Source organism: Ammodytes marinus, assembly GCF_949987685.1.
Source record: "Ammodytes marinus genome assembly, chromosome: 11".
Taxonomy (NCBI): Eukaryota; Metazoa; Chordata; class Actinopteri; order Uranoscopiformes; family Ammodytidae; genus Ammodytes; species Ammodytes marinus.
Window position 1 is genome coordinate 5,771,339 of NC_137215.1, and position 132,482 is coordinate 5,903,820.

General features: G+C 40.2%; 6 protein-coding genes across 9 annotated transcripts in view; 5 read left to right on the forward strand and 1 right to left on the reverse strand.

Moving 5' to 3' along the window:
- LOC307257649 (metal transporter CNNM1-like) overlaps positions 1 to 2,058 on the reverse strand; it is a gene marked incomplete at both ends in the record, with an annotated part of 15,084 nt that extends 13,026 nt beyond the window's left edge. The window contains one exon of the mRNA XM_080036910.1: positions 555 to 2,058. Within this exon, the coding sequence (XP_079893036.1) occupies positions 555 to 2,058 (1,504 nt within the window). The remainder of the gene's footprint in view (positions 1 to 554) is intronic.
- Positions 2,059 to 6,595: 4,537 nt separating this feature from the next.
- Positions 6,596 to 66,157, forward strand: hpse2 (heparanase 2). 2 transcript variants are annotated; one of them, XM_080036436.1, is made up of 12 exons: positions 6,596 to 6,998; positions 9,218 to 9,372; positions 10,545 to 10,706; positions 40,949 to 41,122; positions 42,410 to 42,581; positions 46,581 to 46,628; positions 51,009 to 51,102; positions 51,667 to 51,773; positions 52,047 to 52,161; positions 56,690 to 56,835; positions 60,946 to 61,096; positions 65,251 to 66,157. In XM_080036436.1, the coding sequence occupies exons 1-12, from the start codon at positions 6,733 to 6,735 to the stop codon at positions 65,401 to 65,403; spliced, it is 1,743 nt and encodes a 580-aa protein (XP_079892562.1). In that variant the 5' UTR covers positions 6,596 to 6,732; the 3' UTR covers positions 65,404 to 66,157. The 2 variants fall into 2 exon arrangements, with proteins under 2 accessions (XP_079892562.1, XP_079892561.1); XM_080036435.1 differs by having other exon boundaries at positions 60,946 to 61,092; positions 65,241 to 66,157.
- Positions 66,158 to 82,027: 15,870 nt separating this feature from the next.
- LOC307257986 (phosphoglycerate mutase 1-like) lies at positions 82,028 to 86,995 on the forward strand. The gene is made up of 4 exons (XM_080037362.1): positions 82,028 to 82,274; positions 83,264 to 83,538; positions 85,061 to 85,241; positions 85,718 to 86,995. Exons 1-4 carry the CDS (start codon positions 82,136 to 82,138, stop codon positions 85,885 to 85,887), a joined length of 765 nt encoding a protein of 254 aa, XP_079893488.1. The 5' UTR covers positions 82,028 to 82,135; the 3' UTR covers positions 85,888 to 86,995.
- Positions 86,996 to 87,475: 480 nt separating this feature from the next.
- On the forward strand, positions 87,476 to 101,355 carry slf2 (SMC5-SMC6 complex localization factor 2). 3 transcript variants are annotated; one of them, XM_080036981.1, is made up of 20 exons: positions 87,476 to 87,605; positions 89,043 to 89,542; positions 89,978 to 90,223; positions 91,133 to 91,178; positions 91,721 to 93,105; positions 94,034 to 94,116; positions 94,208 to 94,321; positions 94,525 to 94,692; positions 95,258 to 95,363; positions 95,512 to 95,599; positions 95,858 to 95,999; positions 96,378 to 96,468; positions 96,864 to 97,040; positions 97,925 to 98,019; positions 98,137 to 98,224; positions 98,365 to 98,481; positions 98,676 to 98,753; positions 98,893 to 98,979; positions 99,230 to 99,298; positions 99,530 to 101,355. In XM_080036981.1, exons 2-20 carry the CDS (start codon positions 89,111 to 89,113, stop codon positions 100,202 to 100,204), a joined length of 4,287 nt encoding a protein of 1,428 aa, XP_079893107.1. In that variant the 5' UTR covers positions 87,476 to 87,605; positions 89,043 to 89,110; the 3' UTR covers positions 100,205 to 101,355. The 3 variants fall into 3 exon arrangements, with proteins under 3 accessions (XP_079893107.1, XP_079893109.1, XP_079893108.1); XM_080036983.1 differs by having other exon boundaries at positions 94,037 to 94,116; XM_080036982.1 differs by having other exon boundaries at positions 91,724 to 93,105.
- A 1,050-nt stretch (positions 101,356 to 102,405) lies between these two features.
- On the forward strand, positions 102,406 to 118,203 carry washc2c (WASH complex subunit 2C). The gene is made up of 31 exons (XM_080037075.1): positions 102,406 to 102,541; positions 103,988 to 104,125; positions 104,615 to 104,779; positions 104,956 to 105,024; positions 105,435 to 105,608; positions 106,116 to 106,209; positions 106,305 to 106,366; positions 106,471 to 106,530; positions 106,769 to 106,870; positions 107,300 to 107,384; positions 107,581 to 107,640; positions 107,772 to 107,905; positions 108,165 to 108,255; positions 108,379 to 108,432; positions 108,840 to 109,025; positions 109,806 to 109,960; positions 110,391 to 110,501; positions 111,028 to 111,120; positions 111,207 to 111,308; positions 111,490 to 111,597; positions 111,945 to 112,090; positions 112,497 to 112,620; positions 112,859 to 113,290; positions 113,549 to 113,680; positions 113,838 to 113,942; positions 114,087 to 114,161; positions 114,374 to 114,436; positions 115,186 to 115,398; positions 115,908 to 116,612; positions 117,020 to 117,191; positions 117,563 to 118,203. The coding sequence occupies exons 2-31, from the start codon at positions 103,988 to 103,990 to the stop codon at positions 117,709 to 117,711; spliced, it is 4,359 nt and encodes a 1,452-aa protein (XP_079893201.1). The 5' UTR covers positions 102,406 to 102,541; the 3' UTR covers positions 117,712 to 118,203.
- A 743-nt stretch (positions 118,204 to 118,946) lies between these two features.
- zfand4 (zinc finger, AN1-type domain 4) overlaps positions 118,947 to 132,482 on the forward strand; it is a gene marked incomplete at its 3' end in the record, with an annotated part of 14,253 nt that continues 717 nt past the window's right edge. Inside the window, exons 1-9 of the mRNA XM_080036841.1 lie at positions 118,947 to 119,218; positions 120,909 to 121,221; positions 125,091 to 125,166; positions 126,699 to 126,766; positions 127,241 to 127,427; positions 127,922 to 128,075; positions 128,600 to 129,790; positions 130,036 to 130,090; positions 131,962 to 132,028. Of these exons, the coding sequence (XP_079892967.1) occupies positions 121,038 to 121,221; positions 125,091 to 125,166; positions 126,699 to 126,766; positions 127,241 to 127,427; positions 127,922 to 128,075; positions 128,600 to 129,790; positions 130,036 to 130,090; positions 131,962 to 132,028 (1,982 nt within the window). The 5' untranslated portion in view covers positions 118,947 to 119,218; positions 120,909 to 121,037. The remainder of the gene's footprint in view (positions 119,219 to 120,908; positions 121,222 to 125,090; positions 125,167 to 126,698; positions 126,767 to 127,240; positions 127,428 to 127,921; positions 128,076 to 128,599; positions 129,791 to 130,035; positions 130,091 to 131,961; positions 132,029 to 132,482) is intronic.

Consider the following 132,482-nt stretch of genomic DNA (forward strand, 5'->3'; position numbering starts at 1 on the left):
GACACTGCATCAGATTTCACATGTGGCTCTCAGTGCCATGGTGATCAAAGGGCTTTGCTGCTGGCAGGCCCCACTGTGAGCAAATGCACTGGTGTGTACATTGAGTTCTGCACTGAAAACTCATAGTTTTAAAGTGCAGGGTTACTTCAAAAGACATGTAGATTTAGCTCCTATGAGACAGTTCCCAAACATACCTGGCGCCTCACACAACCAACATCTTTAGACATGTTTTTTTAAAACAAAGGATGGGGTATTCTGGTATGATTTAAAGTGTGTATGTACGTCCAGGTTTTTTATTGGCAGTGGAATCAACAACTGAAACATTTCGTTGTTGCTTCTTGAGCTCCTGCATGCATCAGTGTGTGTGTGTGGGGGGGGGGGGGGGGGAGGGGGTGCGGGGGGACTGCCATACTGAAAAATACAGAGAGTTTTGAGGAGCTGATGGGCTTAATCAACTTTGTGTCAACTCAGTTTGCGATTGCTGCTTGAATGTAACCGACATTCATTCATGTGGGAAAAGTTACGCACTATAGCTTTAAAGTGGCTTTAATTACCTCTCTTAAATTCCTCCAGCATCACGTCCAGCTTGGTGTCACTGAACACGTGGTGCATGGGGTGCTTGTAGAACTGCGTGATTGTTTTCAGCGGAGTGCAGTCGTCCGGGTCCACGAAGGCCAAGTCTTTGACGAACAGGATGTCCACGATGTTGGACCTGTCGTTCTCGTAGACCGGGATGCGCGTGAAGCCGCTCTGCATGACGTCAGACATGGTGCAGAAGTCCAGCGTGACGTCAGAGGAGATCATGTAGCAATCGGACAGCGGCGTCAGGACGTCCTCCACCGTCTTGGTCCTCAGCTCCAGCGCGCCCTGGATGATGTTGAGTTCCTCCTTCACCAGGTCGTGGTACGGGTCCGTTACGCGCAGCATGGCAACCAACTTCTCCCTGGTGTAAAAGCTGCTGATCTCTTGGCGCAGCATTATGTCTAAGATCTTGGAGACTGGGTAGGCGATGGGGAAAAACACCAGCATTAACAAACGGGTCGCGCAGAGAGTTTTGGAAGCGATGGCGAGACTGTGCCGGGACGCCACCGAGTGCGGTAAAATCTCTCCAATAAAGAATATCCCTAAAGTGCACATGGCAGTGGAGAGAACAGTCATTCCCAAAATCTGGCACATCCACACCACGAAGCAAGTGTTTGTAAGCACGTTGCCCAGCACCACAGTGCATAGGATGTAGTTGCCATGTTTACGCACCGACTCTATCTTCCGTGCGAATTTCTGCTCCCTGTCTGTGCCACTGTTTTGAAGCACGCGCAGCTCCACGGGGTCCAGCGCGAGCATGCTGATGTTCAAGCCGCTGCACAGAGCTGACATCCCCAATAGGAGAACCGAGACGCCCGCCTGCAGCCAAACATCTGCCTGCGGAGGTCTCTCCACCACCGCCAACCAGAAGTCCTTGGTGCTGAAATGCTCCCACTTCACTCCATCGAAGGCGCACATTGAGTAGTATTTGATAGTGTCACCTCTGCGTAGGTCCTTAGCGAGAAGCTCCACCAAAACTGAGTTCTGACTTGAAGTGGATTTGAAAGAACCCAGTAGTTCGATATCAGAGGTCCGGGCACTCTCCTCTTTGCATGGATTCCCTTTTAAACGGACCCGTGTTTCTGTATCTGACTCGCCGTCTGGTTCTTCTATGAAGGCGATCCATGGAGCAGAAGTCATGGGAGCGACGTCAGGTCTACCACCGCCACCGCTCACGTTCATGTTATCTGGACGCTGCTCCATAGCGGGAGATGCGGTGTAGTAAACCCTCAGCATGAAGCGGGTGCCCTCGGTCGCCCGCAGTATCCCATCCTGCACGGACAGCTCTCCAGTCTGGGTGTCTTCCGGACGGACCCCGAGCAGCGCTGATGTTTTGCCCGGGAAAGAAGCGAGGCAGGCGGCGAAAAAGAGGAGAGAGAGCCGGTAAGGATGCTGGATGATGCCGCGGAGGAGAGCTGCATCATCCGCAGCATCCACCGCAGCAGCCATCATGCTGAATGAACTAGTGAAGGGCATATCAGGAGAAGTGGGTCACGTGCTCTGCTGTGGACAGCGATGGATGGAGCAGCTGGGTGGCCATATCTATGAAGAGGAGGATGGGTATGTTACAGTGTGAGAGAGAGAGAGAATAAGAGAGAGGGGGGGAGAGCGAGAGAGAGAGATGACAAATGATGACGTATGGCTACCTTATTTGCTTGCTGCCATTTTCTAAAAATAGAAAAGCAGGAAATGGGAAATGCCCAATCAGGAAAGACAAGTGTGACACACACCACACCACACGCGAGTAGAATATGCAATAAGAAAAACTGCTATATAGGCTAAAAATTTGACGGATATTCCACATAGAATATATATTACAATTAAAGGAAGATATAGATACATTATTCAGTGGCTCACAACATAATTTAATTCATTTATTACGAAGTCTCAAAACCTAATGAAACATATTCATTGGGGAGGCGGAATAAATAGAAGCCTACAAAGCTGAGGTGTATCGATGTCTCCAGTAGATGGCAGCATTATCACCTGTATCAGTGCAGCCTATTCTGGAGAGTAGCTTCCCCAGTGTATAGCCTACTGTACATGGAGCTTATCAGAACTGAAATATGCACGAAATTGTATTTATTTTTTTCAAATTAAATGTAATCGGTTTTGTTTTTTATGATTGGCAGCTCCGTTGGATATCTGTAACTTCTCAACATATGTAAGAAGAATACATTTGCGATCTTGCAGCTCTAAAAAAATGTCTGCACAAGCCTGTAGATCAAGTTTCTTAATTTCGAACGATTAAAGAAATTAATAATAATAAATAAAAATTAAAGTTCTATATCTCATTGACTATATTATACAGGACATGATGAAGACCAAGATATTATGGGACAACTGTAGCAGATGGATGTTGATGATTTTTTTAGTATCAGGCCTATTCTCACTCAGGCTTTTACAAACACAGTGAAGTCCCAGCAGAATTATTATAATTAGGCTACTATTGTTGTTGTTTTGTAGTTGTTGTTGTTGTGCTTATTAATATTGTTTTGTTGCAAATACAGTGTAGCCCTCATACTGACGTCACAGTCTGTCGGAGTATCTGGCGAACTGAGAGAACAGTTCACAAACAGACACACAAACAACAAAATAATTTGGATTCCGAGTAGCACCAGTAAAATAAGGATTAGCTTTCATCTCGTCTTTCATTCGGATAAACCTGTTCTGTTGAATTTGTGCCATTAAAAAAATATTATATATATATTTTTTTTAAACTATATTATCCTACTGTAAATAAATCAGCACTCTCCCTCATATTTAACATTATTCTATGAATGTATGGCAGATGTTACAGTATATGTCGACGGTAATAACAATGCCTGAAACACAAAAGGGGACCGTGGCCAAATCAAAAAATAGTTAGTTCCCTAACGAAACCCTCTCCTGATTGGCTAAACGTGCGTCCCTATTTAGTTTAAGTAAAACAAATAAAGAAAGAACACATGGTGGATGGCCCCATACGTAATCCGACGATAATGTTAACATTAAGATTAAAGTGTCCAAAATATCTGTGGTATCCCTAATGTATGTAAGCAAATATGTTCATATTGATAATAAAAACTTTTGAAATCACATACAACAGAAGTAGCTTATTTATCTGTTGTATTGATTCAGAAAAAAAACTTTATTACCTGTTCCCCCACCGAACATGTTGAATAGGACGATTTTTGTTTTATGAAATGATTTAATTAAAAACAAAGTGAAATTCTGGCCTGCACTTTAAGTGAAGAGAATGGTATTGAATATTCCTCTTTTTTAATGTAACCCATTAAAATTCAAGTGTGTAGAGAGTCACGGTGCACAATAACGTGATGTCTTCAATTCCACGTTCTTTAATCACTTTTTCTGGTACAACAATTGCAGAGAAGAGAAATTCCATTGTCAACGACTGCTTCTTTGAACGAGTTGGGCACATGATAATAAAAAACTTGAACTTGCTGTTTTGATTAAGATGTAACCTGAGCTTCAGATCTGTCCAAAAACAATTCAAAACTTTCATTCCAGCTCCTCTGCATCAACTGCCGATCACTAAAAGAGGTCACGCGCATAAATCTGGTGCAACATCAAAGCAAAAAGAATCTCCATAGAATTCAGAATTCTGTACAGAACAGTTGATTATCTAAAAACACATACACAGCCTTTTGTTATATACTATCATGTTAATGTTTCCCAATGTTTTTTTCCCTCTTCTATAAGAAAAACGTTCCCATAACTATACAGTGACGTGCCAGATGTGTCATAGCACAGTTTAATATTGTAGCGTTAATTCAGGAACTCTAAGCCTATGTACATATATAAAAGTTAAATACCTTTCTATTGAAAACAAAAACGTGAGTTTCTATTGTAACCACCACATGTTAACTGTGATGTTTAACAGAGCTACAATGACAACATGAACCAGCACACGCTGCTGATCTGCTGTATGGATATAGGGCAGAATAGGACGAAGGGATACTGCTACTGCTGTGTGTGTGTGTGTGTGTGTGTGTGTGTGTGTGTGTGTGTGTGTGTGTGTGTGTGTGTGTGTGTGTGTGTGTGTGTGTGTGTGTGTGTGTGTGTGTGTGTGTGTGTGTGTGTGTGCGCGCGCGCCTGTCCATGCACCTCTATATAAATCCTTTTGCCGAATAATGCATTCACACTGTAACGGTATTTCTGGATATTTATGAATTATATTGTTTTTCCAGCACATACTTAGGGCGATTTTGGCTCCCTAATGTGAATTTCATACATATAATAATGTATTTTTTTATCAGCAAATACTTAGCTTCTTTACTACGTTGACATTGTGAATTTGACACCCTAACATTAAGTTTTCCACATTTGAAAACAAACACAATAAAAACCGATTAACAACCAACATAGTTTTTTTGCAACAACAGAATGTTGCCTTGATAATCACTACAATGCTAGATTCCCCTATACAGCTACATGGTGCACACATGCAATATTGGGAAGACATGCGGAAATCGGGGTCTCTGGAGTGTATCTGGCTTGTCAGACCCCAGAAAACTGCCCTTTCACATTTAGTTGAAATGTTTACCGTATCATTTTTTACAGACGCCTCATCACAAAATGCAGCCTGTTGGATTCTTGTAAAGCGTTTAATGGGAAATCTTCGTGCGTAAAACCACCTTGGATAATTTGCGGTTCCATGAACTCGTGACTATGAGTTGTAGATTGTAGGCCCTGGACTAAGATATTTAAAATGTGCTTTATGTTTCTAGCTTTATGTTTCTAGCTTTATGTCTGTGAGACAGCAGTGACCTTAAACGACCACGTCTCGCTACACAAAGACCTCCTGATGAGAGCTTGGCGCGCGAGAATCACAACAGAATGCACTTGGGTTTCTCGCTCAGCAGGGCTCCAAAAACATCTGGAGAGTGAAATCATATAAAGAGTGTATAGGTGAGCGACCATGTGTACAACCTTAATTTCCAAATTGCTTTTAGATGTTTTTGAAAATGGGCCAAAGTGTTTATTTTCAACATGCAATCAAAAACTAATTGCAACCTCCACAGCACGTATAGCCTACTATCCTGTACACAAGAGGGCATCTTTTATTTTGAGGCAGGCCTTCCACTCTTGGGTTCTGGAACGTTGTAGCCTGAACATTCCTGTAGGGCCAGGCCTTACAAAATCAATTTTCTGTTGGAACATTAACTTTTCATCGTGCAGAAAGACAACAATGTGGTTTGGAATTTGGACAACTGTGACCATCAGCGATGTGCGTCTGACCTTATGCTAATACAAAAAGAACGTACGGTGCTCGTGGTGGATCAATCTGAGTTTTGGCGAATTTAACACAAAGCATAACCCGGGATAGAGGCCTTTACGCAGCCTCTTGTTGAACTACAAACGTGACCCAGTGTCTATTTTTTATATATATATATAAAAGTGCTACACATTTCCGTCTCAATCAATAACTCAGACCGGATAATAATCTTTCGATGAATCAAAGACGATCTTTACAAAGGGAATAGTCCGCGCGCCAGGGAACATGGTTTACCAATTTTGTCGAGACAGTTTTTAGACAAAATAACATGTAATAATTGATACTTAGTGATACTGAGCACTCTGGATAAAACATTTTTTTCCTAAAAAAAAACTTATTGATTTCTGTACTTTTTTCAACACATAATGCAAGACAAAAATAATGTTATGATGTTCATTTCATTAGAAAACACAAGTAGCCATATCTGAATCGTTTAGAAGACAACACGTCCTCATCTCTTAATAATTAACTGTTGCTAGACATACAGTATGAACTACAGAAAACATGATTTTGAGCAGTATAAGAACTTAGCCCTAATATACCTCAGAGAACCTTGGAGGGGCGGTGCTGCCTCCTCTCCTCCTCCCCAGCTTGTGGCTCTCTCAGCCGGGCAGGGCGAAGGGCTGTCTCGGGGCGTGCGCTCCCAAAGAACTCCTCTGGAGGGGGCGGGGGGCACGAGGGGGTGAGACAGCTAGACAGGAAGACAGCTGCAGATCGATGTGACCGAGGTAAAGGACCACCATCGAACCTCTTCTTCGGCGGTAGCAAAGTTTGTTTAGTAGATTTATTTTCCATTCCCACCTTTTTGAACCCCATTACGCGTAAGACTAAACCCTAAACACCAAACCTCCTGCTCCTATCAAGACAAGAAGATGCCCAAGTCTTCACCTTGCGTATTTCCATGGTCCTCACTGTGGCTGACATCTTTGGCGTCCTTGGTTGTACAGTCGGTGCTCTCTTCTTCTTCTACGTACCACCAGAGACCGATACACGGTGGGAAGCGCCCCGGCTTTATGGAGAGGACGCTGATTCTACTGGATGTCAACACGCGCAGTCCGATCAAGGTTCTCAACGACAACTTCCTTTCGTTGCAGCTGGACCCTTCGATCATCAAGGACGGATGGCTGGACTTTCTGAGGTAAACTGTAAATATCGAAATGCTTTAGGCTACAGACTGTACAATACCTTGGCACTACCACGAACAATTGCATCATAGGATAAGATAATGTATAAAGTGGAAAAAGAAGTCATGATTCCTTATTGGGTAGGACTTTATGAAGTACTTTTCCTTTTTTACAACAACTTTGATACGTAAGCTATCAGTGTTCACCTCCGAAATGTTTGTTGGTGGCATTTTTAATACTTTACGCACGCAGCAAGCCAGCCACGTTGTCTGAATTTCCATGCACTGAGCCCACCACGTTTCTTCCCCACTCAGTGCACTGCTTGGTACAATGTCTGGGTGCTTTCTAAAGTTTACACCTATCAGATAAGGTGGCTTTGACAGTGAACTGTTGGAGAAAGGGCTATTTATTTCTGCACCATTGCCCTTAGCCTGGACAGTATATGCCCTGTTGTATGAAACTCTTAACCCGTCTTATATGACACAAAATACAGATTTCACAAGTTGATATTTTTTTCTCCAAATATAAACAAATACGTAGCCAAGGATTTTTCTATATCTAAAAAAAGCATGGTAAATTAAATTTGACTGAGGTTCATATTTTGTCTTTTTGACATTTGACCTCAGTGCATTTCTCCTGAACAGTCAGATATTCAGACTCACAATAAGGACTTGCGTCACTGGCACATCATGGATGAGGAAATATGGCATTTCAGAATTCAAAACTTGGCAAAATTAATGTTTAAACACTCAAATTGTTCACAGGTTGAATTGTTAGCTTCACGGACAGGACTGATGTCTGAACGTGCGCTGGATTGGACTTGATAGCGTCAGAAAAGTATTGATTTCAGCTTCTTAATCACATTGTATCATGGTTAGGGATTTGTAAATATCTTTTACAAAATATGATCGATGAGTGACACATTACATCATTCTGTAGTCCAACTGTACATTCCCTAAACCATTTACTGACAAGAAATGAGTAGAGCATGTCTCAATAATAATGATACAAATAAAAAGGTGAATGCAAATTAGTTTTATTATTTTAGCATAAATGCATGAGAAAGTCACTTCAACCACATGCACTCATTCTCACCATTCCCTTTCACGTGCATGCCTTTCAAACTTCTGGCAATACTTGTTATTGTTTATAGCTAAATGTTTTCATAATTAATATATTGTAAATAACTGCAATAAAATAGAATTCCGAACAATACTTGGAGAGGCTGAAACAAGTTTTAACATTAAGTGGACCGTGCTGCAGTCTGTCGGCCGTTTACGAAAGTCTCGTCGTTTTATTGTGTGGAGTTTAGGACGGAAAAAGTAGGTAAATTAATCTGTGTTTTACAACAAAATAAAAGTAATTTATGTTATTTTTTCATTTTTCAAAAACATTCAAGTTCCATATACAGGCTACTCACATTTTATTATTTTCATTTGAAAATTTCATACAATTCCATTTCCCATGCTGCTCATCATTATACATGTGTATTTGTTATAACATTATATTTATTGTCAATTATAAATAGTAATATGTTTTCATTCGCAGAAAGCATCATAACAAGGAAGCAAGGGAAACTGTGTTTTAGTAGTGTGGAGTGACAGCTGAAAATAAAAGCAGCAGCTAAATATAAGTAAAAACCCTGAATTACATAGGCCTATCTGTAGATGTTTACACATAGTCAAATTCCTCCCATTTTAAAATAACGTGAATATCAACCTCTTAAATAGGCTTATTAGAGATATAGGCTACGCTGTTTGAAAGTCTCGTTCCCCCAGTTGTGCTGCTTTTCCCACCGGCTGACAGAAGGGCTTGAGGTCGCCGCCTGGATCTTGGGCCCGCACTGTCTGATGTCACAGAGACAGACACGACACAAGTTTTGATAAAAGTACAATAACTCCTTTTGTATGTCCCTATTGAATAAAAGGTTAACTTGTTCACATTTCGACTAGGCATAGGCATATAATATGTCTGAAATAATAAAGTAAACTGAACAGAATACAGATTGGAGCAGCTGAGAAAGAAAGGGAGATTCGCTTTTTTCGCTTCTTCAAAAGGTTCCTGTGACCATGACAATAAATTAAAGCTACAATAGTTATCTGAAGCCCAGCTGTGACGTTGTACGCAATATTTCATTGTGTCCTCCTGTGTGTGTGTGTGTGTGTGTGTGTGTGTGTGTGTGTGTGTGTGTGTGTGTGTGTGTGTGTGTGTGTGTGTGTGTGTGTGTCCGCAGCTCCAAGCGGCTAGTGACCCTGGCGCGCGGCCTGTCGCCTGCCTTTCTGCGTTTTGGCGGAAAGCGGACCGACTTCCTGCAGTTCAACAACCAGAAGAACCTCGCCAAATTCCGAGGTCCAGGCCCAGACTACTATCTCAAGAACTACGAAGACGGTGAATAGACATAACAACACTTTATCCTCTTTTTCGCCGTGTCGAAATGTGAATTTTTGAAGGAGTTTCTTCTGTGTTTTTCCTCTCTGAGTGAACAGACAGACAAGTAAACTAAGCTTTTGTACAGAATTCTTATTTTTTGAAATGTTACGTGGTGTATCAATTTTACGAAGCGGCCATTTCCTAAAGCGAGTTTCCACTTATTTTAGGGGCAGTTAGCTAAAAGTCACAACGGCCTCAAGACAAATTCTACCTTCATGAAGCTTAAAATGGTTAGATTTTGATACTTTTTATTTATTTATTTTAATTAAGGTTGGTTATAGGCCTATTTTAGCGTCAATAAAGGGAGTGGAGGAAATCTTAGAACTAGCCTACTTCTCCGTTTTAACCTCAATGTAACTTCACCTTCGTTTAGCCTACAACATGACCATGGTATCGAATTAACACAAATACAAGAAAAGAAACGCATAACCAATATTGTTTATGGGCCCGTGTATTCGACGGCAATTAGTTTTAGCTAGTCTATTCTAGAAGTGGTCCTACCTTATAAAATGAAGTGATTGTAGGCCTAGGCTTTATAGGAAAATAAAGACTTAGGTAGTGTAAGGCAAAGTGTAATGGTCTACACGTACACATTAGGTGTTAACAATTGTACTTTTAAGGTGTGTGTGTCAATCTTAAATAAATTGAATAGCAACAGAAGTTTGATATTGTTCATATCTGAATACAATAAAAGAATAATTAACTTCATCCATCTATTCCGGCTATGCACCTTGTTTCTTCTTAAAGGTGCTCTGAGGAACTTTCAGTTTGTGTTAATTGTTGCACCCCTTTGGACAAAAGTGGTAGTGTTTTTACTACGCCAGCTGTAATTCCTGGGTGAGCATATCCATGACAAAGGATTCAAGAAAAACTATAAAGAAAAAGCATTCTTTGCACTGATTGTCTCGTTTGGAGTTACATGTAATTCATGATCATCAGAGGAAAAATTTGACTGTTTCAGAAATATTAAAAAGTTCCTCGTAGCACCTTTTTTAATTAATATATTTTTATTATACTATATTTCTGTACTCTGTAGGCCTATGATAGTGTTTATTGGAGAGCAGACAAAGTAATAATTAATTCTACCTTGCACACATGACAATACATATCTTGAATGTTGACTCTTCCAGATATCGTGCGCAGTGACATTGCGTTGGACAAGCAGAAGGGCTGTAAACTGGCCAGCCATCCGGACATAATGCTGGAGCTACAGAGGGAGAAGGCAGCCGGCACACAGCTCGTCCTGCTCAAAGAACAGCTGTCCAACATTTACAGTAACATCACAATAACAGGTAGGAGATCACACACACACACACACACACACACACACACACACACACACACACAGAGAGAGCGATTTAGGTCAGGTAGACAAAGAGACATACATAAAGACACAAAGAAACACGCACGCACACACACACACACACACACACACACACACACAGTTTTTTTTTGCCCTTGTTCACATAGCATAGTCTGATATTTGCATACATACTTTACACACACACACACACGCACACACACACACACACATCCGTGCACATGATGTGTATGTACGCGCACACACTTGCGTGCACACACACACAAGTTCAAAGCATGCCATTGGAAACCATCAGCTTTCAGAATGACACATGTAATTTGTATGGAGGAATGTGAGAATGGATGGCAGCAGCAGTGACTAGTAAACACAGCACTGACATGTTCCCTGGTTACAGACTACAGTTAACCCGGCTTGACCGCAGAAGGAACTCTGCAGTGGTGATTTTGGGTGGGCCCCATTTCTTATCTGTTACTGCCTCTGGGATTGACTGACAGGGAAATTAGGAACTACAGGAGAGGAGAGTAAATGAGGGGGTTTGTCTGTTGAAATTACTGCAGTTTTTGGACTTGTCTGTAAACGCCGCATTTGGCAGCGATTTGCCTAAAAGGAAGAATCAGTGTCAGAAATGATCAGTTCTTGTGTGGTGATAAAAGTCTATAGGTCCAGTTGTTGGTTAGAGAAAATTACTACGCTTAAGAGGAAGCTTTAAGACGAAGAAGAGTAAGAGTATGTCATAGAAAATTACAACAAAGTTTAACTTTAAGGCTATAGTGTGTAACTTCTGTCACTCCCCCATGAGTAATTCTATGAAATTACAATAACACTGTCGGTGCATCTAAATGAGATAAGCCTTCGGTGATCCAGCATGTATTTTATAACTTCTGCTGCTAGTCCAGGTTTTTTTTCTTAGCAGTGGGATCAACAACTGAAACATTTCTTGGGCGCTTCTTGGGGATTTTTCTTGAGCTCCTGAGCCAGTGTCAGGGGGTGATACCAGTTTTTAAATGCTGCCACACTGAGAAATACAAAGAACGTTTGTGGAGCTGATAAGCTAAATCGACTTTGTGTCAACTCATTTGGCGATAGCTTGAATGTAACCGACATTCATTTACATATACAAATTACACAGTATAGCTTTAACCACTTAGCAAAACCAAAAAGAACAACACCAATAGATCAATATACTTACTGCTATTCAAAGATGTTACTGATCAACGTGTAAGAATGGAATAGACTATAATTGTATTCTCTTACAGAAGTGCACATACTTCCTATCCTCTTCAGCATCTATAAAAGACAGTGGGTGGGCAGGATTTTATATTCTGAAACAGAGAACCACCCAGAAAGGCTGTTGTGAAAGCCAAGGAGCTCCAGGGAAAATATAAGTGGATTTGAAAGTTGACCAGCAATCCTAATCGAAAGAGAATCCATACTTCAGGTGCTAGATTTAGATACCGTAATATACACAATCCCATGTTCACTGTAGATCCAGAGAAATATGAAATATTTGGCCATGAATTTTGAAAATAATTTGATTCACTATGTAAAAGAAGAAGTCTAAATCGTCCTCAGTTGAACCCATTCACTGTATACTGAACCAGTAGCTTTGCATGAGTTGCTTTCTTGGAACAGAGTGTGTTGCTATGTGAATGATAGTGGCAGATATGGACAACACGTATCATCAGCTGCGTATTTTCAAATAGTCTCAAGTGCAACAGTCAAAACATTTTTTTGTTGCATTTATCAAAGTAGGTAAATACATAGAAGTAGAATTTGGATGCAGCCTGTGTGAAAGATCAGTTCGTAAGTTCCCATAGTATTACACCCTGTCATTAATTCTGTAGTGTTGCAACTGTGCTGAAAGGCACCTCTGCCCATGGGGTCTTTAGGTCTGTTGCCCAAAGAAGAAATTTTCAAATGTCGACATTAGAGTTTAAACATTCACAGTTTTCACAGTGGTATAATGGCCTAGAGGAAGACCAGCTGACCAGTAACCATGACGTCGCTGGTTCGATCCCCGGCACCGGACAGGAAAGTGTTATTTGTAAAACTAGAGGTGGCTGTTATTACATATACGGTGCCCAACATCTCTACCATTGTGTCCTTGAGCAAGGCACTTAACCCCAAACTGCTCCAGGGGCGCTGTATTATGGCTGACCTTGCGCTCTGTTCCCCTCTGAAGTGTGGTAACTTGAGAAGGGGATATGGAAAAAGCTGAATTTCAATGTGCCTTGTGTAAATTGACTAATAGATAAAGATAAATTAACTTACCAAATATTTTTTTGATCAAACAGCTTGATAGAGACTATGGTATTCTTTCCAGGTGATGATTAACTTATTAAATTGAATTGAGATATGGTGAAAGGTGGAGTCAGCGATTCTGTAGCACGGTTGTTATCAAAATCACTTTTTGTCCAAATCAGTGAATATCTTCTTCTTGCGATCTGCTAGAGGCCGTACTGTGTTCACGCTGAAAGAATAACTGCTGTTTATACACAGTCTAGGCTCTGTAAACGGGCATGTTGCTAGCTATGATGGCCCCCCTTTGTTTACATACCCTTTTGTTTGCATACCAGTTCACAGAGCCCAGGCTGTGTATTGATGTATTTGCCAGCTGCTCTACATTATTCAATAATTATCTGAATTGATTAATCTTGGTTTAAACTAATAAAACCTTGGTTCCAGACTAGTCTCACACATGTGGTTGTTAAAGTGTGAGTGTTTCTCAAAATTCGTACCACATTTCCCATAAACCCTGCCGCCTCTAAACGGATGTTACCAGTCCACTACCAATAGATAATTTTGCTTAGCTGCAGTGTGACGTTCTAGATAGGACTCTCTGTGATAGTCCAGTGAAAATAAATATAGTCAGAACATTTACGGATGATAAAACAATGCATAGCTCCTTTTACCTAATTCTACTGTTGTGCAAGCTGTTGTTAATTTAAGAGATTGACTAGATTTCACAGTTGGCCGTACGGAAATCTAAGTTTGAAATATGAATGCAATGAGACGTATGGTGGTAATAAATCGCCTCTGAGTGTTATTTTTTCCTCATAATAATTCCATTTGTCTAACTGTGCTGATTGTTTGGGCCCTGTGGACGATTTTGTCTTTATACACGTGAACTCTTGCTGTGACGGTTAGAAGTGGAGTTGGAAGACTAGCGACAGCGTGCTGTTTTTGAGCAGGTGCCATAGTTGTTGGCACACACACTGGTTGGTGTGTGTGTGTGTGTGGTGGGGTAGTACGTCTTTATTTACCCAAAGCCGATTTACTGTGACGTGTTCTCACAGAAACTCTTAATTCTTCCGAGCACAGACGCAAGCTGCGGGTCTGACTCTTGGAAAATATTGTTCTGGTCTGAAGGACATTTTTCACATATTGTTTATGGAGATAAAAACTGCTGTTTTCTTTTTACCGTTCAAAAAGCTTTGTCTAGTGGAATCACAGCTGGAGTCAGCGATTCTGGAGAAAGCTTGTTGTCAAAATCCCTTTTTGTCAAGATCATTGAATATCTCTTCACGACCAGCTACCTGTCTGTACTGTGTCTGCAGCGCTGGGGAAAAAATAAATCTAGTGTTGTTACAGTGATACACAGCCTAGGCTCTGTAAACTGCCATGTTGCTAGCTATGGCGGGCCCCCTTTTTTTCATACCCTTTGTTTGAATACCAGTTTACAGAGCCTAGGCTGTATATAAACAAGTTTTTTATTTTTAGTGCACACACAATACAGACAGGATGGTGGCGGATGGTGAGGAGAAGATATTCACTGATTTTGACAACACAGATTCTCTCGAATCGCTGACTCCACCTAAACATATACTGTATGTAAGAATGAAACGAGACCTCTTCTCACAACAGACAAAGGTGCATGAATTGTTTTTAAATTAATATGCCGGTCCTTGGAACAAAAAAAGGTCGGGAGCCCTGCTATAATGCTTCATGTATTTCACTATAAATAGGCTACATTAAATGTTAACGGTTAACCGGTTAATAACCGTTAATTCTGGTGGATAACCGGTGAAAGAAAAAATTCTAAATGGCCATCCCTAGTCTCATTATTACACTCAGCTGAGGTATAGGCATGTTGTGTAAAGTAGAATCCCATCTCTGGTGGAGAGTAACAGGCCTACAGAGGCACCGGGGATGTGTTTAAATATGGTCTGGCAACAATCAGCCAAAATTCACTGTGTGTGTGTGTGTGTGTGTGTGTGTGTGTGTGTGTGTGTGTGTGTGTAAGTGTGTGCGTGTTGGTTAGGCAGGTGGTGTTTAAAGGACCTTTAACAGTCTCGCTCCATCCTTTTCCACTCACCACTGTCTGACCTTTGACCTAGGCATGTTAGAGCTATGAATTAAGGGGGGGCCACTCCACTGCTAACTCTCGCTCTCTCTCACACACACACACACACACACACACACACACACACACACACACACAGAGCAGGGGCATTAAGTTGAATAAATAACCCAAGCTCAGACAAGGTCACACACACACAGTCATCTCATGTCTCTCTCTGTAGGATTATCGCCCTCCTCCATCAGGGATCACGTCTTCAATCCACCAGTTGCGTCTTATCAAAACCTTAACATCTTAACTAACACCTCTCCCTCATTTTGGTTCCCATGTTTACTGTTAGTCTAGCTGTGTATATTGTGACTCCGTGTGAAAGTCCTGTGTTTATTTGACACCTCCGCGAATGAGGCAAGTCAATCCGTTCAACTTCTGACCTCTTGTCTGAGGCTCAAATGGACAAACACAACTCAATATAGGAATTCCTATACTGGTGTTATTCTAGTCATCTAAAGGGCGCCCGGTCAATATTTACGAACACGGACGCAGAGAAAATCTTCCCAAAACAGAGGAACCGGAGAAGCCAGAGTTTAAACATACTGTAGGATGTTTTCAGTTATACGGTCTGCAGCTGCTCAGAGTGAGACAGTCAATTATAAACGTTTTTTTTTTGTTGCCATTTCTGCCAAAAGAATATCAAATATTACGATTTTATTGTGTTCTTTGAATTTCTGAGATAGGAAATTGTATTGAATGCAAACAGAAAAAAAATCATCTGGCCTATATAATGTTTTATGCTCGATAGAAGACAAAATTGTCTACATGCGTACATCACATCAAACACTTGGACTTGCTATGCATAAGCTCACTAAGGCAAACATTTTTATTTTAAACTTACGGTATGTATCGATATAAGCATCTTCACAAATAAGGGAAAAAAGTAATTATTTTTAGATTTTTAATGCAATTATTAAGAAAATGAAATGAGAAATGCATATAAATTGACTTCAGGACCACCGTCTATTAGGGCTGGGTATCGTCAAGGACTTCGCGATACGATACGTATCACAATACACTGGTCACGGTACGATATATCACGATATATTGCGTATCTTGATATATCACGATATATTGCGATATTCCATAAACAAGTTGCCTTGTCAAACATAACAGCACAATATATTGATAATTGCACAGACAAAATAAGTCTGAACTATTTCATTCACAATTTCCTTTACTGTTTTTCTTCCTTTTTTTTGGTTTTGGCAAATTATCAAACACTGTTGCTGCTGCCATAACATCAAAATAACAAATCCAATTAACTCTTGTACTAGCTGTACAGGACACACTGAAAATGAAAACACATCAGTGTGCTTTTCTGACACAGTGAATCTTCTTTAAAGTATTCTTCTTTAAAGTATTCTTATAAACAAAATTGATCTAACTTCAATAGTCGGTATCCTAGAGGCTCAGGCCTGACAGCAGACATGGGTTTGAATCTGACCCGTGGTTGTTCTCTGCATTTCCTTCCCTCTCTGCCCCATTTCATATCTGTATCTCTGCACTGTCAATAAAGCCTTGAAAAGCAAAAAAAAATAATTATGAAAAAATCAATAATAAAAAAAACGATTTTTAGTTAAAAAAATCGATACTGATATTGCGAAACTAAGTATCGCGATATATCGATTTTTTGACACAGCCCTACCACCTATACTGATGCTTGTTCATGATCTTCCAACCGGGCCATGGTCAAAGAAGTGTACTGCGCTTGAGCACAGGTGGAGAATTCACAATTGCCAAACGAACTAGACTTTAGGCGTCAAACGTGCTTAGGCACGGTACTGTTGCCTCGTGTGAGTGCGCCTGTAGTATGCAGCAGCCACTGGACATAAGTAGGAGGGGGAGTTTGGGAAGAGGAGCTTAGTGGGACATCTACTAGAAAGTAGCCGCAGTGGGGTGCTCCAGTGGCTTTGTGGGTAGGGCGCGTACAAGCTCATAAGCTCAGTCCTTGTTGCAGTGGTCGCGGGTTTTGAATCTGACCCGTGGACCTTTACTGCTGCATGTCATCCCCCCCTCTTTCCCCATTTCCACTCTGTCACTATCTACATCAAATGGTTAAAACACAGAAGAAATATCTTAAAAAAAAGAAAGCAGCTATACAGTAACATAGATGGGAGATAAATAGGATTTTAAGATGGAATAGAACAATATGTATGGAGAGAAAAACTCACATTTTGTTAAACGGAAAGGTAATTTTTAATCAGCTGTATGAAGAAGCTTTGTGATCAGTCCGATGGCTGTTTTTATGCCAGCATGACATCATGATTTGGTCCACTTTCTCTTTCTCTTTTCCATAGTCTGATCTCACGTGTGGAGGATCAAGTGACACAAATGTTTACAATTCTAATCAGCGGTTAGGTTTAAATAAACATTACTGAGAGTTCTTCAGACACACATACCTGAGCCAGTCTCTTTGAACTGACACAGAAGTGCAGCAGCAGCCACACTCTCATTGATACAAGGCTACATGGCTCCATCAAATGTAAACATGAAGAGGGGGGTTTATGGAATAAGTGTGAAGCATTTCTAATTTAATCCCTGCCTTCGCAACTAACATTCAAGTGCATCAGAGCAAGGCTATGATTTTAATTGAGGTAGTGTAATGTCTAGGGCTGAATGATTTGGGTAACATATGTACATTTTCATTTGATATGCGCTATCATTTGAGAGAGAGAAAGAGAGATAGTTGGGGCTATAAATGTGTAGGAAATGTGTTCACGCGCCGACTCTTCAGCTGAAAGTCCTCATTTATGAAGTGTGCAGTTGATACTTAGCGGTTATCCCAAGCCCCAACCTCAGTGATTTTTACCAGCATCCAATAAGGAGGTGACCACAACTGTAGTAACCCGGAAGTGCCACTGGGGGTGGTACCAAGACTGAGCAATTTTTCTTTGAATCACTTGTTAGATAAGCCGTTTTCAAAGTCTTATTAAACCTATTTACAGCCTGGTCCACAAAACCACTTTAGTCTGTATGTTTAGGCCATATCTCCATGACAACACTGAGTGGCGTTACTTTTTTTGGACCACGCTAGTTTTTATTCTTTTGGAGGTTAAAATGTATTGGCGGGATCTCTTGAGTGACAGCTCTCCGCCCGTTGTCCCTTACTTTGCCTCGGAGGTATACGTCAGCTATCTCCCTCCCCCCGACGTGAGGCGAAGTAAAAATCTCACAAAATGGCGACGCGCACAAACCAGGATTATTGGATGCCGTGAGAATAACTGAGGTCAGCCCGGATGCTACATCCATATTATTTACTATCTATGGGTTATCCTACTTGAACACAAATCAGATGTTGTGACTTAAACAGCCATTTTCGGAGCCTAGGTTGTACATAAACTCGTGCCCTTTTAACTTGACAATACTACTGTTATTCAATAGTATAATACTGGTAGCATCATATTTAGTTACTTTTTGGGCTCCACTACAGTATGTTAGCGTACACATTTGATAGTAAAGTGGTGTCACTAAATAGCAAACATTTCAATATTTTACAATAGCTTTGGCTTTGGTTTCAAATCAGAATTTGAATGTGCAAACCTCTCGCTGTAACACGCTATTGGAAAAAGATTGACATTATATGCATTTGACAGTAAATAGATAAAGACATAAGGTTAAAAATCTGGAGAGTCAAACATTAGGAGCCATGCACAGAGAGAGAGAGAGAGAGAGAGAGAGGGGAATTTACTGAACATCTGTGAGTGGCTTGAAAATGTTCTCTTTAAAACAAACTGGCACAGCTGTCTATAGTCAGGGGGCCTCTACTTATAACTTTCTGTTTTTACTCATTTGAAAATCAAAACATATTTTCTTGCAACAGTTGGAAACATGCTCCATCCTTCCTATTAGTTCTGCTATAAGACTCCGCCCAGGCTTTTAACCACTCTTTCCCTCATCTTGTGTTAAAACCCTTTTTTCTAAGAAAAAAAAGACCCAAACCCTAACCCTTATCAATCTACCACTGCCTTATCTCTTTGTTTTAAAATTTGCGCACACCCACTCGCACACACTCGCAAACCCTCGTGCATGAGTGCACACACACTCACTCACTCACACACTCACTCACTCACTCACTCACTCACTCACTCACTCACTCACTCACTCACTCACTCACTCACTCACTCACTCACTCACTCACACACACACACACACACACACACACACACACACACACACACACACACACACACACACACACACACACACACACACACACACACATTCAAAGGTGTAAATTGTAATAGATTCAGTTTCTAGCGTTGGAACTGCCTCAGTACCTGGAACATCTCCGAATCATTGCTGAAAAACAGATTTATGAGAGTTTGTCTTGCCCAGTTTCACACCGTCACATAGCAACTAAACCCAGTTGAAGTGATGGTAGGAGCCAAAATATAGTCTGTTGATATCCCGACTGTTGACTGTCCAACTGTTTGCTTTGTTGGACTATTAAATAAAAGGACCTGGACCCTGCTTTGCTAAACTAACAACAACTGTGGGGAGTTGAAAATAAGCATAAAATACACACAATTTTTATACAAATACATTTAAGCTTTTGGAATATCTTGAAATATACACAGCGATTTTGAACGGTGGTTTCAAACTATGAACTGCTAAAGATTGTTTTATTCTTCTCTGCCCAATCTATTTTAATTTAGCAGATTATGACTTTGTTTAATTTTAAAATATGTTCGGTAAAGAAAGCTACTGCTTAATTGCTTTGTGGATTTAAGATGCGAAAAGTCCTGTATATTAATGACAGTTTTTAAAATCACATTTTCATCCCTTTGGAACTTTTTGGTTTTGCGATATCCAATTTGTGATTCCTTTTTAAACCATCCCAAAATCCTAGTAGCCTTTATTTGACAAATTAGACCTCCATCATTTACTGTACAGGAGCTCAGTCATCACTTTTATGACTTCTTCAAACACGGGCATTGGAGCTGCTGCTGGACACGGACACAAACTCTTAAGGCATTTATTACAAACACACGCATGTTACACACACAGCAGATGTTTACAATGAAAGGAATACAGTTGCTATTTCTGCTCAGTTTTAGGGATTTGTATCAAATTGTGTGTGGTATTACATTAAATGATGCCAGCAAATGACAAACTTTATGTTTTTAAAGCTAGCAGACCAAGGATAGCTGTGAAAACCGCCAACAATGCTGCTGGCATGGAACAGGCATAAAGTATTGAAATCTTGGCCTGTGTGCTGGTTGTGTGAAATAGCAAAGACAACGCCTGTCTGAGTTGGTCAATTACAGCCAAAGCCGCCTGCCAGTTACTGAGAAAAGACCTTAAAGGTGGAGTCAGTCAGTGCGTAGTAAACACCTTTATCCGATCTACTTCGCACACAAATCGGCACATTACCGGACAAGCGAAGTCGGATAAGAACACCTAGATAACTCGTTCATAGTCGGCATTCTCTCTGCATGTATACAGGGATCGGATATTGCATATCGGAGTTCTCGTTCTGCGCTTGCTCGAGAATCCCTGCGGAGGATTTCACAAGGAAGTGGAAGGAGACGACGTAAAAAATAGTAGGGTTATTGCCGGAAAGGAACCGGACGTGGCTCTATAATCACTTGTTGAAAGGGCTACAGCGCCACCTAGCATAGTGGAGACAGCCATGCATCGGACACTTATCGAATATTTGAAAGGCCATGTATACTCAGACAAGTGACGCGGTCCGTTCGAGTGGCAAATTCGGTATATGTGATAATCCAATCCAGTTGACTGATTCTGGAGAATGCTTGTTGTCAAAATCACTTTTTGTCAATCAGTGAATACCTCCTCATGATCGGCCACCTGTTAGTACTGTGTGTGCGCTGAAAAATAATCTGGTGTTAATTAATACTCAGCCTAGGCTCTGTAAACGGGTATGTAATTAAAGGGGGCCCGCCGTAGCTAGCAACATACCCATTTACAGATCCTAGGCTGTGTATTAACACTGGCGTACAGACAGGAGGTGGGTCGTTGGGAGATATTCACTGATTTTGACACAAAGTGATTGTGACAACATAATACATAAAACCATAATAATGAATGATTCTTTAAACAGTTGATGAGATTTATATACATAGTGAAAAGGTTTTGACCCAGAATTAAGCCATTTGGCACGCCATGGTAACCACAACATCTGGAGTCTTTTTAAAATGTAACAAAAAGTTGCATTTTCAGACACAGGCTCTACAGCACGCTTACACGACCTTATATTCTATGTGTCTGGCTAAATTTACGACATGCTCATTGTACAGTCAAACCTGTCAGTTTACAATCATCAGCAGTGATGTAAGTTCAGCGTGACAAACTCTTGATTGCCATATTGGCAGATTTTTTTTCTCTACTCTTTCCACATGGCCAGCACAGATCCAGAAGTGTCTGCGTTTCCTTGATCTACCTAGAGTGTTTAAATCACGGATGGACATTTAATTCCATGTGTTTGCAATATGCCGCGACTCAATTGCCAACAACCTGCAAACGAATGTCATTTTAATAGCCTGATTCATGGGAAATGTTTGAAAGCAGTCCTTCCTCTCCTATGATTGTTTGGCATGACGTCCAACCTCCACATTTTTTCCTCCAAAACTCGAGAAAACATACGTTTTGTGTCAAATTTCAGATCATGGCACCGTGCGTTCTTGACTGCTCTCAGTTTGTACCAATGGGTTGGATATATAGCAGGAATGCTGGTACCTCTTGATTTTGTGAGTGTGTGTATACGTACCGCGTGTATGTGTGTGTGTGTATGTACACCATGTGTGTTTGTGTGTGTAAGTGTGTGTCTGTGTGTATTAGCTCTGTATGGGTCCAGACCGTCCAGATGAAGTTGTTATCCTGAGGGGAAACATGCCTCCTTCATTACCAGCGAGACACATTTTATTTCCTTAATTTGACTCTCAGGCTGTCATCCGTTATATATGAGATTGCCGTGTGTGTGTGTGTCTACCCATACATATTTATTTATGTGTAAAGTTTGTACTGGAAGTACAGGCTAGGCGAGTCTCCTTTTCTTTTGGTGGGAGAATGAAATGTAGATGAGAGAGGATCGGTCATTACCAGTATGGATTAGTTAAAGGTGCTCAGAGGAACTTTCAGTTTGTGTTCATTCTTGCACCCCCTTTGTCATGGGTGAGCGTACCCATGATAAAGGCATCAAGTTAAAAATAAGATTCTTTGCACTGATGGTCTCGTTTGCTGTTACATGTAAATATATAATTTATGATCATCAGAGGAAAAATGAGACTGTTTCAGAAACATTTCAAATATTTCGTAGCACCTTTCAACTGTAGAGTCAATTTTGAGCATGAATAGGTTAACAAAATTATTTGATATTACACATATCTTCTTATCTAACTTAATATATATATATATATATATATATATATATATATTTATATATATATATATATATATATATATATATAGTCAACTCTTTCTCAGACTAAATACACTCAGCATTGTTTAATCAAAAGTGTATTTTTAGTTCATTCCATGTATCTGCAAAGTCCCAACATGTATCAAATCTAACCAAGATTCTGGGCTTCAAATTGTCGAGATGTATCCAAAATGTGTTCCTCATCTAGTGTGTATGCATAGAAAGACAGACAGACAGACAGACAGACAGACAGATGCACTTTGTATCATAGTTTTAGTTATTTGTTTGGATAAAATACATTGTTTCTTCTTTTATGAATTCTCCTGAAAGTGTGAGTTTGCCTGCTACTTAATTTAGTAACTTCCAGCCATTGTTCAAACACAGCTTTGAAAACATTATCCTCATTGTGTCAAAACTTGCACAAGAGTCTAGCACATTTCCCTTCTTGCCACTTCTTCTGAATCCTTTTTAATTCTTTTTTCACTCTGCACATATGGCTGGTTCTTGGATTGTGTGTTGGACCTTGTCAGAGGCCATCTATCACTCGGCGGAGTCCTGCTGAGTTGGAGCTTCACAGCGCAGCTCTCAGCCCTCAAAATGAGAAAACAAGAGCAAGAGGGAACACAGTTAGAATAATGGAGAGGGACAGGAAAGGGGGGAAGGAAAGAGTGAGAAATTAAAGGTGTAGTCAGCGATTCTCGAGAACGCTTGTTGTCCAAAATCTCTTTATGTCAAAATCAGTGAATATCTTCTCACGATCCACTACCTGCGTGCTTAAATTAAGCTTAAATTACTGCACTACGGATGGTGAGGAGATGTTGAGGAGATATTCACTGATTTTGACAAAACAATATCTTGACAACAAGCGTTCTCCAGAATCACTGACTCCACCTTTAAGTAACAGCAACAGACAGATGAGGTACAAAGAGCAAAGAAAGAACAAAATTTAAAAAGATGAATAAAACATTTCTACTTTTACCTTCCAAGCAAACTCTGGCAGTTCAGACCCGCTGCGCCGGCCAATACCGCTGGTTTAAAACAAGGCCTTTATGGTTGAGTACAATCTGTCAGTGCTCAGGGATCCGGAGTTTCGCACTTGTAAGGCTCACAGCAAAAAATAACATGTTCAAGCAAAACTAAGAAATCATCTTTAACACAAAAGGGTGTTTCCAAATAATTTTCACAAGCTATTAACTTTAAAATCAATTTGTGCTAACAACTGACATCTGGGAAACAGAACAGTGCATGATTTATTTGTATAAATATGGCATCAAAGTGCTTATTTTCTGACTACACTTTTATTGGTTCTGGTGAATTAGTATTTGAATTCATAAAAAATCATTCTTGCTTGCATTTATATAAAATCTATAATCTTATTTTGTCTAAACTGCAGCATTCAACTATCACATTGTTCTCAATGTAAAATCAACAAGGAAAAAAATACAATAATTGATAATCCTTGTTAAAGGGTTGAGAGAAACTACCAAAAGTGCCTATTTGTTAACGTAACTGACTATACTTTTATATTTCAATACATAAAAAAAAGAGTTCTTAGATATCAAATTTACAAAATGATTTCGCCTATAAAACTATCATAGAACTTTTAGATTGTTCTCCATGTAAAAAAGAAAAAAAAAATACAATAATTGAGAAAACGTGTCCTTCCTTGTTGGATAGCTGAGGAAAGCCTAAATCTTGAGCTGCTCCCGAGGCGTCTCTGCGGGCTGTGAATGACCTTTGACCCAAACATGAAACAGGAACATGGATGTGCCTCAGAGGGATTTGTGAAGGCGCTTCTTCCAAATTATTCTCTTTGTAGGACAGTGTGTGAAGCCACTGCAAACATCTGTTTGTTACTAGTTAAAAACAAACAAAAGTAAAAGATGGTAAAATGTTACTTATAAGCAATTCAAGACATTTTCATCTGCTTATATCTGCTGTGTTGCTCTAGTCTTGAAGTATCCCCATTAAGAGGTGGAGTCAGTGATTCACGAGAATGCTTTTTCTCAGAATATCTTTTTGTCAACAGTGAGGAGATATTCACTGCGTTTGACAACAAGTCAAAAAAACTCATTTCAATGTAACCAACCATTGACTATTAAAGTAACTTAACTTCAGTGATTTTGACAACAAACGTTGACTCCACCTTTTAATAACTAATATTATTCTAAATAATTTTTCTTCCTTCCATCTCCTGACGCACTTGCACAGATTCTACGTCCAAACGAAATGCATTATTCAGTCTGACAAAATTACGTTTTGGCTGCTTGTAAATTGTACAAATACAAAATGTTATTATTTTCTTAAACCCTCCGCCATGCAGCATCAATATGCAGCATCATGCACAGCTGTAGAGTTAGCGCGCCGCTAACCGGTGAGAAAGCATACGGATACGTGTCAAATTGCCTCTAAACTTTTATCAGCAGGTTTTCTACTTATGAATTGTGTTTTTTCGTATTGCTCAGCCCCACACTTGTACAATCCAGACTAGGGCCTGCTATCCTGTTTACTTTCAGAAACTACAGGTTCCCAGATACCTTCCAAAACAGTGATTAATTGCAGACATTGTCAAAAAGAAAAAAGAAAAAAATCCAAATAACAAACAATCCCAGTATGCGCATAACATAATCCAGAGTTCCAGGAAACATCTGAAATGTGAAACCGACCTTGTTGCCAAATTGTCACCCTCAAAATGTTGTAGTGAAGAGTTCTTATTACTGGACATCTTTATGAATTACAATGTGGCATCTTATTTACAAAAATTGTTGCAAGCTAAATGGGATTTAAGCTTGATAGGCCTTGTGGTTTTTGATCAGTGCAAGCTTTTTCTCTCAATCAGAGCTTGGATATTTGTTTATTTGTAAATAAAAGGAAAATGCTATAAACTTGGACACATATGGAAGCCAGTTAAGACATTTTAGGATCGTAACTTACTTTTACTGAAACCACTAACCGATAGCAGTTTGGCTACGTCTTTAGATGAAGCATCTGAGAAGTTTATTGTCTCATTAGGATGGTTGTAATAGCCTGATGTTAAATGTGTGACCAAATTGTTTTCTTTCACATTTTCCCAAATTCTCTTTGTTTTCTGTTTTTGTTAATTAGCTGATGTTTCCAGTAATTGGTGCCTTGCGTTTCTATTTGGAGATTTTTACGAGACGCTGGCTGCGTGTTTACAAAAATATCTAAAGTATTTTAGAAGGTTTCATCACTTAATCTGTGCTACAGATTTGAAACATGAGTTATTTGTGTCTTAAAGGTGGAGTCAGCCATTCTGGAGAAAGCTTGTAATCAAAATCAATAAATATCTCCTCATCCGCTACCTGTACGTTACTGTGTGTGTGTGTGTCCGCTAAAAAAATAATCGGTTGTTAATTCACAGCCTAGGCTCTGTAAACTGGTATGTAAACAAAGGGTATGGGAACAAAGGGGGCCCCAACATAGCTAGCAACATGCCCGTTTACAGAGCCTATAGGCTGCGTATTAACACTGAATTTCGTCAGCTTAGAAGGAAATTGCCTTGGGTTTTTATTTGGAGATCTTATTAGATGCGTGGTTAGAAAAATATCGAAACTATTTTATGAGCTTTTCATCACTTATAACATTTGAAACATGTAATTTCTGTTGTAATTTATACAGCTGTTTGTGTGTCGTAAAGTTCTAAAGAACGATGGGAAAAAACAATGAAAGAAAGATAGACGCTAAATGAAATAGACACTACTTTTTAATGCAGCTTTACTTAACACACACAGGCTTTTACTGTGTGTGTGTGTGTGTGTGTCTTGTTTGTGTGATTGTATGCAAGTCTTATGCTGTTTGAGCAACGAACTGAATGCACTAATCTGTTACTATATGATATACAATAAAGTCTTTTGATATTGAATGCACAAAGGAAAGAAGTGGACTACAGACTCATGACCGGGTCCTGTGGGTTTGGGCTCTTCACCTCTTAGTGTTGGTCGCCCTCCAAGCTTGTTTCACTCTGAGTTGTGGTCTGGGAGACACTGCGCTATGTTATTGAAGATTCTGTCCGAGTTCCTAAGTGCATAATGAAATTTGCCTCGGTCAGAAGAGTGAAGCACAGAAAAGGGACGAGTAGAATTGAATTGAATTTTTTGTGGTATGTTCTTCAAAACCTCCATTCCCTCAGGGAGTGTACGGGACGGCTTTCAGTGGCCCAGGCAAAGAGGGGCCAAGTGAAAACCTTTTTTTTTTTTTTTTGATGTCTCGAACCTCTTGCTGTGAATGGCAGGAGCCTGACACCTCTAACCAGCAGCAGATGTTTGGCTGGCTTGTCTTAGCCTTGGCCTGGTCCGTTCCCCTGGCCCAGTAGGAAGGAAACCCCAGGGCCTGATGTAGATGTAGCCAGAATGCCCAACTCGCTATGCTAAATAGCCTAGCGCCAACTCACTGGCTCTCTCCTTGTTGTACTACACTGGCTTCAAAAATCCTTCACTGTAGGTCTAGAAATGAAATGGGAAAACAACCAAGCCAAATGCAGGGCTACTGCACGCCCCTCATTAACATAACGTCTAGACGATTAAAACAAAGACTTCAAAACATTTTTCAAAGGGATGCAAATGTATTCATAACAGTTAGATATTGCCAAATTTCCATATGTATTCAAACATTTCTGGAAAAAAAATGAATACATGTTTTAATGTACTGTAATTAATCAACTGGGAATGTTTCATGATGATATCCATCAGTTAAAAATGTTGACCCGGTTCACCTGCAGTGTCTGGCCTTAAATGGATGCTGCCGGGGACTCTGTAGTATTTGTGGACCACTGATATCTCCTGATTTGTTGTTTGCAGATGTACAGAGTCTATTGCGATCTACTGTCAAGTTTCAGCCACAATTTTCAACATAATATTGATGTTGTGCATCAGGCATATGGACACACAATAGCAAAAGTTGTAAACTGCCATTTGTCATTCTTTTTCTATACATGTATTACATTTTACAAGTTACACAGAAATAGGAGTGGGAAAGAGTGAATCAAAATGCAATCAAGTAAAAAGTAAATTTACACTTGACAAGGCGGGTGAACTTAGTAGCAAGTTAGTGCTGTCGAAACCCAAGGTCTACATACACATTTATTTAAAAAATGGTAGAACTCACAAATACAATCCAGCAATACAGATGTCTCCCGGGTTAAACTGTGATTGAGAGTAGAGACATTGAAGAGATTCTTTTCATATTAAAATCTCTTGAGAGGTTCTTATCCGTCCAACTTGAAACATTTTTGAAATCCTCCAGATGTAGCTAAACATCTTACTCTCGCCAGATGTGAACCAGGTTGTCTGCACTGATCCTTATACTTTTAAAATGCAACTTTCCTGTATCAACTCACTGGTTTCGTACATGTGAGTACATGTGGGTTTTTAAATTTAAAACATTAAAGTTTAAAGCAAGTTTCTTTGTAAATGTCCTATCACATCCTTTTCCTCGCAGCTCAAAATTGTACATTCAATGGCGTTGGTCATTTTCAGAGTAGCAATGTTTACAAAATATATGCTGGAGACTTGAGAAAAGTGGTGCAACCTAGCGCACTTAGGGTTATTAGGGTATATGGGCAAGAACAAAATAAGAGGATTTTTTTTTATGCACTTAAAGAATAAAGGCGAAATTCAATGTTGAGGGAAAAAAAGATGCAGTTCCATCAAATGCAGTAATGGGAGCGACTGACAGCTAAGCGAACCTCAGCCTAGACTTGGCTACTACATCTTTGGATTGTAGTTTCACCATCAACACAAGGCGTTTTGTTAAGTTTGTCACATGAGCTGTGTGATGTAGTCTTAAAAGGTAGATTTTCTTTTCCTCAATATTGAATTTTGACTTCATTCTCGAAGTGCATAATAATAAAAAAAATCTTCCTCCTTTTTTCTTTTCTTCCCTGTGGCCTTTATACTCTTCCGTACGCACTATTGCTTTTATTGTTTAGAAATAGTTTTCGCTTTTGCTTGAATTGGCCTTACTTTAATTTATGTTGTGGATGCAATATGTTCTAAATTGTGTAAATAAAATCAATTTAAGAAATAAACATTAAAAGTTTATACTCGGATCTGTGAGCATGCTGTGACATTCTGACAGATCGGTGTATTGTTTGAGGTTTCCCAAAAGTGGGTGTGAATCAAATACATATTAATTTGTAACATAAATAAATCTGTGTTTGGTGGATTTTTCAAAATCTTTAGCGTTTTTTAAATTGATTTAATATGGTTGAAATAACCACCGCAAGTGTTAACAGACTCAAGCAGAATGTCGTTTTTCCAACCCTCTGACATTTAAACTAAACAGAATAAATAAAAAACTCACATGTCAGCAAACTTCTGCCAACATCTATGTATCTATCTATCTATCTATCTATCTATCTATCTATCTATCTATCTATCTATCTATCTATCTATCTATCTATCTATCTATCTATCTATCTGTCTGTCTGTCTGTCTGTCTGTCTGTCTGTCTGTCTGTCTGTCTGTCTGTCTGTCTGTCTGTCTGTCTGTCTGTCTGTCTGTCTGTCTGTCTGTCTGTCTGTCTGTCTGTCTCAGATCTATAAAAATGCATCTTTAAATGCTCTGCAGTCAGGATTGGAAAAACTCAGGAGAATTACACGATCGGTGAGAAAACTTAGTGAGATATTTGTTAAGGTGACGAGTTCCATAAAGATCTGGCAGGAATATCCATCACGGTGTTGGTTAATTCCCAGCGTTGTCATAATGGGTTCGTTGCAGGAACTCAAATGGGATTTAAAAGTTAAGAGTTATGGGATGAGTGACTGTGGGACTGGCCGAGGCAGGTGCCCCCTGTAGTGTCTGTCCTACACTGGCCAACATTTGGGAGGAGAACTGCATAGCTTTAAGATCACATCATTGTTTTACCACGGTCATGATAAAGTACGAGCATTGCTTAAAGGTGGAGTCACTGATTCTGGAGAATGCTTGTTGTCAAAAGTACTTTTTGTCAAAATCAGTGAATATCTCCTCATGATGCGTTACCTGTCCATACTGTGTGTGTTCTGTGGCTAAGCTCATTGCCAAGTATTTGTTCACATTTGTACAGATATTATCGGAAAATAATCATGAAATCATAAAATAAATTGTAAAATTATATTCCATCATTCATTCAATTATATTTAATTTGGTGAATTATCTGTCATTATATTCAAATGATAAAATAACCAACGGGTTACGTTATCAGCCGAGTCAATACACTACATAGAAGCATTCTTTAAAAGGGTTGCAAACCTTTTTTCTAGCATTTGATGTTATAAATGTATACGAATTACCTATAAAAGTGTTCTAATGCAAGCTGGTGATGCTATAACTGTTTAAAATTGCCATGCGTTAATTCGACTAAAGACAGAACCTCCAGTTTAACTGAAGCATAAGTAATGTGTGTGGATATAGTTTGAGAGTGGAAGATGATTGCTGTGATTATGGTAATTATTCTTGCAGTCTGGGACACTGTGTGTTTGCTTTGGGATCTGGTCTTCATAACCCTCATCCATCACTCGGCCCGGGATCAAAGATACAGATGTCCTAAGTACCCCTAAACTAATGTTTTCTTTGCCCTTTGCTTGGTTTGCCAGTCTTCCGATCTCTTTAACATGATGCATATGAAGGTGTTAAAGCTATAGTGCGTAACTTTTTTCATATACAAGAATGTCGGTTACATTAAAGCCAAATTTTTTTTTAAAACCTGGGCGTATACAGCAGAAGGTTTAAAATACATGCCTGACTACTGAAGGCTTACTCTCAGATGCGCCTACAGTGTTTTTGTAATTACTCAGAATTCCTCATTGGGGGCATAAGAAGTTACACACTATAGCTTTAAAAAGGCATTTGCTAAGAACCTAAGAAAAAGTTCCATAAGTAATCAGTGAGTTGTTGTCAACAGGTGTTTCTTGGGAAGGGCTGCAGGCATTGTTTTAAGTCCAAACTCTTTGATGGTCCATGGCCCATAAAGCCCCGGGCTACTCTCCCTCCCTCTTGCTTCACTCTATCTGCCCGGAGGGGTCTAGTGTTTCTATGCAATTACAGAGCAATCTCAGCTCAATTAAAGCATCAGCAGAGGTGTGTGAGGAGATGGCTAACCGGATAAGACTTTTCAACCGCCCTCCTTTTTAAAGGTGACAGTGTTACTAATCTCTGGTAGTATAACTGTCAGGTGTGGCCTGTCTCAAACCCCTATCTTTAGTAGTTTTATCTTGAAAATAGCAGCGTTAATGTACAGCACACTAATCACATTTTTACAACACAGAACTGATAAAGGTTCACTGTTCAAAACCTCATCTGCTGGACTGTAGGTGATTGTTTTATATGGACTACGAAATATTTCCTTCAAAGATCTTGAGAGGAGATATAAGAGAAGTTTTACATCAAATGAATATGCAAGTGTGTTTATTCTACAGAATCCTTGTCTGCTTTATGAATACACCCTATGCGCGTTTTATATAAATAAGATAAGTTATCTTTATTAGTCAATTTATATGAGGCACATTGAAATTCCTCTTTTTGCATATCCCCTCTCAAATGACCACACTTCGGAAGGGGTCAGAGCGTAGGGTCAGCCATAGTACAGCGCCCCTGGAGCAGTTTTGGGGTGAAGTGCCTTGCTGAATGACACAATGGAAGAGATGGTGGGCACCGTAGATGTAATACCAGCCACCACTAGTTACTAACACCCAAAATGCAGTATCAGACAAGCAGAATTTCTTCTCATTGTAAGAATGTCATTAGTTTGTGTGTAGTTAGAGTAGTGCCTTGCTTATAGGCTTACAGCAGAGCTCAAATAAGTTCTAGAGTTGGCAATAGTTTTCTGTGGCGTCTTCCTTAAGAGCGATCCCTTTCACATTACACATACGACGTAGTCACTTGATCCACTTTTATTTTAAATAGTAGGAATTAATTGTGGCGGCTGTGGCGAAGTGGGAAGTGCTATCGTCCACTGGGTTGCAGGGTCAGTGGTTCGATCCCCCGTCTCCCCGCCACATGTCCAAGTGTCCCTGGGCAAAGAGACACTCAACCCTGCGTGGTATCTGCTGCTATCGATGTATGAATGTTTTATGTGAATGTGTTACAAAACAATGTAAAGCTTTGGGTCTGTGAAGAAACAGGGAAAGGCGCTATATAAGTGGAGTCCATTTCACATTGAATGCAGGTCTAACCTTGTTCGCTGTGGTCCTTTTTCTTCCATATCACTCCTGACAGAACACTCCCTGTCCTTGGCTTGTGAGCTGAAATTACCCAAATTTGTTTACATTGTTATCTCTGCGCCTCTTCCAGTCAGCTCAACGGCTCACTCGCCCACACAGAGGAATGAATACCGAAGGAGCATTTTTTAATGTGTGGTGTCCTCTACTACGAATTGACATATTCAAATCTGATTGGTCAAGTCTATAGTCGATTCACCGTCAAATCCTATTCTGTTTTTTACTTCTGCTCATTGATCCATATCTCTTAAGTGTCAGTAAAAGTTTTTGTTGAAAAAACAACAATTGTGGGGCGCTCCGTGGCATAGGTAGATAGGCGTAGATCACACCATATAGGCTCAGTCCTTGTTGCAGTGGTCGCGGGTTCGAATCTGACCCGTGGACCTTGACTGCATGTCATCCCCCTCTCTCTCCCCATTTCCACGCTGTACTATCCCCTCTCAACTATCAATAAAAGGTTAAATTACCTTTTTTTTTTTTTAAGTCTTCAAAAAAAATTGAGGACTAAATAATTGAGGAGAATAAAATTCTGATTCACCTTGTAAGTGAGGATCGTGCAGCCCTAGTTTGTAGCTCCACACAGGCATACAACACCAACATGGCTAGGTTTGTTCTCCTGGGAAAGGAATACTTCCACACACCTTGTTTCTTTACAAGCGCAGTGAGGTCATTAGTATCTAAAAAGCGTACTTTTCCCATTAGGGAGTGATAGACAGCGGCTATTGCCAAACAGATGTGAAAACCACTCACACCCCATACGCATTTCCCTCACACCGTGTTCCCCTAACAAGTGGTTTGAGTTACATGGCCCACAGCCGAAACCCAATGAACGGCAGTTGATGTTACTTTGTCCACTTCTCTCTCTGTCTTTGATTTTTTGTCTCCTGAAGCCTGTTGGAGAACACACACACACACACACACACACACACACACACACACACACACACACACACACACACACACACGCACACACACAGGCACACACACAGGCACAGAGCAGCAGAGAGAGTGGATGAGTGGTTGTACTTTACATGGAGAACAGTGTATGTTAACATACCACTCATCTTACTCACCCGCTCTGTCGACTTGCTCTGCATCTCTTTACACTGGGCACACACACACAGGGGAGGCCACACGCAAGTCTAGTCACAGCAAATTCACAGATTGAGGTAATCTCTTTCTCACACTCTGGTTTCCACACACACATGCACACACACACACACGCACACACACACACACACACACACACACACACACACACACACACACACACACACACACACACACACACACACACACGCACACACACACACGTGCACCCTCTCATTGGTCCCCCTCTTCTAACAGAATTGAAAACAGGTGCCCACCACATATCTTGCATTCTTCCAAAATACAAAAGTGGTTTGACCTGAATGGTTTTGCTGGAGTATATGAAAGGAGAATCCATGTGTAGATGTGTGTGTGTAAACATGGAGGCGTTTGGTTCTATTCAACATGTTGGCGGAGCAGCACACACACACACACACACACACATACACACACTCGCTATATTGGAACCACATTCCTCCCTCCGCGCAACCCTAACATGCAGTGTCAAGTTAACGTCAGGAGAAGTCACAGAATCACCATTGCGGACATAGCTATCCACCGCATTTAATAGCTTTTGATACAGCCATTGTAACAGTATACTGGTCTGTCTTTTGACCGATAAGGTTGAGTGATCAAACTGTATCGGTAGCTGTTCTTAAACTTTTGACTATCCGTTGAAAAAAAGTGCGAATTCGTAACGCCAGTCTTTAGATGTCCTTGTTTCAATGTCAAAGTGACTTTTTATGCAACCACAAAGGATCTGGTTAGTAAAGGAACTGTTACAATGAGAAACAGAAGGCAGAGCGTGGAAGTGTTGCTAGACGAATCAATAGAGTTTGTGGAGAAAAAGATATTGAAGCCATTACAGAGAGCTGATGATAAATGTCCCACACTTTTTTCTTAATTTTTTCTTCATATTTTTAGCAGTTTACTTTCAAATCTTTCATGACTGGTCATGCTCTGTGTCTGTGGCTGCGTGACCACACGTGGTGTGTGTTAAGTAGAAATTGTTAAATTACTTTTCACGCATGTGGTTAAACCTTAAATACTGTCATCAACATCTGTCTCAAGCAAGAACAATATGATGGATGCAGAGTCTGAGAGTAGCCCTTTCCACCATGCTTTCAATGCTGAGTTTACAACGTGTGTAAGTGTGTGTGTATGTGTGTGGGTTTTTCACTAGTTTATGGTGGGCCACTTCTATTTACATACCCTTTGTTTTCATACCCGTTTGCAGCCTAGGCTGTGTATTACTGTAACACTGGATTTTTTTCAGCACACGCCGCGCACACAGATAGCCATTTGTGAGAAAATAATCACTGATTTTCACAAAAAGTGATTTTGACAAGAAGTTCTCCAGAATCGCTGACTCCACCTCTAAGGAACATGTAATTTCATACCCATATCTGTTTGCCTCAGGATCAGTCTTTTTTAATACACAAACACAATGAAAAAATTATCAGAAAGTCAACATCCGTATTTTGAGTTATGTTATTAGAACATATTCATGAGCAGTGGGGACACTAACGATGCATTTTGGAAGTTTGAGTGAAACGTGCATCTTTAGGTATGGAAAAAAAACTTTGTATTCATAAACAGGAAAAAGGGCTCGGAATTGATCCTTCTAAACAGCCTTCTCCCTTGTCTGCACATGTCTCATGAGGATTCGGTTTTGATTTGGCTTTTAAACCAAGCCAGAACTCTGCTCTTGTCTTTGTGTGTGTGTGTGTGTGTGTGTGTGTGTGTGTGTGTGTGTGTGTGTGTGTGTGTGTGTGTGTGTGTGTGTGTGTGTGTGTGTGTGTGTGTGTGTGTGTGTGTGTGTGTGTGTATTTGTATGTTCCACACTGATTTTGAAAGGACTAAACATCCAAATTGACATTTGCTCTGGCATGTAGCTGCGTCTGGCAGTAAGTCATTACATTCATGTACTGAATGAAACCAGACACAGAAAACTATTTTTTTTTTGCTCTGCTCCCTTTTTCTTGGTCATTGCCAACGTGAAAATTATGTGAAATGTAGCACGATATCAGCATTTCATCTAAATTTGAATTTTAGGGAAAAAGTTGCAGTTCGTTAAATTGTGCAGCTGTAGGCTGTGTTCACTTACCTCTCAGTACACACAGGAATATTTCACCATGCAAGCTTGAATGAATGCCATTATACTGTATTATAATGTTAATAAAGTAACTTTGGCTTCCATCTTAACCTGGTCAAGACTCAAGAGCAGTTTTCGGATGACTTAAGTTGGACATATTCCCTCTCATTAATAAAGAACTGTACGCATTTTTTCTATTAATTTTAAGAAAATTACAAATTGACATACTTAAAAGTAGATTTTCCCTAGTAGGGCAATTACCTGATTGTGCATTAAGGTTAATAATAATCCCTTTACCAAGTTACATCAACTTTGTTTATCAAACTATGTTCCTTTGGATTGCTGATTAAAGGTGCAGTCAGTGATTCTGTGGAACGCTTGTAAATATATCCTCAAAATCTGCTACCTGTCTGTTCTGCGTGTCCTGTGAATTTTTTTTGGGCCCCTTTGTTTACAAAACCTTTATTTACATGCCAATTTACAGAGCGTAGGCTGTGAATTAACAAAATCTAAAAATAAAAAATAAAAAAAGTACAGGTAGCGAATCGTGAGGAGATATTCACCGATTTTCACAAGAAGTTATTTTGAGTGAGCAGCTCAGCAAGGTTTTAAGAGACATGCTTACGTCCTACACATTCCTCTTCTAGTGAAAGTGGTTATGATGCAGGAATATTCTGAACATTAATATGTGTTCTAGTACCTTACGACAACGTATGCCTGTGATAATGGCTTAATTGAAACCTTGAATTTTTCAAACTGCAGTATACTTTAAAACTGGTTATCGTCCTAGAAGTAAAAGAAAAGACAATTGATAGAATGTCATGTTTAAAAAAAATACACCTGTCTTTATCAGCCGACAGTAACTTGCTAAATGTGCAGCCAGCAACAGCAGAAAGTGTTATTTCAATGGAAACTTCAGATGGGTGTCTGGTTCATGTGGGTGGTACTCTGTTTGTGTGAGTGTGTACAGGCCCAGCGTACACAGACCGATGTCTAAACTCAGTGTGTGAGTCGAATACGCAGAGCTGCAGAAATGAGGCATAGCACTGACTGATGCTGCCGCCCTCTCTCTGCTTCACAGAACTGGCTTTTCTATCAGATAGACAGCTTGACAATATCCAGACCCCGCTCTTTCCGTTACACACACACACACACACACACACACAATGGCACACACACACACACACACACACACACACACACACACACACACACACACACACAATGGCACACACACACACACACAATGGCACACACACATACACCCAAACCCACCCACACACACACAAACACACAATGGCACACCAACACACAATGGCACACCAAAACACACACACACACACACACACACACGCACGCAGGTTTGTACTGCTATACTTGTGAGGACATTCATTGACATAATGCATTCCCTAGCCCCAGCCCTTACCCTAATCTTCAAAACTAAATGCCTAACCCCAACCCTTACACTAACACTAATATAAACCTATTTCTAACCTGAACCTTAAAACCAAGTCTTAACCCTCAAACAGCCCTTTGAAGAAGTGAGGACCAGGCAAAATGTCCTCACTTTCCAAAAATTGTCCTCACTCCGATGGTTAAAAGCTAAAAATGTACCTCAAAACGCATGCCTGTACAAACACGCACACAAGCGCACACAGCTTTCTGTGGTGGTTCTGCTTGTTTCTGGCATGACTGTTTGTCAGATAAAAGAGAAGTTTGTAGCCAAGTGAGTACAGTAAAAATCTGACCTCGTAGACGGGCCTTCATTCTGTTATGTGCAATCGAGAAGTCTTCTGTCCCATTTTGAACCATATTACAACAAAACTGTCATTCTTTAAAAAAATACAGCAAAATGAGTAATGATGTTGACTTACAGAAATTATTCACTGTCACTGGGACGAGCACCATTTGTTACTGTCTTGATACTTTCAACAGAAGTTAAGGCAATCGCATGTTGACTTGATTGATTGTCTATGTCTGTATTTGTGAGACAGTAGATCATTTGTAATGTTCTCTTTTGGGAGAGTTAGTGTCCAATAACAATACATACTGCTATTTCACCTTCAATTCACCATGTATCTCCCAAACACACACACACACACACACACACACACACACACACACACACACACACACACACACACACACGGAAAACACACAAACACACACACGCACACAGACACACACACACACACACACACGGAAAACACACACATGCACTCTGAATGCATGACCACACACACACACACACACACATATATTCATAGTGCCGTGGTAATGTCATTACTTTCGTCTGACTGAGATCACAGATACAGTATGTAGCTTCAGGCCTTTCTAGTGTCAGTAAAGGATCTCTTTTATGTTTGGCCTTAGTGATCTGGTGGATCTACCCACAATCCCTTTCTCTTTCTTAGGCGATAAACGAGAGCTTGGCTACGCAGGCGAGTAATGCTATACGTCCTCCTCGGGCCAGAAGCTGTTGTTAATGTTTACAACAGAAACAGAAACTGTGGTAACTGCTCACCAACAGCCTAACTGAGGGATTAACCACCATTCAGAGTATAGACTATTCCCAGGGAGTAAGACAAAATGCATGGCTAACTGTAGCTTAGCTAAAGTATGTACCAGCTCGTCTTAATAATAGGTAAATAAAACAATTGTAATGGTGTATGTTTAAGGCTGCGACTTGTGATTTATTTGACTATATTAACTTATTAATCATTTGAGTCAGTATATGGCGAATCTTTGTGGGTATTCTTCGATTCCTCCCAAGTAAATAAAAAATAACAACATGTGGATCCGTTAATGCATTGTTTTTGGTAATGCTATTTATGAACAAGGTTGAAAAGTATCCTACAGTATGGCTCAAATTGTATAGTGAGTAGTCGGAGACAGTCTTTACTTCACTTAAAAAAATAAAATAAAAAACAAGGTTGATGAGTGCAAAGTTTTAAAACTCTTCCTTTGACTTCACAGTTCAACATACGTTTAAATCACAAATAAATGAAAACGCCAGCTGTCAGTTTCTCTGCTGCTATCAATAGTAAAATTCCCATAGAAACCAACCTCACACATTAACGTAACCACATATACAGTATATATATATATATATATATATAAACATATATATATATATATATGATGAGTGATTCCAGGCTTTTCCTCACCTGAGATCAGAGCAGCGGGCGACCGGCCTTGCTCCAGGACACGGCTAGTCTAGTAGCCCGGGACACACATCACAAAGGCTTCATAACATGCACCACGCTGCAGTAAATATATAGTTTGTCTGCCGGCAGGGACAAGAGAAATATGTATATATATATGTATATATATATATATGTGTGTATATATATATATATATACGTATATATATATATATATATATGTATATATATATATATGTGTGTATATATATATATATATACGTATATATATATATATATGTATATATATATATATATATACACACATATATATATATATACATATATATATATATATATGTATATATATATATATGTGTGTATATATATATATATATACGTATATATATATATATATGTATATATATATATATATGTATATATATATATATATATATATACATATTTCTCTTGTCCCTGCCGGCAGACAAATTATATATTTCCTGCAGCGTGGTGCATGTTATGAAGCCTTTGTGATGTGTGTCCCGGGCTACTAGACTAGCCGTGTCCTGGAGCAAGGCCGGTCGCCCGCTGCTCTGATCTCAGGTGAGGAAAAGCCTGGAATCACTCATCATGACGGCCACATCTGGCGCTACTTTCTCCGTCCCGTTTGCCCTTAACTCCTGAAAACAGACACCACTATATACAGTATATATATATATGTAACCACACAGGGAAGAACTTATGATAATAGCAGTTATGGTAAAAACGTTATTGGTGGTTATTAATACGATGGAGAACAGACAGTTTACTCAGGGGAAATGCACTGTGTGTATTACAACCATTCTGCAAGGATTTTTGGAAGGAATGCCAGGTGCAACAAGCGATCCCTCTCTTTTTTTGCTCTCAGGTTTATACATACTGTACTTACTGCTTCATTGAAAATAAATTCAGTAATGTAAGTTTACTTATGAAGAAAATAACGCAATTAAGCTTTTACCTAATCAGAATCTGTAATCACATGTATTATGACTCTGACATTCGGACAGACTTTTTTGTCTCTCACGTCTATATATAAAAGACACTGCAGGTGAATAGGGTAAAGACACTTCATTTTAATGTATATATATCATCATGAAAGTTAACCAGTTGATCACATACATTAAAACAATTATTTTTAGATTTTTTTCAGAATTTTTTTATTATTATTTAAATTTGGCATTATCTAACTAAATATGCGTACATTTACATCTCTTCAAAAACCAAAAATGTAGATGTTGAATGAAGTTTTTACAGAACACATTTTGGATACAGCCTTTTTTCTTTTTATGAATAAAAAAATTACATGTACAGGTCTTAAAAATGCATTTACTGCAAGTTTGTGAGGACACAATGTATCATAAATCAGACAATTAACAACATATAAATAAATCCTTTTAAGCGATAGCTCACGACAGGCGGTGATATGTGCTGTACATCTCAGTTAAGGGGCGTTGTTCTGCCCGACGCAAAGCGAAGGGACGGCCAACCCCTTTCAAATGACAGTAAAGCTTGACAGGTATCCAGAAAAATAACCTCATATGCACCTTGGACTTATTTTGTTTTCATTCCACATTCAGTTGGCAAGCTCAGCTGGTGCCAAACCCAGAGTTGAGGGCAAATTGTAGCCAGAATGCGACCGACTGACACGCCCACACACACACACACACACACACACACACACACACACACACACACACACACACACACACACACACACACACACACACACACACAGAGTCCTCATCTGTTTCCTGTTTAACCTAGGAAGTATGGGTCGGAGTTCAGGGTAATATTTACGCTAATGGAACGTCTCTAAACAGATTACATTTCAAAACAAGAACCTAAAGGTATCCAGGAGCGGCCTGCACTCACACGTTCAAAAATACACAAACTCTTTTGGCATTTTTTCTCACCATATGCAAACATCTGTTGTGTAATAATAGGTTTTGATGGAGGCAGCAGACATAAACCTTAGAGAGGTGTGTGTGTGTGTGTGTGTGTGTGTGTGTGTGTGTGTGTGTGTGTGTGTGTGTGTGTGTGTGTGTGTGTGTGTGTGTGTGTGTGTGTGTGTGTGTGTGTGTGTGTGTGTGTGTGTGTGTGTGTGTGTGTGTGTGTGTGTGTGTGTGTGTGTGTGTGTGTGTGTGCTTCAGAAGAATGGTTTGTGATCGCTGCTTTGAGGAACACTTCGCCACAGGAGTCCATGATGGGAAAATCAGTCCGTCTGGATTCTCACTGAATGTTATTGGAGAGGAGAATCCGCTGTCAAATGGACACACACGCACGGACACACAGTTCTCTGGCAAACAATGACAGTTTGCATAATAAATCCCAGCAGTGGGTAATTCAGAATAGAGATTCAGAACATGCAAACAATCTGTTCACAGTTCTGCACAGAAATGTAATCTGCAGATATCGAACAACTGACACCATAGATCCAAAATGACAGTCAGTCAGACAGACAGTTTTTCAAATTCAATTGTTTTTTTTATTGTAATCATTTCAACAAATAAGGTTGATTTCACGCTGTTGTTAATCACTAAGTGGTCAATGCAGCATCACCCTAACTAACACACACACACACACACACACACACACACACACACACACACACACACACACACACACACACACACACACACACACACACACACACACACACACACACACACAGACATCCATATCCATATATCCAAAAACCCAGATATCCGAATCCACAAACCTTGAAAATAGTGTTCTCTCTCTCTCTCTCTCTCTCTCTCTCTCTCTCTCTCTCTCTCTCTCTCTCTCTCTCTCTCTCTCTCTCTCTCTCTCTCTCTCTCTCTGTGTGCATCTCTTATTCCAGTTATGTGAAAAAAGAATCAAAGTTACAACTGCTTTGTGGGTTTCTCCCAGCCAGGTCTTTAGACAAACTGTACAACTTTGCCGACTGTGCCGGTCTGCACCTGATCCTGGGGCTCAACGCACTGCACCGCAACCATGACAACTCCTGGAACACCTCCTCCACTCTCAGCCTCCTCAAGTACGGAGCCGGCAAGAAGTACAACATCTCCTGGGAACTGGGCAACGGTTAGTATAAAAGATACACAGTACACCACTTACTACGCGACCACATAACATTATAGGCTAAATTATGTACTAAGTAAGTTGATGTGTTTGCTTTTAATTATACAGTACTTAAAGTTGGAGTCAGCGATTCTGCTGGATACACTTGCTGTCAAAATCTGTGATTAACTCCTCACGAACCGCGACTTCTCTGTACTGTGTGTGAACAAAACTTATTTTTGAACGGTGGATTTCCTTGTATTTAGATATAGCACAACTGTCAAATAAAAACAATACATTGCTAAAAGGCTTGACCTGACTTAATAACATTGTCTTGTAAAAGTTCACTATCTTATATTCATAATTTTTGGAAGTCACAATTGTAATTGCGATTAAAATTCAATAATTGGAAAGCCTTACTTAATTTTTTTAAATGTATTTATTATTTTTTTAAGATATCTTTTTGGCATTGTTATGCTTTATTGATAGTGAAGAGACACAGTTGAAATGGGGCAGAGAGGGATTTTTTTTATTTAATAATAAACTTCCTAATACAACCTCTATTTTAGCATAGCCATACACACACACAAAACAGACATAATAGCAAGTTTTAGTTTACAGCAAAAAAAAAGTTGTACTGATTCTGGTAGGCCACCATGTGCTTGCATCATTCCCCTGACACTCAGTCCATCTGTCTGTATTACAGCAAATTGCTCAATTATCTGTCTTTCTACTGGCTGTTGGATTCTCTGTAGGAGAGCAAACTCAGTCTGCAACAACAACAATGTCTTCTGCCTCCTCCCCACTGCTGCTTGTAAAAACTCTATAGCTGCATCTCAGTCAACTGGAGATCTCCTCTTTCCCGTATGTACTGTATCTGTCCCCTCTGTGTGTAGCGTTTCAAAACAGAAATATCTCAGTCCAAACCTCGAAACATGGGTGGTATGATGGCCTTGAGGAAGAGGGGCCGACAAGTAACAATGAGGTCTCTGGTTCGATCCCCGGCACCGGACAGGAGGGTGTTAGTAGTAAATCTAGTGGTGTATGGTATTACATCTACGGTGCCCACCATCTCTACCATTGTGTCCTTGAGCAACGCACTTAACCCCAAAACTGCTCCAGGGGCGCTGTACTATGGCTGACCCTGCGCTCTGACCCCCTCCGAAGTGTGGTAACTTGAGAGGGGATATGCGAAAAGACAAATTTCAATGTGCCTTGTGTAAATTGACTAATAAAGATGAACTGGAATGGAAATGGAAAAATCTGGAAGTTTAAGTGGATTCTCATTCCACTGTTTCTCCTCTTCCACAGAGCCCAATGCGTACCGCAGCCTGGTGGGCCGCTCGGTGAACGGCAGCCAGTTAGCTCAGGACTACACCAAGCTGCGCACCATGCTGCAGTCTGTGCGCTACTACCACCGCGCTCACCTCTACGGCCCCAACGCGGGACGGCCCAGGAAGAACGCCATCCTGCTGCTAGATGGGTGAGTTTGTTAATGACATTTTTGATAGATTGAAGATTCATTTTAGGGGATTTTTATGCTGTTTGGAGAGACAGAGATGAAATGGGGCAGAGAGGGAAATGACATGCAGAGAACAACCACGGGCTGGATTCAAACCCGTGGTCTGCTGCTTTTGAGGACTGAGCCTCTATTTGGGGGGCGTTCTAACCACTACACCACGAGCGCCACCCGTACTTCAACCTTTTTCATTTTTGGCTTTTTGTTTCACTCTGCGGCTCAAGAAAAGACGAAGGAAACCGTTCCTGTAACTGTGCGTGCATCTTTGCTGAAGAAATGGGCAAAGGTCTCTCATCCAGGTTAGCTTATAGCTCAAACACTGGTAGTAAAGGGGAGCAGTGTGGTAGTCAAGGGGAGCAGTGTGTCAAAATATAAACTTCACAACATCGCTAGACGCTCCTGTGCGGTTTCTGTCGCCTTTTCTTGAGCCGGAGATTGAGGCAAAAAGCTAAACATTCTAAATTGTTGAACTATTTCTTTAAATGGCTTTTTTCTATTCTATTGTTCTACGGGTATACTAGTTACTGTAGGAGACATTAAAGCTTCTACCACCCAAGAATATAAGTCAAATAACTGGTGTGTGTGACTCATTTCAGGAGGGTTTGCTCCATAAAGTTATATTAAAAAAACAAAAAAACATTAGATGTGCAGGATTCATGTCCTTGTTGGACTACTAGCCTGCTGAGAAAAAAGGGGGAATGTAGTGGAAAGTATGCTGCATTAGTTTGGGACTTTTACTGGCCTTTTAACACACACACACACACACACACACACACACACACACACACACACACACACAGATTGTAGTAGTGTTCATTGTTTATGGATATCCACTCTTCGGGGTCTCAGCCCTAGTTATACCATGTCAGCCTAAATAAAGTGTCGCTGATTGATAACGTGACGGCACAACGTCCCATCTGCTGGTTCCGCCCAGAAGCTCTCCTCTGATTGGTTTATCCTACAGCCCACTGCAGCCTGTCCCCTCCTCAGATTCTAATGGCACACTTTGTAGTCAGAACTTTACAGCAAAAAAGACAATATTATAGGCACTTTTGTATTCTACCTACAAGTCGGTTACCATTGTCAGAAGACATACATTTTTATACAATTTAGATCAACATGAAAAAAAAGTTTAATATTTTAAATTCAAACAACTTGTTAAAATAGGGAACCTGAAAACCTAAACGAAGCAATCTGCAAACGTCTTTTGATGAAGGTTGCAGCAACAGGAGAAGAGCTTCTAATTTACACACACACACACACACACACACACACACACACACACACACACACACACACACGCACACACACACACACAAGATTTTTGAGAAGACAGGTTAGAGTTGGGGCAATGCAAGGCAACTTTATTTGTGTAGCACATTACATACACAAGGGCGACTCAAAGTGCTTAATGTCCCAGGCAGTATCCATCAACATTTAACTGCCGCTCTCTGTTGTGGGTGGCAGAAAGGAAGTTGTAATCAATGCTCTACTAGTCTGTCACCACAGATTTAGGATATTTGTTTTATCCAAGACCATAACAAGTGACTAAGGTGGAATATATAGCTCTGGCACTGTTACAGTAAACAAACCGGGAACCGCTTTCAATTGAAGGCAAGGCAAGGCAAGTTTATTGATATAGCACAATTCAGACACAAGGCCATTCAAAGGGCTTTACAGGGGCACTAAATACATCAAGATCAGACATTTGAAATTGCATTTAGGAGATAGTAAAAACAAAGAAAACACACCAAGATTCAAGATTAGACATTAAACATTTAGACAGCGATGTAGAATGGCTGCAATGAAAATTACTTGACTGACAATATATTTATTTTCTATATAGCCTATTAAACTTAATAAGTCTTACATAGTTTCAAAGTCCATAAAGTCCAAGTAATGCAAGCCTAAATTGTGGGATGCATGTGCAGACAAATGCCGAGGAACAGTTTAATATGTCAATGTCCCACACACATTTGACAGGTAGTTGGAAGGACACGGGAGAAAGTAATTTGATATGGGCCTCCCCCCCACACACAAACTTTGTACTTCTTGAGCTACTTACATCACTGTAACCATTAGAAACTGCTGTTAATATAACTGAGCACTGACAGTTAACAGTTTTATTCAGGGTACCGGCGGGGTCTTAAAAACATTACAAAAGCATAGAATTTAATATACTTAAAATAATACCGAAAATGTATTGAATTCTGCTGCAAAGTATTGCAAACGCCATTACATTTGAATACCCTTTTAAATACCTGGAGAGGGGTTGTAAAATGACAAATAAAAACTTTTTGATTTGTTATTAGGAGTATACACATACTTCACAAAGCAATTGTTACACTATATTAATGTGATTTTATTAATGTCAGTTTATTATAAATGTTCTTTAGTAAAAGTACCTTTTTAAAATGCGTCGGAATTTCCATCATATCCTTTCTACTTTTACCAGCATTGCCACCTGGCTGACGTTAGCATTACATTTCATTTTAAGTGGTATTAGAAAGCTATTAAAAAGTCTTTAATTTAACTCGGAGATCCCTGGGGGTTCGCTGTTATAGATAAAAGGTGTGTGTTTGTGTGCACTAGTGTGTGTATATGTACGGTACAGCTCAGACTGATAAATGAGCGGCCCACTCAAGAGGAAAGGGAGGATGTCTAAGATTTGTGAGAAAAAGGGGAGGGGAAGGAGTGAGAGGATTTTGAGGAGATTGCCGGAGTATTGGTGGGTCACGGATGACACGTTTAACGACAGAGTGATTCCTGCGTGTTTGACACTGTTACGAGGGGGTTAGCTCTCGTGTTTGACAGGCCGACTACTCCGCCGCTTTCAGGAAATAGGATGAATTAGATAGCGAGCCACTCAACCAGTCCAAATATCAGAGTGGGACAGACTAAACAAGCCCCACAGCGGTGAAAGTTTAGAGACACACGCACACACACAGTCTGACAAGCTGTGTGTGTTACCCCCAAATATGGAGCGATTTGGGTCAGGTAGACAAGGAGATACATAGAAATGAAGACACACACACACCCACACACAGAAAAGGAAACACACACACACACACACACACACACACACACAAAGACAAGGAAACACACACACACACACACACACACAAACTTGCTTTCTTTGCTCGTTGCTGGTTGTCTATTGATTTCAATGATGACGTCAACTTTTAACCTTTTCGTAGAATTTAAGACAAACAAAAACATGCACAAACACACACCCACACATAAAATGCAAAAGCTCAGAAGGAGGAAGGAACTTTGTATTTTGCGTGTGTTTGTGTACAGGATAAGTAGTCAGCCCAGTAGACTGGGTTTATAACATTGTGTTTCCTAGGGATGTTAGGAGTCGGTATTTATCTAACTGAAAACAAACTCCACAGCTTCAGAAAACACTCCAGGTGCTGTTTACTGAGCACAAGAAAATAGGATGTTCCCCTTCAGCTTACACAGTTTATTTTCCAACTGAATATTTTTGAATCTGCCGACCCCAGTAGCCAGGGGGAGATTATACCTGATCTCAACTGTGCAACCGTAGTACTTTCGGTTTCTCAAAAAGCAAAGCTTTACACATAATGAACAGCCAAACCTTTGTTTAATATGTGGATACTTCATGTTAGCTTGCCCATCTTCTTGCGCTTATCTGGGACCAGCAGCTCCTAAAGGAGACCCATGAACTTCCCCTTTCCCTGGCCCCATTAACCAGCTCTGACTGGGGGCTCCCGAGATGTTCCCAGGCCTATTTAGAGATATAATCTCTCCACCTAGTCCTGGGTCTTCCCCTGATAACAGCCTGATCTCGCAAGCTTCACGTTCGTTTCTCTCTCACAGATCAGTGGGGAGTGGCCCGGTCAAAAACCAGTTGTATACAATAATGTTACTGATACTTTGTCTTTCTGTTTAACTAAAAGCTGCCAATCAAATAAAGATGACTGTTTTTCTGCCTTTCAGATTCATGAAGAACGCTGGCTCTGTTGTAGATGCAGTAACGTGGCAACAGTAGGTATTTTACCCTTTTTTTCTATTTCACTATTTTGTTCGTTGGAAACTTCAGAATATATCTGCCCTCCTCTGCACCTCATTCACCTTACCAATACACCTTCCTATCTCGGTTTATAAATATCATCGCATTATGTTCATGCATATTAGATATCTAAAAATGTTAACACTGTCAATGAGAGAGACTGATGCACAATGTAGGGAACTTTGTTTATCCTGTATAGGGAACAACAGGGAAAGGTGTGTGTGTGTGTGTGTGTGTGTGTGTGTGTGTGTGTGTGTGTGTGTGTGTGTGTGTGTGTGTGTGTGTGTGTGTGTGTGTGTGTGTGTGTGTGTGTGTGTGTGTGTGTGTGTGTGTGTGTGTGTGTTTTCTAAATTAGTAACACCTGCCATTTGTCTATTGCACATCCTGTAGGAATGCATACAGATGTCTCAAGTGGTGTGATTTTTTGTCCACATTTGATCTGTATCCCTTTACACACACATGTTTCCAAAAGACACAGACACACACACACACACACACACACACACGTATCCAAAAGAGGCACACACACTATCTGTGATCTCATAGCGAGTGGTCATTAAGGTGAAGTTCATGTCTTATTAGGAGGATTTAGATGAAACAGAAGGAGGCAAGGCTGTCAGTAAGGTTTTTAGAGAAACACCACCCACACTGTTAAAATCAAACCATATGCGCTGGCTCGTTCCCTCTGTCAATTAGGCCGTTTTACACTAGACGTCCAGATTCCAGTCTAACCAGGGGCTGCGTGACAGAAACTTTGACCTCTACAAAAGAAGCCAAATCTATAAAATGGAGGCCACTCATTAACACGTCTACAATACAGGTTTTTACTCCGCTGCAGCAGCCGTCTCCAGTTGTTTTTAATTAAACATAGTAGGTCGGAAATGCAGCTTTCATTATACACTCGCTGGTAGAGGCTTTTATGGATTTTTTGGGGAATAATGTCTGTCTGTGGTTTGTGGTTAAGAGGTGTTGACGTTTTTTTTTTTTTTTTGCATTTTCAATGCTTTATTCATAGTGCAAACAGACAGAGATGAAATGGTACCTAGGGGGCAAAACCCCCTTTTTTTGAAAAACAGACATGGAGCGTTGTAAAAGGTTGTTCACCAGAAATGATATCCAGGACCTTCCAGGATCCCAACCTGGGTGGACAACCTGGTCAACTAGCTGCTGGAAAGCTATAGGGGGCCGACATAGAGCAAATCAGAACCATTGTTTAAGCGAATAGGGAATAGGGAATTTTTTAAACTTATAGATATCATTATGAAACTTTGCAAGTTGATTACTGACATTAAAACAACAACTTTTTGTATTACAGTATTTTCCAAAATGTTTGAATAAATATGAAAAATCATCAATATCTTACTAATGATGCGTACATTTGCATATCTGCAAAGCCCCAAAATCTAGATGTTGGACAAAAGCAGAGTCAATTTGTTTTTAAATTTTGAAAACAAAACAAGTGTCCAACTGCCTGAAGCTTTTCCTAATCACAGTTCAAATTTGATCAATAACCCATAGAAAATGAATTTTTTACACTGTTTTTTCCAAGGGAATGTCTAGCCGTTTCCTAAAATACCAGCTGGAGACTCCAAAAGGACACTTTTGGTCCATGGCACATGAAATGTAACTGTGTAAATTTTTTATTTTCTATGGGTTATTGATCAAATTTGAACTGTGATTAGGAAAGGCTTCAGGCAGTTGGACACTTGTTTTGTTTTCAAAATTTAAAAACAAATTGACTTCTTGTTTTCTTCCAACATCTAGATTTTGGGGCTTTGCAGATATGCAAATGTAGGCATCATTAGTAAGATAATGATGATTTTTCATATTTATTTAAACATTTTGGAAAATACTGTAATACAAAAAGTTGTTGTTTTAATGTCAGTAATCAACTTGCAAAGTTTCATAATGATATCTATAAGTTCAAAAAATTCCCCATTAGCCCATCCCCATTCACCCCCATTCACTTAAACAGTGGTTCTGATTTGCTATGTCGGCCCGCTGTAGCTTTCCAGCAGCTTGTTGACAAGGTTGTCCACCCAGGTTGTGATCGTGGAAGGTCCTAGATGTCATTTTTGGTGAACAACCTTTTACAACGCTCCATGTCCATAAGATCACTTTGCCCCCTAGGTATGGGGCAGAGTGGAATGACCACAGGTCGGATTTGAACCGTGTCTGCTTTTGAGGACTGAGCCTCTATTGGGGGGCGCTCTCACCACTACACCATGAGCGCCCCCAGGTTAAGAGGTGTTAAGATTGATCTTGCAGTGATGAAACTAGATGCAGTGAGTGAGGTTTTTTTTTTGTAGGTTCAAGTCATAAAGCTACTTAGGTTATGACACATGCAATATTAGGATTTCATTCATCAAGTTTTGTTTCCTATAGTATTCTTTTCATATTTAAACTACCCAAGATATTTTTTTGATGAGATAAAGTTAAAGGGTCAGTTATCCCAAACAATAAGAATTTAACAAAACATATGTTCAATTGAAAATTCCTCCAGTGCACAGTGTCCATAGTACGGACTTGATTGTGTCCATATATCAGAGTAGATTTACGTCTGGATGACGGTGGTACTGCTTCATGTGCTGGTTATTTATGGCTGTCAAAAAAAGAGATACTTTAAAGATTTACTTCTCCTCTCATCTGAAAATCATGGAGAGACTGTAAATTTACCGATGGCTGAATATCCATAAACCGACCGTTACATAATGATTGATTTGATCGTAACCTGCTGGCCCACATCACGGAACAGGTCCTCTTCTTACGTTGCTATGGCTCTGCTCACCCAAAGTCTACCGCTACACCAGATGGCATTTCCCTGCTTACACACATGTTTATTTTATTTGCCTGGACCCGTTTTTATTTTGTAAAGCACTTTTGCAACATTGTTTAAACATTGTTTTGTACACCATTATCCTGCTTTACCTGAATATGTCCATGTTACTCCTCTACAGCTTAACTGTAGGCTATTAGTTTAAGTTACGTTATCTTTATTAGTCAATTTTTTACACGAGGCACATTGAAATTTGTCTTTTCGAATATTCCCTCTCAAGTTACCACACTTTGGAGGGGGTCAGAGCGCAGGTACATAGTACAGCGCCGCTGGAGGAGTTCAGGGTTAAGTGTCTTGCTCAAAGACACAATGGGAGAGATGGTGGGCACCGTATATGTAATACCAGCCACCACTAGTTGTACTACTAGCACCCTCCTGTCCGATGCCGGGGATCGAACCAGAGACGGCCCCTCTTCCTCTCTAGGACATCCTTTCCTAAATAAATCTAATCTTGCCTTGTTTACTGAAGCTTGTGTAGACTGTAGCCAACTAGTGCTGATTTGTAGTGCACAATATAGCTACAAAAACTTGTAATGTTATAATCTGTTTCCATATATGAACTGGAATTTCTCTCCCTGTGATCTGGACTGAAGACTCTCTGGAAAGATGACAGGATAACCAAATAATTTGTGTAACGCTATGACATAATCCATGCGTTGTTTACAGTGTGAGGCCGGGAGTTTGGGACTTTTCCAACACTGTGACGAACATTATAATGAGGTTAAGCTCAGATTGCAACACTGTCTGATTCAACAACAACAATTCTGCCAAGTTTTCGGCAGTTCTGTTGACACTTCTGTTATTTTCACAATTTCTTTTTAGTAAAAATTAAAAGGTCAGTATGCAGTTTTAGATGAGGGGGGTTTGTTTACATTCACAGAGCCTGCAGTAAGTTTACAAAACATATTTTCTCTACATGTAATACTTAGTATTGAATAATTCTATCATCATAAATCAAAACTAAAATATTTTGAGGAACCTGGAACCTAACGTAAGACTAGAATATGTTTGTTAACAACAACAGTGAAACGGTAACTTTTTCAGGAAGCTTTCTAACTTCAAACAGTGTTCCAGGGATCATATTTTCCTGTTTGTTTTTTCAGTTATGAGAAAATATCTTAGAAAAAGTTCACTTCTCGAACACACCCAAAGTTACATAGTGCATAATGCTGTATTTTTATATGACCTTTTTGTCTTCTGGCCTTATTTTTCACAAAACTTTCTAAGAAATTCTTACTTTGCATTGTTCCCCAGGTGTTGAACTTTTAATTGATCATCCTTTTGTAACTTGATCGCCTCAACACTATATTGCTTACACTAGTTTTATTGATTTTGGTGATATTATCTTGATTTTGAAAAAAAAAAGCAAAAGTAAATTGGCACAAATCATTTGCAGTTCTAAGTAGGACTGAACTGAGCTGATCTGCTATTTAATCGATAACATTTATTTGTTGCATTTTTAATCTCTTCTTAACAGGTGTTGCATATATTTCTGTTACTTTGTTTTATTATGTTACAGTTACTACATGGATGGCCGAGTGAACAAAGTAGAGGACTTCCTAAAAACTCGTCTCTTGGACACACTGACGGAGCAGATCACTAAAGTCACCAAGGTATTTTAGCTCCACTCAAGTCTAGAAACAATAGCACTACCATAGGGCCTCAGGGAATTATTCTGGTAAAATTATGCCTCTTTTTCTTGTACTTTAATGTTTTTTTTTTTGTAAAATGGCAACTTAATTACAACTTCTGTTCTCATTAGTATTATTATATTTTTTTCCTCATGTGGCCCTCACACTCTGTCACACAATTTCCATAACGTCGCTGTCTTGCTGAAACCTTGTAACTTAAATTGAAAGAGCTTTTTAATTGATGACACGGAGTTAATTTATTTTAAAAATAAAAAAATTACAGTTTTTGTTTATGGACATTCAAGGTTTGTCATCGGACAGCCACGTTATTCAGAAGATTTTAGTTTTAGATTCATAATCAGAAATATATTAGATCAAATAATTCCTTAGCAATGTGACAATTAACCTAGTATGATCCTATTGTAATAGCCCCTCCTTATTGTAGTACTGGCTAATAATAATAATACATTTAATATGTAAAGCATTTTTCATTGTTAAAAACAATCCCAGAGTGCATTGTAAAGTTGTTTCCATGTCTCTTTGCAGGTTGTAAACACACACACTCCCGGTAAGAAGGTTTGGCTGGGCGGACTGGGGCCGGCCTGGGCAGGAGGCATCAGTAACCTCTCCAACACATATGCTGCTGGTTTCCTGTAAGTATTGTTCTAATAAAGCAGCTGCTTAAAGTAGCCACAAGGAACTTTTAAATATTCATGAAACAGTCTAATTTTTCCTCTGATGATCATAAATGACATGCAACACTAAACAAGACAATCTGTTTTACAATTTTATATATTTTTTTCTTTGTCATGAGTACGCTCACCCAGGAACAACAGCTGGCGTAGTAAAAACACTAACGCTTTTGTCCAAAGGGGGTGCAAGAATGAACAAAAACTTTGTGTGTGTATGCTTCATATGTATTGCAGGTGGATCAACACGTTGGGTATGGCGGCGCTGCAGGGGATCGATGTCGTCTTGCGCCACTCGTTCTTCGACTACGGATACACACACCTGGTCGACCAGAACTTTAACCCTTTACCTGTAAGTCTCTCAATGTCAGTTCAACAGGTGCATCTCAATGAATAGAATATCGATGAAAAGTTAGTTTTTTTCTGTAATTTAATTAAAAAAGTAAAAATGTCATATATTCTAGATACATTACATAACGTGAAATTAATCTAGAAAAACACACTTTTTAAAAGGTGGACATTTCTGTATTACTAAACCCTTTTTTTTGGATTGTTTTTTTGTAAAGTATTCTAATACTGTGAGATACTGGATTTTTTTTAGCTGTAGCCTAAGCCGTAATCATCAAGATTAAAACAAAATAAATGCCTGAAATATTTCACTTTGTGTGATGAATCTAGAATATATGAATATATATTTACTTTTTGAATGGACTTTTCCAGGATATTCAAAAAAAAAATGAGATGCACCTGTATATTGGCTTATGGTCTTAAGGCTTATCACAATGTCAGTGTCTCCATTCACCGTTCTAAAAACAAGTATCCGTCCTGTTTCTCTCGGGACCTTTTTTCTGTAGCAGCCCCGGTGCTTGACGGCACCTCTGGCTCTTTCCCGTGGGAGCTATTAGGAGAGATGAAAGGCGTTTAGTGGTGTTGAGTGGTTGGACGCGGGGGCGAAATGCCATGTAACCGAAGCCTTTTGTCAGGAGCTCAGGACAGTGTCACTGCTCCGCTCGACCCCCATCCCAAACTGTGTGCTCCTCTGTGCGGGACAGTTGGCCAGTGAAAGATATGCAACATGAGACGCTGATACACAGACAGGCATGTTAGTAAGATAGCCGGCAAACACTGTGTGAAATGGAACGGCCCAATCCCAAAATGATCTTCAGTGGATGGGTCTGAATCATGCAGGGACAGAAATACAAATAACTTAGTCCTCCAAACTGTGTCAGTCATCTAGGAAATCTATACTGTTATTTTATCAAGTTTTACATGATAGTACTATGATGGGGAAATAATTCTAACAACAAATTGTAAAATGAATACATTTGAGGGAACGCTTGTTGTAAAAATCACTTGTAGTCTAAATCAGTGAATATCGCCTCACGATCCACAACCTGTCCGTACTGTGTGTGCGCTAAAAAGGGGGAAAAAGGTGTTAATACACAGCCTAGGATCTGTTAACTGGTATGTTGCTGTCCAGATAATGATAATTTCTCTGATTTTGAAGATTGATGGAAACATTTGTGATGCGTTAAGTACGCAACTCAACTTTGGTCATGTCATTTTGAGAAGTTTTAATGTAAAATCAATAGCTACATATTTCATCTTAAAGTGTTGGGTTAATCTGATCTCATTTTTGAGGGGGAAAAAAATAAAAGTGTGAAGGAGCGATAAAATACTACCAGCAGCCGAGTTCTTAAAGATTTATTAACTTCATAAAAAAGTGTTTTGTGTTAACTTGACAAAGAGCAGACGTTACATTTATGACATGCACTAAAAATCGTCTCTGCCACAAATGTTACAGATAAGGGAATCAGACATTAATCAAACGCTTGTTATTATTCAAAATTCTTCTAATCTCTTTTTGGGTCAGAAGTAGCTGCCAGAATGAATATTTGCAGTCCCAAAAATACTATATTTTAACCACTGTTTTTTAGGCTCAAGTATTATATGCCAATCATATTTCTCATTAGTTCTCTCTAGCAGCAGGCGTACCTCATTAACTATGAGATATTTAACTACTAAGATGGCTTCATTTTGCTTCCCATTATTTTTCCTGGGAACTAAGGTGTCCCACTGGGATCACAATGCTTTTAACATAGCTGGATGTCTAGAGGCAGCACCAGCCTACGGGCCAACCTGTCCTCTGCATAGTGAATTTACGACCCGGCCCCTTCCCCCTATAGGATGACTCAACTCCCCCATTGGTAGAATCCAGTCAAAACCTCACTTCACCTTTGGCTTTCACCATACTTAACATGTCTCTGAGGAGGGCTTTATAAACACCTACAACAGACCAAAATGTTGCTTGTCAAACAGAAATGTTGGATTTTGGTATTCGGCAGTAGGCAAAGTATTTATTTGAAGGTGCTACGAGGAACTTTTAAATATTTCTGAAACTGTGTCATTTTCCCTCTGATGATCGTAAATTGCATGTAACAGCAAACGAGACCATCAGTGCAAAGAATGCCATATTTATGTTGTTTTTCTTAATGCCTTTGTCATAGGTACGCTCTCCCAGGAACAATAGCTGGCATGGTAAAAACACTACCGCTTTTGACCGCAAGAATTAAAACAAGCTGAAAGTTCCTCGGAGCACCTTTAATATATTAGTAGGAAGTGTTTTTTGTATGCACTTTGAAAATAAAGTGGAAAATACAATTTCATAAATAAAGATAAAATACGATGCCAAGAATAAATTGGAGAGTTTTGGACTGCAATAAAGATATTGGCAGAATTTAACTTCTGGTATCAATAAGGTATGAGTAAAATGTATTTTGCTATCGTCATAATGCCGACAATGGTCTACAACCAAATTCTTCAAGTTTATTCTCAATATTGTATTTAGTCTATTCTGCAATTGTATTTCCATTTTGGTCTCGAAATGTTGTCATTTTCCTTCTAGTACATACTAATAATAATAAAATACTCCTCCCACTACCAATACTCGCTGAAACTTCCCACTAGATGCAGTGTAACAGTTTAACCTCTCTGATCTGTAGAGTCTTGGGTATATTAGCAGGGTCTGCACCAGGCCGTCTGACAGTCATTTTCTCTAGTTAGCTAAACACTGAAGGTTAATAGTCATTCCCCCTTGTCATCATCCCATTATTCCATCGACTGTGCAGCTGGTCTCTGCTGTACGCTTTTACATTTCTGGAGTTCTTGGCATGAGGCTGGTGTACTTGTGCCTGTGTTTCTTTGTCAATTTCTCGGCCTATATTGTATTTTGGTTGTATTTTAAAATGATGTTTGTTCGTCCAACTGTTGTCTGTCTTTCTGTCCATCGGTCTGTTTGTCTGACTGGTCTGTCTGACTGTCCACCCGTCTGTCTGTCTGTCTGTCTGTCTGTCTGTCTGGTCTGTCTTACTGTCCAACCGTATGTCTGTCTGTCTGCCTGGTCTGTCTTACTGTCCAACCGTATGTCTGTCTGTCTGCCTGTCTGTCTGTCTGTCTGTGTATGTCGAGGAGCAGGATTGGCGGAAGGATTTAGGAACTAAGAGGATATTTCCCAAATAATTGAAGTATTATGTCACGCCCATTCATGTTCTGGTCAGGGATTTTAACACAGCCATCGTTTAAAATATATATGGATATATATTAATGTATAGTTCCTTTCAAAAACAAAACTCCAGCCTTATAACGTTTATACAACTGTTTTATACACGACTACGTAACATTCATAGACCACAGATCTGGCCTTCTATCCATCCGTTCGTCTGCCTGTGGCCAACACGATACAGTTCCATACTGCGCTGTGCTTCGTCGATGCCTTGGCAGCAAATTAAGTTAAAGCTTGCATGGAAAAAAGAAGCCCTTAAATGTTGCCATATGCAGGATTGCATGGGAACTTCCTGAGGAACACATGTTGTTCTAGGTCTCTTGGAGAGGTGTTGAGTCTGTGTAGTCTATACAGTGAAGACAAGAGTATGGAGCACCACTCAACAATGATAATAAAAAACAGCAATTCATGATGGAGAATAATATTTTTCGAAAAATGTCATATTTAAGAACTGTCAATTTTTCCTTCTATGTGTCAGGGGTTGTAAGATATGATTTGATATGTTACATGGGACAATCAGCGCCGACAAAATGTTGAGTATCAAAAGGCTGTGTTATTTGCATTTGCATATTTGTTTAATATTTCTCATATTTCATCCTGTCAACTAGCTGCTTTTGCTCCACATTAAAGTTCTCAAAACTCAATCTTTTTCCAACAATCACTCGGGATGTTTCATCGCCAAAATAGAGATTTAAGCAAAATGTCTTTGCCGGGAAATCTAGTACAGAACCCGACATTGTCTTCTTCAATAAAAGTCCTTAAAATTCTTCCTCTGCCATCAGTCGGATCAGCGTTGTATCTTTAACAATTCAAGGTGAAGTCAGTGATGTTGGAGAGCGCTTGTTGTCAAAATCACTTTTTGTCAAAATCAGTGAATAGCTCCTCACAATCCGCTACTGTCCATGTGTATCTGCTGAAAGAACATCTCTTGTTAATACAAAGCCTATGCTCTGTAAACGGGTTTGTAAACAAAGGGGTCCCACCGTCGCTAGCAACATGCCTGTTTACAGAGCCTAGGCTGTGTCTTAATACTGGATTTTTTATCCAGCGAACACACAGTATGGACAGGTAACCGATCATGAAAGTGATTTTGAGAACAAGCATCTAGAACCGCTGACTCCACCTTAAACAGCCACCAGGTCGATCCTGTCATTAAAGTGACCCCCAGTGTGTGTGTGTGTGTGTGTGTGTGTGTGTGTGTGTGTGTGTGTGTGTGTGTGTGTGTGTGTGTGTGTGTGTGTGTGTGTGTGTGTGTGTGTGTGTGTGTGTGTGTGTGTGTGTGTGTGTGTTTGTGTGCGCGATGGTGTGGCCCTCATAGGATTACTGGTTCTCTCTGGTCTTCAAGCGTCTGGTCGGTCCGAGGGTTTTGGCCGTGCAGGTCGCCGGACTGCAAAGGAAACCACAACCGGGACGCGTCATCCGGGACAAGCTCCGTATCTACGCCCACTGCACCAGCTACTACAAGTATGTACTACTGCTACATCGACTCATTAGTTTGAAACCTGAACTAAATAAACACAGCAAGCTAGTCTACGATATCAATTCATACTGTGATTTATCCTTTTTTTTCACCTTCACTTTTTCACCTCTTAAGCCCCTTTTACAATTCAGCAATTCCGGCATATCGACAGAACGGCAGTCCTCCAATATGCTGTCTTTGTGCATTTACCAAGCAAAGTCGGCATATCGGCTGATCAGTGTGTGCATCTACAAAGCGTTCAATGCATACCGGAATCAAAGAGGGGCGTTTGACATTGTCTTTCGGCTTCTCTCTCACAGAGATTTAAATCCCCTGGTCGTGGCCGTACTTTTAGCATGTCTAGAAAACGTCACACTCAAAACTCAACTTCTAGTCGGCCCTTTAACACAGAGAGCTGTCGGGGAGCGTTGCCGGAACCTTACTACCTCCGAGATAGTGTAATTGATTTACACTGCAGGGCGCGGCGTAAACAGACAAATATTCCCAGCTTTCGCGGACAGTCTTTAGATTATAAATCATGTTTTTTTTTCTGCTCCCTCTGTCCTCCTACAAACACCTGAGGGCCGAGTGTCTGGCGGGGAAGAACAAAATCCTGTCCTGCTCCGTTCGGCTTCCCATAAATAAGCAGCCGGCAGACACCCGCTCATTCACAGCTCACAGCCTATAAAACTTAACGGGTATCACTTATCAGGTGTGTGGCTTCTGTCTCGGGGCCGTCAAAGAGCTGCTGAAAGGTGTGCATGGCCTATGTCCCATCTGGGATTGGCTGGAGGGGGCAGTCCCAGGGGGGGAGGGGTGAAGGGACAATAAGCCAGTCTGTGTGCCACCAGGGCCCGGTTCAAGGTTATCATTTAACCCAGGCCAGAGGCTGTCAGCGCGGGGCTAGACTTACGCTCTTTACTCTAGACAGGTCTCGCTTACAGGTGGAGCTTCTCTTAGAAAAATAGTGCAGCGAGTGGAGTAGATTGATGGGGGATATATAGGCCAGAGTAAGTTGCATAACTGAACGTAGTAAGTTGCATGAGGCCTGGTGACATGCTCGCAAATATTTCAAATAGTTTTCAACAAGAGGATTCACGATCAGTCGCCTGGTAGGAAGGGCTAAACGATCTTAGGAAAAATTGCAATATGCGATAGCATTTTTTAATATTGCGATGAGGATATTACTTGCGATAGACAAACAAATACTTAAATACAAAGCGTTAATGTCTTTATGCTTTGAGTTTACTGTCAACAAAGACCCCAGACAGTAAGTAGCCTATGCAGACATTGAAAACTATTTATGAATTATGAATATCATCTGATTGGCCAAATATATTGACATGCAGAGAGCGTGAATGCATGGCTCATGGCATAGGTTACCATGTATTGCAATTCAAGCTGTTGTTGCGATATGTATAACTGAAATGTTGATATAATAACTACATTTTTAATGTTTTTTGCAGCCCTGCTGGTTATGGTGAATTTTGGAGTAAAGAGATTGCCAGGGTCTTATGAAGGGCGCTCTGGTGGCATAGTGGGGGGGAGTGTGTACCATATAGGCTCAGTCCTTGTTGCAGTGGTGCAGATTCGAATCCGACCTGTGGACCTTTACTGCATGTCATCCCCCATTTCCACTCTGTACTCTTTCCTTTCAACTATCAATAAAAAGGTAAAAAAATACCTAAAATAATATCTTTAAAATGAAAAGAGATGGCCACTCCAAATAGCAATCAGTCCGGTCCACATCAGACAGTGAAGCTCTAAAGCTCATTCAAGTCAAGTCCTTCTTGAATCCAAATCCTTCTCATCATTATTCCTGCCAGCTTGTGGTTCTACTCTTAAGTGGACGAACCATTGTAGCCTTAGCGGTTTAGCCTGTTCTATGTAAGACAGCAAATGCTCTAAATGTGCTCAGGCAGTCAGTGGTTTCAAACGTCATAGCAAATTAGTTATGTGACTTTCTCGTGCCCTTTCTACCCCCCTTTTTAGTGGTTTGCGTGGCATTTTTTTCATTTTCCAGCAATGCTTACAACTTCAAACACAACATCAAAACATGTTTATGTTCCTGGTTTGAATCTCTAAGAAAACCTTGTCATTTGAAAAGCCCGAGACAATTGCATTATCTCTCTCTCCATCTCGCCATCACTCAAATTTGTCCCCTTGGAAACAGGCTTCCAAAATATCTACACAGAGCCAGACACACTGCACAATCATTTTACTTCTATGTGTAAATCCATTGAAATATATAGTGTTAACACCGGTCTTGCAGGGTTGATGAAATGAATAGCTCCCTCTGTGCTCAGAAGAACAGAGTTAAAAATCAAACCTAAAAGATATGCTTTAAAGATATGATATTTTGGAGGTGGTAACTACAAGAGATGTCTACCAGACCATTAAGGCCAGACACTGCCGGTGAATAGGGTAAGATTTGAAATTATAGATGTCATCATGAAACTTTGCCATTTGATTACTTACATTGAAACAATATTTGTTGTATTATACTTTTTTCAGAATAAGTTTGAATAAGTATGCACATTTGGCAATGTATAACTGATTATGCCCCATTTGCATTTATTTAAAAACCAAAAATCTGGACCTTGGATATAACCAGAGTTGAAATCTTTTATTTCATTTTTATAACATATTGCAGCCAATGTTTTTACTGAACTGATTTTGAACTGAACTATGAATTAACAACATATGACCTAATCCTTTTGCAATTTACTGCAGAATAGAGCTAAGAAGGAGTATGGAAAGTTTAGTTAATGTACGTGCTTTAGAAGTTGAGAATTTTACGTTCAGAGTATTGAAAAAAACTAATGTTGAGATCATATCCGTTTAAGATGGTTGTATAGGAGAAATACACAGACGGAAACAGACAAAATGTATTCAAATAAACACCTCAATGTACATGTTGGACCGGTCATTTATACTAGTATGAAAGAAGACATGTCATGGAAGCGAAATCGCCAAAAATCTCACAAATTTACCAGTGCTTGAAAAAACTATGTTTTTGTCTGCTGTGTCCCGGGCACCAAAGCTGACATGTGTAATTCACTTCAGCTGTGTTGCCTTTGTCCTCATATCTGGGCCCTTTACTAGATCTTATCATGTTTGTCTTATCATATCTCTCTCCCTAAGTTATTTAACACTGGCCAGTACCCCTATTACACACACACACACACACACACACACACTAAGTTATGTCCCCGTAGACTCGCTCTTAGGAGTGGGGCTCAAAAACTGTTGTCTGTGTAACTCAAGAAGTGTTGCCTTGCTTCACACCCTTCATACGACCCTGGTCTAAGCAGCGCCAGATATTTTATGATTGTAACACTGTACAAGAGAAGCAGATTTATACACGAGATAGCTATTCAAGGGATGAAAAAGGATTCAGAATTAAATGTGGTTTATTTGGTTCCCACTAAATATAGATGATGGGTCTAAGGCTGTGATAAATGACAACTTCCTGTGAAATGGAATTCCATTCTTGAGAAGGCGCTATCTTTATTATTTATCCTGCAAGCCATTTCCAGATTAGATCAAAGAGTTGTGGTCTGATCCTATAACTATATGTGATGAAATAACACTTTCAAAGACTTTGTTCTCTTTGCAGTCGTCTCAAATTATACAGAATTTAATTCAACGTGACAATGCAGTTTATAACGCATCCCCGTCTCCCAACAGATGTGGAGAGAAGACTTTTTTTCTTATCATGTCCTGATTGTCCTTTCTTAAAGGTGGAGTCAGTGATTCTGGGGAATGCTTTTTATCAAAATCACTTTTAGTTCAAATAAGTGAATCTCCTCACGATCCACTACCTGTACGTACTGTGTGTGCGCTGAAAAAAAAAGCCATTGTTAATGCACAGCCTAGTTTCTGCAAACGGGTATGCAAACAAAGGGTATGTAAACAAAAGGGGCCAACCATAGCTATCAACATGCCCGTTTACAGAGCCTAGGCTGTGTATTAACACCAGATTTTTTTTTTATCAGTTCGGAGACTGAAAACTTATTTTTGACAAGAAGCATTCTCCAGAATCACTGACTCCACCTTTAAGGTAAAGCAATATTATATTATAATAACGTTGAATCTTTCCTTCATGTTTGCAGTCCTAACTACGTGAGAGGATCCATAACCATCTACATCATCAACCTGCATCGCTCGCGGAAGAAAATCAAGTTGGCCGGAACGTTACGGAACAATACTGTCCATCAGTACCTGCTGCAGCCATACGGCACTGACGGACTCAGAGCAAAGTTAGTATCTTTCTTTCTCTCTCTCTCTCTCTCTCTCTCTCTCTCTCTCTCTCTCTCTCTCTCTCTCTCTCTCTTTGTCTGTCTCTCCCTCCCTGACACTCTCTTTGTGTCTCTCTCTCTCTCCCTGTCTCCCTTTGTCTGTCTCCCTTTGTCTGTCTCTCTCTCTCTCTGTCTCACACACATGCAAATATACACCCACAATGGCATTGAAGTGAAGTGTTTTCGCTCCACAAGCCAATGTAGTCTTGTGTAGTATCCTGTTGATTCTTTGATCAAACAAGCTGTACAACTCTTCATTCCTATTCATTCTGACATTAAAAAAAAATAAAAGTTTCCTAAAAAGATGGTTGAAGCTGTTTTCAAATAGTTATGATAATTTTGCAAAAGTCTTAAAGGTGTTGAAGTGTAGAATAGGGATCATTAGAATGTCATACCTACAATTTAAATATATGTACCACTTTATGGGTCTTCATATTATCAGATTGTTTTACAAGTTTAATAGGGTGTTATACGCCTTCAAAGGCTGCGGGCAATTCATTTTAAAACAACAGTTGGTGTTCTTGTGTGAACTTGAGCTGTATTGTTCATGCTGAGTCGGCATGTTGTATGAGTACAAACCAGAAGACGTGTGTATATATTCTAACATGCAATTATGCAATATATATAATGTCTGTCTTCATCTAGATAATAGATAACAGCCAAACTCCTACGGAATAATACAACAAATAAAAGCCAGTAATGAATCTACAGTATTAGTTAAAGGCCTACTTCACCGGTTTGAATATGAAGGTGTATTGAATTCTGACTTTTTTTTCATACTTTGTAAATATTACTGTGATGTCACAGTAAAAGACATCACAGTAATATAATATTTACAAAGTAAGTTTTTTTTTAACCCTATATTTCTCTTTCTGTGATGTCACGAGAAAGAGAAATATAGGGTTAAAAAAAACACTCTTTCTGCCTTTTCTCAGGCTAGGATGAACCGATTTCAATTTTTCGCACATTTATACTACATAGGATCTCAGAATTCAATACACCTTCATATTCAAACCGGTGAAGTAGGCCTTTAAGTACCGTCAGTATCGTTAAGAATAACAATTTATTCAGACTGTTGTTTCAATATTATATTGCACTTCTTTTCTTATAACTGAAAATCGCCGGCTCACGTTTAGTACGCCAAGAATTTGTTCGTTCAGCCTTTTTGGCCGTTTTGTTTTTATAGCCTAAGACAGATGTTTTATCAATGGATATTTACGTCGTTAAAAATTGCATTTTATCTTCGAAATTCTGTTTTGTTACCGATGATTAGATATTGCTTCATGTGGCAAGGTAATACATAGTTAATGTTACCCCATAAACACCCCTTAAAATAGAACGTTTATGCTCTCACTCTTCCTCTCTCCGTTAAGCCCCTGGCCTGTTATTTTGACTCAGACTTAAGCCTCAAATCCTGCAATAACAGCCTAATGACTTGGGACACTGTGTGTGTGTGTGTGTGTGTGTGTGTGTGTGTGTGTGTGTGTGTGTGTGTGTGTGTGTGTGTGTGTGTGTGTGTGTGTGTGTGTGTGTGTGTGTGTGTGTGTGTGTGTGTGTGTGTGTGTGTGTGTGTGTGTTAGACTGTGTTGGTGTGTGTGCGTCTGCATGCTTGTGTGGGTGTGTGCGTCTGCTTGCGTGGGTGGGTGTGTGTGCGTGGTCTGCGTGTGTGTTTGTTTTAGACTGTGTCAGACCATGTGTGTGTGTGTGTGTGTGTTATGCGATACCTACATACGGCCTTAATTGCGGCTCAGTCTTGATCCCTCAGTAACAGCATAATGAAGGAGGATGTTTGAGGTGTTAGAAGAGGCAATTAATACTAGAACAAGCTAACGACAGGTATTTTTCAAGACTTAAGTGCTTTTCCTCACCACAGACAGAGTTTTATGAAGAATTTAGCAACACCAGATGTCCATAAATGTTCCCCCGAGTGGTGGGACTTTTTAACCCAGGCCAAGTTTTCACATCTATACATGTTAAAAGAAGGCTTTAGAGCAATTCAGATTCATAAATTCTCCCTATTGGGTATAACTTCATTGGATAGTTTATTGTATTTGTTCACGTAAAGAAAAATATATATCCCCACTTCAGGCTAATCTTGATGTACTTTCTTTGTTTTTACTATATCTTAAATGCAATTTCTAACGTCTAATCTTGATGTATGTTATGCCCCTGTAGAGCACTTTGATTGGCCTTTTGTCTGAATTGTGCTGTATAAATAAACTTGCCTTGCCCTTTAATTCCTAAATAATGGTGAACTTAACAATATAACCATGTAATAAATTAGTACTGGTAACAGCAGTACTTAAGTTGAAAAGTGTGATAAATGTGTTACAACAGTACAAATACAATATAAACAGATACTGGCTCTATATGAAAGGATTTATTATATAACATATTATAACAACAATTTGTTTTGTAAACCTAATGTTATACAGGATTGTTTGTAATAGTTTTAAAAGCTCTGTAACTGTGAAATATTTTCTTTGCTTCTTGTCTTAAACATGTGCCATTTCAGCAGGGTTCACTCCAAACTGTCAGCATTACAATTGTTTAGATTTATTTGGGTACAAGAATGGGATCCAATTCAGTCCGAACAGACACGGATGTGATTGGCCTACGTATTGTCTGTATGTAGGCCAAGATTGCCTCAAAATACATTCTATTTGGTTTTGTGAATACAGATTTCCCAATATTTTTTAATTAGTTTGAAACTATGAAAGAGTAATTAAGTTTAATAGGCTCATATATAGAAAATAACTACAGTATTTTGTCAGTCACGTAATTTTTATTGCAGCCATTCTACATTAGCCTGGCACCGCCCACCTACCTACTTCAGCTCAATTTTCATTTCACTTCAGTAGTCAGTCTTGGGCTGCAGTATATTCACGCGTTCCTGCTAAGCCAGATTTTCGGCGGTCCAATCAGCGAACAGAGGGAGTGGCTGAGAACGATGAGGTCGAGGTCATGCGCCAGTTTCAGTTGTAGTCAGAGGAAGACAATGGATAAGGATATGACAGAAGCTATTTAGTCTGTTGTGGCAACGCTGCCGAATATCGATAAATTAAAGCCGGAGCAAGAACAAGCTTTGCTGAGTTTTGTTGGTTCCCGGCCGGTCCCGGCACATGACATACGTCACGTCCAAAAGCTATGCGATTGGTTGGCCGATCCAGAGTGGCACTGGGCAGATCCAATCATTTTTAACTTCAACAGACACCCGCCTCCAAGTGAGTGAACATTTGTCAATTGAGCAGTTCCAGACCTTCTGTACAAATGAAATGAAGTACGATGGTCTGGTACCAGGCTAATTCTGCATCGCTGTCTAATCTTGAATCTTGATGTATTTTCTTTGTTTTTACTATCTCTGTATCTTGATGTATTGTATGCCCCTGTAAAGCACTTTGAATGGCCTTGTGTCTGAATTGTGCTATAGAAATAAACTTGTCTTGCCTTATGCAGGTTGGGCTGATGTTAAATTGCTATTTTTTATAACAACAGCCCCCCCTAGTGTTCAACTCACAGAATCAAAACCTGTAAAGACTAAAGGTGAAATAGAGGATCCACATTTGCTGTCCTTTGTTGATGTGAAAAATGTAATTTAAAAATTCTTATTTCACACTTTAAAAGTGTTCTAGATCTTGTGGGAAAAGATCTAGAACATGTTTAAAGGTGCACTATGCAGTTTCAGAGGATTTTACATTTTACATATTTACATTTACAGATCCTGCAGTTAGTTTACAAAACATAATTTCTCTACACGTTATTATTAGTATTGAATAATTCTATCATCTTAACCAAAACTAATCTATTTTGAGGAACCTGGAATATGTTTGTAAACCAAACTGTGGGCCCTGCTGCTGTAAACAACAACAGTGAAACAGTAACTTTTCAGGAAGCTTTCTAACTTCAAACAGTGTTCCAGGGATCACATTTTCCTGTGAGTAAAGTTTATTAAATCAGTTATGAGAAAAGCCCTAAGAAAATTCTAGCTTCTCAGACAAAGTTACATTGTGCACCTTTAAAACCTTTTGTTATTGAGACTGAAACCCGCTGTATCTCTGGGCGTCTGACTTCTGTATTTTCTTCTTCTTCTTCTCTCTCTACTCTCGCAGATATGTTCAGCTAAACGGGGAGAAGCTGCTCATGGTGGACAATGAGACTTTCCCGGAGTTCAAGCCCAAGACTTTGAGGGCTGGACGGACAATAGCCATGCCTCCGATGACCATAGGTTTCTATGTCATCAAAAACATTAACGCATACGCCTGCAGAAGATAACCCTTGACCCCACGTGATGCCCACAAGTCTACAAAACTATTTCTTTTTTTTTTAACCTTTCCGGGAATACACAGGGATGTCACTTTGTTAGTGTTTTTAATATCTTTCTCAAGGACACTTCTTTAGTAGAGTGGGAACTTGGCCTGAATGCGGTTACAACTAGGGATGTTAAACGACTCATTGTTTGCGTGTCGACGTGTCGGAGGCATGAATCGACAAATCGATCGATTTACTGTGCCATTAAAAAAAAAGAAAAAAAAGACAGTGTGCCTTTTTTTGCGGCAGCACGTAGTTGTGGTGCTGATAAACTGTTCCTTTAAAAAAACACGGCTGTCGCTCGCTGTGTGTGTTCAGACTTCATCTGCATCAAAGCCTTTTTGATAATAAAGAGAGGCTTTAATTTTAAAAACGCTGTCCATGCGTCGGAGGTGAATGTAACTTACTCGGCTGAAAACAGAAACTAGGGAGACGGCTCACTGTACAGTCCCTTCAGTCGCGCTGTCAGCTTGCAGACATGGATCTGTGTACATAAAAACAGATCGCGGAAGCCGTTCCCGTTGACGTTATCATGTTATCCATCAAACCACAGAGTTTTTCTGCACGGCGCCTTGCGAGGTCTCCCGGTGATAGTCACCGTCACAGCGCTACTCGCTGCTTTGCTCGGGCGGAGGCTTTGAGTGAAGGTGATTTACATCTGGTGTGGCCCGGGTCAACAGTGCAGTGCAACATATAAAGCATAACGTTTTAATATTCGTCTACGACCGTGATGTTAATTTAACTTTATGCTGCATATGTTGCACTGCACTGTTGACCCACACACACCGGACCTGCAGCGCGCGCTCGCGACCACTCGTGAACTCGCATGACGGACTCCCATGTGCCCAAAACATCTAATAAAGTGAAACACCCGATTTATCGATTTCTATTTTTCGAGTCGTCTTGAGCACGTGTCGAAAATCGAGCCGAGAATCGACACATTGTTCACATCCCTAGTTACAACCCTCTGGTTCAAAAACAGCCTCTTCAACCGGTCTTCCAATGTTGATATTTAAACCGTTCGACCAAATTACAAGTCAACCTGGCCCTCCTTCCCGTGTTCTGTTCTCTAATCCGAAATATAAATACTCGCCTGTGACACTTATAAAGGGCTGCACTGAACACTTTTTTACATTTTCCTCTCAACAGCAACTCCTACAGTAATCGGCTACAGGACTTTTTTGTGTTTGGTTTTGTGTATGAAGTTTTATTTAAGTTTTTTTCATTTGTCAATTTACACACAAGGTAAATCGAAATTCGTTCTTCGCATATCCCAGCTCAAGTTACCACACTCCGGAGGGGGTCAGAGCACAGGGTCAGCCATAGTACAGCGCCCCTGGAGCAGTTTGGGTTTAAGTGTCTCGCTCAAGGACACAATGGTAGAGATGGTGGGCACCGTAGATGTCATACCAGCCACCACTAGTTTCACTACTAACACCTTCCTGTCCGGTGCCAGCAAACCAGCGATCTGGTTACTGGTCGACCACCTTTCTTTCTTTTTTTTACTTTGTCTTTTCTAGTCACAAAAATGCAAAGAAGTCGACAGGAAAGCTCTGAAAGCTCTGGTAGCCTTTCTGAACCCTACATACAAGTCAGCTCCAGTTTGACTTGATCCTTTCCACAAAGAGGAAATGACGTGGTGTGTGCAAGGTCATGCCTGGCCTAATTAAGTACTGTGTGTGTGTGTGTGTGTGTGTGTGTGTGTGTGTGTTTGCGTGTGCGCCTGTGTGTCTGTGTGTGCATGTGTTCTATTGATAAAGCTACTGATGTGTCAGTCCAGTCTATTGGACGTGCCTCTGAAAGTATACATTTCTTCCCTACTTGCCACATTGAGTGACCTAAAGGGGAAATGTGTTCCTTTAAAAGGCTGTTTGTCTCTGTTTTTGCATGTAATTGCTTTTTTTTTAACTGCAGAGTACGATAACCGGGATGTTAATAATGTGAACCTGTCCGTAAAATCTGTCCACACATGGGCTGCATCCACACAAAATACCTGGGGGTTGATATAGTTTCTAAAAAAAATAAAATATCATTTTTTTTTTACAGGTGTATTTTAACCTATCTCACTATCTTCAGTACGATCTCACCATTTTATAATCCTCCTATGCTGCTAGGGATTTTTGTACTTAATATACATGATATATTTTACGTAATTTTGTACAGATTTACTGTCATATACTAGATAATGTATTGTACATAAAAAAAGAGTGATGAAAATGAGTGATTTTAAGCTTGATATGCTTACTGACTTAAAGAATACACATTATTTATGATTGAATACTTTGCTTTGTTTTTATAGTAAATGATTCAGTAACACTTTATAATAAGGGGAGGCTTCATTAATTAACTCATAGTGAATGCTTACTTAATGCTATACATTTTGTTAACTCTTATTAAGCATAAACTAACCGTTAATGTTTAGTAAATTGCCTTTTAGTTAATGGTTGGTTAAGCGCATGAACTAAGCATAACAGTTAGTTAATTCTAATAAAGCATTAACTAAGCAGTTATTAATAGTTAGTTAATGGTAACTAACTATTTATCTAACAGTTAATGAATGTGCCCTTATTCTAAAGTGTTACCAATGATTCAGTTATCTTAGTGGTACTAGTAATGTCTAGACTAAAACGACAGAGTGAGTCAAACTATGCCTGGATGGATTTGTCACGCTCTGAAATATGACATAAATATCAACAGTGATAACATTTCTAGGCTATTTCAAAGAAGACGAACATTAATGCCTGAAAATATGAAAAATAAAGAATATTCGTCATTTGAATGTGTCTATAGTTAATGTAGAGATGTTCATATTTCTTTTGGAGAGCGTTATTTTGATATGTAAAGTGGGTCTATATATTATTTTTTGTTAAAAAAAAGTTTAAATTGATAATAAACACCTACAAATACCTTTAACAAGTTGTATTTGTTCTGTGTATTCCTCAGGAGAAAGTGGCTAAATCTGCACCAAAGCAAAGAAAGTCTTCCTGTACTCAGATTTTAGTTTGTCAACGGGTCAGACTACACACTAATTGATCTAGCCTATAATACTGCGGCATGAAAAGCTTCATATGAAAAAGTTATGCACTATCGTTAACCATGACCAAGAAGATGGTTTTGAAAGAATATAGGATTTCTTACTTGCACAGGAGCATAAAGAAAAGCAGAAATACCGTCATATAACTAAAACCTGCCAACTGGAGTATTACCATTGCTGGTGCACTGACTTCTATACAAACACATCTTGTGAGACTGTGTTGTGTGGCCCCAGATGTGTGAGGCAGCTGGAGCCAGTTCTTTGTTGTGGGGAAACGGCTGGTTTCTCCCTGAAACATGAAGCCAGGTCGGGCTGAACCTCCAGACCTCAGCATTGGCTCCACATTGCCACTAAAGCGTATCATGAAATTATTTTCTCAATGATATGATGACGGGTGAATAAACCATAGATAGTATAATAAACTAAACAATATATTTTTTAAATATCTTTCTTGATATTAGTTCAGCCTGAACTGTTGCTACGTTTAAAACAAAACTGACAATCCTAAAGGTGCTCTATGCAATTTAAAATTTAAATAGCCTACTGTTGATTTACAAAACATTTTCTCTACATGTAATTCTTTGTATTGAATTATTCTATCATAAATAAAACAAAAGTATTTTGGGGCACCTGGAACCAAATGTAAGAGTCGATTATGTGTGTAAACCAAACTGTGTGCCCTGCTTCTGTTAACAACAACAACAGTGAAACAGTAACTTTTCAGAAATCTTTTTAACTTCAAACAGTGTTCAAGGGATCACATTTTCCTGTGAGGAAAGTTGAGAGAAAATATCTTAGAAAATGTTCAATTCTCTGATACACCCAAAGTTACATAGTGCACCTTTAATTAAAGCACTTTGAATTGCCTATGTGTATGAAATGTACTATATAATAATATTATAAATACATATAAATAACATATCTTATATAAGATGCTCATCATCCAGGTACCTTTAGTTTTTCTCAGACGAGGCACAGCACACTGGGGGGAAAAACACTGCACTGCATTCTATACAAAGAGCGAGTCGGGCTTGAACTGTATTGACATTTCGTGACACTGAGTCATTAACACTGGCGGGCCTTCAAGAGCCGCGTGATCCAGAGCATGTACCTTTAATTATACTTTTGTTTTAACTTCCATTCGTGGGAAACAGGCTTTTTCTGCTATTATGTAATTGGCAGAAATGTTTGGTCTCCCGAAAATGAACTTTAGGAATGGTCTCATTTTGCATCTGCTTTGTTTCAATATCGGGCAACATTGTTGACATCCAACCAGACTATTCAACACCTGGTCCATTAAAGTGGGGAGGGCCATTACAGTATGAAGGCTGTTCATACAGTATGAACATGCAGACATACTTTATTTTCAAAGCACATACAAAACCTGGGAAAACAAAGCGGGGTATAGGCCAGGAAGTATATGTCGCTTGATTTGGGCTGCACTTTCTCAAGAAAGCTGATTGAAATCGGTTTTCAGTGCTGGTTTTTAAAAGTTCATAAGATCAGCTTTACATTTTAAAGATGCATCAGAAAATGTAACTGGGTGACACAGTGTTGTAGTGAAGTAAGAACATTTTGCAGAACGTTTAACTACATTCATATTTGCATAGTGATTTAAGTAGTTACATTATGTCTTGTCTAGTAAACTGTAAACATGTTTGGGCCATAAAAGGAAATATTATTCAATTTTAATTTTACCATTGTTTCTGTATTTGTCAAGCTCCTGATAACGGAAAATCCAGATTTGTTTACAATGTTTTCCTTGGGAACATTCAAGAATTGACTGTTTTAATATGGACAGGTTTAGGTCTCAGGGCTATTCATCTTTTCAAGAAGCTGGATTGTCAGCCCACCTGTTAAAATATTTGGTTATTGTTTTAAATGTTGTTTTTATCTGTTATTTATTAGCTAATGTTATTTAAATTTAAATTGTTTGTAATGTCATTGCAGTTTTGTAAAACTTTCAAAGTAGCTTCCCCAACACTGGTGACAAGTGTACCTTCAATATAATCAAATGTATTCTGAGCACCTTTAACCTCTATGCGATGATGTCGAACAACAAGGCCTTAGTGAACTTCCTGATCTAAACAGGCACGTCCATGGAAGTAGATTTGTTTGGCAAACGTTGCTCCACATTAAACCTGCTGTACCTTAGCGATAACAACTTCTGAATGTCGCTTCCTCTGAAGAAATCTAATTGTGTTGTGATATAAGGGAGGTCTGCGCCGTGCCTGGCCACTTCTGCGTGACAGAGTCTCCTTAGCAGAGCGAGCTGTTACCCAGACCGAGCTAACACTGTTTACACTCACTGATCCATTCTGAGGCATGCAAGGCCCCCTCGCCCGGCCCGCATACACTAAGGATTTCATGATGTTTACTCTGTGTATACAGGGGTCGGCTTAAATAAGACTCACATGAAATGCTGGATCCCCGGAAAACTGATGGACTAGATTAGAACTCTGGCCCCTTACAAACGAAGGACTCTTTTTGCATTTTGGACCGTTTTGACCCAGAGCAAGGTTAATAAAACATAAATATTTATGTTACGATGGCGTTCTTTTGCTCTGCTCAGAAGCCAAGCGCTGAGTATTATGATACAACACAGATTTGTTGTAAGCATCAAAACATTCTCGGAGAAACAGCCGGGTGTTTTGTGTGTGTGTTTGTGTTTAATATGTGTCCCCTATGAGTTGTTCTCTTGATGAAAAACCTATAATATTTATATAGGAACAAATGTGGGAGGCCACTGAACATTAAGTTTAGAGTGTTTTGTTTCAGGGTGTCCCAGACTAAAAATGTACATAGTCGAATCTGATTGGTCGAATATTATAGTCGACTAATAGTCAAATCATGTACGTTTGTTTAAGTTCATGTGCATTTTTTGACGACACAAACCACACACTGGATTTACCTGCAAATTCCAGTAACTTATCTTTTAAAAATAAATATTGATCAGTGAACATGTCAATGCATCAAAAGGCTGATAGATGTTACTGTCATATTGATGATTGAAAATGCACAATGCTGCACTCTTTCTGTACGACATATTTCAACATTAACAATACACAGTTAGGGCGCTCCGGTGGCGTAGTGGATAAAGTGTGTGCCATATCGTTTCTGGCCTTCATTACAGTGGAGGACGCGGGTTCAAATCTGACCCGTTGACATTTACTGCATGTCATCCCTTTTCTCTCCCTGTCTCTCAATTTCAACTCTGTACTATCCAATAAAGCTTGAAAAAGTAAAAAAATACTCTTTAAAAAAACAATACCAAGTTAAACATTTATACCTTGCTATCAATTACAAAATATTGGACAAGATTCACATGTTTGCTTTATTTGTTTTTATTGAAGAAAAATTCAAAAGACAAGACAGTTTTACACCAATGGACAAAACGGACAACACAAGGAAGGAACAAGAAAGTTGGAAAATATCCACAACACGGCCAGGCTGGTACGGGTGTAATGAGATCAGGGAGTAAGGGGGAAAGGGGGAAATAAATGGTAAATGGACTGTGCTCATAAAGCGCTTTGCTAGTCGTACTTGACCACTCAATACGCTTTACACCGTCGCATTTACCCCTTCACACATTTACTGTGTTCAGGCATACATCGATGGCAGCAGCTACCACACAGGGTCCAAGCTAACCATCGGGAGCAATTTTTGGTTCAGTGTTTCTTTACCCAGGGACTTGCGAGCGGGGTATCGAACCAGCAACCCTGCAGTAGGTGGACGAATGTCCTAAATGCTTAGATACAGCCGCACTCAATAAAGAAAGTCAGGGGTAAGAGGGTTAGGAGGTAAGATAGCGGGTCAACCACTTAAGAAACTGTACGAACCATCCTTCCATGAAAACAAGCTAAGGATGGCCAACAACATTTACTCTCACTCCAACCACATTCTGAACACCGAGCCAAATTGCTTACCGTCAAAAAATGGATGATAAGATCAGGGAGTAAGGGGGACAGGGGGACAATAAATGGTAAATGGACTGTGCCTCAATAGCGCTTTGCTAGTCGTACTTGACCACTCAATACGCTTTACACTGTCGCATTTACCCCTTCACACATTTACTGTGTTCAGGCATACATCGATGGCAGCAGCTACCACACAGGGTCCAAGCTAACCATCGGGAGCAATTTTTGGTTCAGTGTCTCTTTACCCAGGGACACGAGGGCGGGGTATCGAACCAGCAACCCTGCAGTAGGTGGACGAATGTCCTAAATGCCTAGATACAGCCGCACTCGATAAAGAAAGTCAGGGGTAAGAGGGTTAGGAGGTAAGATAGCGGGTCAACCACTTAAGAAACTGTATGAACCATCCTTCCATGAAAACAAGCTAAGGATGGCCAACAACATTTACTCTCACTCCAACCACATTCTGAACACTGAATCCAATTGCTTACCATCAAAACACAAATGGAGATGAAGGGTTCCAAAAAATTAAAAAGGTTTGACTGAAGCACTCTTTTGTGCACCAGTCAATCCTCTGCCTTATTACGGGGCTTAATCCCAGATCAAATACACACGGATTGGCCTTAAATGTTGTCTTCTGTTGTTGTTGTTGTGTTGTGTTGATGGATTGTTGTATCTTGGTGTCCTGTCTTGATGTCTTGATTTTTCTGTATGGAATAATTGGGTGTTGGGGTCGTTAATCTCTGTTGAAGAGAAGTCGGATCCTCTTGATCAGCGAAGGCCTTTTTGGCTGAAAGTCTTGTTCCGTATCTTCGGCTGAAGAGGTGTCACTGTCCGTCTTCTTCTTTTCCTTTGTTAAGAAATATGAATGAAAAACCACAGAGTAAGTTTAAGAGTTTAACAGAAAAATTAACCTGTGTGCAGTAGTTCAACATAAAGACCACAGGAGCTGACGACAATTTCTACAACTTCGGCCTTTAAAGGTGCAGTGTGTATTTGGAGTCATCTGGTGGTGAAAGTTTTCTTTTGCGTACCTTGCAGAAGATATTGAAGATTTGATGTTTCTTCTTCTCAGCTTTGTCATCGCTGACGTCTTTTATTTGCTCATTAGTAAACGGCCGGCCCTTCCACCAGCCACCGCGGCTCCACCAGCGAGACTTTATCTGGTCTTCTTCATTAGAAACTTCATACACTAATATGTTGTAAAGATAAAATTAATTAAATCTAAGTCTGTTAAAAGCTGTATCCAACATCTACATTATTGGCTTTTAAAGGGATTCAAATTTTACAAATGTGACCTAAATTTGCATATTTATTCAATAATTTTGATAAAAGAACTGTTTTAATTTAGGTGATCAATCATTATATCTATAAATTGAAAATGTCGCCATAATTACCTGCAGTGTCCTGAAGGTTTGTCACAATCTCTTCTTCCTCTTCCTCTTCCTCTTCTTCTTCTTCGTCTTTCTCCATGATCGGGCTCATCTGACTCCTGGGAAAGTTATCTGGTGGGAAATCAAAATCCTCATCATCAAAAATCAACTCAGAGTGTAATAGTGAAGTCAGCACTATATATGCTGAAGGTTAATACTGGAGATGTTCATATGCTGTTAATTGTCTGATTTATGATACATTTTCCTCTTAAAAACAATGCCAATCGTGCATTTTCTTTATACCTGTACATCGTATTTCTTTATTTATAAAATGAAAAAAATCTGTATCCAAAATCAGTTCTGTAAAAACTTTGGCCACTAATATGTTTATCCAACATCTACATTATTGGCTTTTAAAGGGATTAAAATTTTACAAATATGACCTAAATTTGCATATTTATTCAAACATTTTGATAAAAAAAATAATAGTTTTAATTTAGGTGATCAATCATTATATCTACAAGTTAAAAATGTCGCCATAATTACCTGCAGTGTCCTGAAGGCTTGTCACAATCTCTTCTTCCTCTTCCTCTTCCTGTTCTTCTTCTTGGTCTTCCTCCATGATCGGGCTCATCTGCCTCCTGGGAAAGTTATCTGGTTGGAAATCAAAATCCTCATCATCAAAAATCAACTCAGAGTGTAATAGTGAAGTCAGCACTATATATGCTGAAGGTTAATACTGGAGATGTTCATATGCTGTTAATTGTCTGATTTATGATACATTTTCCTCTTAAAAACAATGCCAATCGTGCATTTTCTTTATACCTGTACATCGTATTTCTTTATTTATAAAATGAAAAAAGCTGTATCCAAAATCAGTTCTGTAAAAACTTTGGACACTAATATCTTTATCCAACATCTAGATTGTTGGTGTTTGAAAAGATGCAAATCAGTAAGTTATCAACTGGCAAAGTTTCATGAGGATATCTATAAGTTAAAAATGTTCCCATATTCACCTTCACTGTCTTGCTCTGAGCAGCTAAGGCTTGTGACGATGGAATTAAACGCCTTGACAAGGATTTGAATGACTCCAGTTTTGAACAGCGTCTGAATATAGTGGAAAGAGAATTAAAAAACATTCAGAAATTAAGGATGGGTTGGGGCGCTTCGGTGGCGTGGTCGATGGAGCGCGTGCCGTGTTGGCTCCGGCCTTCGTTGAAGTGGTCGCGGGTTCGAATCCGACTCGTGGACCTTTGCTGCATGTCACCCCCCCCTCTCTCTGTCTCCCCATTTCAACTCTGTACTGTCTAGTGAAGCTTGAAAATGTCAAAAAATTATCTTAAAAAAAAAAAATAAGGATGGGTATTGGCGAGGAGTTAAGGGTGCTGCGACATAACTGAAATATTTCTGCAACAGTCTAATTCAGCCTCTGCTCTGATTATCATGAATAACATGTAAAAGCAATGACATGAACATCAGTGCAAAGAATGCTATTTTTATGTGTTGTTTTCTTAAGACCTTTGTCATGGGTAAGCACACAGAGGAAGAAAAGCTGGCGTAGTAAAAACACTATCCATTTTTTCCAAAGGGGATGCAAGCATCAACACAAACTGAAAGTTCCTCGGAGCACCATTAACGGTAAGATACTAATCATATTGCAATATATTATAGGCTATATTATACCTTCTTGTCCTCATTGGGTCCATCAGAAGCAGTCGGAGATGACTCTTTTTCCATGTGCACCGGAGAATCTTCAAGGTTATCTTCATTACCTTCCCAGCTTTGCACATGGATCCGGACGATTCCAGTTTGGAACAGCGTCTGAAAGGGATTAAACACCATCAAGACATTAAGGAGGGGTATTGGAAAGGAGTTAAAGTTGCTACAAGGAACTTTGAAAGATTTGTGAAACATTCTCATTTTTTCTTTGATGATCATGAATTACATGTAAAAGCAAATGAGACCATCAGTGCAAAGAATGCTATTGTTATATAGTTTTTCTTAATGCCTTTGTCATGGGTACGGTCACCCAGGATTGCGATATAATATACCTTATTGTCCTCATTGGGTCCATCAGAAGCAGTCGGAGATGACTCTTTTTCCATGTGCACCGGAGAATCTTCAAGGTTATCTTCATTACCTTCCCAGCTTTCCACATGGATCCGGACGATTCCAGTTTGGAACAGCGTCTGAAAGGGATTAAACACCAGCAAGACATTAAGGAGGGGTATTGGAAAGGAGTTAAAGTTGCTACAAGGAACTTTGAAAGATTCGTGAAACATTCTCATTTTTTCTTTGATGATCATGAATTACATGTAAAAGCAAATGAGACCATCAGTGCAAAGAATGCTATTGTTATATAGTTTTTCTTAATGCCTTTGTCATGGGTACGCTCACCCAGGATTGCGATATAATATACCTTATTGTCCTCATTGGGTCCATCAGAAGCAGTCGGAGATGACTCTTTTTCCATGTGCACCGGAGAATCTTCAAGGTTATCTTCATTACCTTCCCAGCTTTGCACATGGATCCGGACGATTCCAGTTTGGAACAGCGTCTGAAAGGGATTAAACACCAGCAAGACATTAAGGAGGGGTATTGGAAAGGAGTTAAAGTTGCTACAAGGAACTTTGAAAGATTTGTGAAACATTCTCATTTTTTCTTTGATGATCATGAATTACATGTAAAAGCAAATGAGACCATCAGTGCAAAGAATGCTATTGTTATATAGTTTTTCTTAATGCCTTTGTCATGGGTACGCTCACCCAGGATTGCAATATAATATACCTTATTGTCCTCATCGGAGTCAGCAGAAGCGATCAGAGATGTCTCTTTTGGAGTTTCCTCAAAATCCAGTAAGCTAGAAGTTTCAAAGTCATCTTCTTTTTTTTCGAAACTTTTAACTAGGATCCGTACAGTCCCAGGTTGGAACAGCGTCTGAGAGAAGATTAAAAACCATTAAGAAATTGTTTGATATCAACAAGTTATCACTGAATTTAAGTAAGACAAAGTTCATGACATTTTGTCAATCGGCAAATCATCAAGTCAAAACTATGATAGATGTTGAAATAGGAACATCGATTGAAAATACATTTCTGGTCGTGACAATTGATAATGAATTATGTAAGACACTTTTTTATGCTTTTCTCTCCTTTCAAATAAAATGCCTTAAACTGTTATTTATTTATTAGTTTCTATGTCTATTCAGGATTACTAATTTAACTTCTCAATCTACGAACCTCTTCTGGCTGATGAGACGAGCTGGTGGGGGTGGAAGCTGAGGGGACTGTATTGGTCTCTGGTGGGATGTCGTCATCCTCACCACAGTCAACGATCTCCAGAGCGTCTGCTTTGGTGTGATCCATTGAGTCGCACGGAGACGTATCTGCAGCACATGGAGAGACACTTATCCTAACTGTATGGACCCAATGTTGTCCTACCTTTTCAATCAGCTCCTCGGTCCTAGAGTTCGTAGATGTCATGGATGTGTTAGAATTGTTAGAGGTCTTTGAGGTTTGGGAAGTCTTGGAGGAAGCAGAAGAGACCGACTTCTTGCTTCCCCGTCTCCCGGGTCTTGAGGTGGGTTCAAAGTCTTTCAAGACTTCCACCTCACTCTCAATCATTCCCTGACTCTGAGTGACATATTCATTCTGTTAGAAAGAAAGTGACAAACTGTTAGATATACTTTTCACCCCTTACGATCGCTCAAATGCAATATACTATGTTGGCAGCCCTAACAGATCATTTAACTTTAGCTTTGCTGCACATCAGTGTTAATGAACATAGGTTTACACACTTTACTTTAGTAAAAGTATAAATACCAGATGGTCAGAGGCCAGAGGGACCTGTGAAGGCTCTTCCTCTTCTTCCTCTTCCTCCATGACCGTTGTCGAGGGAGATCTGTCGTAGCTATCTGACGTGGAATCGTTATCCGATTCTTCATAATCCATCAGAATAGCTTTTAGGTTTTCTGCCTCATCGTCCATTTCTTCTGGATTCAGAGGACTCTCGTTGATATTTTCACTCTGTTAGAAAAAGATGCAAACTGTTAGATAGACTTTCCACCCCTTACGATCGCTCAAATGCTTTATACTATGTTGGCAGCCCTAACAGATCATTTAACTTAAGCTTTAGTGCACATCAGTGTTAATTAATACAGGTTTAGTCAAAGTGTTGTTACCAGATGGTCAGAGTTCAGCTCTGCGTTGGCTACATCCTCCATCCAGTCCTCAATGAGGTTTCCTCCTGAGACACCGGGAGACGTGGATGCAGAACGAGGAGCGGCCATCTTGTTAAAATCTAGTTGTTCTTGTTCTTCAAGCATTTCCTTAAGACCGTCACCATCAGCGGCAGCACAGTCCACGGTCGGTGAGACAGCGAGCTCATAAATCATGGATGTCTTTGAGGTCTGGGAACTCTTGGAGGAAAAAAAAGAGACAGACTTCTTGCTATCCCGGCTCCCAGGTCTAGAAGTGGGTTCACTTTCCATTACCTCTTGACTCTCATTGACATCTTCATTCTGGTAGAAAGAAAGTGACAAACTGTTTGGTAATACTTCTCACATGCGGGATAGCTCAAATATTGTTGTTTAAGGTTTTGAAAAGTAACTGTAGCTTTAGAATCAATGTATTGCAATAAACATACAATATTTACATCTTATATTTTGTGCAATAGAAGTATACAATGGAAATACTGAAGTAGTGTAACCTACAACAATACAACTGTACTAAACAGGCCCACAGCACTTGTCCAAGTAAAGTAAATGTAGTTAGATAGTTGATTAATACTGTACCTCTATTTGTTGATACATCTTCAAGTCTTGTTGTCTGTCTTTGTTTGATGTTCTGATGACTTGGTGAGTTGAGGAGCTCTTGGTTTTCTGTGGCTGATCAGTTCAAGGTCTGGACTGGAATGAGCTGTTCTACTCACTGATGAAAGGAATGCTGACAATGCAGAGTTCTGTTCTTTAATGTGTGTGTTCTAGAACATTATGATGTAGAATTATGTTGTGTGTTTTATTTTCCATTCTTATGTGTGTGTGTTCTAGAATACACACTCACACACATTTGTCTTGCTATACTTGTGAGGACCTTCATTGACCTTGTACCTTCCCTAGCCCCTTACTCAACCCATACCCCACCCCTAATTAAAATCTATTGTATGTTGCTTCCATAACATGTCTTCTTTCATATTATAGCCCATAAATAAAAGGTCAAAAAATTTACATTGAGGTGTTTATTTTACTAAAGCTTGTCTGTTTGTGTCTGTATGTTTCTACTATACAACCATCTTGAACTGCCATTATCTCAACATTAATTTTTCTCAAAATTCTCAACCAAGATTTTCAATTTCATCTCACCTAAACTTTCCATAATCGTCCTGGGCACTATTCTGAAGGTTATGACGATAGGATTTGTTCAAATGTTGCTAATTGTCTGATTTATTATGAAAAAAAAATCTTAAAACCAGACACTTTAGGGACTCACAGTGTAGTGATCAACGGTTAATGATTGATATTCAGTCGTATATGTATTTACAATCATATGAAAAAGTTTGGGAACCCCTCTCAGCCGGCATTATAATTGACTCTGCTTTCACAAAAAAAATATAAAAGTGGTATGTCTTTAATTTACCAGGAACAGCTAAGTACTGGGATGTTTTCCAAACAAAGATTTTTTGAAAAGCAGTATTTGGTTGTATGAAATAAAATAAAATGTGAAAAACTGGCTGTGCAAAAATATGGGTACCCTTGTGGTTTTGTTGATTTTAATGCCTGTAACAGCATGTAAAACTGATGAATTTAAACACAAAGTTGGTTGGATTATGTTGTTAAGCCTTGAACCTCATAGAAATGTCTGTTTAATCATGAGAAAATTTATTTTAGGTGCCTAAATGCAAGTTGCACTTCTCTTTGACTCTCTGCTGAAGTGAGACAGAATGGGACTACAGACGAAAATTAGCCATGTGGCTATAATCTGGCTCAATTGTATATTGTGCACTGTCCCTGCTAAATAAACAATAAATGAAATGAAATGGGATCATCAAAACTGCTCCCAAAAGATCTTAAAAACAAAGATTATTCATTATCATGGTTTAGGGGAAGGCTACAAGAAGCTTTCCCAAAGGTTTCAATTGTCAATTTCTACTGTAAGGAACGTTGTCAGGGAATGGAAGGACACAGTTGCAGTTAAACCCAGGTCTAGCAGACCAAGAAAAGTACAAGAGCGGCATATGCGGCGGATTGTGAGAATGGTTGCACACAACCCAAAGATCACCTCCAAAGACCTGCAAGAACATCTGGCTGCAGATTGTGTATCTGTGTACATGGTTCAACAAATCAGTGCAATTTGCACCAAAACATCTGTATGGCAGGTGATGAGAAGGAAGCCCTTTCTGCGCCCACGCCACAGATACAGTTGCATGGAGTATGCAAAAGCTCATTTAGACAAGCCAGATTTATATTGGAAGAAAATGCTTTGGACTGATGAGACAAAAATTAAGTTATTTGGTCTTTATAAAAAGCAGATGTTTTGGTGCAAATTGCGCTGAATTGTTGAACGATGTACAGGTACACAATCTGCAGCCAGATGTTCATGCAGGTCTTTGGAGGTGATCTGTGGGTTGTGTGCAACCATTCTCACAATCCTCCACCTATGCCGCTCCTGTTTTTTTCTTGGTCTGCCATGCCTGGGTTTAACTGCCACTGTGCCTGTGTCCTTCCATTTCCTGACAACGTTCCCTACTGTCGAAATTGACAATTGAAACCTTTGGGAAAGCTTCTTGTAGCCTTCCCCTAAACCATGACAATGAACAATCTTTGTTTTTCAGATCTTTTGGGAGCTGTTTTGATGATCCCATTCTGTCTCACTTCAGCAGAGAGTCAAAGAGAAGTGCAACTTGCATTTAGGCACCTAAAATAAATTTTCTCATGATTAAACAGACATTTCTATGAGGTTCAAGGCTTAACAACATAATCCAACCAACTTTGTGTTTAAAGTCATCAGTTTTACATGCTGTTATAAAAACCACAAGGGTACCCACATTTTTGCACAGCCAGTTTTTCACATTTTATTTTATTTCATACAACCAAATACTGCTTTTCAAAAAATCTTTGTTTGGAAAACATCCCAGTACTTAGCTGTTCCTGGTAAATTAAAGACATACCACTTTTATATTTTTTTTGTGAAAGCAGAGTCAATTATAATGCCGGCTGAGAGGGGTTCCCAAACTTTTTCATATGACTGTATTTATGTATTCACATTCATTGGTTTGACCTGCCTATACGAAACAGGATCATGGAAATGCAGTAAAATAATAATGCAACTACAGATGATACAAATGAACGCAAGAGTCGCATATGAGTCACGTGTGAAACAGGTATTAAAAGGTGTTTATATTAAATCACAAGAACTGTGTGTGTAAGAGGCTCCAACAATAAACTGCAAAGGTCAGCAGAGTGATGAGAGTAATGAATATGTTCGTTAGCCCACAGGTTTTTTACTTAGACACACACACACTCACACACTCACACACACACACACACACACACACACACACACACACACACACACACACACACACACACACACACACACACACACACACACACACACACAATTGTCCAACCTATATCTTTCATTATACAATTAGCAGCCAGCAATCAAAAAAAGAAGCCTCTCCAGAAAAAAACAGCATTCTTGCATTGTATGTAATTAAAAGGGTGTTGCCAATATAAAAAAAAGATAACCAGGAGTACAAAATGTAAGACAGATATTTTATTTTATTTTTTCTAATGCTCAATTTCTTTTACAATGTCAACTCTGCAGATATAGATGCATGGATAGATAGATATATATTTAGACAGACAGACAGACAGACAGACAGACAGACAGACAGACAGACAGACAGACAGACAGACAGAAAGACAAAGATAGATAGATAGATAGATAGATAGATAGATAGATAGATAGATAGATAGATAGATAGATAGATAGATAGATAGATAGATAGATAGATAGATAGATAGATAGATAGATAGATAGATAGATAGATAGATAGATAGATAGATAGATAGATAGATGAATGAAGTCAATACAGTACAACGTTCAGTATGAAGGTCAGGGAACAGTCCCCGCAGTTGACGCCCACCGCTGTCATTGGTCGAGAAGTAAACGATACTACTTTAGCGGAATCTCATTCGATGTGAAAACCAGGAAGTAGGGGAGTAGCCAATCCGCGCCATATAAAAACCCCATCCGGTTTGACACTGACAGCAACAGTGTGGACCTGTCTTCTTCTCTTCAAACTGGTTACCGACCTAAAATTGTATTATTCATCCATTTAACTCGGGCGTGTTATAGGTCTAGTAACCAAACATGGCTGTCTACAAGCTGGTGCTGATTCGTCACGGAGAGAGCAACTGGAACCAGGAGAATCGGTTCTGCGGCTGGTTCGATGCAGATTTGAGCGAAACCGGAGAGAAAGAAGCGAAGAGAGGAGGACAGGCCCTGAAAGGTGGGGACGAATGTGCTAATTATTGCTCCGAACGCTTACTGTGATAATATCTCTGAATGAAATACAGTAGCCTGAGGCCAATGCACGGCTGGGTGGTTACATAACATCCTCTGCATGACTGCCTCATCAGAACACAGACCGCCGCCTGCCGAGCGTGTCTGGACTGTGTGGAAGGTGTGCAAACGTGCAGAAGAGATGCCTCAATATGGCTGCACTGGTAGCCTATAATGCTATTACAGAAAGCCATAGAGCAGGAAAGTTAAAATGACTTATAACTGCTGCTGCTCGAATCCTCACTCAAAAAAAAATAAGGAAAAAAGTGTGGATTATCACCCCAGTTCTGAGGTCTTACTGTCTGTTAGTTAATTGATATAAATAGCATAGCATTTATCTATTTGTTGTTCCGTTTTGTTAAGTGGACATCATTCATCTGGCTTGCTGTTTTTCAGCAGGACAACAGGGAGGAATCACAGAAGAGAGAGAGAGACATATTGGCCCACTAATGAATGGATAGGCCTTTTATATTATATCCAGAGTGCAGTCATCATTTGACAAACACAAAAACCAACAAGCATTCTTTTTGAATTTTTGCAGCAAAAATGTTGTGCATGAAACAATTCCAGCTTCTCAAATGTAATACTTTTTCAATTCAGAAAGAAATCGTCAAATAAATCTAAAACAGTTGCTGTAGATGTAAATATAGCCACATTACACCTTGTATTTTCAGTTAGGTTAGGTAACTCTCTTCATGGCATCATTCATATCAGATGTTATGTTCAATGCAACAAGTGCAGACTTGTCTATTCCCTGAATGCCTTGTGAGGCTGAAAGAAACGGTGACGGTATCCAAATTCTTATTTAAAGTATTAAAAAGTATGTAATTATAATAATTTTGTACATGTATGTATACAGTATGTGTGTAATGTTATGTTTATTTGTGAACAAAAATCATTATCTAATTTCTCACTCTCTTTCCCTCTCACTTTCAGATGCCGGCTATGAGTTTGACATCTGCTACACCTCTGTGCTGAAGCGTGCCACCCGTACACTGTGGCACGTGCTGGATGCCATTGACCAGATGTGGGTCCCCGTGCATCGGACCTGGAGGCTGAACGAGCGCCACTACGGAGGTCTGACCGGACTCAACAAGGCAGAGACGGCCGCAAAGCACGGAGAGGCTCAGGTCAAAATCTGGAGACGCTCCTTCGACACCCCCCCTCCCTCCATGGGCCCCGAGCACGACTACTACTCCGTCATCAGCAAGGTGAGATATAGAATATATAATATACTTTATTTGTCATTGTTGTGGAAGCCAATTTTATATTGATTAGTTTAATTCTACTCTTGTTTCTACATTCATTATTTGATCATTGTATGAAGTGTATTTCCTCTCATCTTGACTACTGATGTATCTTGTCTGGACTTTCTATTGTAATTAAATCAGTCCGATTGGGCTGACTCCCATAGGGGTGTGGGCCATCCTGGAAGCTCCCAGATTCAGATTATCATTGATGTCATCAAGAACCAAACTTGATTGTTCCATTGTTATTCTACCTATCTGACCATGTCAACCCTTCTGTATAAAGCAGCTCATTTTGTGTATACAACTCAGTCAAGACCCTGGCATTGCTCTGAGCAGGATGCTCTGGTCTTTTCTCCATGCATGAATGCTGACCATAATCATCTGTATTGTCTTTTGAAACTAAGTAAAGATTTGTTTTCATATTGGACTATAGTGACGTGTTCTTCAACAAAAAACTTATTCCGCATTGTGCAGTAGAACCATACAACAAAATGTTCTCATGCAGCCTCAAAAATCAATGCTCACACAATAAATAGTATCAAATACCTAAAAAAAAATTAAAAGAGAAAACATTGTCCTTTTAGTCCCTTTTTTAAAGTGCAACTGTGCAAGCTAGGAGGGGGGCGGACGGAGTCATATCATATCTACACTCACAACCGAAAGAGCTATGTCAGTCTGTGAAGAAATAAATGCTAAAGTATATATTGAGCAACCCACTACAAGGAACAAAGACTAATCAAAACCAGATCTGATATCTGCATTCAGGCCTTATAATCAGCTATGACGTCATCATGAATGGGTTTGTTTATTTATTTGATCTTTATTCAACCAGGCAGTTCTTTAACAACACACTCTTAGTGACAAAGCTTGCCTGGCAAAGAAACAAAAGTATTTTGAGGGGAGGGGCATTGTCATCTTGAAAATCCAAATGCATTACAATTATACATATTCAAGGTGCATATGTAATCTGACAGCCATTACCAAACACTGCAGTCTCATAGTATTTGGGAACATATGCACGACTGTTATTACCCAATAGTATGTCCAAGGTGAGTTAATATGTGACAATGTGGCAATAACGAGGTCTGCTAGGTTCAAGTTCAAAGTTCAGTCAAAGTTGAAACAAGCCGATTATGAGTCTGCGTACACAGCAGTGGTGATTTTGCATTAGGGCAAGAGGGGCAGTGTCTCACTAGATCCAGCAGATGGCACTTTTTCTTCCAATATGTATTTTTTATTTATTTTTAAACATGTTAAACTTCTTCATCCATTGCAATACACTCAACAACTAATGCTTTATTGCTTATGATCTATGAGTCCAATCCAACATTACAATATTTTTTCTTGTTTTTGGATCGTGGGTTATGAGTGATACTCTTACTTCATGCCTAATGTCTCAAATAGAGAGCTTTACTCAATCACTCACTCTATCGTTTCACAAATACTTATAACATGCTAACATTGATATTGTCTTCCCCCTTAGGACCGTCGCTATGCCGACCTGTCTGAGGAGCAGCTCCCGTCCTGTGAGAGCCTGAAGGACACCATCGCGCGGGCGCTGCCGTACTGGAACCAGGAGATCGCCCCGCAGATCAAACGGGGGAAGAGGGTTCTGATCGCTGCCCACGGCAACAGTCTGAGAGGCATCGTTAAGCACCTAGAGGGTGGGTGGCCAAACTTTTAAACATTGAGTTGTATGCTGCCATGACCAGGGTGCACCCTGATAAATAATATATGGAGGTTTCCTAACTTCTCCCACACATTTTATCATACAAATTTTACAGACATAAAAAAAATACTCAACTTAAAGAAAAGAAAAAAGAAAGTCCTGCCAACACTTAATGGCCAATACACAATATTGATCGCCTTTTAAAAAATACATTGTTAATCTTTTTTATTTTTATTACACAATGTTAAGGTCCCTCAGTTATATCACCGGTCTGATTATTGTATTCTTGAAATACAAACGTGATTTTTCTACTGTCATTTATTTAAAAATGTCACTCAAATCATATTGTTGTCAACAATCCTGCTAGAATAGTAAATGCTAACAGTATTCATATTTATAGTGAGAGGAACGGCAACCTCCCAATCTCCCAACTAACGTGCCACAACTGTTTGCGTGTGCTGCCACCTGTAGGAATGTCGGATGAAGCCATCATGGAGCTGAACCTGCCGACTGGAATCCCCATCCTCTACGAGCTCGACAAGAACCTGAAGCCCGTCAAACCGATGCAGTTCCTGGGAGACGAAGAGACCGTACGCAAAGCCATGGAGGCCGTCGCTGCTCAAGGAAAGGCCAAGAAGTAAAGCAACAGAAACGCCCTCTCTCTCTGTGTGTGTGTGACAGTGTAGGTGGTGGTCCCAAACAACTGGCCTCAGATCAGTGTGTTTTTCATCGATCCTTATTTATTTTGGATTGTAATACACGTCAAGTACACCTCACTCTACTTGCACAGTGCAGAGATAATATATAGTTGGACCAGGGCAGCCAGTGCTCTCAAGAGATTGTAAATATTTTTTTGCTGAAATGGTCCATTCTTTTTTTTAACCTCTTCAAGAAGGTAGCATTAAACTGAAATGGATAGTTTTACATAGTCACATACTAATACATTACTTTGTTGCAATGCATCCTGCCGTCTCTCCTGGTGCTGGTAAGGATGTTATATGAATGTGTGTCAGATAACAGTGAATTCATCATGACCTGCTTAAACAGCCTTATTATTTACTGTAGTCTATAATAATTTAATTTAAAAAAATATTAATTTAATACTACTGAACCTTAAAGGGACCACTGCAAAGGGCGAACATCTTACTGTATTTTCTATCTCACTTTTCAGAGCATTTACTTTAAGCATTCCACTGATAAAGGGATGTTTGCAGTCTCTTGAGAGCAGGGAGGGACAGTAAGGACAAATAAACGGTCCTATTCTCTTACTTTCTGTGTCTATGATTGGTATTTGTGCAGCGTCAGTGTATCCTGTAAATGTTTGTTTATTTTCTGACAATCTGTTTTTTTCTCTGTGCTGTCAAGTTTAGTCAAATGTTAATGGTGCTAAATACGGCATTGCCACCAGTATTGCACTGTGTACGGAATACATCTTTCATTTGGGTTATAGTCGCTAGGCTACACAGTAACATTGTGATGTACGATTAACCGAACACAAATGTAACCTTAATCTTTGTTATTCTGTGTGACTGCCTTGCCTCTTGTTGTCATAGTAGCCTTTTCATGTGCCTCCTGCTCCTACAGTCAAATGCCTACAGCTGACCTCACAACCAAATGAACCAGTAATGGTGGTTTGCAAGGACTTGGTTTGAAATATGTCTTACATCATTGTAATTCCTTCTGCATTGGTTAAATGTACACTGAAAGCTCTGATTCAATACATGTACAACTATGTACACATCTCATGCATTTGTGTCTACTTGTGTCTACTTACAGTTAATAAAACATTTTCCACATAGTGGTACATGCTTACATCAAGTCTAGCTTTTGGATAACATATTTACTTTCCATGACATATATTTAATTACTTTTTACTACATTTTAATTGGGTTTTTCTGAGCTGATCACTTCAAATATTGTTGATCAGACCCACTTCAAAAAAATCAGAATTAAAGTAATAGTGACATTTGTTTAAACATTTTTTTATCACACCTGTTGTAGGCTACAAAAATTGCATTACATTGTATACATACTCGAAGTTGATAGAAGTAAAAGCCATGTGGGGCAATATTAAGAAAGTTAAAAGAAACTGTAGTACTATTTTTTTTTACCATAGACAGTATACTGTAAAAAGAATATTTTTGTCAAGTTTCGATGGAGCACCTTTGGACTCCATGTCCCACAAACCTTTGCGCGTATGTTGTGTCTGTCGGCTACAAGAAGCTACAGGCGGGAGAAGCTTCCGCGGATGAGATTTGAGCATGGAGCTCTGAGTTTGTTGTTACCGCCTTCACTGAATACAGACAGTTTGTTTACTGCTCAAAATGAGAAGAGCAACAGAAAATACAGGAAAAACTCGGTAAGTAAAAAAAACTCGACAGGTTTAGTTTTGTTTACTGTCCGTCGCTAAGTTTGTCAGCGCGTTAGCAAAGTAGCTAAACAGAGGCACTTCCTGAAACAAAGACTGTCTTATTTTCTATTTAATTTCAAATGAGTCAGGCAGAGAGAAAGCCGGTAATAAACGCTCTGATATTACGCAACAAAAACTGCTTCAACGCTAAGCTACAACACAGTATATGTTGTTTAAACTATGTAAACACGCGCTCGCTGTCAGTTTCCTTGCTAACGTGTTTGGTTTGGCCACTGATAGCTACCTATGTTTTTGAGCTGCCTGCTAGCGAATGCTTGATAATGCTGTATTTACTGCTGTGTTACTTTGTCAGCGCCATGTTTATGATTAAGATTGTGTGATGGAAGAAGCGTTTTATAATGCCCAAGCAGCAACACAACCGTATTTCAAAGTCAAGTAAGCTTCACTTACTTGTGTTACTGTTTAACATATGTGTTCACGTCGCACGCTGTGATTGGCAGGTGCGACTACTGTGTTGCATATGACGGGACAGACAGCTCGTGCTACCTTTGTCGCTTCTCGACTATTTGAACTGCACTGCTGAGTTGCATTGTTGTCGTCTTGGTGACAAAAAATATCTTTGACTATCGAAACAAAGTCAGAAAAACTTCCACTTCCCTCTCTGACTTCCCTTGCAGAACTATTACAGACTATTTTTACCCGAGGACTAAAGGTGGGTTCAAGTGTCAGCTCCTGAATCCTCATGTGTTGTCAGAAAACAAACTGCATTTATTTAACTACGTTTTAAACCTACATGTCTGTGCTAAGGATGCTGTGCAGTTGTATTCATTGTGCACTTTTAACTTAATGTGTACTAGTAATGCTGGGGAATTTGTTGTTCAACACAGCTAGCTGTTCTTATTAGGTACAACTAACTAAAACTAAAGAAAAATAAGATGCAGTGTTGTAGCACAATCATCCTGTTATAAGTTCTACGTTCACGAAAAACTGAGCATCAATTACTTATTTCAGCTTCAGCATATAGTCCCTAAATAAGTGATGGAACCGTTTGTTGTAAAATGATGCAACTAGAAAAACATACTTGTGTCACTTCGCATGACAAAGAAAAATGTCACCTAACACCAACAGATTGATGCTGCAGCTTTACAAGCATTTAGGTGCTGGGTGGGTGGCAGATAGGTCAGCCCAGTTTGTGCTAGAGCAAATATTTAAGGATTGTTTAGGAATGTTGATGTCAAGGTATGTGTATAACAAAGACTGCTTGACCTGCAATAAATAACTATTCCATGTGTATTTTATTGATTTGTTTAATTATCGCAAATTATATTGTCATCGCAATATTCAACAGTGTTTTCGAATATTAAAGGTTTTCCTGCAGCCGTACTTAGGACCGTCATTCACAAATGTCCCTTCTGTGTTTTCTAGTGAAGGACCTTGGATTCCAGCAGCACTCCTCCGTACCCCATTTTGCATCGATTCTTCAGGAGGCACCAATGCAGCCTTCTCGGGTCCCTAACCACCTGCTTCCCGACCCGTCACCGCGGGGAATGTTGCCACTTAAAGGCCCAGAGCGTTGCCACCTGGAGAGACTGGCTTCCCCACTTTGCTCTCCTCATTTTCGGGGACCAATTCATTCACTCAGTCCCACTAACCCTGGTTCCCCTGTGAATAGGTCCCATCTCACGCCTAGGGACAGACTGGGCCCTTTGCAGCCGGTTGCTACGCCACCAACACGGTCTCTGTGCTCACCACGGCTGGCTCCCGTCAGCTCCACTGACGGTGTTGCATCGCCTCAGTTCATGAAGGATTTAAGCAACCACTCCCTGTCCCCCCACATCGGGAGAGGCCAAACGACTGGACCCAGGATCACTCTGTGTTACCCGGGAGGTAGAACTGCAACAGTGCAAAGACTAGAGTCTAACAAGGTATTTTTTCTGTTGTTTAATGTGACCATTTGTGAAAAATTGTTTTGTTGAAATTTTAAATTTTTTTAGGGCTGTCAGCATTAACGCAACATTATTATTTTTTTATAAAGGCAAAGTTTAATTAATAAACAATTGCAATTGCTTATTGCACTCTTTTGGAATTGAAATTTATAAACTAACTTTCTATGTATTAATTTGGTTTCCATTCAAGATGAACTAGTAAGGAATTGCTTTACGTTGTTACAATGGACTGAACGTATTGTGAAATGCAAAATAATAGCATTTTAAACATGCAATACATTTTTTTTATTATCACGACTAACTATTTGAAATTCCACGGTTAATCTCAATTTTAAAAAGACAAATGTTTGACCGCGCTACTTTTTTTAAGACCTGTATTATACTTGTCATAACTCCACTCAATCTCTCTGTAAGGCTCAGTCCCAAGATGTGAGGAGCAGGAGTCCAATGCAAACCGTCCAGCTGAAACGGCCCCCGATAGGAGCATTACTCAATACCAGAGCGCATCCAAAAGCTTGTCTCGTTCCCCTCTCAGACCCGGACTGGGGTAGAAGCCAGTCAACCCAGTGGGAGTGCAAGCCTTTCCACAATACACATCTTGCTGACAGGAGTAGAGGGTCCAGGTTACCCATCATGCAAAGTGCTGTAGCCCCTTGCCAGGTAAAGTGTATCATATGTTTCATGAAAGTTCAAGTTTAGACTCTAGAGGTATGTTAAATAATTCTGAGCTGTTTTTCTCTTCATTACACAATTCTCAAGCCAGGCAGGTAACAACCTAATGCATTTTGGTTCACTTATTATATTATGAAGAAAGCAAAATATTATTCTCTCTCCATAATGTAATACGTTGTTACATTATTATTGGGGCAGACTGGGTAATGTCCAGCATTCTTTCAGGGACAGCTTGGGATTTTTAAAAGTAAAAAGCAGGTGATGTAGCGTTAGATGAAATTGCCTTATTTTTCACCCTTTTAATTCAGTCTGAATCAGTATAATGTTAGCTAGTCTCTGTTCCGAGGATTATATTTTGTCCAGAACCAGTAATGGCGAATCTGTCTTCACTACTGATTGAGTAATACATTTGTCGTGTTGATCATAGAAAATAAGGGTTTAATAGTATTTTCATTTCTGCAAGACGACTTTCAAGTTTCAACAAGATGTAGAGCTGCTTTAATCTCATCCAGGTTTTTTGCCACAGAAAGATTACGGCTCTATTTTCAAAAAAGTTATAATTGGCCTGGGTGTAATTTCTAACAGCCATCAATACACACAATATGAGACCTATTCTAGAAGTTAGCAGTGATTCAGAGGTCTGTAACCAGGCTACAAGCTTGGTCTCAAACTAGCAAGTCTTACACAAGTCTAAAGAGCATTTGTCAGTTGCTTAGTAAGTCTGTTTACTGTTATAGTTTATTTGCATCACATTTGTTAACTGGTTGTCTCCTCATAAACATGCCGTTGTGAAAACAAATGACCCAGGTGAAGCTCGTTCTTTGGTAGTGTTGTAAGCATGGTAAAACTGTTGTTTCTGTGGATTTTTCTAAGGGAATACATTTGTTTCTTTTTCAGGACCGACAACTCAAACTAACACCTTCAAGTGAAAAGTTTATTCCAGGTAATATTATTGTCAAAAGAAAATACTCAACAGATGTGTAAAGTTGCATTTTCATATTCTCATACTTGTACTCTCTTTAAGGTAATAAATGTGTAAAAAATGTTGAAACTGAAAAGCCAGTTTGTCTAGTTCCCCCAACTCTTTCCAAACATCCTAACTGTTGACTGTTGACTAACCCTAACCCTTATCTAACAACTCCTCAACCGTCTAGCCTCTGCGTTGCACACATACACAGGAGGAGGTCAAAAGTTTTACTTGTATTTTATAAGCAATACCTGACAATATAACAAAAACAAATAATAATAATAATGATTAATATAATAGTAATTACCCTCACAAAACACAAATGTTAGCTTGAGCTGTTGGGAGCTACATACTGTTTCTGGCTGTTACTCTAACAAGATTGCAGCCTATGGGAAATGATCAGAAGGTTTACACATTTGCATAGTAACATTTTGTGGAACTCTGGCATTGGAAAGTGTGAATGAACACTGGAATATTTGTAAAACTAATTAAATTGTCATGTGTTTGTCTGTCTCCAGCAGTGGACTTGAATTGCTCATCTGAGAAGAGGCGCAGGGAGTCGGAGGACGGTGACGACGGTTCAAAAAAACTTTGTTCCCAGAGTTTAAATTCTGGCAAAGCACAGACACCTGAACCCACCAACTCATTTTGCACTTCACTGGCGTCCCAACCTCCACCAAGGCCTTCCTCAGTCTCGGAACTTTTACCCAAAACAACAGACAGCCCTAGCACAGAACCAGCATATGGCCTATCAACACCCACCCAGTCATCCTGCGCGCCATTGTCTACTAAACATTGTATAACGAGACAACCAATGGGGGCGAAGCAGGCCTATATCAATGCCGTTCAAACTCATCCGATGAAGGTAATAGAGTTAAGTTCACCTTCAAAGCTAAGTTTGAAGAAAAGAAGGGAGGACAATGATAAAAGAAAATTGTGCGCTTCGTTGTCCTATGAGGGTCCCCCGAGGGACACAGGTAGCTCACCTTATTTTAACTCAAACTGCCACAACACTGATCATACTCGCAGAAGGGCCTCCATCCCAACAGTTAAGACTCTGAGCAGAGATGATTCTGCAGAGTCAGATAATGGCACTCTTAAACCGGCTTCAAACTCCTATTCGGGTTCTCAAAATGGTCGCACGTTGGAACGGAACAAAACTGCTCACTCACGACGACATTCATTCCAGAATGATTATGAAGAGCTCTTCACCCCAGATCCATTGACCTACGTGGTCAGCAACGGCCAGAAGACTGCAAAGCCCAAGATGGAAGGGGGAACTATCACGCCAGAGAAAATGTTTTCACCTAGCACCCAGACTAGCTCTAGTAGTAACTCACTTACTGGATCCTCGTGTCAAAAAACTCAAAGCGCCACAGTGACAAGTTCTACTCACTCAGTGGACACGAACATCTTTCCTCAAGTCTCTTCCTCGTCGCAGGCACGTCATCCACACGTCTCCATGCCAACTGTGACTCTACAGAGGGTTAAACTAGAGGATTTAAGATCCCTCACCCCCGAAGAAAGTGTACACAAACGCCCATCAGTTGGACCAAAGGATTTAAAACCAGCTCTTTCAGGGACGGACACCGCTGCCTCTGAAAAATCTTCTACCACATCTCAATGTTCCTTGCCACCGCTGAAGGAAAGGCAGGCCAGTCGAGAGGGCAGCAAGCAGGTGAATGAAGAGGATCCCATAGACGTGGAGCTGGACCTGGACCTGGGCCTGAGCTTTGCAGTGGACTTGGATCTGACGCAGGACTCCCATAGCAGTGAAGAGGAGCAGCTCATTTCACTGCAGGAGATGATGAAGCGCGTCACCAAGCCGCCTCCAGACACTCCGGAGAAAGGAGCCTTCTCTGAGCCCAGTACACCGGGACACCACAGCAGCCAGCCCAGAACTGTAAGCTCCACATGGCAACACTTTGTTCTACAGTAAAGTATGAATGGGTGATTAAAAACTGGCTAAGCTTAACGAACCAGTTTAAAGGGACACTGTGTAACATTTTAAGTAATTTATTAGCTAAAATCAATATCCTCATTCATAAATATGTCCTCATTGGTGTAAAATCACCTCTGCCAATAATCTGAATTACCCTCCTGAGCGGAGAATTACAAATATTTATATACATTTTGTACATTGAGAGGGCAAGTCTTATGGAGGAATCCATGTTGGTTGGAATGTCATCAGGTGCATTGTTTAAAATTTAGAATTGTTCTTGTCCTTGAAGGCCGCTGTAGCTTCTGTTATTATTCAAGAGGGGTGGGGTTACCAAGGGAGTGTTGCATTCTAGAACTTTCTAGAACTTTCTTGATGATGTCATATTACACACTGCACCTTTAAGGTCACTTATTATGAAATATGCACATCTTTATTGTTTTTCAATATTAGTATGGGTCCCTGGTGTGATTAGAGACTCCCAATGTATAAAAGAAAACGTCACTATCTTTTTTTCTCCACCTCCACCTTTCTGAAAACCTGTGTTCAACAGCCCTAGTCAGATAACTCTTCCCTTATGACGTCATAAGGGAGAAAGCCACGCCAACTGGCAGTTCAATTCGGTGCCAACCAAAGCAGACTGTGCTTTTTGGAAGGGGGGGCTTAAAGATGCAGGGTCTAGAACAGGGCGTTTCATAAAAAGGCTGAAAAGTGGAGATTCCGTTATGGTATTGTGAGAAATATTAAGGATTTTTTGGACATAAACCATGAAAACAGTTTCTTGTACATGACCAAATTACAATTTTTAATCTGAAAATGAGAATGTTATATGACCTTTAGATTCAACTTGTAATATTTGGATCTAATGTTTTGTCTGTTGTTTTTCCCACAGCAGAATTTTCCGCCCGCCACAAAGTCGGCCAACTACAAGAACACCCTCGATCAGATGCTAGAGGAAATAAACACCAACAAAAAGTATTTTATTCACTTCTTTTCTTGTGATTTGAGCAACAGTGGCTACCAAATGAGATGTCTTAACGTTCTCCACATTCTTTTTATCCACCAGAGCTAAAGAGATTGAGACGCAACTTCTAACGGCCTGTGAAGAAGACCTGTTGAGACTAGCCGAATATGAGGAGGCTGAGGAGACCCGCGAGGAGGGCATCTCATCTGAACATCAGTAAGTCAATACCTTAGAACGGTATGACAGAAGATACTAGTGCTTTTTAAAACTTGACTTTTCAAACTGCTGTATACCTTGTAACCCGTTACCGGCCCGTGCCTAGATACATGATACCTTGTCACTGGGACACATTCCTTGCTTAGTAGGATAGTAACCAACTGTAATCTGAATTTTTGTGTTTGGTTGTCATTGTTTCCTAGGGAATTCCTGCAGCGCTATTCCTTGATGTCCAACGCCATAAAGGAAGTCGCTCCGGGAGAAGTGGTTTTCAACCTGGAGAAATTTGGCCGCATCTTCGACCAAGACACGCTGCAGCTCAGAAAGTGCATGGTCAATCCACAGGGGACGGTTCAGAAAACACTCCTGTGGCAAGTTGTGTTTGTGTTTGTTAACACGCATAAAGGCGTAGAGCAATGTATCTCAATACTGAAGACTGCCAACCCTATCTGATTCTGCACACTCCAAAATAGTGCTTTAACTGTGCTTGTTATTATCCGTCTGAGCTGCACTTGTAGGCTTTAGTTCGTACTTAACGTGGTAGCTTCCACTCAACATACTTCAGTGATATTTTATTTCTGTTTCACACAACGGGCATATTACGTTTGACTTGTTGACTGAGCTGTTTGGTAGTTTTTTTGAAGCAAAAGATAAATTTAAAAGAGCCATTCAGAAGTGTATTGTTGAACATTGTTGGCTTTACAACAAGGAAAAGGGTTCGTCGAAGTGACAAGATGATGGCGATTTTAAAGAAAATGACACTTATGTCCCAATGAGAATGAATCTCTAATTTATGCGTTAATGCTTACAGCCCTATTTTTAGCTGGGAAGATATACCTGCAGTTTGGTTGTTAGTTCCATCCAGCTCTTTATATTGTTGGATGTGTTAATCCTTGCCGTTATATTGACCACCATGTTCCCCTGTCGCTCTATCAGGTCCAGCCCCGCTCAACTGAAATTATGGGTGAATATCGAATTGTTCCAGGAAGCTTACGACAGTCGATCACCCTGTCCAACTCAGGTTACACGTTTCCTATTCAAGGTAGGTCCCCCCCACGCACACACACACACACACACACTCACACTCACACTCATACAAACAAACACACACACACACACCATCTGTTTGTTAAAGGGATTTTTCTCCAAATGTCTGAGCTTTGGCAGTATTTCTTTGTTTGTCTCGACAGATGATGTCAGTCCATAGCGAGAGGCTGGTGTCCGAAAATATACTGCAGGCCCTCTGCGACATCGCCTGCACTGCTGCTTATCAAATAGGTCAGTGTCTGTTTCACTCACTCACTCACTCACTCACTCACTCACTCACTCACTCACTCACTCACTCACTCACTCACTCACTCACTCACTCACTCACTCACTCACTCACTCACTCACTCACTCACTCACTCACTCACTCACTCACTCACTCACTCACTCACTCACTCACTCACTCACTCACTCACTCACTCACTTTCTGTGCTATTGTTGAGACATTTAACATGTTTTCAACATTGTTCTCTGTGTATGCTTCCTCAGTGAAAAACGATAGCAAGCAGTTCCAGGTGTGGATGCCCAGTCTGGCGGATGTGGCGCTGGTCCTGATGAATATGGGCGTCGCGTTTGTTACTCTCTTCCCGTTTGAGAATTTTCAGCCTCGATTCACAGAGGGAGATTTGCTGTAAGTAACATTCCTGTTGCTTTGCTTTCTTTTTAAAAGCTTAAACTTCCTTTGAGGAACTTTCCAATGTTTATAAAAAAGTGTAAGCATCCTGTGTTTATGAATGGTACTTGATCAAATTTTACTTTGATCCACCATCGTCATATTACCATTATTAATCTTACATAGATAAATATTAATAAATTTCCTCATTGCGGCGCATCCTATATTCTCTCTTTATGGACGCCGTCACGTGCTTCCTAAACAAACGCACGCACTTGGGCGCTGGTGTGTGACACTTTTGTCCAAAGGTGCTGCTTGAATCATCAAAAACTGAAAACTCCTCCTAGCTACTTTAAGATGTGAACTGAAAGTTGTTCATCTAATGTGTCTGTGCAGGGAGGACGTCTACATCAAAAGTGAGAGTCCCTCCAGCAACAAGAAAGAACCGAGGGCTTTCCCTGGACACAACTGCAACAACATCTTCAAGGTTAGCCGCCACAGGACACAGGGTTTCTGATAGGATCAGTTTTGCTCGCATGTCTGTGAAATCAAATCAGTTTTATTTGTATAGCCTAATATCACAAATAGACATTTGCCTCAGTGGGCTTTACATTCCATATAGTATGACACCCTCTGCCCTTACACCCTTAGCTCGGCTGAGAAATGACTCCCAGTAAAAAAACCTTTATCAGGATTAAAAAAAATTGAGAAATCTCAGCGAGAGTCGACAAAGTAAGGGATCCCTCTCCCAGGACGGACATGCTGCAATAGATGTAGAGAAAAATCGCGAAGGAATTCAATCATTGACTGTGGGAAAGAGTTTGGCAGAGAGCACAGCGTCTCCCTCAGATAACTCACTACTTCTTTGTGTCTGGCCTGCAGTACCTGTCCTACTGTATGGGCCTGTGTCCGCGGGCGTACAGCGACAATGAGCTGCTGCTGCTGATGACGGTGGTGGGACGTGTCGGTCTGGAATCACGTCTCATCCTCCAGTCCAGTGTGGAACTGTATCCGTTCATGTACCAAATTGTCTACAACTTCAGGGACTGGGACACTATGGTGAGTGCATGTGTCTCCCTTCTTGATTTGCATAGTTGCTTGTAAATGAATGGGAACCATGAATTAAAGGTGGAGTCAGTGATTCTGGGGAAACTTTTTATTTTGTCAAAAATCAGCAAATATCTTCTCATGATCCGCTACCTGTCTGTACTGTGAGTGCGCTGAAAACAAAATCGGTGTTAATACACAGCCTAGACTCTGTAAATGGGCAATTTGCTAGCTACGGTTGACCCCCTTTGATAACATACCAGTTTACAGAGCCCTCAGTGTAAGAGCAGACAAGCAAACCACTTTTAGCCTACACTCTCAGTTTTCACTATTACATAATCGTGTGTGGAGTGATGTAAGATCCTGTCGTGGCCCAACATGGACAATATATGCCATTGTTTTGAAAATATGTGTTGAGGAATGTGTGGGTAAATAATCAGCATTTGGAACAAGGGAGGGATGGGTCTGTGAGTTGGATTGGATTCATCATATGTTCAAGACTGCAACTGGCCTGTGTTAGTAGACGAATATTGGGATATTTTAGTAATCATTTCTTCCCTTTGGATTTCATGCTTTATGAAATTAGACTCTTGCTCGCTCTCTCTTTCTTGCTTCACTTACGAAAATGTACATTATTGAAACGGATCCCCGTACATGACCTCTACACCTAAGTAAAAATATTATTAAACGCAGAATATATATTTATTCCATATACAGATATCGCCTGTACATTTTCGTGAACAGACTTTATTTGGATAAATAATTCCCAGATAATAAAAGAGTAACGGACGGACAAATTAAGTCCCAAACCAACAACGGCATATTTATCATAATAATATTATGAACAAAAATAGAATGTCAAAAATATTGATATTGATCTAAAATGTGTTCTTCAGTTGCCCAGAATCTGTCAGGCCCTGACTGATCTGACTGGCGACCACCACAACATGTGCCTGGTGGTTCAACTCCTGCCTGACAACACACGGGGAAAGTAAGTCCTTTTTCACACATTTCATATCTGTTGTCTGCTTGTATCCGTTCTCATTTGAATTACTTTCAAATAACAATATTGGAAATAATACAACTGTTGAATTCTGTGTTCATGCAGGCAGCTGCGTCGACATCTGAGCTTGGCCATGATCTCCAAACTGTTGGATGGAACTTGCACCTACACACCTAGAGAAGAAGAGATGCAGGTAATGTTTCTGTGTGTAACCTGAAACCAATACACTTTCCTTTTAGGGCCTTAAATGCCTTTAGAAGATCTTTAATAACTTTATATGCAATACATTTATTTTGTTATCTTATATATTTGTGTCTGCTCTGCCATGCTTAGCTGTCTGAGCTGCGGCCATTCCTTCCCCGTATGCAACCCTCGGCCCTTCTGCGAGGCCTGAGGAGCCGCACTACTCGGCAAGATCAGGAAGAGGACATGGTCACCCTGGACCAACAGGTCATTAACTTTTATTTTACTTTAACTTAATTTGATTTTTTTTTTTAGTTTGTGTAGATTTCTAAATAATCACGTATTTAAAAAACTTGACCGGTAAAGTGTGTAGAATTTATTTGCATTTTTCATAAAAGACCTGGTAGAAATGTCCTTGAAGGCCACTGTAGCTTTACTAAAAGGACTTGTTCATTTTTCAGTCCTACTACCTCTGCTACAGCCTGCTGACTCTGGCAAATGAAACTTCCAATTTCCAGTTCTTCCCAGCTCATCAAAAGGTTTGTCATTTTCCCCACTTCTCTTGTGCCATTAATCAGCTAATTTGTCATGGCAGTTGTAAACATAATGAGGAAGTGATATTAATTTGGTTAAGAGACATGTGTCAATGTCAACTTGTATTTTACATCTGGTCCTCAGGAACAGCTGATGTTTCTTTGCTCAGAGTTGGAAACACATATTAAGTGTGACATCAGAGAGAGTGAGAAATGTCTCTATCGGAGCAAGGTGAGTGGGATTTCCAAAAGAACATTATTGGTTGTTTATTTATCATTTATTTTACAGGTTATTTATACGTATCAGTGTTTGTTTTAATGTAGATGCAGTTTAAGATATTTTCACTTTTTCCACACAGGAAGACGTCAGTGACAATACACTGCAGAATCTATAAGCAAAAAAACAATAGCATTAGTAGTGATTGCTTACTCATTTAAAATCGGGGTGCTGAGTTAATGTACCTTCTCTCCTCTCCCTCCAGGTCAAGGATCTGGTAGCCAGAATCTACACCAAGTGGCAGATGCTTCTTCAGAGGACAAGGCCTCTCCATGTACAGTAGTATTTTATATACAATATATATTTTCTCTCTCTTAATCATAAAAAGCTATAGTCAGTTAGATTAGCCCAGGCCGTTTACTACATGTCTGCTTCCCTCTCTCTCCCCATTTCATCTCTGTGCTTATACTAGCTAATAAAAAAACGATAACACCCAAAAAACCCATTTAAAAAAAGAAAGTATTTTTATAAATCTAATTGATTTTTCTATATTTTCCTCCTGTAGGGTAAGCTGTATGATTATTGGCAGCCATTGTTTTCGGACACATTGACAAGCAGCCAAGAAGACCATGTGGTAAACAACAACAACAACGATGATAATGGAGAGATGTCTGATATGGATGAGGAGGAGGAGGATGAAGAAGAATTGGACGAAGACAAGGAACGCAGTGACACGGAACACAATGACGTGGAAATGACAGCAGAGGACGAGGAGACCCAAGATGGAGACGATACGGAGCACGACCGAAACAAAATGGCGGACAACGACACAAAGCCAGAAGAAACGGAAGATGACATTAAAGGGGAAGACGACGACACAAATAAACCAGAAGCAATACAGGCTGGCGATGCAGAGGAAGACCAAAACAACATTTTGGATGACACAAATAAGCCAAAAGACGTGGATGGTGATAATACAGGGGATGACACAAATAATCTAGAAGGAATGCAGTCTGATGATGATACAGTGAATTACGTCATTGAATCGGAGGAAGCAACAGAATCAGAATCGGTGCATGGGGAGTTGAGCGGAGAGATGCCAGACACGGAGACTCCGGTACTAAACAAGGATTCTGAAGTGAAGGAGGCTGAAGCTGAAACCACAGAGCGTACTGAGGTGGTGGACACTGAAAATCTGGTAAACGAAAATGCCTCACAAGAACCGGACAGCGTTGTGTGATTTAGATGTAAAAGAGATGTTGTTTTAGTGTGTTATTGCCTTAATGTTCAGCTCAATTTGCACTATTTCCCCCTAACCCTAAAGTTTCGTTTTATATTTATGAATACATATGTTTGTGCAGAGACCTTATTTTCTGTTTGGTTAGTGCTGCACAACAAACAAAATACAGATTTTTTTTAATTTGTTTTATGTTATTTTGAAAAAGAGCTATTTGATGTTAAAATGTAAGGACATTTCTTCAGTTGTGTGCAATGTTTAAAGATGTGGGTACCCATGTGGTACACATATTGTATATACTGCAGTTGAGTGCCTTCAACAGGGAAGGATATATTGTTTTATATTGTTGTCTTCCACCTATGTTCATTTGTTAAAATGTTGTCATTCCTCAAAAAAAGTTCATCATTTGTTGGTGTCAACAAATGTTAAAGGCTGACCATATGGACCTTATATCCATATGACATTTCGCAGGAGGTTAGAGTAAGTTATTCAAGTATCAGTTGATCCCCACCTACCCTGTGTTCTAATACCCATACTCATATGCTATTTATTTAGTACGCCAGAAAAAGATTTAGGATGCCCCAAATACATGCATGTTAAATGCAGTATGCCAAAAATACCCGGATTACATAATATCCCCAATTGCATTTTACAGTATGCAAACCAGCATGCTTTAGTATGTAGTATATTAATGTGATTTGGAACACAGGGCTGTTTTTTCTCTGTTTTCAGTGTGTGGGGCATTCAATTCGGTTTTGAACTATGACTGCCTTTGGTTACAGTGAAACCTGATGTCATGCAATGTTCAAAATCAATTCCACTACACAACATGTCCTGTTAATGATCAGTTTAGAAACTTCAGGTAGTCATTTCTCGGTTAATATTAAAGTAACTGCAGTTGCCTTTTTCACAGCAGTTAGGAAAAGCACAGGTGCTACCATGGCGAAGTCATGACGACAGCATCCAGCAGCCTGAATACGCCATCATTAATTTAAATGTCTTCAGTGAAAAAGGCATTTTTCCAGATACACATTATCGTGTGATAATTTATGTGTGTAATCTTACAGTTCTGTTGAATGTGTGTTGAATTTGTTAAATTTCCCTTTCGGTACAAATTTTTCTAATGATAAAAAAGACTTACTTTTTTTACAGCTGTTGCCAAATCCAGTAAAAATAAACTTTACGTGTTAACAAAAGTCTTTTTCGCCTTATTAAAGCGTCCGGGGCAAACTGTGGACTACCTACTAATGTACAGTAGCAGGCTATTTATTATAACAAATAACAACCAGTATAATAACTTAATTAATGACAGCGTCAGGCATGCCACACAAAGAGTTGTCATTTGATACTGCTGTCTTTTATATGTTGCAAATTTTTTCTGTTATGTTTTATAATTATTTTTATTCTTAGAGACCTATTTACTAGTATTTCACTAGGCCTTTATTTTCTATGCACATTGTAAAGCACTTTGTGACCCTGTCTGTGAAAAACGCTAGATAAATACATGTTTACTTACCACAAGAACACTTTGTTTGCAACAAGAAAATAAGATATAGTAGATTATTGAGTTTATTCAACAAATTAGTTTCAATAGGATTATGTCTAGAGGGGTAGGCCTACACTAAATATTTAATCAAGGACAGGAGATTGTGTTACTTTAGATTACAGAAGTGAAAAGTAAAATAAACAACAGACCTAAATCAAAATTTCTTTCAAAATAATATACAAAGAAGTCCATTTCTTCATAAGCCTATTGAAGGAGTGTCATCTCCTGGCTCTGGTGAACCATGCTGCTGCTGGTATGTCTGTTACATGCAGGAGGTGAATGCAGAGACAACGTTTAGTGTATGAATTAACAACATATTCATTCTAGAAATATTCATTTTTATTTTTTCAGATTTTTCATTCAAACACAGAACGAAATGTCAAATAGTCCAAACAGTGAGTGAAAACATCCATAACTTTGGATTCAAACTTCAGGTTGTTTCCCCTAAACTAGAATAATTAAATTGTCTCAATATTAAGCGGTCCGGGTGAAATGCGTTATAGTCTTAGCTCTTTGGTAATAATAACATAATCCAAAATTAGCTGAAAATGACCTAAAATAATAGAAAAGTAGCTTTCCCACCCATTCCGCTGTTGGTTTGTTCCACTCCCGCCCCACTTTCACACGGTTGCTAGGCGACGGTAGTCAGGTGACTGTCTGCAGACAGAACATGGCTGACCTGTCAGAAGACCAATGAGGGAAAGGCCAAAATTTTGCATAATCGATCTTATTTTTTACGTCGTTTCAGACCACAATTGACCGTCGTGGACTGCAGTTAACCAGAGGGTTTCAAGGTAAGCATGACAGCGTTCAATTTTGTGTGGTAATGTCACTCTGTGTTATGCTGTAGCCAACGTTTAGTGTCGGCTAGCTAAATTGAGCTAGCCGCTAACCAAACAGTCCCTGCTTTCTCTTCCCATTAGCAAGTCTTTTTGAGGCGAAAGCAAGGAGGAAATGGCAATTAGGCAACTTTTATTTGAACACAAGAAGTTGATTTCCGCACATTTGAAACGTTGTTGCCCAAGCCGACGCTAGCTTGTTGTGTCGCAAGTGTTGCAGTAAAACATTAGTTCAGGAAAGATACTATTACTAGATCAAATTGTAATCATCTTGCGGTATTTTGAGTGGCTCTGTACACCAAAATCATTATGCACACACACGTAGGCAGCCCCCCCTTTGAGCAGGAAATCAGATGACCATCGCTATGGTTGGAATGAATCAGTTAGCGAGTTTGGACTCGGTTTATTGACATAGAGTCGGAGCACTTCCCCCCTGGTTGTTCAGTTGGTGGAAGGCATCATGTAGGATTTGTTTGGCTTTCCTGATAGCAAGGACAATGTGGAGGAATGCTAAAGTCCTGCCACATACTTTACTTTCTATCAACTATTGTACTTGCTATGTTGGAGCTAGATACCGGTTGTAAACAATAGTTGTAGAATGCTAAGTTTCAATTGAGTTTTTTCTATTTATTTTAACTCGTGCAACGCTTTGCTGTTTGCACTGGTCCTTTTGAGAAAGTAACCCTAGGGTATCCATACAAAAAGATACAGGGTTTTCTCCAAACCCTGTATCTAGAGATATCACCACTGTACCTGTAATTATGTCCATAGAGTTGTTTTTCAAACTGCATTATCTGTGGAGCAGCTCCATGACTTGTTTCTTGCTGATATCATCATCACTACTCCAGTAAATGGTTAACCTTCTTAGCATAGCAATAATATTATACACCTTCAGCTTGTTGTGTCTATACAAAGCCTAAATGTTATTTCATCCAAGAAGCTTTTATATTCAAACACTCTCTCTTTCTGCTGTTTGAAATATACAAATTATGGTGAGACACTGCAGATGTAAAGGGTTAATGTTTAACTTATAGATATCATCATGAAACTTTGCCAACTTCGTTTTTTACAACTTTGGTGCACTACCGTTTCTTCAGAAATGTTTGACTAAATATACAAATTTGGCAAAATCTTACTAATTATTTGTAAATTTGCATATTTAAAAAAACAAAATGATATGTTGAGGAAGCAAAAAAGCCAAAAATCTCATAATTGACCAGTGATTAAAAAAACAATGTGTTTTATCTGCAGTGTTTCACCTTAAAGTAAAATGTGTGGGCTGCATAATTGCACTTGAAGAATAGTTTTTTTTTTAATATGCCTTCATGATTTATTAATGATAAATGTCCTTATTATATGAATTATTAATTCCATCAAAAACAACAATCAATCTGATTGCAGATGAGCGGGTTGCCGGAGGGAGTAGCGAACGGCCCGAGCAGGAGCGACCACTTAGATGCTCAGATCTGGGAGAGACCGTGGACTCTGGAAGAGATGAGGCAGAACAGCGCCAACTGGTCCCTGGCCGCCGACGCGGGGGTAAGTCATCCTCACAAGCTCTTTAAGTCAGGGAGTCTGGAAAATGCTTGTAGTCAAAATCAGTGAATATCTACCCATGATCCACTAGCTGTCCGTACTGTGTGGGCGCTGAAAAAAATCTGAGGTTAATAAACAGTCTAGGCTCTGTAAACAGTTTTGTAAACGAAGGGGCCCACCGTAGCTAGCAACATGCCCGTTTACAGAGCATAGGCTGTGTATTAACATTGGATTCTTTTTTTCAGCGCACACACAGTACGGACAGGTAGCGGATCGTGAGGAGATTTTCACTGATTTCAAAATTGATTTTGACAACAAGCAAGAATCGCTGACTCCACCTTTTAATAGGCCAAGAAAATTGATTCTCTGCATCATCTTTTGCTCCAAAAATCACAAATATGCTTTAGATATCTGAGTTTTGAAACGTGTTCTGCCTTGGTGTATCGATGGGAACTAACCGTCTTCATAACCTGTTTCTGGTTTCCCTCTCAGCTCTTCCTGTTCCTCCAAGACTTCTCCCAGAGAATGCTTTCAAAGACTCATGAGATAGAGAAGCAGTTGGACAGTCTGATCCGAGACACCAAGAACACAGACAGCTGTCTGAACTCCGTCTTCAACGACTTTCTCATGCTTTCCAACACACAGTTTATAGAAAATGTAATGCATTTAATATAACTTTTTTTTAAACTTACATTTTGCTTGTTATACAATAATCCACTCTTCTTGTTTGTGTGGGTTTGGAACTTAAATATGTTGCAAGACATCTTGAGAAACGGTACATGAAATAGTCTGGTGACAAAACAGTATTTTTTAAACTTTGTTTCCTGTTGCAGAGAGTGTACGATGAAGAGATAGAAGAGACTGTTCCAAAGGCTGATGTGTTGGAGAAACAGCCTGAACAGGTATATAAAGTTCATCCCTCCTGCAACCAACATTCCAACTACTAAATGCTTTTCATTGTTATTATTTAAAGGATAATATGGTCAGGTCACAGTACTTGGCAAACTTTTTTGGTGACCCAAGTTTTTATTGTTTTTAATTTTTCACAATTTTTTGGGGGTGACAATATATAAGAAAGTATACCATGTCATCATATCATACCAAAACATAATCCAAAATGCAAAACACGATCAATCCTTTCTCATCAAAAATTGTAATTAATTAACAAATTAAAATTAAGTACAGATAAATATAGAATACACCTTTTAAATATGAATAACTACATATATTATTACCTCCTCTACCCCCCACCCCCAGTTCTCCCACAATCTTGTATCAAACACTGAAAGACATTCATGTTTCCCCCCTTAAGGAGAAGACTCGCGAGCAGAAAGAGGCGGAGTTGATCCCTAAGATGCAGGAGGCTGTGAACTACGGTCTGCGTGTGCTGGAGTCGGCCTTCGAACACCTGGACATCAAAGCAGGAAACTCTGACTCGGAGGACGAGGAAACTGCAGACAGAGGGGACACCATCTTGGAGCCAAAGGTCTGCCACTCAACTTGGAGCTAAAAGTCATTCATTGATTGCTGGAATCCATAACGAATGTATTTAAACCAAACATCTAGATCTTTAATCTTTATTTATTTTTTTACAGCATATAAGAGTCCAAAGTTTTTACAGAACACATTTTGGATACAGTCTCATTCATTTTATAAATCAAAAAATACTTTGTACACTGTTTAAAAATGCTTATTCTGCATGTTTTTACGAACAAAATGTATCATAGATCAGACAATTAACAAAATATGAACACATTCTTCCGCAATGACCTTCAGAGTAGCACTAAGAATCATTATGGAAAGTTTAGTTGATGCGATTGCTTTAGAAGTTGATATTTTTGGCTCAGAGTTTTGAAAAAATTGCTGTTAAAGATGGTTGTTTAGGAGAAATATACAGCAAACAGACAAGGTTTAGTAAAAGAACACCTAAGTGTAAATCAATACGTGAATGTACTTAAACCTGTGTGTGTCTAATGTTGTTCCTGTCTTGTAGGATCTATATGTGGACAGGCCTCTTCCATATCTGATTGGTTCCCAGGCCTTCATGGAACAGGAAGATGTTGGACTTGGTGACCTCTCAAGTGATGGTAATATACTAATGGCAGCTTCTTCAGGCACTCATACAATACAATGTTCTTTTTTCTTTTTTCATAATGCTTGTCGTGTGCAATTATTTTTCCAGAAATGTCAGTTGACAGCGACAGAGACAGTGTAATCGAGAGCGACGATGGCAAAGACGCAGTTGTAAGACCCTTTTTTTCCCCCATTTCTTTCAAAGCATTTTTTAAAAAAATGTCTCAAGTGTGTTATGTTAACACCTGTTTTTATTGTGTTTATTTATTAAACAGCATTCAGATGAGGACTTTAATCAGGACGAGGATGAAGGTCACAGTCATAACATCAAGAAGGTAAGCCGGCTGCCTGTCAGTCGCCGCCTCTTCTCCCAAATATCCCGGACTATTTCCAACATACTATGTGAACGCGTCCCAAATGGACAATCCCCAGTGTTAATAGGTAGATCCGGACATTCTCCGGGTCAGGATATTTCCGGAGTTCATGTGTGAAATGGGTTAAAGATTGTACTTAAACTGAATAACTTAGAAACTAATAACTCTAATAATTTGACTCCCTTCTCACACATTTTAGAAGTCGTCCATGTTGAGTTATGAGGACGATGAAGACGAGGAGGATGAAGATTCCGACATATTTGGAGAATCAGACGGAGATGAGGACGAAGACGACACAAAGGTTTGTCTGTTATTACTCTGCTGGAGCAGTTAAAGGTGCAGTCAGTTATTCTGGAGAATGCTTTGCTGTCAAAATAACTTTTTTGTCAAAATCAGTGAATATCTTCTCACGATCCGCTCACTTGTCCGTACTATGGGTGTGCACAAATTCAGTGTTAAAACGCAGCATAGGCTCTGTAAATGGGCATGTTGCTAGCTACAGTGGCCCCTCTTTATTTACATGCCTTTTGTTTACATACCAGTTATTATAGACTATTTATTTTTTCAAGTGCACACAGGTAGCCGATCAAGATGAGATATTCACTGATTTTGTCAATAAGCGTTCTCCATAAATCGCTGACTCCACATTCTTAAAGGGTTCAGTGTAAAATGATTTAGAATCATACATTGCCAACTAATGGTCATTGGTTTGTTTTTATTTACCATTCAGAACACAGCCTCGTCGTCCTTTGCCGATGAGCTGGCGGCCCGCATCAAAGGTGAACCCATAACCAAACCAGAAGGAGATCGCGCATGTAAGTCACTCTCATTATCACCTCACCGGCAGCAGCATAGCATCTCACTTTGAAATTATGTTTTTTTTGTTTGTCCCTTCTTCATATTTGATTTAACAAAAACAAGTTTAGAAGTTAAAGTTTTACATTTGAGTGCCATCGTTGCATGTGCATGTTCATGTTTTTTTATGTTTCTGCCATGTCATATGTTTTAAAGCATTGGCATCTAAGAAGAAAAGTAAATCCAAGAAAGAACCAAAGCCTGCGAAGCCATCGGGTAGGACTTTCATTCACCATCAGTGCAAATGCAATTCACACATTTATTTATTTTGTCTAATTTTGCATGAGTTACCTCCGCTGCAGGCCCATTGTTCCCAGTGTTTTGCTCAATACTGTTTATTTCCATAGTAACAGCAGCTGAAGATGATGACGGCGACGACATGTTTAAGCCTCCCAAGATGGAGGACGAAGACTTCTCCCCGTTCGGAGGGAAAGGCGGACTGTTCAGTGGAGGGAGGGGCCTGTTCGACAACGATGACGAGGTATGATATGCTGGTTGTCAAAATCACTTTTTTGTCAAATTCAGTGAATATCTCCTCGCTGTCTGCTACCTGTCCATACTGTATTTGTGCTGAAATAAATCTGGTGTTGATATACACAGCCTAGGCTCTGTAAACATGTATAAGACAAAGGGGGCCCACCATAGCTAGAAAACATGGCCGTTTACAGAGCCTAGGATGTGTATAAACTCGTTGCTGCTGTCATTTTAAAATGTGTGCTGTATTATGTCATGCCATTCAGGGGGATCTGTTCTCTGAGGCTCCAAAACCTGCTGTGTCCCAAGAGAAGAAGGTGCTGAATGAAAGCATGAAAAGCACGGCTCAACCCGCAGGTGAGACGGTGATTCTTGACAGTATGTGCAAAGACGTATTGATACAATGGCTACAACATATGGAAAAAGAAATGGTCTAAATTTTAAGATTGCCACGTCACTTTTTTTTCTTTTCCATCCAAGAACCTGACAAACCTGCAAAGAAGATTCCATCGGGAGCCATCTCAGTTTTCCCAGGTATTGTAGTAACATTTACCTATAGCCTGGGTAGACCAGCCTGATCTCACAAGCTTCACATTGGTTTCTGTTCCGTAGATCAGACTGGCATTTCACCAATCTCTGTAGTAGTTATAGTCTGGTCAAAAAAATTACCAGACCAATCAGGTCCCGCGTTTTTTCTCACCTAATGTCCATCCCTTATTGTGGAAGGGAGCCCCTGATTGGTTCATGGAGTTGAACCCATCCTAGTCTCCAATTATTGCTGTTTTAAATGTACTGTATAAATAACATTTGACTGGACTTGACTTGACTTAATAAGCCTGATCTTGCCAGGCTAGCATATACTGTACCTGTGTGACAGCTAATATCAATTCCTTTTCTGCTTCCTCTTCCTAACCAAACCAAAATCACGCTCCTCTCCACAGAGAACAGCCTGTTCAGTGCGGGGAAGGATACAGATTCTGTGAAGAGAAAAGAGAATGGAACCCCAGCTGCGTCCAAAGCCGTTCCTGTAGGAGCCGGTGGAGGTGGAGGGCTGGGAGGGCTGTTTGATGAGGATGAAGAGGACGATGATTTCTTCAGTGGAAAAAGCCTGAATAAGTCTGACTCTGGTAAGTGTTTGAGAATATGCACTACAATCAATCAAATCAACAGTTTTTGATATATCAATTTTATAGCAACCAGCAGGTTTCCAAAGTGCTTTACATCAAGGAAACAATAAAACGCAACACCCAGTACAATCATAAAAAGGTTACATAAAAGCAGCTGAAGGGAAGGAGAAAGGCCCAGGCACTACTTTGTGTTAAAAGCCTTCCCAAATAAATAGGGTTTGAGTTTAGATTTCAAATGAGCTGCGTCTGTGATAATTTGAATGTCAGGGGTTAACGTGTTCCAGAGTGCTCGGGCCAGCAACTGCAAAAGTGCAATCACCTAGAATGCGGAACCTCCTAAAATAAGTTGCTTGGATGACTGCAATGCTCTGTTGTTTCGCAAATAGTTAAAATCTTGGCCAAATACGCTGGGGCAAGGCCATTAATGGTTTTCAAAGCCAATCTTAAAAAAATCTTAAAACTCGGGTGCTCCTGTGGCGTAGTGGATAGAGCGCGTACCACATTGACTCATGCCTCGTTGCAGTGGTCGCGGGTTCGAATCCGACCCGTGGACCTTTACTGCGTGTCACCCCCCTATCTCTCTCTCTCTCTCTCTCTCTGTCTCCCCATTTCAACTCTGTACTATCAAATAAAAAGCTTGAAAATGCCCAAAAAATTATCTTAAAAAAAAAAGATCTTAAAACTTAGGTCAAAACTTCAGTTTGTGCTACAGTCAAAGGCCAGTTGTAATTCTTAGCCCTAAAACACATGTGTGTTGGCTGTGTTTACTAAATTTTTCAGCTGGACGGGACAAACCCACAGCCAAGAAAGCTGTGGACCTGTTCGATGAAGATGATGAGGACGGGGACATATTTGGAGAGAAGTTCAGCGCTCCAACGCCGGCTCAGAGCAAGAAGGAGGCCGTGGAAGAGACGGTGAAGCCTCCTGAGAAAAAGGTGAAGATAATCATACATGAATAGTGTATAATTATGAATGAATGAATGGTTTCACATTCACAATACAACATTTGTAATCAAATACATCCGGCACTTAGTACAGTATAAAGTGACATCTTTCTCATAGCCCACCATTTTTTAATAAAGTCAGCTATCACATATGTTCCATTTTCCAAGAGGAAAGCTAACATATGTGTCCTACATATGGAAAATACAAAATGAAGTGAATTCAATTTTACATTTCATTTAGCTCACAAAAGTTAGTCTATTCTCCTCACTGGTACATATAAGTGTCTCAATATGGTTTAACATAATGCCTCGCACTATTAATTGGTGTATGAATAACATATTTTGTTTGGAATATCCAGATCAGTTCTTTTTGATGACCTGTAGAAGAATCCCTATATTGATGATTCTTTGTTGTGTTTAGTTGCCGGCAGGAGCCATCTCCATGTTTGGTCCGGGGACTAAGAACTTGCTCAGTGAGGGGCTGAAGAGACGACAGCAGTCCACCAGCGAGGAGTCTGAGAAATCTGAGGAGGTCTGAATACATCATTGTCTAACAATATATAATCTTCTTGACCAAATCAGATTTGGTGTGTTATATGCAAAAAGGCTGCTTTTCCATAACTCTTTTTAAATGAGCTTCAATAACCAAAATGTCCGTAGATTTTCTAGCCTGAATTATTAAACGTATGGCACTGCTTCGTGATGCACAGTCAACTGGTTTCAGGGCGAATGTGGATTATGAGCTTTTATCTACAGAGTAAAACCAATTTCAGCATAACTGTGTTTACTTTTTGTTTTAAGGTCATGCCTGCCATTAAATGAACAGACGTAGTTGCGGTCAGTGTATTGATGTTGGCCAGGCCCAATTTTAAGTGCAGTCTGAGAAAATGCCAAATTCGATTTAATTTGGAGTGGACTACACTGCTGGCCTTTTACTGTTGACATACCTTTTGCCCTCTGCCATTTTGTCCTTCCAAAAATAATACCCCAAACTTTTTAGTCAGGACAGTAGAATTGAGATTAATATTATATTTTCTTCTTCATGTTGTGCACGTCAGAATGGCCCTGCTGCAGATGCTGTGAAGGCCCCTGTGAAACAGACTCAGAAACCCCAGAGCAGAGGCCTGTTCTCTGACGATGAAGACACACAGGTAAGGCTCTCAAACTTCATTTCTGATAACAGTTATCATCCATTTTTTATTACACTGTCTATAAACATATATTTTTCCTTCCACAGGCGTTTCCAACCATCACTAAGAGCCAGTCTAAGCCTGATTCTTTCAGCCAGAGCAAAACCTCCAAGGCGCCTTTGTCATTATTTGACGATGAGGAAGAAGAGGTATGAACAATTTACTAATATTTCACACTTAAACTTTAAAACAGTCTAATTTTCTCTCTGATCATAAATGTCCTCTAACCGGCAGCAAACAATACCATCAGTGAAAAGTTCATCTTAGTTACTTATGAGTAAGTCCTGTGTTTCTTAGTACATTATATGATTCTGCCTCTCTACCTTGCAGGACCTGTTTGCATCCGCAGCTAAATCTAAAGCGAGACCTAGTCCAGCTCCTGCCTCCACAACGCAATCCAGTAAGGCTGCGTCCGGCTCGCTCTTCAGTGACGATGAGGTATGAGAACACTGATAGTATTTATCAAGAAAATTATTGCTGCATAGTATACCTACAGCTCTGGAAAAAATGAAGAGACCAGTCTGGATTTGTTTTCAATCTTCATCTCTACATTACTAAATGGAAATGCTCTTAATGACAATATTTTTGGGGGAAATTCACTAGAAATGTTGTCAGTAGTTCATAGAATAAAACCAAAATGTTCATTTTACTCACACATATGCATATAAATAGTAAAAACGAGAGACACTGAACATTTGGAGTGGTCTCTTCATTTTTTCCAGAGCTGTATATTTTATGGACAGTAAAATATTACACTTTATTTTCCTGAACATGTTGAACTCCAGGACCAGTGGATGAGATCTACCAGTAGTCCTGGGATGAAGACCAGTGCCAGCGCCCCCTCCAGTCTGCCCAGTGCCAAGTCCTCTAACAAGAGCAGCCTCTTTGACGGAGACGATGATGACCTGTTTGCTCCCACTAAAGAGTCTAGGTATTTGCTTTTCTTTAAATACCTTCTTAACCCATAAAAACAAGTCTTATCACTGTTACAATTGTATTAAAGGTGGAGTCCTGTGTTGTACTGTGTGTGTGTCCAGTGTTAATACACAGCTTAGGCTCTGTTAACGGGCATGTTGCAAGCTACGTGGGCCCCATTTGTTTACATACCCGCTAACAGAGCCTGGGCTGTGTATTTACACCTGATTTTTTTTTTTAGAGCACACACAGTGTAGACAGGTAGTGGATCCTAAGGATATATTGACTGATTTTGACATTCTCCAGAATCGCTGACACCCTTTTTTAAAGATCTCTTTCCTCATACATTTCAGAATGAAGTACTTGTTTGAAACATTGTATTGCCACCACCACCATTCTTACATCTGCCTCTTTCTATACAGTCCAAAGAAGCCCCACAGAGTCGCCCTGTTGTTTGAAGACGAGGGTGATGATGATGAAGATAAAGGATCGCTTTTTGGCATCAAACCTGCTGTCAACACAAACACTGCAGTGCCAGCTGCTAAAGTGAGTGAACTAACTTATATTTGGTCATGAAAAACAATCTTTATTTTTGCAATCCCTTAGAGGAGAGTTTAGATCCTCCAGTTTTCGGTAAAATTAAAATGTTGCTCTATGAGTTTGTCACATGAAAGGGACTTTTATTACAGAAATATATATTGTAATATCTTATTAACTACACCATTTAATTTGTATAATCTCCCACACTTATATTGAATTCTTTGAATACCCCTTATCTCTTCAGACGCCTGCTGTGGCCTCTCAGTCGTCGCACCTCACAGAGAGATCAGAGGACCTTGCAGTACCAGACAAACCTTCGGAGCAGGAGACGCCAGTAGCAAAAACCCCGGAGCCCACAACACCTTCGCCAGATACCAGCACCGAGAGTAGAAAGAAGCCGGCCGGAGCAGTCAGTCTGTTTGGAGGCATCGACGTGTTTGCCAAAAAACAGACAAAGAGTGTGTTGGATGAGGTAGACCATGGTCACAGTTTACTCTCTGAGGACAGCCCACCACCGCCGAACGCTACTAAGACGGAGGAGAAGAAGGATGAAGAGAAAGTCAAAACAAATCCTGTCAGTCTGTTTGACGATGAAGAGGAGGAGGAGGAAGATGAATCTGACTGGAACGATACCATCTTCACCCCCAGTAAACCCACGGAGAGAAACGCAATAAAGGTTTGGATTGATTAAGTTGCATTAGCAGGGTTTTCCCCCAGACAAGTTGCTAGGCATGGTGTAACAATATTGGGATTGCGAAATGATAAATAAATTGATCACGGATATTATTGATAGTTTTGAATATGTATTACTCAATTCAAAACAAACAAAATATTAAGTAGTATGTACACTACTGTTTTCAAAATATATAGTATAGTATGCTGTTTTCTCCTGCAATCAGTGACTCAAAATGTATCATGTCTTTTGTCTTTCCAGCCGACAGAGGAGCGGACACAGGCCCAGAGCACCGGTGTGTTCCTGGATGAAGAGCTGCTGTTCAGTCAGACGCAGCAGAAGGACAACGACCCGGACGTCGACCTCTTTGCTTCTTCAGGGAAACCATCTGAGGTCAGTGGATTAGACAGTCCTATCCGTTTGCACATCTCTTTCTATATTCCCACTGCAAGTTCCATTTATCACTCAACTTAACTGTATACTGTGTTGATCTACTCAACTGTATGTGTTTTCACTAGACGGTAATGATAAATGACTGTTTACTTTTCAGAGCTCCAAGCTCAGCTCGGGGAAACCAGCGGCACCAAGTCTGTTCTCAGATGAAGATGAGGACGATCTCTTCAGCTCCGTCAAGAAGACTAAAACTCCTCCTCCGGTAAAAAAAAAATCCACAATATATATTACACCTTGGCTAAGATAATGATGGTTATTTAGTAAAACAAATTGCACTTACATCTAGCACTTTGTAGCTTGGCTTATTTGAAGCTAATGTACTTTTGCTCTTTCATTTTCCTTATAGAAAATAGCGGAGAAGCCCAGTAAACCTATTGACAGAGCACCACTAGCAAGTCCAGAATCTCTATCGGAGATCCAGGTGAGTCGACCGCAAGCAAATACTGTTGCTCCAATAAACATAAACACAGATGTTTGTGTGGCCATGGGGTCTTCGTTTAGGGTTAATTTTTGCTTATATTATTTTTTTGTTTTTTGACACATATACCTGGTTTACTGTCTGTTGAAAGATACTGAAAAAGAAATGCCTTCACTGAATTACATTCTGTACCTGCTGTAATCTCAACCACACAGAAACCTGCACCCAGCCCTGTAAAACCTACTAAAGAGTCCTCCTCAAGGATTGGGAAACTTCAAGTAATATTTTTTTTGTTTATAATGATTTTAAATGTCTTCCCTGCTGCTGACATTTCACTCTTGATTCCTACTGGGGAAAAATCTATTAGCACTTTTTCCTTCAAGGTTTCTTCACGCTGGCTGGGCTATATTTTTCTTATTCCGACTTAAATTGCTTGGCTACAATACCACAGCATGATTACCTAACTGATTGCTCTGTTTTCAATAGATTTTTCCAAACTGGAAGAATTTGCTCACTCTTTCTTTCAGTTCGGCAGGAGGATGTAACTGCATCTTTTCTCTCCGTCTCATTTCTATCCACAGTCCTGGCTTCTCATTTTCCCTCTGATCTGTCGCTTGGAGCCACTCTGAGAAAGAGAGGAGCTGTAAATGTGTAGTTTTGTTTTAGGTTTTACAATAAAGTAGTTTGTTTTTAACATGTCTTACTCAACAAGTCTGTTTAGTCTTAAAGGTGGAGTCAGTGATTCTGTAGAATGCTTGTTGTCAAAAACAGCCAATACCTCTTCATGCTACCTGTCTGTACTGTGTGTGCGCTGAAAACAAATCTGGTGTTAACCCACAACCTATGCTCTGTAAACTGGTATGTTAACAAAGGTTACGTGAACAAAGGGGGCCCACCATAGCTAGCAACATGGCCACTGATTTTGACAACAAGCATTCTCCAGAATCGCTGAGTCAGGGCTAAGGTTCCATGATTTTTTTTTTTCACCTTGGTGTATAATAATATTGATGCATCTTTTCATATTCAGGCCAATCTGATGATCAACCCGGCTGCGTTGCTCCCTGGGGCCAGTCATCCCGGGGCAGTGAGTGTCCCGGCTCCTAGCTCCTCCTCTGGGATGTCCAGCTCCAGCCTGAGCCCCAGCCCGGCCACCACCCCTCTGGGAGCGCACGCAGACAGCAGCAGAGGAGTCAGCTTTGACTCCTCAGTACATGTTACTACACTGGACAGCGCACACAAGGTGGGGTTTTTATTTTTTATTTTTACAATCCCTTGAATATTATGTCTATTGTCTAGACTTTTTTTCTAAAAAAATAAATAAAATTAAAAAAAGTGTCTATTGATTTATTTACTATAAACACAATGAGCAAACAATCAGACATGGTAGAAAATGTCCTCCTCTAAATTCTCAAGAGCCAAGTGTGATGTAAGGTTTTTCAACCAAAGGTCAAGAGAGAGGCAATTAACATTCTTCCAGCTTATGCAATTGAAAGCCTTGCTAGTAAAAAAGACATATATCAACCATTTCAAGTTCTTAACAAGATAATTGACAACTTTTGAGGATAAGCACCCAGTATACGTAGTTTAGTATTAAGAGGAATTGGAGAAGAGGTCATTTGAGTTATATATTGCAACACCGCCATCCAAAACAGTTTCAATCTTTTCACATTGTCTAGGCATCTTTTAGTTGCTTTTCGAAATTCCTCGATTTCTGATGTGATATTTTGGGGTCTGTCTCTTTTCTTGCAGGGCCGTGCCAAAGGCTCCATGAAGCGGCGGCCGCAGTCCAGAACGGCGAGGCAGCAGGCCGCACAAAAATCTGCAGCGGACGTGGGAGAGACATCGGAGGGAGACGTTCCTAAGCCCAACCCCGGTATCTCTGGTTTAGTCTTACCTGCACCGGAAAAGTCCAGTCAAAAACCTCCCAGTCCAACACTACCTAACTCTACTGCACCCACAGCCCTGCCTACTTCATCACTATCTCAACCCCCTCTCGCTGAACCCTCCCCCAGACCCTCTGCACTAACACTGCCAGTCTCTTCAAACGCTGGTAAGAAAGACTCTAGTAAAGACAGTGGCACTAGGACCAAGGTGCTGCCGAATTCTGTAGAAGATGACCTATTTGGTTCCGACGATCTTTTCGGGGCTACGTCCGCCAGTATCGCGCCAATAACCACCAAGACCACACAACCTCAGGCCAGTAGCGACGTGGGACTTAAGCCAGACAAAGACACAAGCACACTGCCGTCCATTTTTGATGACACCACGGATGACCTGTTCAAAAAGGTCAAGCCGAGGTCGACCGCTAAGAAAGCAAACGCCTCGTCCTTTCTGGAGGAAAACGATGAAGATGAGGAAGACCTGTTTGGAGTGAGCAGCGGCTCCACTCCCACGTCCACCAGTAGCAAAGAAATCAAGAACAGCAGCAGTTTTACTAAGCAGGACATCTTCCAGGTACCTTGATTTTACATGAATGGGATACTGTTAAAGCCTCTAAAAACTAGTCTAAAATAGTAAAAAATCAATATATCAATCAATCAATAACCTTTATTTTCACTCGAAAGACTCTAAGGTTTCCCTAATTTACAGCGACAATGAGCATACACATATAATAACAATATATGGTATCAAAGTTGGGTGTATCAATAAGCTTCAACAAAAATCTGATTGAAAATAAATGTTCATAAGTATTATAAAAGACTTGGTTAAAAAAGCGTCTGTTTTACCGTCTAGAACGTTTGACCAGACTGTGTGAGCGTGGTCGAATCAAACGGTCTCCATGGCAGCAGGCGTTTTTATCAGGCAGAACGTGTCTGTGCCTTGATTTCTTTCCTCACCGGCTGTATTTCTGATGTTGTCAGGATGAAGTAGCCGCTGTGCCTAAAGTCCACAAGAAGCACAAAGAGCCCACCGTTGACGCCAGCTTGTTCGATGACAACATAGACATTTTCGCCGACCTGTCCGACACTCTGAAGCCAAAACAGAAGTCCAAGACGAAGGGAGAGACCAAGTCCATATTCAAGGACGACATGGGTAAGGACAATATAACACTAATGCAGGAACTCATGTTTTCAATGCACATAATTGTTTTAAAGGTGGAGTCAGTGATTCTGTAGAATGCTTGTTGACAAACTTATTGTTAAAATCAGTGAATGCACAGCCTAGTCTCTGTAAACAGGTACTGTATGTTGCTAGCTACAGTGGAGCCCCTTTGTTTACATACCAGTTTTCAGAACTTAGGCTGTGTATTAACACCAGATTTGTTTTCAGCTCACACACAGTACAGACACAGGTAGCGGATTGTGAGGAGATATTCACTGATTTTGACAACAAGATTACATCTTTAATTGGTGGTATACAGTATTTAACCAAACATTTGTCTGTCTTTTTTTCCTCTTTCAAAGATGACATATTCTCACCAAGCACAGTTAAACCGGTCACAAAGGCTCCTCCCCTTAAATCAAAGAAAACGCCACCGTCGCAGGACACCAGCACAGTGGCGGACACAAGCGACATATTTGACGACCCACTAAATGCCCTCGGCGGGAACTGAACTGTTGTTACCGAGCTAGATTTGTACATTTGTGGAATTAATTATTTTGTCATTTGGATCGCTGAAAGATTGGCGATCGGACACACTGTTGATAGAGTATTTATTCATATAAATACAGTGGCTTATTTTTGGCAGATAAAAATCTCACATGAAATCAAATGCAGTCATGTTTTGCGACATCAATTCCAAAAATCATCTCGGCATCAAGATCATATTATGTAACAGCGATTATATACTGTTAATCTTTATTATACATAATAGCACTTTATAAGCATACCCTCCATATGCTTAGCCTCGAAGCCTGCAGAAATTAACTGAAAAAAAAAATGAATTTGTATGTATTTGAAGATGTTTATTCTTTTGGCTTTTCAATGTTGAGATTCCATGTTTTTGAGTCTGTGCCATATCAAGGTTATGAGAAAAAAATCAATGTGTTTACTTACTGTCTTTGACTGTTTTTATTAATAAGAAGAAATTTATGAATTTCTTAACTTTGGCTGTGATGAAAAATGAAATTCATTTTTAATAACTAAAAAGAAACATATTTTATGCTATCTGAAATGTGTGTGATTATTTTCAATTCACTTGTTGTAACAGTCTGGACTTCAGTTTCTCATATGAACAAGGAGGCCATGCTGAAGAGCACGTGTTCAGATCTGTGATTATTGATATCATTTATTGATATCATTTTTGGAGGATGAAGGTTAAATGTTGCTGCTGAGGTCAGTATCCTATTATTAAAGTAAAGAAGACAGGATGTGAAGCTAATCCCTTATTAGCATTTCAAAAGAACCCACCTGTCTTGCTAGAGAAACATTAATTTTTTCATCAAAGGCTCAACAAACTATGAAAGCCTTATTCTAACGTCACAGGGAGAAAGCAATAACTATGGCCCCCATTTGCCACAATCATGCATTTCCCCCTTCACAAATAGATACTGTTTTCTCAGTCTGGAAAAGCAGAGGTCTTGTTGTTATTATAGCAGCTCGTTCCCTGTAGAAATAGTAGGAACGAGCACGTGTTAAAGAAAATCATTAATAATGTCCTTATTGATTATCATCATGATTACATCTGTTATCTGCTCGATTTTGTATTATTATTCTTAAAAGTGACTGTCCACAAAGACAATTTGTTGTCCCGCCCACCTCGCCATCCTTAGCCACCAATTGGTTAATTTACCTGTCAATCAAATTGAGTCACAAAGGTGTTGTTCATACGCCTTTGACAGGTAACGATGTTGTCGCCAGCAAGGGGACCACGGCGACCAACAACAGTGGATATTTGTAGTTTGTTCCGTGTGTAGTTTCTCGTGTTAAACGGTGAAGGAATGCTGCGTAGCTGTGAACGACTCGAGAACTGCACCGGATGGGACCGGACTGACTAGCATCCTGCTGCTAGCAAAGAAAGGTAGCCATTGTTTGAGTTGTTGGCTGACATGGCAACGAGAGCTAACCTTAGCAGCGTCGGCTAGACTGGCTTCCTCGCCGTTTTATTGCAGAAGATACCGGTAAGAGCGGCGTATTAATAACGAAAATAAGCTTAACCACGGGTTAAAACTGTATTGGGAATTTTGGGACATTTAATAATGCTAATATGACCTTTCTTTGGTACCGTTAGTCGCTTGAAAACGCCAACTCCATTCATCCCCGTTGTTAGGGAGCTAGCTAACCTCTTGTTGCCAACCTGGCCTGTGACTTCTGCTGTGTGCGTGCGGTGAATCTAGTGTTTATAGACGCTGAGGTTTAACGTAGCTTAATGCAAACTACTCGTATCGTATTGTTGTTGCCTTTAACGTAACAACCTGGACGTTTTTCTTCATAGAATGGCCTGTTATGACAACCCTGAAGTCTGTTAATGCCAATGGGTGCACATTAGGCCTTCTTGTGTAGTGACATTTGCAATAACATGATTTGTTGGCACAGTATCATCCCTAGTGTAGTGCAATTTTGTAATGTAAATGCTCAATGAGTTTTTAAATGCCCTTGTCAGCTCCAAAAATACAGGAAAAAGATAATCGGCTACACAACATGACAATGTAACTCTTAAAAATGTGAATCTCTTTGTTTGAAATGCCATCTTTTGAGAGTTACAGTTGTAACAGTTGTTTTCTTAATTTATATCTTGGTTTCTTCATTTCCTTATACCTTGCGGTGGGTAGATTAAATTGATAAGAACATAGGATAAGCATAAAGCTCTTGCTTCAGCCCAAGCTTTTTCAGTCACTATTATTAACTGTTGATTAAGTTAACACTGTGATATGTTTAAGTATTTTTTTTATGACGACTGAATAAATAACTACTAAACTTAACTTCTAGTAATTTCATCAGTCCCAAACCAGACACTATAAACATGCTCCCAGGGGAAGCACTGCAATATATTACATTTAGTTTATAAAATGATAGATTAATTTGAAGTTTAAAGGGCATGTAGCTACACCAATTATATGACAGACGTTTACATTATCATTCTTTTTTCGGAATACAAGCATGATTGGCTTAACTGGGCTCTGACGCAGACTAAATGTAATAAGATGTCGGTGAGTCAAGTGACGCAGGCGGTGATCCGTCAAAGGCCGCGCTTGGTCAGGTAAGGGACACCTGACCTCTTGCCACCAACAGGTTTATGTAACACACCTGATCTGCTTGAATTTTCGCAAAGGCCTTTAATGCCACACTGAATGTTTTATGAGACAGTGAGAAGTGTATCTGTTAACTTGCCACTGATAGGTGCCCTTGTTCTAAATCAATCGCTACTCAATTTCAAACATACTAGGCTAGACAAGTCTTTCCGTAACTTTCTCTATTACCACCACTGGTCTGATCATGTTTGTGTTATGTACAAAACTATCTCATCAGGTGTGCACACTAGGGCTGCAAAATATAACAAAAATGTAGCGTTATTGTGATCAACTGTAAGCCAATAAGGATGCTTAAATAGGAACCAATCGTGGGTTCCTTTTGTGTTTCTACCTGGAAAGGAGACAGTTTTTGACTTTTAATTGTAGGGGAACTGGGGAATGAGTCACTATAACTAACCAAAACTTCTAATGCGTGTTTCTTTTTTATATACTTTATTGTAGGATCATATATTAATCTGAGATTAGTTTTTTCCATTACAACATCCAATACATTTAAAAAAAATTTTATGCAAACAATTTAAATAAAAAATCTAATGTGTGTTTCTGTGTGTGTTTGCAGCTGTGGTCCTCCTGCATGATGTGTGACGGTTGTGAGGCCAGTGAGCAGTGCCTGTCCCTGGCTCCCCTGTCCCGGGCCCGCCCCCCCTTCTAACCGTCTTCCTTCGAGTCTCTCTCCAGACCTGCCGCCATGACGGACAGGAAGGAGCCGCCCTTCTTTAACGACGACAGCGTGGGAGCGTTTCACTGTAAGCTCCCGTTCTACGACACCATGGAGCTCTTCATAGAGACCCTGACGGGGACCTGCTTCGAGCTGCGCGTCTTGCCCTTTGAGGCTGTGGTCTCAGTCAAGGCAAAGATCCAGAGGCTGGAAGGTAAACAGTTCACTAATCTGTATGTTTTTCATCTGCCAATAGGGAATACTGTACATATTTTACGGGTCAGGATAGTGCACTGATGAGCCAACAGGCTAAGGGCGCACTCACACCTGGCCCAGTTGACCCATACCTTGCTTGAGTGCGATTGTCCCCCCTCCCTCCTCCCCTGCTGGCCAGGCCTGGCCAGCACTCACACTGCCTGAAAAGATCCGGGCCTAGGCATTATCGCTGCTTGCCAGTACATCACCACGTCTTAATACACGCAGATTTTTATCTGATTGTTTTTGAATAAAACCCTTCTGCAACATTTTTTTAAATGTCCGTCAGGTTCGCTGTCTATGCATGTGCTGGTGCCGGCTTGTGCTGGTACATTATCATCTGTACCGTGCCAAAGCAAACCTCTCCCAACTGTGCCGGGGCAGAGGAAGTGTTCTGTGCTTGAGCATGGAACAGAGCCCTCACACTGGTCAAACCAACTAGACTTTAGCTGTCAGGCGTGCTCGGGCAAGGTACGAATGCCTAGAAGAAAACTGCATACTGCATTTTGTTTTGTGTATACTCTTCCTGAGTCGTGCTGCTTTGTATATAAATGGAGTCTGTTTTGCACAACTGCTTCATCTGACTTTTTTGTTGTTTGTGCTTAGACCACTATTTGTCACTATTCACCTCGGATCTCTTTTCAAAAGGTTCAGTTTTTATTTAAAATTCAAAACTGTACAAATGTTTATATTACGACTCCGTGTTCTAGCTCCACAAGCCGTGCCTGGTGCCCCAGCGGTGTGTGTTCATAAAATGACACTTTGACCCGTTGCTTGCTATTGTTTATTCTCCTCGTTTATACAAAATGGAGAAAATGAGCAAACCGTGCTGAATCACAGCGCCAATCCATCTTGGAAGCAATTGCAGTTTAGTTTGGGATTAGGCTACTTGTGTTGGGTTAGAATTCATTTGAATACATTATGTGTTCTCATTCATTCAAGTAGATTTCTTTTTTTTTTTACCTTTTTTCTTTATTGGACCCTGTCTGTCCTCTTAAGGTTTTGTATATCAAGATAAACTCTCATGTCTTCATTCTTTGCTGCTGTATTTAAATTTGGTGAGAAAGGCCGTGCTCTCTCTCTCTCTCTCTCTCTCTCTCTGTGTGTGTGTGTGTGTGTGTGTGTGTGTGTGTGTGTGTGTGTGTGTGTGTGTGTGTGTGTGTGTGTGTGTGTGTGTGTGTGTGTGTGTGTGTGTGTGTGTGTGTGTGTGTGTGTGTGTGTGTGTGTGTGTGTGTGTGTGTGTGTGTGTGTGTGTGTGTGTGTGTGTGTGTGTGTGTGTGTGTGTGTGTGTGTGTGTGTGTGTGTGTGTGTGTGTGTGTGTGTGTGTGTGTGTGTGTGTGTGTGTGTGTGGGAGCAAACCACTCTGCAATGAAAGACCCACGGCTCTCGCACTGGCCCACCTCCAGCAGCTGGTCAGCCAGTTCACTTATTGTGGGCTGCGAGAGCTTCCTGACTACGCATACTCTCCATCTCATTCCAAGGAATAGCTGTTAAGAGCCTTTCTATTCATCATTAGGCGGTCCTCCCTTAACTATAGTCTTGTAATTTTGGTCTTATTTGCCATTGTATTTAATACGTTATACTGGCATATAGTGGTCCAACCCAACCTATTGTTTGCTCGCATTTTTAGCTGTTACATAAAATTATAAAGTATGATAAATTATGATGTGATAAGAATTTAAAACGGGTTTTTAAAAATGTGTAACATTTTGAGTTGACAGAAGTCCATCTCTTGATTTTTCCTTTTTTCAGCAATTACACAGTTGTGCCTTTAGGGGGCAGTCAAGAATCATGTTCTGTGTTGTATGGATTCATCGGTTGGTAGCATTCCCATCTTGCCTGTCTGTGCAAACAGACCTAAGGAGAGGCATCAAAACAGCTAAAAGGGACTACAGGAGGAAGGTGGAGAACCATCTGGCTGACAACAACCCGAGGCAAGTGTGGAAGGGTCTACAACACCTGACAAACTACAAGGGCACCCCATCGGAGGCGGTAACTGCTGCCACTTCGCTGGTGGAAGAGCTGAATAACTTCTTCACCCGCTTTGAAGTTAAAAAGCCCCACTCTGCTCCTGCTCCTCCTCCTCCTCTGACCTCCCAGCCCCTGACCACCCACCAGCTGCAGGAACACCAGGTGAGAAGAGTCCTGAAGGCTGTTAAACCGCATAAAGCAGCAGGACCAGACGGAGTACTGGGGAAAGTACTCAAGGCCTGCGCAGACCAACTGTCAGGGGTCCTAACAAGGATTTTTAACACCTCCCTGGTACAGGCTACGGTCCCACCATCCCTCAAAGCAGCCACCATTGTTCCTGTTCCTAAAAAATCCACCATAGGCAGTCTAAACGACTACAGACCAGTGGCACTAACTTCTGTCGTCATGAAGTGCTTCGAGAAGCTCGTCCTCCACCATCTTCAGTCCTGCATCCCTAAAAGGTTTGACCAGCATCAGTTTGCTTATAAAGCAAACAGGTCAACAGCTGATGCTATCGCCACTGTCCACCACACTGCAGCGAGTCACCTGGAGAAACAGGGGAATTATGTCAGGATGCTTTTTGTTGATTTTAGTTCAGCGTTTAACACCATCGTGCCGAACATTCTCATCAGGAAGCTGACTGACCTGGATTTCCCTGCCCCCACCTGTGACTGGATTTACAGCTTCCTGACGGACCGTCCACAGAAAGTGAGGATGGGAACACAAATATCTTCCACCCTGACCCTCAGCACGGACTCCCCTCAGGGCTGTGTGCTGAGCCCCTTCCTGTACTCTCTCTACACACATGACTGCGTCCCGGCCCATCACTCAAATGTCATCATCAAATTTGCGGATGACACTACAGTGATGGGTCTGATCTCCAACAGTGACGAGTCAGCGTACAGGGAGGAAGTCCAGAGGCTCACAGCTTGGTGTTCAGCTAATAACCTCCTGCTGAACACCAGCAAAACCAAGGAGATGGTGTTCGACTGGAGCAGGACGAGAGGTGACCTCGCCCCTCTGCAGATAGATGGGGTCGGCGTGGAGAGGGTCTCCTCCTTTAAGTTTCTGGGGGTGCAGGTCAGTAAGGACCTAACCTGGCACACCAACACGGCTGCGGTGGTTGGTAAGGCTCAGCAGAGGCTTTATTTTCTAAGACTGTTGAGAAAATGCCAGGTGGAGACTAAGCTGCTGCAGACCTTCTACCACTCTGTCATTGAAAGCGTTCTTGGGTATGGCATAACAGTGTGGTACGCAAACTGCGCAGCCAAAGATAGGAAAACCCTACAGGGGGTTATAAAGACAGCAGGAAAAATCATTGGCTGCCCCCTGCCCTCCTTGGAGGACATTGCAACCTCCCGTGGACTAAATAGGGCAAGGAGCATCATGGCTGACCCATCCCACCCCGGCCACAGCCATTTCCAACTCCTCCCTTCCGGTAGGAGATACAGGTCCCTTGGGAGCCGAACAAACAGGCTACGGAATACCTTTTACCCCTGGGCTATTCGCCTATTAAATGCCTGAACCCCCCCTCGCCTCCCCCCGTCCCCCTCCCTCCCCCCGTCCCCTACTGGACATATGAAATCCTCTATTTTTAATAATTTTTTTTTTCTTAAACAGACACTCAGATTTTTTATTTAGCATAGTTATTAAATTATTGTTGCCTATTGTTGTCTGTGTATGCATGTATGCTAATTTGCACTGTGGGTGGTGAGCACCACCCTAATTTCGTTGTACTGTTTGCACAATGACAATAAAGACTGAATCTGAATCTGAGTCTGTCTAACTAGTTAACTTAGTCAATGAAATATGAACAGGTTTTTATTAACATTGGCTGTTTTCTCTTCTTTCTGTTAGGTATCCCTGTTGCCCAGCAACACCTAATCTGGAACAATCTGGAGCTGGATGATGAACATTGTCTACATGACTATGGGTAAATACATTTATATTCCTCACCAACAAAGTGATTTCACTGACGCTGAGGTGAAATCACATAGACAACAAAGCTTCTGAGAGCAATTACTAATAATTTGCATGTGCACTTTAAAAGCCTTTTTGCTGCAGTTGTGACAGTAGCTGGGTTTAAATCACCTTGTGCATGAGCAATGTTTGCCTCATATCTCTGCATAATGTCTTCCTCTCTGGATAGCAGCAAACATGCTGAATGCTAATTTCACTGAAAGGACAATAACAACTTGCCCAATGTAAACCAATTGCTGCAGACCTCTCCATGTTTTTGTTTCTGGTTTGTAACATCTACTAAACCTCTTCTTTTTCTACTTTTTACCGTGTTACGATATGTTGCCTGTATCACAATATCCCTCCGAAACAAGTCGAGTTTATCCGTTTTAAAACGCACCTTATTTGCATTTGTTTTCTTTTTTGCAAACTTTCAAAATATTTGCTTCACATTTAGATGGTGAACCTGGCTGGTCTTAAAGGAGCTGTAAGCGGAATGGTTCTTTTAGCTAACTTCCTGTCAGTTACTGCAGTTTGCAGTCCTCGCTCGTCCCTACGTCACCACATTAATGCACTGTGGTCTTCGAGCAGCAAGTTATCTCAGATCCATAAGTGTGATAAAACATAATAAAAACCATCAAAACAGACATTGGGAAGGATTTTTACCTGCTCCGCCATTGTAGGCGCATAAACATTCACCCATGTGTCGCTCTGGCGTGCACCGGCAGTGAGACCATGAGTGAGACGGGTGCGGACGGGTGTCGGTTTGTAGCGTTCTCTCTTGTGATTGGATGACATTTCGGGATACTACATAAAGTTTAATTGCTTATTACATGCAAAGCAGCTGACTAAGAGATTGGCTTTATGAAACGTGCACATCGTGAAAGTGATAACTGTATGAATAAAGAGCGATTTAACACTTATATTAATATAAATAAACCGCTTACTTCACCTTTTAAAATATGTACCCTATATGAGACTAGTGACATACTGGTGCTATTCAGAACGCTTGGCCCTCCACTCATTTTCAGTTTATGAGATGCTGCCGACCTCACCCTCCATTGCTCTGCTGTGCTGTGCTACAGATGGTCGTATTGTTATGAATGCTTGTCACTTCATTTTCCACATGAGAAGCCTCTGGTGAGATCGTGCTAGACTTGCTTATCACACTTCAGCAGTATACTTCTGAAGTGTTAGCAGCACGGGGCTAAAGGAGGCAATGCAACATCTGCTCCTCGTATGAAACAAATGCTCCGACAGAATTCCCCGTTGTGCACTTTAAGTTCATCTGGAAAGCAGCCCGATCCTTGGAGTGCTATTTACTTTGAATCAGAGCCTCTCCCTTCTGCCTATGGAAGCAGAACAGCAGATTTATCCTAAATGTAAATATGTTGCCTGCTGTTATTTTCTTCTCTCCCGTTGGAGTTACACACACTGGGGAGTGATTGGTTAACGTTATGTTCACTTATTGTGCTGTATTGATCCTCACTCTGCTTGTGTTTGCAGCATTGCAGAGGGCTGCACTTTGAAACTGGTCCTGGCGATGAGGGGTGGCCCCATTAACACCAGGAGAGGTAAGGGAAATACCAAAGAACTGTAAATGGAATGGATAAGAGAATCAGAACATGCTGATTTTTGGTTTTGAGGCGAGACTGCAGGTGAATAGGGACAATGTTTAACTTATAGATATAATCATGAAACTTTGTACAACCTTTTTTGTACAACATTTTTCAGAACGGTTTGAATAAATAATGTGGCAATATCTAACCTGTGTAAAAAAAATATCATCTCTTTAAAAACCGAAAATATAGATGTTTGATAAAGCCAGAGTTAAAATATTTGTTTAATTTTTACAGCATTTTAATGTGCTACGGTTTAGTAAAATAAACACATTTAAATGTACATTTTGGAACTTTTTATTTAGACTAATATGAAAGAAAGCATGGAAGCTAAATAGCCCAAAATCTCAAAATTGACCAGGGCTTGAAATAACAATTTTTTGTCTCGCCTTTACCACTGAACTATTCTGTGTATTTATTCTTTGCCAGTTACCATGGAGGATCCCCTCAAAGACGTGGCTGACCTGATGGAGAGCACGAAGGAGGAGGGCTGGGAGAGAAACCTGTCCAACAAGCAGGTCACGTTCGTGGTGTATCGAGAGGGAGACCAGCTCAACTTCTTCAGAGTGCTGGACAGAGGAGACGGAACCCTCACCCCTCTGTCTGAATCTCTCAGGTCCGGATATTATCATGATTTCTGCAAAATTATTATATAATTCCTTTTATTTTCTGTCCAAATATTGTATCAATGCATGTATCAAGGAATTTCACTAGGGGTTGGATCACGTTAGTGTCATTTTAAAGGTGGTGTCAGCAATTCTGGAGAATGCTTGTTGTCAAAATCAGTTTTTGTGTGTGTGCGCGCTGAAAATGTTTTGTGTTCATTTATAAACTGATAGGTAAACAAAGGGGCCCACTGTAACTAGCAACATGCCAGTATACAGACAGAGCCTGGGCTGTGTATTAACAACACCAGACTTTTTTCTAGCACATAAAGGTAGCGGATCATGAGGAGATACTCACTGATAGTGACAAAAGGTGATTTTGACAACAAGCCTTCTACAGAATATCTGACTCCACCTTAAGCACTTTGTGAGCAGTTTAGCTTACAGCTTTGTCACCGATAGGAATCCTTATTTTCAAAGTGTTTTTCCCTCTCCTATTGCCCAGTGGTGGCTCTGTGTACAACGTGTCCCCGGAGGAGGAGGACGAGGACGACGGAGAGAGTTGTGCAGCGTCACAGCAGAGCCTGGAGAACCACATCACCATGAACAAGATGAAGCAGCTCAAAGCCAAGATGGACGACATGAACATCAACAAGAAGGTTGGAAGCTCCAGGGAACACGGAAACATATTGATATTCCACTGCCTATCAGAGGGCAAATGAGGATTCCACACAGCATTCATTTGCCCACAACTTTATTGATTGTTTTTTCAAAAACACGCATCGTTTACACACTATAGGAAAGATATTATTTATGTAGTTTTTCATCTCTTAATTTTTTTTTAAATTGAATCATAAAAGCACACATTTTCTAATATGTACTTGGCATAAATGCAACTTATTATAAATCATAGGCTAAAAATGGTATCTCACAACCACGTAACATAATGCAGATGTACTGTTTAGCACTTGCACACACAAGCATTTGTTAGATAAAGAAGCTTTAAGCTACTGTCTATAACATTTGTTATGGTCATAATTCATTTCTACAAACAGCTCACATCAGCTGATGAGATAAACACTTTGATTTATGTGAATGTGAAAAATACTGAAAATGTGCAATATACATGCGATTGTACTGCAGTATTATCTGACTGTCTGTGTCCTTGTCTCTTGCCCTCCAGCCCAAGAAGTTGTCTAAGACTAAACCTCGGCCCCCCGTCAGCCCACACCCCTGCAGTGGCTCCCTGGGACCTTCCAGCAGCGCACACAGACACCACCAGCGCCTGTTTCGTTCTCTCCCCCAAATTAACCCTCCACGACAGCCCAATACACAACTACCTCCTATCCAGGACCATACGTACACAAACCCAATTCTGCCCTCCTCTGCTGCAACCTCTGCCCACTTCTCCATCCCTAGACGGCCCCCTCCCTCTTACTCCTCTCCCTCCTGCTATATGCTTCAGGAGGAGGAGCCGTGGGAGATGTGCCCCCCACCGTTTGCAAAGATCCGCCCCCCTCCCAAAGTGTCCCGTTTGGACATCGGTAGCACCAGGCTGATGAGGGACTGTGTGTACCCTCAGCTCCCTCCGCTGTGTATCAGAGGCCCACCGGAAGCTGTTTTTGACCCAGCCGAGCCCACGGGAGAGGCACTCGGGCTGGGTATGTTGGAGGAAGCTGCTGGCCTGGTGGTGCCAACACAACCTCCATTTGGGGAACTGTTGGACCCTTTAAGCCTGGATGTGTCCGCCCAACCAGAGGGGGGGCGTCGTAGGTCCCAGCTCTCCCCTTCTCCTCTCAGTACCTGGACACTTGGGACGAGTGATTCGCTCACCAGCAGAGCCGAGCGGGAACACTTTGGCATGTCATATCATGGCAACATTCCCCATAGCAACAATCCCTCTCCATTGCCCGCTAACAGATCACCGTCCCCTTCAATTCGACCTTTGCCTCCGCCTTTTGATTCCACTCTTTCCTTTCTACATTCAAACCTTCAAGCACAAGTCAATACGGGCAACACATCCCCAAACATGTCCCCCAATTCGTCAGCTCACCCGCCGCGTCTTCGTGGGGTCAAAGTGGAGTCTCCAGGCAGGAGGCCGGAGCTCATCTCCAAGAGGGAAGCCCGAGGCATCACAAAGATGGCTAACCAAGCCTGCAAGGAGCAACTGGGCTCCCTGAATAACTCTGAACTGTTGGCTTCTCTCAATAGTAGGGAGGGCCTAGCAGAGAGCTTGGGACTATCACTGGCTTTGCCTCCTGCTACTGCTGCCTCAGGACGGGGCTCCAGGCTGCCCTCCATCCCCTCTAACAGGCTTCACCACCAGGACCTGAGGCAAATGTCACCGCTGCACCGATCAGCGGCCTCTTACATGGTGAGCACAGATAGGTGTTGATGTTAAGATTGCATTTCTGGATTTTTTTTTTAATGCTAAACTTTTTTTTTTAAAGTTTATGTAAAACTGAATGCCAGAATATTAATGAATTGTTGTACACATTACAAATGAAATAACTTTTATCTAAATAAACTATGAGTCCTTTTGTAATGATTTCAAGATTATTCACTGGAAAAGTTAAACATTTTTTCTAATAATTTTTCATGTTGCCGTTGTCTTCTCAGGCCTCCAACACTCACGCATCGGCTGGTGGAGTCTTGCCTTCATTTGGGAGAATAGGTAAGAGAGACACACAAATACTGCAACACACTACTATAGAGACATTGTTGCATTGTAGCAGTTCTGAACTAAAGGTGCAGTCAGTGATTCTGGAGAACGCGTGTCCTCACAATCTGCTTCCTGTCTGTACTGTGTGTGGGCTTAATAAAAAGGTGGTGTTAATTCACAGCCTAGGCTCTGTAAACTGGTATGGAAAAAAAGGTATCTAAATAAAGGGGGCCACGGTAGCTAGCAACATACCCGTTTACAGAGCCTAGGTTGTGTATTAACGCTGACATTTTTTCCAGCGTGCACACAGTACAGACAGGTAGCGGATCGTGAGGAGATATTCACTGATTCTGACAACAAGCATTCTCCAGAAACGTTGACTCCACCTTTTTAAGATGCCAAACTTGAAAGACAGTCACATACCGGTGAGAAGGTTTTTGTGTGCAAGGCGTCAGTGTATGTTGCAAGAGCTCCACAACAAAGAACTCCAAAGATATAAAATATTCATTCTTCCTACAACTGAAGGAGCGGCACACAAAACACACGAGGCCAGGCCGACACACAAGCACACACTTATTTACAGGGTACATGCGCGATCTTAAACGCATTGAAAAAGCACTGAGTTTAACGTTTTCTCAAAATAAGACCTTGAATTTTTCTGCAAATGGTTGAACTTCTTTTACAAAGATCTTATATGTTTTGATTGCCATTTTAAATACTTGGAGCGGGTCTTCATATGACAAATAAATACTTTTTCATTTTGTTATTAAGGGTACACATACTTCAAAAAGCTATCGTTACAGTATATCAACGTGAGTATATAATAAATGTTCTTTATTAAAAGTACCTTTTTAAAATGCATCAGAATTTGCTTTTATATCCTTCCTACTATTGCCAGTTGGCCTGACGTTGGCATTACCTCTCATTTTAAGTGGCATTAAAAGGTATAAAAAAGTCTTCAATTTGACATCCCTGTATTTATGTCAGCCACTGATACAAACAGACTAGCCACAGAAAATATGGATTAATACACACGGGTCAATGCAGCCAGTAGTGAATCAAGGGCCCTTATTTTCTTCCATTACTGGACATTTGGCTATAAGTATCAGTGTTTCTTTACAGAGTGAGAATTATATTAGTGGCGGTTCAAGAGTCGACCGCAAACAGCATTGAACTCATCATCTATCCACTGCACTTCACATGATTGACCTTTTCAGACAGTCTCTTCTTTCACCAGCATTTCCACACAGCTGTGAAAGAAATGCATAATGTATACTATGAAAAATCTTGCTTTGAAGTGGGCTTCAATATATCAAAGAGTTATTCAAAAATGATTTATTTACTCCTAAAGGTTTTTTATTTATTTTTTATCCTGATTGAAGTCATGTAGTCTATTTTATGGGAAGTGAAGAAGGCTCAAGCCGACATTTGGGGTTGTACTTTTAATGTGTCTTGCCATTTGAAATGAAGGACTTTTCATATATTTTCTTTAACCAACTTTGAGTGCCTGGACTTTTTTTATGAGTTTTTTTGTCACAACTCTTCCTTCTCTCCGTCTGAAATGTAATACTTAGAAAGTGATTTATTCAGAAGTTTTAACAGACATCTTTAGCAGTAATTACAGCTTTAGGTCTTGGGGGGAGGGGGGGCGGTTGCCTTTACCAGATGTTAACAACTACAATTGAAAATGGCCTCTCATTCTTCCACTTTGATGCCTGTTAGCACTGTCAGTAGCCTGGTATGTAAAGAGGCCACTCATAGAGGCACACTATTATTGTCCTGTCTGTGTGTTTGTGCTAGAGTCAATTATATGATTGCTTGTTCTCTCTCAACACATTTTTTTTCTGTCTATATTTGACATTGTTAATGGTTTCCTTAAACAGGACATATTGCTCTTCAGTCTGAATGGAAGCTTCCTCATGGCATGATGCTACTCAGTCATGCTTTACCGTTGGGATATGTGAAGTAGCAGTGAATGGATATAGTAGTAGCATTTAGCATTCAGCGCAAGGAGTTCTTGATTGCAGTTTTATACATCGATTAAATGACTTCTCTACGATAAGCAAAAGAAAGGATATGCACCTGAGTTGTTCACTGCAAAATCTACATCTGAACCAACCACGGCGTATCTCGGCAACACCTTATTTTACAAGTGCACTTGAACTAGATTTGGGTCAGCCCTTGATCCAAGACAATCAAATTCAAGTTCCGTCTGCCAAACGAAAAATGTGAAGAAAATATGCTTTGGTCTGAATATATTTCCACCCGCTGTATGAGTGAATGACGGTATATTGAAGTGCACAAGACACAATAAGAATCCAATCCCACGGCCTTGTACCTTCAACACAGAGCTGTCAGGTTTATCTGTTCGCTGCTGTATCCCCGAGGCGAGCCGCTTGCTGCC

Excerpts from the sequence above, each read along its gene's own strand:
- slf2 (XM_080036981.1), top strand. The coding sequence starts at position 89,111 with ATGCAGCCTTCTCGGGTCCCTAACCACCTGCTTCCCGACCCGTCACCG. Across the intron at positions 94,693-95,257 it reads GTTCAGAAAACACTCCTGTG|GTCCAGCCCCGCTCAACTGA; the intron begins GCAAGTTGTGTT and ends TCGCTCTATCAG. Across the intron at positions 96,000-96,377 it reads TTCACAGAGGGAGATTTGCT|GGAGGACGTCTACATCAAAA; the intron begins GTAAGTAACATT and ends GTGTCTGTGCAG.
- hpse2 (XM_080036435.1), top strand. The coding sequence starts at position 6,733 with ATGCCCAAGTCTTCACCTTGCGTATTTCCATGGTCCTCACTGTGGCTG. Across the intron at positions 9,373-10,544 it reads TCTCAAGAACTACGAAGACG|ATATCGTGCGCAGTGACATT; the intron begins GTGAATAGACAT and ends TGACTCTTCCAG. Across the intron at positions 46,629-51,008 it reads GATGCAGTAACGTGGCAACA|TTACTACATGGATGGCCGAG; the intron begins GTAGGTATTTTA and ends ATTATGTTACAG.
- washc2c (XM_080037075.1), top strand. The coding sequence starts at position 103,988 with ATGAGCGGGTTGCCGGAGGGAGTAGCGAACGGCCCGAGCAGGAGCGAC. Across the intron at positions 109,026-109,805 it reads CCTGAATAAGTCTGACTCTG|CTGGACGGGACAAACCCACA; the intron begins GTAAGTGTTTGA and ends TAAATTTTTCAG. Across the intron at positions 114,162-114,373 it reads AATCTCTATCGGAGATCCAG|AAACCTGCACCCAGCCCTGT; the intron begins GTGAGTCGACCG and ends TCAACCACACAG.
- LOC307257986 (XM_080037362.1), top strand. The coding sequence starts at position 82,136 with ATGGCTGTCTACAAGCTGGTGCTGATTCGTCACGGAGAGAGCAACTGG. Across the intron at positions 82,275-83,263 it reads AGGAGGACAGGCCCTGAAAG|ATGCCGGCTATGAGTTTGAC; the intron begins GTGGGGACGAAT and ends TCTCACTTTCAG. Across the intron at positions 85,242-85,717 it reads CATCGTTAAGCACCTAGAGG|GAATGTCGGATGAAGCCATC; the intron begins GTGGGTGGCCAA and ends TGCCACCTGTAG.